Genomic DNA, 144,179 nt, shown 5'->3' on the forward strand with positions numbered 1-144,179 from the left:
AGTTTCAGAGAGGGGGAAAAAAAAAAAAAAAAAAGAGAGAAAACATTCTTTGATAAACTTATGAAAGGAAAGATCTATTGCAGGATGAAAGTCTGACCTTCTGAATTCTACTTTGCAGGACGTGGGGAAGGTAAATTTCCTTGCTAAGGACATTAATTCTGTTTTAAACAATGTATTTAAGCGGAAGACCTATGACCCTTGCAAAACCTCAGAAATTTTCCCTTTTAAAAAATAAACTAGTTTCTAAGGAAGGGTTTGGTTCATCCTTTTCCTCAGAAACCTCGGGATTAAATTATGGTAGCCCATTGTGCAGAAATCCCTTCATGTGCACGGTAGAATTGCGGCTAATTGCATTCCAGTGGTGCGATTAACAATCTGGAAGGAAAAGTGTCAGGCATTTGGTCTCAAAATGGGAGCTGCAGTTCACAGTCCAGAGAAAGCCTTGTGTATTTAGACATGTATTTTAGATTGTTTCAGCCACCAGTTAATTATCACTGCTAGTAGAGCCTTTCTTGCTGCCTATTGTATATGATACTTTTCAGAATTAAAATTAGGTGCTTTTAGTCTCAAGCTCTGTTAGACTTTACAGGATAAAACAGGGCCTATCATGTATTAAGGAGAAGCCTCTCTGCCTACTCGATTTTGTGCCATTTACTGAAGCTGCAGAAGAAGTGAAAAAGTTTACCAAATTTGTTGAAAGGTGAGTGTAATTTCAGCCATTATTCTCTTATCCCCAGGCTCTTTCCTGGAAGGTATTATATGAGTTTTTAAGGTTCTACAGGGAAGTACAAAATTCACAACTTAAATCTAAAACAATAATCTGTAATGCTGAAACCATTTATTTTCTGTGCTTTCCCTACCATTTACCAGAGCTGATGAGAATGGTGGCTCAGGACTGTAATATGACCAAGCAAATGCCTGTTCCACCTGCAGTGTCACCCAAGCAACAAGAACCAAGGTAGAAGAAACAAAAGGCTTCAACCGATGCACAGACTCATCTGCCTCACAGGAATAACAGCTTTGAGCTCTCACTTTCCTTCCTTGCTCTTCATCACGAGCCATTTTTGTGTGGTGTTCTGAAGCTCTTCCAGTTTACACTCACGTTACTTCTGTTCAGCACAAAGAAGTAAAACAGGCTTCTCAGATTTAGAGTGTGATCTAAGAGAAAACTCTGGAAACACGTTCTGAACCCTATTATGGTCTCCCTTGTATTATAGTTCATGAATGAAGGTAAAACAGAGGGTGTAGGAGTAGATGAGCGGGTGAATCAGATAGCGACAAGTGTTGTGGCAACGTGCAGCATCAGTATAAAAAGTAAGTTAATTTTGTTTAATTTTTAAAGATAATTTGATTACAGATTTCACAATTCTGCATACCAGCTACTTGAACAATGAGATTAAAAACTAGGAACACAAAATGGAATTGTGTATAGGAGCACACTGTACATCATGGGCAGTTTAATGATTGTGGGCCTGATTTAGTCAGAATTACTTCAGGCATTCTCAGGCAGTATCCATGAAATAAACCCCAAAAATTTATAGGACAGGTCTTGAAGGGAGTCAGTACGTAGTGAACAAAATTCACCTTTCTAAAAGTAACTATTTTTCTGTTGCAGTTAAATCATGTTCTGAATATGTGATGACTGTTTCAGTAATTCATGTTTGTGCTTTCTTTTCTCTGTTCAAAGAACCAGTCAGGAAATGTTTACATTTTACTATGACGGTGGTGCAGATCAGAAGGGGTCAGGTGTATACCTTGGGTTGTCTTCCTGACCAAATATGCAGACAAAGTTTTTCATCTCAAATTTCAATTACAGCTCAGTCCTTTCTCTCCCCTCTCCACCTCCTTTAATGAGAAAAGAAGGAATCAATGCACATTAATGCTTCCCCAGGCCTAGTAATTTATTTCAGTGTGTGGTTTGCTTACACTGGCTTGGTCATTGGAGGAATGAAATCATTGTTCCTTCAAGACTACTTTGGCATCTGTGTAGGGAGTTCCAGTCTTGTTGAGTTTAACTAAAATGGGAACAGATCTCTCTTTCTCTCTGACTGCCTCAGTATCAGGAAAGAACAAATTGTTGGGTAATTCATGGTGGATCCCATTATTATAACACCTCTGGAATTTCCTGCGTAATATAATAATCTGCACTCTTTCAGATAGAAATCCTACTTTTTTGCTCTCATTTATGCTAATTTTGCATGTGTGACTCCTTTGAAGCCAGATGTACCCTATCTACAGGGAAAAGAAATGAGAAATCAGGATATTAGTCCTCTGCACCCCATTCTAGAGATACAACTATTTCAGTGCTAGAAGTGCTGCTACCCTATTGACTCCATCTTCAAAAACTGTCTCCAAACAGCACTTGCTGAATGAGAAAGAGGCATTGCCTAATTACCTTTTTATATGCAAAACCTTGAAGTTTAATTGGCACTACTTAAGTGTTGATATTGTTAATAAAAACTTTTTTAATTCTTTTTTTTTCCTAGGGAAAAAAAAAAGTGAAATGGAAAAAACCTTATGTTAACAGAACATTACTAATACTGAGGGAAAATCATGAACCTACAGTAGTGAGACAGAAGTTTCAGCAAAATGAAAAATATTTTCTCTTCTGTTTTTTTTTTTTAAAAGCTCATTGTTAGTGTATTTGGAGTTGTAAAACATGTAGTGGAAAATATCTGATAAGCAGCTTAAAGGAGTTTGAGGTTGATGCTGGAACTCTTGGGTTTTCTTTGGTTTTTTTCCACTTCCTAGCCTTTGATGTGGCATAAACATCCTGATAGTGTTATTGCACAAACATGTTTTTCTGCACTGAATGATTGGTAGCAGTTTGAGTCCTCATAGTCACATCTTCTGAAGCTGAAGCAACTTCATTCACACTTAAGGACATTCTCACCTGCATAAGCATTCTACTCCAACCAGGCAGAAAAATCGCTCAAAACGATAACAATGACTCCTTGAAAGTTTTCCTGGGAGTCCTGAGCTGATGTGATTTTGCACTTCAGCATCCACTGTCATACTCCCCTCCTTCAGAACACTGGCACAGTGGACACAGATTGGAAGGACATGCAAATTTCTGAAGGGGCTTTGTGTTTAAAAAACAAAACCAACCCCCCAGTCTCTCATCTGGCAGAACAACCCTCGGGTATCACTCAGGGTATTCTTAGTTAGGACAAGATAGGAGTGTGTGCCCCGGTCCTGTGTTACAGTTGCGTTGTCAGCTTGGCCTCATCGGAAAATCAGACCTGCTGATTTTTATGGGGCACAGCAAACTACCAAAGGAAGATATTTCTGTTCCTGGATCCTGCCTCTCCCACCACTGCAAGCACTCTGCCTGTGCAGTTTCCAGCTGTGAAGTGGCTTTCTGTTATGCACCCCTTACGCCTCCTCTGGCTCCCATCCAGGCTCTTTTGTCTGCTTGTTTCTCAACTTCATTCCTTGCAGCCATCAAAACTGGCTGCTTGCCTGGCAGGCTGCCAAGGTATTTGTAGTAGGACTCTGGTACACTTGCTCCCACTTACTGATGCTCTCAACAAGGTTTTTTTTAGCACGATCCCCTTCTTACAGTGGCTCCGTTCAAGAGAAATATAATACACGTAATTTTGCATTTCCTTGGCTGTAACTTATAAACACGTCAATAATAGCCCCTCCATTCCTTACAATCAGTCTATTAGCAAGAAAATAGAAAATGGAAATGTGACCTTTACCTTCCTTTCTAAAATGCTGTGGACTTGAGCCTTGTCTGTCATGAGGTGTATGATAGGCTATATATTAAGAGACAGATATAATGCCCTCAAAAATATTTTCTGAGCATTGTACTTAAAAACTTATAAATTGTATGATGAGTAGTTTTATTGTTAATCTCTGCCTTTTATCTGCTTTTACCTGCCAGTAGGAAACTCCTACTCTTCAGGTCTTTGAAAAAAACAAATCTTGAACAATTTCATGTGCAGTTAATGTTTTTAAATCAGCCTGAAAGAGAAATATCATGTCCAATTCTGCCCAGTTGTTTCTTCATAAAAGACTAATGTCTCAGGCCTGGAAGAGACCTGACTGTGTAAAGTCAATGAATTTGCTGATGAATCATGGTAGGAAAATGACAGCTTCAATTAATCTGAACTGACTGTGTCTGTGGAAAACAGCTGGTTTCAACAAATCTCTGAATTTTAAAGTTTTAGGGGCTTTTTGGGTGTTTTTGGAAAGAAATATAAGAAATGTTGATATGAGTAACTGACTTTTTAAGGGGGGAATATTTGACTACAAACAGCTTTTTCGTTTAAAACTTTAGTGCATTATTTTAAAAAGATTGTTACTGAACTGAGCATTTTACAGAGCTATTAATCCATATATTTAGCCATTTGCAAATTAGATTGTTGTTTAGGTATTTGGGGGATGGGGAAGATCACTATCAGTTATGTGGGTTAATCATAGATCCAAAACCAACTTTTCTGTTCATGGTAAAATTTGCAACACTAATATCCATTTTTCTGTTATTTGAGAGGCTGGATATAAGAAAGTTTATTCAGTCAGCAAGGATCAGGATACTTAATTTCCTAATAAGAGGAGTGCATGCTTAGGAACACACACCTGTAACCACAGGGCTTTGAAAGTCCTACAAAGATAAGTGAAATAGCTTACTCTAAACCAAACGTGTCTAATTAAAGCAGCAATAAGTTTGGAAGCTAAATTTGGACGTTGTTTTAAATGATGTTAATTTGTTAATGGCATGCCCTGCAAATGGTATGTCTCTGCATGCATTTCAATGACCACAGACATTTTGCCAATGAGAAATTGAGTAGTTTGAAATTTACTGTTTTACGAGAGTAGAGATTGTTTTGTGAACTGCTTACGACTGTAAAAATATTAAAGCAGCTTCCCTGTTAGACCAGAACAGTGTACACAGTTGGGATGAATAATTCATGTAGCCAATTTATTTTATTTTACTCTGAATGAGTTATCTATGAGCAGCATAAAACTCATAATTTCAAGTATTTTGAGAAAGCATTTCATAAGGAATTTTGCTGATAAGTTCTTGTCTTCCAGGTGATTTATTAAGAATACAGGTAGTTTACTAAGAGTATTAATTGTATCTATTAAAAAAAATTGAGTGTTAGTTTTCATTGCAGACAAAATTTCCACTTGTATTTTTTCTCTCAAAAACAGAAATATTGGGTGTCAAGTGAAACTCTCAAATGTTGCAAGCCCAAAATTAACTTCCAGCACACATTGTCCTGTATTTATTTTCCTTGAAGTGCTTTTACTGGCTAACTTGTTTTGGGGGACACGTGTAGAGTGTAAATTAATATTTCACTGAGTCAGACTAAGCCCCCCATTGGTCTCTTATAGCATTAGAAATCTTGAATTCAAAGATTTCTAGGGAACTATTCCAGGTACTCCAGGTGTTCTCAGCTTCCCAACTGAAGTGCCCACTACTACATTACATACAAGTGTAGCACGTAGGATATATTTGAATTGGTAGGTATCTTGCTTATATTATGATAAGCCTTAAGGGAATGGTGTTAGAGCACAGTGATCAGTGTTGATAATGCACTTATCAAAGACTTGGATAATTCATTCCTTTTAGCACCCTGAACTTCCTTGAAATATTCCTATTTTTCTCTTCATTTCAATAAGTTGTTTTATGAAACATGATGTTCTCACCTGCCAGTGCTCTTCAGTTAAACATCATAAAAAACCAGCTGGTCTTGAAGGGACCTTGTGTTTTGGAACACTGCCTCAAAGAAGAAATTTAGTTGAAATACTTTTCTATTGTCAACCCTTTCTTTAAAGCTGTGAAGTACTTGACAGAGACTAGTGTTGAGGGAGACAATTTGGTTAAGGAAAATGACATAAATGAGGTATTCCTGCTGTTGCCACTTTGTCAGTACTCTGAATTGCCAAGTATGGATGCAGTGCTTTCTCTGTAATACCTCCTGTAGTGCTCCACAGCCTCTGTTGTGAGGAATTTAAATAAACTGTTTCTAATGAGTGCTTTTGTAGACATTTAAATAAAAGCTTGTCATTACCCCTTGTTCCATTTGCTAGTAAATCTTGATGAACCCTTTGCTAGAAGCACTATCACTAACTACCCTGTCCAAATAAAGACAGCACAAGGTCAATCAGTAATTCTTTGCTGGTGTTCTTCACATCACTGGCTCTGCACTGCATAGGCAGAAGGCCATTTTTAATTCTGGAACTGCCATCTAACTTGGCATTTTGGAGAATGATACCAAATATTTCCTGTAGAGTGAAACATAAATGTGTGTGTATATAGACAATATATAGTCAATGTCCCCTTCAGGTTTTCGACTGGAAAAGTTGTATATTCTGCAGACTAAAAGGCTTCTAGGGGGAACTTAATACTTTGTCTTTGTTATATCCTTCTATTTCTTAGGTCAGAGATGAAAATATGGCCATAGCTGTGCCTGTTGTAACTGACATTGCTACCATACTTTTATTATTAATAAACACCTTTCTCTTTTCTCTACCTCTCTCTCTCACTTTCCTAACAATGTTTATTGCATCCTGGGTGACTACACGTCTTCAATAATTTATTCAGTCTATTCACTGTGTCTTACTAAATTCTAAAGCAGCTCTGTTGTAAGGGGTTTTATGTATGTGTAGTTTTGGTCTGCTGTCAGTCCAAAAGTAGAAGAAAACAATCAAATCTTATACTGCAGTTCTTACTCATGCTGTACTAATGTGTTGGTGAGCAACAAGCTAAATGAATGCATTGGTTTCAGATAGAAGGTGAATGAAGCACTAACTTTGAGCAAATCAAGTTTCTTACTGTTTTCCCGCTTTGTTCCTCTCTTTAAAATTTCTAAATTAAAAAAAAAAAAAAAGCCTCCTCCCAAAAATAGAACTTGAAATATAAAGTAAAGGTTCAAAATCAGTAAAATATATACCCATTTCCTTTGTCCTCCCAACCAGTGTCAGACAGTTGCAGTAACCAGCAGCAGTTAAGGTAATGTTATTCAGATTACCTTGACTACTGGTGAGTGCTGAATCACAGCACAAAGGAGTTTTTTTAACAAAAGTCACCTCATCTGAGAAAGGAAAAATTGCAAGAGGGAATATCTTGCACTGAGACAGATGTGGCTATATGTTGCCAGTTAATTCAAAATACTTGGGAAAAAGGAGCACACCATATATGTGAAGCCAATCATTTATTTTTAGTCCAGTTAATATTTTAACAGTTTAATAGTCCAAACCATTAGTCCAGTAACAATGATTCATTGTTGTATATAATAGCCCAAATTAATACAGAAAGGCATTGATAGTATGAATAATAATATTTTAAAATTGCCATACAGGAAACCTAATAGTCACCCTTTTCTCTGGTGTGATATTCATCTCTCCTATGCCTCTTTACACCCTAAGGTTGAACAGCACCCATAGTTCTTCATTTTCCTGATTTAAACTTTATTTGTAACTATTACAAGAGACTCTTTGGTACCCAGCGTCTCTCTGCCTAAGTATGCAACATTGCATAGTGAATACCATGTCAAATCTCCTTCCAATACATTTTAATTACTGGATATTTCTGTGTAGTTGTATTCTTTAGGTCCTCCAGCTTCTCTTTCTATATTAAGATACCCTGTGTGCTGGCTTTGGGGTTTTTAGAAGCAGGAGATCCCTTCTTATTCTGTGTTCTCTGTGAAGCAGAAAGGAAATTTCAGTCAAAGGGTGAGAAACTCTCAGAAAACAGCTTTAGTCTGGAGTCAGCTTAGCAAATGGAAACCAAGCTTTCCTTAGAATGGAGAGTAAGAAGACAAAGCTCTTAAATCTGTTATTTTTCTTAGACTGTGTGTTTCTTGTTGCAGGCATTGTAAAGACCAGACGAGCCCCATCTCACACAGAGCACACAGTGCTTCCTTTGCTGTCACTTGCAACACGTGAGGGAGAGCAATGCAAAGAGCTCGAAGCAACCTGAGAGCCCAGCTCTTCCACCTTGTCAGCTGGGAAGGAAAAGCAGACCTCATGTCCCCCTGTGGTCAACAGGACACACGGAGTGTCCTCCTGACCTGGGCAGCCGCAGCTGTTGCGTTTGGCATCACAGTGGCACCTTCTGCCCAACTCCTCCCACTGCTTCCAGTGGGGAAACTGCAGCACCCTGTGCACCCCGACAATGCCATCTCTCTACCCTCTCCTTCTTGATGAGAGAGCAACTTGGAGGGGTGATGCAAGTTCTGGAAGTTTTATCTCAGCACGGTATTAGATTTCCACCGCCTAAAAGCTAAAATAACCGTGTTGTTCACTGCCACTACAAGTACTCCAGGTAGGCCACCTGCCACTTCTTCTTGAAGCAGACTTGGCCCACATAGGTCACTTCTCAGCCTTTCTCAATGTTGACATCAGTGCCTCAGATACAAGCTTTTACTCTCTTTCTTTGTTCCAGAAATTAAGATGTTTAGCTTCAAAACTGTAGTACAGAGAACACTCATCTGCCTTCCATGAGGTCTCAACTGCTTTATGGAAGGGCATAATTTAAACTACCAGTGTATTAATTAGCTAATTTAATTTTTTATAATTGCAGCCCTGTGCCTAAAAGATCAAGGAACTTGGCTGCAATCAATTTAATGCATTCTTAAACAGAGAGCTATTTTTTATTCCTATTCTTCCATCATATGGATCACAGCCAATGTGCTACACAAAATCCATTCTTTTAAGGATTGCTAATGATACAAACTAAGTGATTCTGAAAGACAAAATGGTTGGTGTGGTTTTCATTGATTTTGGCAAAACATTCAATCTGGATTCTCCTTTCATTCAGTTGAGGAAAATATCTCATTCTGGATTTTTCAGATCAAGCTGAAAAATGCATAACAACTTGTTTGGTGAAACACAACAGAGAAAAAACCTGAGTTAGAGGAAAAAACATATGATCTTGCCATTGGAATCTCTAATTTCTTATAAATTTATCACATACTGTTGTCTATTAACAAAAAAATGTTTCAGGTTTAATCTTGGTTAAATTTGGAAGACTTAATCAGTTTCTAGCCACATATATAAATTCTTCAGAGAGTACTAATCTTATTTTTTCTTCTGTATGGAAGGGTTTGTTTGTTGGTTTTTTTTTGTTTCGTTTTGGTTTGGGGTTTTTTTGTTTGGTGGTTTTTTTTTTTCAGAGAGCTCTGTGAAGCCGATGGGGTTTCTATTTATGAGATATAAGTCCAGTGGCTGACACCTTGGAGTTAAGTAACATCTAGAGAGAGATAAAATCCCTAAATAGGAGATGAATTCTGCTGATATTTGGTGGACAAGAAGGGATGATGTGCAGAGGGAGACCAGCAAGCAATCTTGAAATATTTATGCTTGCATATTTTTATCATGCTTTGCTGTGTTTCTGTTTGTAGTTACAAAAATTCCTCTGCCACAAAGTGCAGGTGTCAGCTATTTTTGGGGGGGTTTGCTCAGTTTGGTAATAATTTCTTGGTTTGCTAGTCACAAATAAGGAAATTAATTTTTGACTTATTTTTTAAGGTAAAATTTTTCTTCAGTGCCATTTTTGATCCTCATACAATCAGAAATAACTGAGGAAGAGAGGCTGTTACCAAAGTATTGCAGTTAGCTAGACAATGGATTAATTTGGAACAGGTAGGAAGAAGAGCTACAGGAGACAGGTGGAACTCAGTAGATGAAGCAATAGAAGTGATGATGAAGCTCCTTCATCACTCAGGTGCAAGGGAGTGGGAAACAGCTGGCCAGCTGAGCTGACAATTAGGACTTCATCATCCACAACTCCATGAAAATCCTTTTCTAAAGTCTGAGAAACAGTGCATATTTTCCTTCTTGTTCTTCTTTTGTGTCTTCTTTTTCCCCCTTTGATGCCATACTGCTGTGTAAGCAGCTTGAATTTGCTATTTAGGTGGGAATTTTAGCTCATTGATCACCTACAGTTAGGGGCATTTAAAATTTGAATCTAACCCATGTTGCTGCCAGCTCCTGGAAGAATACTTACAGATAGTAAGTAATACTAAATCTTATTGTATTTGTACTTGCAACTTCAAAAAACAAGCCACCATATCCTTTTCACAGGCCTGGAACTGAACACAGAAGGACTGAGACTCACAGGAAATAGAGCCTTGTGGTTTTCTTTATTTTTCATATAAAGGCACTGTATTTGTATATCCATGTGTAACCTGCAAGTTCTTTTTTTAGCTCTCACACCATGAAAACTCCTCAAGTTCTCGAACTGCCTTTCTAAGCACTTTGGTAGAGTTTAAGCAGCCCGGTGCTAAATCTGCATGTTTCTCAGACTTCACAGATATGCTTAAAGCTCAAAATATGCTGTCAAACAGCTTCTGAAAAATCAGTTTATGCACCTAACACAGGGTCAACCTTAACATACTTGCTGTTTACCTTTACTCTGTTTATATACTTGCCTAGAAATCAGAGCTGGGTGTCAGAGGACAAGCTTTTCATCTTCTTGAGGGAGTTCAAGCTTAATCTCTCTCATGTAGGGAGAGTTTTCAAATCTGTTACTGCCCATCCTGGAAGGAAGGCATCCTTCAGTACCAGCCTCCCTGCCATCCCACTTCCTACCACTTACTTCAGCTTTAGTTTTCCCACAAAACAGTTCACAGTGGAAAACAACCATGTTTCATAATCACCTAAGCTCTTAGGGTTCTCGTTCTACTTCTGCATTTCACATGTACTTGCAAGAGAATAAAACAAATATCTGTTGTATCAGAATGCAAATTTGAGCATAGGCTTCAAATACTTTGAGGAGGAAGAGGGGTTTAGAGTAGAGTGGTTTTTGGTTTAAGGTTTTTTATTTGTTTTGTTTTTCCCAATTTTTCCAGAGAAGCATAGTTTTCTAGTCACAGACTTTAATTCTGTAATATTTCTAGGAAGTATTAGTGTGACTAAAGTATAATGACATATAAAATGACAGTCTGAATGTTAGGGGTGAATCTCATATCATGCCAGGCATCCAAGGGGTTGAAAAACAGGCAACCTATAGCTGCTGCTGCTCAGAATTGACTAATTATGTTTAATAGGATAGCAAGGGTCAAAATCATCTTCTGACAACCCTTACAAGTACATGAGGAATAACTCTGAAAACCACTAGCCTTTAAGACACTGAGCTGCCAGAAGCTTTTTAGCAGATGAGAAAGAAAGGTGACTTGTCAAGGACTGTTCAGGGAAAAAAAAATATAAACACTTCTTTGTTATATTCATAATAGGATGTTCTTAGTGAAGTATATATGGAAATAATTGGACTACCTTTATGGATCAAGAAATTGTTGTCAATATTTGTGGGAGGGATGGAATCAGGGCATTCAAATATAATTTCTTGAACAATTGCTCTTCTTATTTTTCCTATATCATATTCAAAGAGGAAATCTATACAGATATCAGGGTCGAACTGAGGCCAGCCTGAAGTTAGCCCTGAGCCACAAGCTTAGAACTACCTCATCATGCATTTTCACCCACATCACTGGGGTGGGAGGCTCTTCTTTGCAAAGCAGGACCTCTCTCAGAACTGTGCTTCTGATTACCATTCTTTGCTTTTTCAGTCTTATCCCTGTTTATAAACAACAAAGAGTGCAAGATGTAAGGAAAGGTACTGGAAGGACTGGACAAAAACACGGTGATCTGGGATTGTAGACAGTGGACTTGTGGGCTGAAAGCCTGTAAGAAAATCCCCATCATCCTGCAAGGAAGGGTTGAAGAGGCATTAAAAGCAGTTTGGTCAAAATCCATAGCTGGAAGTTTAACCTAGATTTGTAATTGAACTGACAACCTCTAAATGGTGACCTGGCTTAGCCAGTTAAAGTATAAAAACTTCATGTGTAAAGGTCCTAGAGCAGTGACAATATGATATAGTTGTGCAGCTGCACTTCCACCTAGATGTTCAGTAATGTTATTGTTTCAAGTGCTATTAACCATCACTTGGCTCAGTTTGTTGCAGTAGCTGCAAAAATCATTGAATAAATATATCCTGCAACTGCTACTAAAATCTACTTAATAATTGTTTCTTGTGAAGCACTTGCTGTCAAGCTGCTGTGACATGCTCTTTTTATTTATTTTTTTTTCTTTTCAGTCCCATCACCCTCACAAAGAAAATTCAACCCTGCTTTTCCAAAAATGTGCGATGGAAATGGGGTAAGCAGACACTGCACACACATAGAGGCATAAGAAAACAAAGCATATGTTTAGAATGGAGGATTTTTCTTGAATAAAATAGAGATTTCTAGGGGCTCAGTGATGTTCTTTTTTATAAATCTCGTACTTAACTTTCCTTTGATATTTTGGACATAGTTGAATTTTATTTATGGCTCTGACAAGACTTCAACTTTGTTTTTTACACTCCATGTTGTTCATCATTTAGCAGAGAGTATTCGCTGCTGGGTAAATAGCATTTGTCATACAGGAGGTAATAAAAAGTAAAATTCAATCTACTGGTCAGTAAAAATAAACCCAAAACTTTTGCAAAAGAGTGGGAAATTATGGGTTCATGAAATTGTGTGGTCCTTTTGTGTGGTTAGGGAAAGTGCAGTCATAGATATTCTAGTTTTCTGACCGATGTTTTGTAGTACAGTAATCATTTAAACTGGGGAATCTTAGTTTTATTTTTTAATACATATCTATGAGTGAAAATGTGTAGTTAATTTAATTTTACTTTTTCATTTTTGTAAGACATTATTTATATACAGAGCTGTTAATGATAATAATATCCAACTATTTTTCTCCCATAGAGGATAATATTTTGAAATAATCATCATACAAACATAGAATTATGCTGATATTAAATAATCTAAATCGTCCTTTGACCAAAAGAAGGAATTCAGCTTTGATTAGACAATGGTCTTTTAATTTAAAAAGTATGCATCATCTTTTTCAGTATTAACTTTCATGTTTTGTTATTTCATCTGAAAGACTTTTGTATGGAAATTAGACTTCCCTTTCTAGTTGAACAAACGGCTAACAAAATGGCTAACAAAAGTGTTCTACAATCACTCACTAAAGTTTTAACTGAAGTCACTTTAATTGTTTTTGCACCTCAAATGTCATTTTCCCCTTCAAGCATCCCAGCAAACAGGGTTACTGGAATGAATATTTCCAAAAGAAGCAAATATCACATGTTTGAAAATTTTGTTTTAAGTTTTCCTTCAGCAGTAATCACTAAGGATGGCGATTAATGAGGGAGCACGTGTACATCAGAAGTGAACCTCAAATGCACAGATCCAATTTCTTATATCAATTAATTCTAGTGGCCTCCTTGCATCCAAACTACTACACAGCTCCTGATCTGCCACCTGTGGCACTCCCCCCCCCATCAGTGTCATCACGTTATCAGCTTGAAGATAGTGAATGAAAATAAAAGGTGTAACCTCATAAGGTAAATTTACCAGAGGTTAGACTGAGAGGTAGGACTGCAAGAGATGCTGTGCTCATGCAACTTAAAATTACAAGTACTTCTGCAAACAAGTACATTTCTTACTTCCAGTGGGTTTTTTTCTAAGCTGTCTTTAGTGCAGCAGTATCAGTTTGAATGTGTCTGGTTGGTTCCAACTTGTTGCTTCATATCAGCTTCCAAAAAAAATAAAATTGCATCAAAGCTCTTCCTTTAAAAGCAAATAACTTTAAAAAATATGATTTTGAGAGGGGAAAACCCAAAAACAAAGTGTATATTGTTTCATGTTTGCTGTGACAAATTGTTTTGTCCTTCAATGTTCCAGTCATATAAAAAAATAGACTTTATATGACTTTCCAGTCATATGAAAAAACGGACTCATGATCTGTTCATGATATTGGACTTCAGATTGTTCTATTGCAAAGGGAAAACTAGATACAGTAAAGACATGTGTTGTGAAATGAGATGAAACAAAATAAAAGTGCTACTAAAAATGGTGCTTGGGAGTTATAATTTATATTCTTTCTGTTTAAGTTTGTAACGCTTGCCATATAAAAGCACTGTGTTCTGTGAATTATATCAGGAGAAGGATGGGGCAGAAGATGGCTCAGTGGACATGTGTTAGATTTCTGCTTTGAACTGAACAGCTGTGATGATCCATCACACCAATTTTTCTGTCAACTATTTCTTATAAAATGACGTAAGCAAGATATGTTTCTGAAAAGTAGAGATTCTACCATTTGGTGAATAGCTTTTAATTTGCATATGTTTTGAATTAGGCAAATACATTCTTTGTTTAAAAAGAGTTTCTCCAAGTGAATTAAGGTTTTGTACTGGGAAGTGGTTTATTATTTTTCTGTCTTTCCTTCTCCCTGAGTTGAAATATGTTGTCTTGTTTTTTTTTTTTTTTTGTCTCTAGCATTTAGGACTGTATTTTGTCCTCAAAATCATTACCTTTGTTGTTATTTTCGGTTTCAGGTTTTATGTTTTAAAAGTGTTTTCAGCTTCATCTACAGAAAACTTTATACTGCTTAACTCTAACTGATGATAAAAACTACTACATGTAGAGAAGGATGGATTCCCCCAGTTATCATTATGAGAGATCACTGTGATTTAAAAATAAATTTAGGAGGTAGAATGAGATTAAATAGAAAGCTCAAGTAGAAAATTTAAGAGAATTCCATCTAAATAGTGGCATGGTTTTAAATTATAATAAAGGACTTACTGTTATATTCTACAGACTCAGTCACAAATTTCAGGAATACTTTAAGAAAATAGTGTAATCATTCAAAAGGAATAGACCCACTGAGCCAAAGAAAGAAATTACTCAAAAGGCAGTAACAGAAGATGGGAGAAAAATAAAATATTTTACAGTTGTGATATAATACTAAGGATTTTTGTGTGTTCTTTGTTAAATAGGATAATTGATCTCTATCCCAGTATCAAAGTTGCAACCAAATTTTTCTAGGTAGTTTGCTGAGGCTGTATCACTAGTTCTGACTGGGTCAGCACAGCAGATTTAGGATCATCAGAGCTATGTTTTAAGCTATAAAACTGCTATTTCCTAAGGTGAAATACAAATGTCATACCTTGTTCAATTCTATATTCTAATTCACAGAGAGGGTCTTCAGAAGTGCTTCTTTTTTTACTTGAAATTATGTGATTTCTTTCTCTATATGTCTAATTTGCATCATCAAGAAAGAAAACTCGGATCATACAGCGGCAAAAAGAAAAAAATTAGAGATTGATGCATCTTCCAGCTTCTGGAACGTGACTCTAAGGGGTAAAGTTGATACCAAAACATTTCCTACAGCATTCTGCCCAAACTACTCAGCAGAACAGGCTAATAGTACAAATTATGGCCTCTCAACTTTCTGTGATGAAGAAATATTTAACCACGTCTCGTGTGAACATAAATTATTTCTTTCACCAACTAGGCTTTTACTCATCTTCCTTTTTCAGTGAAGGTTTCTCTGCTGGGCAAAACACCACAAGGGAATTTAGATACCCTGGTATCTCACCATGGGCTTGAATGCAGTAAACCCAGAGGGTTTTCAAACATTGATTCCAAGCCTCCTAGTTTTGGAATTGAGCAATCCAGCAGTTCACACCCCTTAAAGGAAAAGCCTGTAACAACTTGTCTGCTGGCATCAACCACAGGTGTCTGTAAAGCACGGACCAGATGCACAGCAGCAGGTTGGGCTGGCAGTGCATGTGCTCTGAGTGTCTGCACTACAAGAATACATGATCTTTGGTGGTTTACTGCAAGTTCACAAGAGCTTGGCTTCATCTCCTGCTGAGGTCCTTAATTCAGCCAGATCCTGCTCATCTCTGTCCAGCCTATCAGTTGTAGATGTTAGCTGATCTAAACTAAAAGTTGAACCTAAAATATGATTTTGATACAGACACTGACTTTGAAGCTGCTTATCCTCTAGTAAAATTTACAGCTCTGGAATTAACAGTCCCCTAAAATGCATAAAAAGTCCCCTAAAATGTAATATTTTTTTTGGAGAAAATAGCTTAAAATTTTCAGGATTATCACAGATGCAGTGGTGAGAGAGGAAATGCTCTCCTGCCTAAACTTTGCACCAACAAACTCTAAGGTAGCTCATTCAAAATTGAAGCAAGAGTTCATGTCTTCTGATTTCGGAGAAAAGGCTCAGCAGCTGTGATCCTTCTTGGGAGGGTTGTGTGATCACACTATGCTGCACAGATGGGTTCTGTTGGAAAGGTAACAAGGCATCCCTTCTTCTTTCTCACTTCCCAAAATCTGGATTTGACCTATGCTTCCAGTTTATCCAAGCTGTGCTTTAAAAGGGCCAGCTGGGAAAAAGGGCTCAATTACTTTCTCTTCCTGAAGAGAGTTCAGTTTGCATCTCCCAAAACATCTGTAAGCTGACCTGGGTCAGGGATGCTCTCATTTCTTTCTGCTGTAGCTGTTTCACTTTTCGTGGTGTGTTTAACCTTTTAGTGAACCAGTGACTTAGAATGGGCAGGAGCACGAGTGGTGAAGAAATCAGAATGAAGAAGATGCTACCTTGTACTTGGACCCTTACTTGAGAAACAGGTATTAGTACAAGAAATGATGGTGAGCATTTAATTTCTCCTGAAAAAGGCCATTTACCGTAATTCTCAGAAGTTAAAGATTGGTAGATCTACCCTACTTGATAGAGGTGTCCTAGATGGAGTAGGAAAGGCAACTGAATAATTTAGATAATCTGAGTGAACTGGAGTTTTATTGAACTAAGGAAGACATTCCACTTTAGTATTAAAGTGTAGGTTAAAAGAAACAAACAAAAAGCCAAAGTTCCTTAATGTGATAGAAGAACCAGACCCTGGAATATTCCATCATTATATGTTTCACCTGCAAATTTTTAGAAGTGCGTGACCTTTCCCTGTTTGATTAACTCGCTACTTTTCTGAAGCAAAGTTATTAGCAAAGCAGGAGCTTCAGAGGTTGCAGTTGTTACTTCTGGGAAATGGGATCTTGTTTTTTTTGTTGAATATGACACTTAGATGTCATATTTTGCTCTACTTACGCAAGTCAACTGTGTATAGACTTCGAACTTAAATACTTCGTGTTGTGAGTGGTATCTCTAAGGGCACAGATAGCTTTCTCTTCTGTTGTGCTCTTCCTCAAATCCATTGAAACTTGCTGCAGGATCATTTGGAGCTTGTACTTCATACGTTTTCTCATGCAAATGGTGTAATTCTCAGTTCTATGTGCAGTTATGAGGCTGAGCTCTGGGAAAACCTTCTTCTGGAGCTAAGTGAAAGGGCTGCCACCAGCCCAAGGGTTTTACATGAACGAGCATTTAATGATTGAATCCAATAGGATTATTCCTATGAATAAGGACCACAGAATCCAAACCCTGAATGCTTTATGGTGAGGATTTAATCTTTTGTATTCTGTGAAGTTCTGTTCATATCTATTGTCCTCTGGGAAACAATATTCTCCTGTAATAGCCTGACCCTCATTTGAACTGTCTATATGTTTTGGATATATTAAGTGTCCTGTGACTTATCTATTGTTCTGCTTTCCAAATTGTTCTCAGCTGGGGACAAATTACCATTTTTAATCAGAAACTTTATTTGTTTGTTTTTAATTCTTGCTGGTAGTTGTGTAAAGTGATCATGAACACTGTCTTAATTGTGCAAGGGAGTGATTTTTTAGACTGCAATATTAAAATATATTTCCCTAAAAGAGCTATTACATTAACAGTCTAATATGCCAACTGGAAATTTTTTATGGTTTGTTTAAGGGTTTTTATTTTATTTTTTAGTCTCTAAGCTGTCATAGTTCCCTCTTTCTTGATTTTTAGATGTAATGTAAGACAGAATACATACAGTAACATTTAATGCTGTGCCTACAGAATGACAAAGGTACTGTTTTCTTAGAATTACTGATGTTCAATGTCCATACACGATCCCTCCTATCTCAGTTCTTCATTTGTCATACAAGAATACTTTGATATAACTCTAAACACATATTCAAATGAAATCATAATCACCTTTTTCTTATAGTATTCATTTATATCTTGTCAAACTTTCCTTCTTTGATTCTACCCCTCTCTGTGGGTTACTTTCTGCACAGTCTCTGCAGTGTCTTTACCTTGCTTGCTCACATTTGCCTCTGTACAATCAGATGGAACTTTATTGCAAGCCGTGTGTTTCAAATCCCTCAATGACAGACAATGTTTTCATCACTTATGTATTCACTTTTCTGATGAGGTATTCTACAATCATAACAAATTAAGTGAGTGACATACAGTATGCAGATATTTGTTTGCTCTTTGACTAGTTACGGAGAAACAGCTTGTACTAGAAAAACAAAATCTGTAATTCTGAATTACTGCAATATTGTCAAGCTAAAGGTGCCACAGTTTATTGAATTTTGGTTGTGAATGCTATTGTAAAGGTTGTCATTAAGATCCCATTATGTTTTTCAATTGACATTTGTGGGGACATTTTTTTAAAAGTTTGGCTTGATCTAATATTGTATATTTCATACTCCATCTCAATTAATAATGTATGTCTTTTCAGGAAAAGTTAAATGGAAGTCCTCTTATGTGTTTATTGAGCAATTGGAGGATTTGGTTTGTTTGTTTGCGGTTTTTTTTATTTGTTTGTTTGGTTGTGTTTTGGTTTTTTTTTTTTTTTTAATCTAAGTCCACAAATCAATATTTTATAATATTTTCCTTTATCCTTATCAGTATCCTTGTTGGTTCCAAGAAAGAAATTTCCAGTTTTGGAGTACACTTAGTCTTTCTGAGTGCTCAGAAGGAAGCTTATAGCCAATCTCCTTTTTCTCATTTTATTTTCCTCTGTATTGCTTTCTTTGCAATAGGAAAGTCTCCTCATGTCTCCCTGTTGATTGCTCCCCACCTTCTGCTGTTCATGCCTTGATTGGAATTCTTACCAATTTCTTCCAGCTGTAAAAATGAGGACTACTATCCTGATATATAAATTCTAATTGTAGAGTTTTAATTTTTGGAAGCTATATTTCATGCCAGCAATTTTAGCTTTCAGATCCACAAAGATAAGATTTCTTAGATGAGGTGAGGTGATATTCCTACCACAGTGCTCCTGCAGATTACCAAAGCTGCAAGGCATGTAGAGCAAGAAATATAGATGCTAATCACATATGGGTGTTTGTTCTGGAAAGCAAATCTCCTGCTACATCAAAAAACACAACAAAAAACCCCAAAAACAAACCCCCAAAAAAACACAACAAAACAAAACAAAACAAAAAACCACCAACAAAAAACCCAATCAACAAAGCCGCTCACAGTGGAGCAGGATTAAGACAAAACTTTGCACTTCACAAGCATGTGGCAATAAAATTACTTTCAGATGGCACAGAGGAGATTCACAAAGCTTATGTGAGGTACCTTAGACTGGGCAGACAAAAGAGATCAAGGATCCAAAGGAAGATAAGGAAAAGAAAGGGATAAATACAAATCTACATAGAAATTATCTGCTATGGGAATAAATCAGGTGTGAGAGAAAAATACCATAGAGGGAGGTGAAAGTGATACCAGTACTAAACTGGATCCTTTATTATTTAGATTTCTAGCCTGCCTTTTGATTTAGAACAATAATCCACTCCCTGTTAAGCACAAAGAAAGTACCCTTTGTTCTTCTCTTCACCACCATATTAGGCTTTTTTTTTTTCTTTTTCTACATGTGGTCTGTCATTTATCAGCTTTCTTACCAATATTTGATGATATTTTCCTTTCATGAGAATCTGAAATATGTGGATATTTAGGAATATACCTTTTTGAGGAGAAAGGGTGGAGTCAGAGATAGAAATTGATTTGTTTTAAAAAGGCCAGTATTCAGCAACCCAAATTTCAAAAGAAATCTGAAAAATATAATTAGTTTTTCCTGATTTCTTAGTTTTTAAATTTTTTTTTTCCTTCCATTCCCATTGCATCCAGCATCTTACACTTTCTCCTAACAAAGCTGACTTTCACGTGACTGTGTCCATTGGCACAGCACACGAGCAAACACCTGCTGTAGAACTGTCATCCGAATAATCAGACAAGCTATCCCTGTTGGCAATTGCTCCTGCCCCAGAACATCTAATTTCCCCTTGGATTATCCCATGTGTAGCTGGTTCAGCTCTGTTTCCATGTCATCCTTTTACCTGCTGCAATGGTTTCTCTTCAACAGCTGTACTCCATCCTTCATGAATTCCATCTCAATGTCTGTGCTGGAACAAGATCCTCTGCTTGCATTGTTTAATGAGTATCTTCAAGACATACCAGACTGCTCTTGCATATCCTCATGATTATTTTTTTTAAGCTTTCTGCACATAAAACTACAAGATAATGGTGTCTTTCAATAAAGAATGGAAGTCAGGGAGTACAAAGAAATTAATTGCTTCTTGTGAACCTTCAATAATGGCCTATGCCAGTGTACTTTAAAACATGGTCTGTGAATTTTGGGGTCAGGAAAACACACAGAATTCAGAGAGATAGGAATAGCAGAGGCAAAACCTGTAAGAAAACCACAATAAAGTCATAGCAGAATAGAAATTCCAACTTCCAAATCAACTGCAACACTTGCAGTTCATGTAGAAATCAGACTTCTTTGGATTCAAATTCCTTTGTAAAACTCATCACCTCTGTATACTGCTAGAACTAGTACATAACAGAGGATAACAGGTTGTCTTGCTTTGACTGTCTACAAAATCTGGAGTCAGAACTGCTCTGCCAGTCTGCCTCATGGCCATGCTGTTGTGAAGTTTTCCACGGGTGAAAGAAATTCCTTTCAACACCAGAGGCTATTTTGCTATTTCTGGATTTTGCTTCTTTATCTAACTGCAAGTATTATTTTAGGCTATATCCAGCAAGCGTTTTTCTCACCCAGTTGACAACATTCTCAGGTTTCATGTATCTGTGTCCAAGGCTGAGGTGTTCAAACTGCTAAGTACACATCTGAGCGTACTCCATGATGCATTTTTAATGTTAAGATTCCCAGATGATCAAGACAAAGTTTTCCCTCATCTCCTTCCTTTTAAAAATATTCTCAAGACACACATAATGCATCGTGCAACATACATCATGAATTGCTTTTATCTTTTATATAACCTGAGGAAACACACAATCCTATTGCTTCATCCTCTGCAATCCTGACCTTGGATGTGGAGCATTTTCTTCACAGGGTATGTTCCACTGCCAAGAGATTTTGAATATTCCTACTGTAATAAGGACTCCAGTTTCTTGTGGAACCAAGACGTGCTGGTTGTGGTGCTGGAAAGAAAACGTATCTTGACTTCTATCTTACATAAGGAAAAAGTAGATATATTTTCTAAAAATGCTAGGAAAAAAAAATTTAAAAACAATGCCTTTGAAATCTCTCTTGGAAAGGTTTTTGTATTGTTTGATGGACTTTTTTATGTAAAAAAAGTTATTTAAATGACTTCTTGGTTGAAAGGGGCACCCCATGTTAAACGATTTGTATCTTTAGTATGGTTATTACTATGTCTTAGGCTCCTTATTGTGATTCCTATTTGGCTTTGCATCTTAATTCCTTTATCCGAACCAGAAATATGCTAAACTCTAGAAATACCAGCAGGAGAGTAAAGAATTGCTCTATATTTTTTTTTTTTTCATTTTTATGCTTTACCTATGTGTAAGGAAAAAAGTCTGTTGATCAAAGGTAAGATTAGCACTTGATTCCAGAAGTAATCTTTTTTCTAACTTAAAACAGGAGTTTGGAATGTGACTTCAATTCTTCAGGACAGCAAGGTAGCTTCCCATCAATGAATGAAACCTCTATGGTTCAATATAGACAAAATGAATACATGTGGATAATTCAGAGGCCTTTTGAGTTGAGCCTTTTTTGCTCTCTGCACAAATACTAATGCTCATATTCATATTTATGATCCTGCCCTTCACTCGTTTCCTCTCAATTCCTGGTTTCTTCAGACAGTATGAGCTGTACGTTCTCTTTTCTCTAAACTGTCAATGTATTTCTGTTTTGTTGTACTGAACTAACCTGTACTAAAGTAAAAGTGATGCTCTGAGCTGTAGGAGAGTGTGTGCATGTGTGTGTGTGTGTGTAATTCTGTTTTACTTCACACAGTGCTCTGTTTGCAGTAGAGGATGTCAGTGATAATTGTCATTGTCCACTTACCTGGAGGTCTTTTAGAAGTGATATATTACTTTTGAAAGAGTTATCCTTTGTGAGGAATATTTACACCTGCCAACTAACTGAGGGACTATTGTGACAACCTCTCAGTTGTCCAAATACAGTGTCCTTAAGAGCTTTATTAAAACAGTTAGGATAAGTAAAGTGATAGACTACCATAGGTGTAGGTAGCAAACATCTGTTCAGGAAGAAGTGTAAACTTAGAAATCTGGACTGGCTGGCTTAAAATTTTGTCACAAACTCCCCAATATTTCCTTTTAAGATCAGGAGTGAAATCACAGCATCTTGTCATCAGTTGCAAGCCGATGCAACCACGCTCACCTTCAGACAGCATAGAACATGAATGTAAACAAAACGTACTGGATCTCTCTGCTGTTTTTATTCTTGATCAAAATATCGTGGGCTTCAAATTGACTTCTTTTATTCCAAGGATAAAAAGTCCTAGAGTTGCATATCTAATCCCAACACAGCAAGGTCCTCATTCTTAAGTACCTCGCTGCATGCTGAGTAGTCCTGCTGACTTCAGCAAAGTCTTGCTTAAAGCTACATATATTTGTGTGTATTTGGGGCTGCATTTAAATCATTAACTACCTTACCTACTTTACAAAAGAGCATGCTTTATGAATTTTTCACCAATGTTCATGTCTATATTTTGCTTTGTTGCCAAGGTAAGCATTAATGTAATTAACATAGATAAATTCAACACATTTTTGTGAGTGGTTTCTATCTGAACTAGTGAGGAATCTCAAAGCTCAGGTCCTTCTGTGGCAGCTCAAACTTTGCACAAATTACTATATATAATTCAATAAAATAAGCCTTGAGTGGAATGAATCACCTAGAAATCATACTTTGTGCAGAGGATGTGTTTTTTGAAGGAATATCGAGGGAGGACAAGAAATGCTCTAGCTCTGTTTCATGCAAACAGGGCAGTGCTGGTAAAAATCACATATGTATGAGTTTACAGCGAGCAAAAACTGATGTGCTTGAAATTGGTTGAAATTTCCACAGTTTTAAATATTTGGCCCATAAAGCAGGCAAGGAAGAGACACAATAACTTTGGTGAATTTATTTTTCATGATTGAGATTATGACCTTGAACCTCTTGCAGAGTTCACACAGCTGAAGTATGTTTATATGTGATATTTGACTTACATTTATAATAGCAATCATAAGTATTATCTTTTTAATTATGTGCATTCAAATTCACTACAAAGTTGATAATGTGGCACTGACATACGTGAACTTGTTCTCATAAGTAACTGCTTTACCTTTTTGAAAAAACTGATTGTAACACAGTTACTTACCTGTGTACCTGTTGCTTTATTGGTCCTGTAGGAATCCAGATTCTGAATACCAGCTCCTTAGCAAGATCCCAGAAGACCAATTAGATGCCCTACTTAACATGTAAGTTGACAGTCAACCCAAATATAACTACGTATAAGTTTGGATCAAAGTTTGTAAAACAGCAGAGAATAAGTAGAGCTGACAAGGAGATTGGATTTTCCACTTTTGTTGCACATTTCCTGAAAATAAAAATATGGTAGTACCTCAAAATTAAAGGAAAAAAAATCTAAAGCCATCTTCTTTTTAAGTTCATTGAAGCTTTAAATTATAATTTTTTTAAATACATCCTTAAAAGCTTTTAGTAATAAATGAACGTTTCTAAAAATGACGACATCCTGATTTCAGCATAATGAAATGCTACTATTTTTAAATCTGTGCATTTATCTGAGCTTTTCAATTCAGCTAAACAGCACTTCATAGGGAAAAAGTATGTTCCAGAAAAAAAGGAAAGTGAGAGTTGACAGGATTGAAAATAAATTTATAGTGAGTTTATATGTGGGATATGAGAGAGCCTGGAAAAAGGCAAAGAGGAACCACAAAGAGAAATAGTCAAAAAATAATATCAGTGTTTTATGCATTCACAGTATTTATCTCTGCAGTAAATCACATCAGATTATTTGGGTTTTTTACACAATATAAGAATAGCATTTGGGGGCGCTGGGGGGTTTGTTTTGTTTTGTTTTGTTTTTTGTTTTGTTTGGAGGTTTGGTTTGTTGGTTGGTTTTGGTTTTTTCAGCAGTTCAGTTTGGGGTACTGCATCTCTTGCCATCCAGACAAATGGTCTAGTCTTTTAGGCTGTGCTTGCACTGCCCATTGAAGCAGTATTTTAACAAGCAATTCTTTGCCAAAACCTGGTGTTTGTCACCACAGCAGGGAAATTGGGGGTATTAGGACTCCCCTATTTGTGAAACACTAAAATGACAATAACAGAAGTATCACTGATATGGATTTATTTGTAAACCTTACTTGCAGGAAACTCCCCTTGCCTGCATTTTTCCACTCCTTTTCAAACTGATGACTGAAGTAGCCTCTAAACCTCTGTAGTCTCTAAAATCAAGAATGGTGTAACAAAGAAGATATAAAAGCAATGTACTTTTCTTTCTAATTCATTACATTTTCCGAGTCCCTAAGAACCATATCTGTTCTTCATTTTCCAGTAAAATTAAGGTCTGCAGAAGGGATCTGATGATCTGAATCATCTTTTCTGACCTTACACTGAAGAGTTCTGCAATTCAAACACTAAAATATGCATGAGTGAGGCTACATGAATGACTCTGGAAACACCAGAAGATATTCAGGGATGGCATCCCTCCTTTTCATAATTAAACCCTTTCCTCTCAGCCACCCTGCCAAGGAAACCTAGCTATTAGGACCACTAGAACATATTCCCACTGGTGTGAAAGACTGTCTGAAAACAATCTTAGTCTAAAATAAAATCTCCCTTGCTATCGGAGAGATGCATGTGGAGCTCTGCTATTATGTTTGCTACGAGTCCACGATCTTACTTGCTTTCAAAATGTTAGAGGCCAAGGGTGGGGTCCTCAGCAAACCATTCCTTATTACCCTGGGGCATGAAAGATGCCTCGATGCCTCTATATTAGAGACTGCAGGGTCTCTGTCTGCCTGGCACAGAGGTCTGAGTCCACTTGAGGCTGAGTAGCTTCATGCTGAGCTACTAATACCTAAATCCCACGAGAACAGGCACTTTAGGCATCTCTTTGATCATAGAGCAGAACTGCAAAAAAGCATTGAGTGTAGGAAAGAGGCAGTAGTTGCATTTCCTTTACCTTTTAAACATAATAACTGAGCTCTCACAGCAATAACTTTAATGTTAAGGGAACAAAATGCGATGTCTTGCTGTTCAGTAGTCTGCCTTATAAACCAGGTTTGTAAGTTTAGGTTTTTGCTGTTGTTGACAAAATTAGCACCCATGAAAAAGAAGCAAAAAAGCAAATATGTATGAACTGACAGGGTATGGTGGAGCTGCCTAGTTCCCATGGGATCCAGTAATAGTATTTGTATTTTATTCAGAGGTTACTTAGTATAAAATCTTCAAAAGGCACTGGAGCAGAGAATGAAAATCAGGTACCTTCAATTTCCTGGTGAATTCCTTGGTATTCTTACCCAAAGCTTTTCTGCCCCAAAGATACAGTCTATCAGTTTTGCAAAAACATCATCAAAATGATCTGAGTCTTTTCTATGAAGTGTGGAATGCCAGAGTAAAGCACTTCATTCTCAGGTTGGAAATAGGAGTTTGAAACTGCTCACTTAAAGAAATTAAACCACATCTCCCATATAAAGTGTTATGAAAAAGTGAATTAAAAGCATAATCATGGGAAACATGATTTCTTGTGATTGACTGATAATACAATCCCTTGTTGGTTTACAGAAGAAAGGCTTGGCTGCTTTCTCTGAGCAACAAACTCAGAATGATGAAAACTTAGTGGCTGAAATGACATTTCCTATACTTCACTTTGCACAGTGTTACCTATAACTAAAAATGAGAGTTCAGTGTGCTGACAATGCTGTTTGCCTGGGTTGGAACTTTCAAATCCTTAGCTGGAGCACAACCTATTTCAGTATCTGAATACTCAGAAAAAATAGGAACCCAGTATTCAACAGATCTTTCTGCACACATTTAGTTGCAGCTGCTTGTTCTTGAGACTAAAATGATGTTAAGCTTTTTGTGTTGGTTTGTGGGTTGGGTTTTTTTCCTGCTCTTCCTTGCTGCTTCTTTCTCCAGGGACAATGCCAAAGCTGAATTCTGCCCCACCTTATGTTTTGTGCAGGGTTTCTGGTCATGTTCAAGATGAACCTGATGGGAACTGAAGACAAGCTGATAAGTGTTTCACAGGGTCCTTCCTAAGTGCAAAGCCTGAAGTTAGTGTGGTTTCAGATTACAAATACAGCAGTTTGTGAGGTTTAATTAAATGGTAGTTTTAGCTTTATTAATGGTGTTTGTAAACAGCATTCATTTACCTCCCAGTGCTCTTCACACCGGATGCTGGAAAACAGAATGATTTTTTTATGAAGTAAACATTCCAAGATTTGCTTGAAAGACACCTCTAAATGGGCTGCAAAAATCTCTAAACAAGCTGAATCTCTACTTTTCTTCACTTGGGCAAACAAGACCTTAAATGAGGGTCCCAGGTCATTCTCTTTCCTGGAGTTCAGATGAATTTAAAACTCAGCAATCAATAATCCGATTTACATCTCAACCAACACCTTTTGTGCCTATGGTTTCCGATTAGGACCTCGTTTATTCCAGCCTTTCCTCTGCTGAAAGCTGCTCCCACACCAGGTTCTTAGCCTGGGAGGGCGATCCCTGCTGCCCAGCAGGGTTTGTGCCCTGCCTGGTGGGGTGGGTTGACAGAGAAGCCCCAGCTCCTGGTGTCGGTTCTGCTCAGCAGATTTTGTACCTCTGTTTACACTCTGCTCAGCTATAATTGACAGTTCTGTCACCATTTCTTCACCATCTTTGGGGTGTATTGTTATAGCTGAATACATACTATAGATGGGGAAGAATCCTTGCTCATCACAGCTGTCGCTTTCCTCGTCTTCAGTTCTTCTTGTTCTTTTTTTTTCCCTACGCTTTGAGTAGTGTAAGTCATGCTGCTTATATTGCATATGCATTGACAGATTTTTTGACTGACATGCAAATTAATTCAGAGGAAGAGAAAAAGAACATTTTTGTTCCTGACACTTCTTTATTTTTATCTTTGCGTGCCATCTTTGACAGGCTTTAAAATCTTACTCGTATTTAAAAAGTAACTTTAAATAAAGAGCAATTTGTTATACCAGAACTGTGCTACTACTCTGTCTTGCTTTCCAATTTGTTCAAGTCCACACTAAGAAAAGCTTCTCACTTATATAATTCTGACACTAAACAAGATCCCTAGAGTTCCAGTAAATATATACTCTTTTTTTTTTTTTTTTTTTTTTTTTGAATTTGCTTTTGGGAGATTTTATAATGCTGCTGAGCAAGGAATTTTCCTCTGGTGCCCTTTACCATGCCTCTTCAGGATTGCACAGGCAGAGCCCTGAGAAATATTCATAATTTATAAAATTAAATATGATTGTCCCAGAAAGAGCCATAAGTAAGAACAGAAAACTCATTCTCATTAATCAAAAAAAACCAGCAAACAGACCTATTGTCTCAATATCTGTAATGGATCAGCTACTGCAATATGAGATTCTTGGATTTTAAGCCCTAGTTATTGGCTTCTCAAATGGCTGCTTCTGGTTTTCATTTTCCAGTTCAACTGGTCTCCTAGTAGTTCCTTTTTTTGAAGAAAACAAAGGGTTTATTTGCTTTTCCCTTTTTATATTTACTTACATTGGCATTAAAATTACCTGTGACCTGCCACCTCCTCAGAAGATCAGTCTTGGAATAATTCTGTGAATTCTGAGGAAACAGAAAAGCAATTTCATAGAGAGGAAATTGCCTTCATGTTTATACTAGATGAATTATAATCTTGTGGGGATTTTTTTTTTGCTGAAAGATCACAATTCTCAGGTAGACTAGTGACCTCAATTTTTCCTCTTGTGTTAGAAAATTGTTGGATGTCCTTTTCTCATTTCCTGTTGGGGCATGGTCATCTCTGAGACCGCTGCTACCCTCTGATTGCCCAGTGTTGTCCACCCCACGGGTGCAAATGCAATGCAGGAATTTTTGTGGTGTGTGTCAGTGGTTTTCAGGGAGGAAAACAGTGTCTATTGAATGGAGAGTAAGGTATGTGAGGAAAAATTAAAAAGAATAGTGATGGTAAAAGAAAACATAAGCGTCGGAACATAGGTAGTGAAGAAATGTAAATGTCATTCAGAGAGGAGCTATGGGAAAGGAAATGAGAGGAAAATTAATCCTAGTTCTTTATTGTCATTGCTCTTGAGTTATCCCCAATTTTCCCCTAAAAGTGTTTCCTTCTAAGATGGAATATTCTCTAATGCAAGAATATATCACAGAACTTTTTGGCAGGAAACTTTCTTTTTGCAGTAAAATTTGTAGAATCACTCATGATTTGATTCAAAATGCTATTAATTTATTTGTGTTCCCCTCGTAGAGGTTTTCCAGTTCTTCATGTTACCTTGGCTAGGGCTTTGAATTTAGCTGAAAGCTGTGTTAGTCAGTGTATGTGATGCTCTTAGCTGGAGAGGAAAACTCATACAAACAACATGGAGAGAGAGTTTTCATTACAATGTATGTACTTTAAAATCCTTTGCACTTCCACAGGCTAACTTGTGCTTGATTGTGTTCCTGAACAAACAAAGGAGGAAGGACAGCTTTGGAAAATGCAGCCCTTTGAAAGACAATGAACAAAATGTTATTATTTATTTTATCAATTATTTTTTATCAGTTTTTCACCTCGAACTTATGGAGAGTTTTAAGGCTTCAAGTGTCACAAGATGTAAAATGTAGCATAACATAGCTGGGCAGAATACTGATTATGGGTGACAATTAGTTACTAATCAGCTATCTTAGTGCCTTGTATAGAATGAGGCTTTCTTGCTGCCCACAAAGTATGAATAAGAATTTAAATCTTTTCCTCACCTACCGGTTAATAAGTGCCTTGGAAGGATCTTACAGTGACGGTTTCTTTTATCACTAATGAGTGTAATTAATGAAAAAACAATAAACTTTATCAGTCTGTAGACTTTCGTGTTTGCTTTCCACCATTTACCTTGTTTGCATTTCAGAGTAGCTGTAGATTCTTTCCTGCTGTTTTTCTTCTCATGCTGGTACTGTAATTTTAAGTGAAGTTCCAGGTAGTACAGCAGTTATGGAAAGCAGGTATTGGATTACTGGGGACAAAGTTAAGTATATACCAATTTTCTTTAAAAAAGCCCACAAAGGTTAAAGCAATGTTTTTGCTTTAAAGGTGGAACACCCAAGTCCAAACACTGACCTCCTGAAAGTGAACTTGAGAATCATGTGCAGAAGAACTGGTCTGCTTTAGAGTATTTTGCTTGACATAAGAGTACTTTTTGCTTGACATAAGAGTTAAGTTTCTTTTTCAGTAAACTTATAAAAATGGAGGTTTTTACTAACTGTTCCACCTCAGAACACTTATTTTTGAATTAGTCATTTCAGAGTTGCTTGCTACGGACAGATCACAGTTCCCACCATGCTCATTTGTCTGGCTTCTTTCCTCCCCTCCATAAATGTGCCTGTAATTCATCACTCCCTCCTTTATTTCTGAAGTCTATAGGAGTGAACATCTTCTGACCAAATAAATAGTTGTGCCTTTCTCTTCCTTGTCACCTTCTTAGTATTTTCTGTTAATAATTCTGTTACTGTTCTTACTATTTTTAGGGCATTTTGGAAAGTCTGGGGAGAGGAGGAGGTGGCTGTTTCGAGGTGATCATGGGTTTTTCTGAGGCAGACCCATTTAGCGGGACACCTGATGATCTCCTTTCCTTCTTACCAGCTCACTTCCTGCCTCAGATTTGGAGAAGCTTTGAAAAATTATAATATTGTGCTTGAAGCAGAGGCAACAATTTAAGCTGTGTGATGCACTGCAACCCAGCTGTCACTGATTTTGGCTGCACAGAACTGGGACCTGAGTTCCATCTTTAAGCGAATTCCTAAGGAGGTGAAAGAGGTGATTGAACTCTGGGTATCTTTTCATAACCAGGTCTTTGAGAAAAAAATGCTTATTATTTCCTGCTTCAAATGCATCAGTTAGAACGTTTAGACTGAATCCTTGGAGAATAAGCAGTAAACTGATGGGCCACATTATAAGTAGTGTCTGGCTGGGTTCAGTAGGGAAATGTTATTCAACAGTGAAGGGGAAATAATGAGTAAAGATGTTTGGAAGAGTATTGTTGGTAAAGAAGCATATTGAGTATGGTAATATATTATTCATATAATCTGCATGTTTCAGCCCTGTTTATCCAATGCTTAGGAAAAATTCTCATTAAAATTCCCCTTAACCTGTGTAAAAGACTTCTTTGACCCTTTCAGATCATGTTTGTGTTATGCTGGGCACCCACTTAGCAGATGTGTCCCTTGGATAAGCAGAGTTCCAGGACATCCTTTGAAATTCTGAATTATCTACTTTGAATATCAGTTTAATTTACAGAATATGGTGGGAATAATTTTTTTAAAGAAAAGATATCAAATACACTATCACTGAATTGTGAAATAAGATTACTGGTAAATCATAATTTTTTCAGTGCAGCTGATGGAAGAAATAAATCCATCTAGGCACATCTAAGCAAAGTATTTACAGCTCCCTTAAACAGCCTTTCTAACTCCTATTTCCTGTATAAATCAGTCTTGTTTGTGACCTTGGAAATACATCAGAACTACAAAAATAACTAAATTGCTTTCTGCCAACTCAAGCTGAGGTTCTTTTAACTTACCATTGCCTTCAATTTCACAGAAAATGTCCTCTCTGATTAAATATAATTTTAGCATTACAAAATGTTGGGGTTTTTTAAATAAAAGAGACTAGGTCTATAGTTAAAATGATACCTTCATACCACCAATCTGAATTTTTACTACCATCTATGAGTTTGACCACAACATACTCTAAATATCTGTTGACATGCAATCTCAGGAAGAAGTCTGCCTTCTGGTTTATAGTTATAAATTCCTCGTAAATTCTTTTCAAACCCATTGCATTTGAAATGTCTTTCTTCTAAGTTAAGATGTATCCCCGTAGGAATTTCCTAACACTTCATTGGAGGTTTTTCTGTCCCTGTGCCAAAAGGCCAAGACAGCTAGTCCTCTTCTTGTTTCCTATCTCTTTTGAGGCTAACCAAGACTGCCTGCTGTTCCTTTTGAAAGTTCTTTGTGCTTCCACTGATACAGGTCCTGACCCAAATGCTTATTGCAGCTTGTCTTCTGCCTTGGAGTTTCTCAGGCACAGACAGCACAACTGTCATAATCTTTCAGACTTCGTTGAGGTCAATCATAAAGGGATTTTGGTCACTTTTCCTTTTGTCTGCGCATTGTCCAGTCATGGTACAGTATGTGTTGGTGACAAGAGAAGTTGTTGGTGTTTAAGGATGGAGCACTGATAAAAAAATCGAACCAAATAAAACCAGAGCACCTAATAAGGAAATACAATGCTCCAATACCCTTGGTTGGTTTGGGAAATTTGTGTGAGGAGTTCAGATCTAAGAGAAACATAGGTATTCCTACATTCTCATTGCAGTGTTCTCTGACTTCTTTTGAGGGATAAATGAAATTTCTTCTGAACTAGAAACTGCAATTTTGCCTGACTCTGCAAGCAGCTAAATTCCAGCTTTTATCAAACAATTTGAGTGTGTTCATGTATGAAGTCTTGTGAACAAGTGCAGTTTTACCAAAATCCTGCCCTCCAGAGTGGGAAGTTACCATACCTTACATTCTGTACCTTCTTTTGTCCATTTCCTTTCCATGCACAAAATCCCACCCAAAGTTTCAATGTTGGCCAAAGCCTTTGAAAGAAAACACTTCACATTTAATCTGTGGTGATGTTAATTACTTAAATCTCAGAAGATTCCACCCACATTGAGCAAACATTTCTCGTTAACTTTGAATGACATGAATAACACCTAAGAAATTAAAATTTACGCATAGAAAAGCAACCAGACAGACAGACAGTACAGAAGAGGCAAAAAAAATAATGACAGAGGCTGAAAACTGAAGGCATAAAGTTGTTGAAAGCTACAGGAAAGTTTCCTAACTTCAGTAGCTGACTTCACAACCATTAGGTGTGTTTATTGCCTGAGAGGAAAGAATCAGGGGAGATTTTAGTTGCAATTGTTATTGTTATTTAATTTCTAATACAACAGCAGTCCTACACAAAATCTGTGACACAGCATGCTCCCTGCTAACCTGAAAGCTTCCCCAAAGAGGAGAGGATGGCACTGTCAGAGCTTCCTGTGACCACTGAGAGGTCCCAGCCTTCTGCTAGAGGTGCCCACTTTGTCAGAGAAAGAGAGGAGTGTGGGATGTTGCTCTTGTGTGGTGAAGAGACACCAGTTGTTTGCTGCCCAAGGGGCTGAAAGAGTTGATGTTGTTGTCAGCTCACTGAAATGCCACCAGACCTATCTCCAGGCCCTGGTCTTCCCTCCTCTAGCTCTCAAGGTGAACTAAATAGAGTCTACAAACATGTCTTATTTCTTCTGAAGGTATTAGAATCACAAGCTGGTTCTGTGGTTACCTTTTTAATTAAAGGTCAGTGCAACTTCACAGCCTTCAAAAATTTACTCCTGATTTACAGGAAAACATAAAAGTCACAGGGGAATTGGGTCACGTAATTTAAAGATCGTTATTGTCATTCATTTTGAAATAATACTTCTGCATTGGAATTGAAGTTGCATTATTCACTGTGATTTGTACTTTTAAATAGTTGGAGATGGGCAACATTTTTTTCAGGTCTCAACCTTTAGCTAAAGCGATTTATGGTAATTGTTGTAAACAGAGCATTAATGTTAGTAAAGAAAAGATGGCAACAAATTAGAAGTAGAGCTCTGCCAGGAAACCATTCAAGAAGGAAAAAAAAATTATGGAAGATAAGGGAAAAGAATTAAACTGATGAATAACACTGTGATTACAAGGTTTCCTGTTTAAAATAATACATTTGTAAATTTTAAAAACAACCCAAAACTTGCTATCGGCTTTGACAGAGCAAGAATGTGGAGCAGATGAAGACAGTGCAGCTTGAAGGTGTAGTCTGGACAAGAGGATGTTGGAAGAGGATGAACAAGAGGATGTTACATGTGGGAATTTTTATTCATAAACATCATTTACCTGAGGAAAAGAACTAAAGTATGCAGATTTTGGGTTCCCTTCTCCTCCTTTCAGCACACTCAACAGAATCAAGATTTTCTTTCCTTTTACCTACGGTAAAGATTTTGCAAACACTGTAGGCTGTGCATTTACACTCCTCCCAGACCCATGAATCAGATTCTGGAAGTGACTAAGAAGAAAACACAACTAAGCTTGGCATGAGAATTAAGCTTCTGATTATTTGTACCATGAGCAGAGACATTTCCTCTTCTAAAAATATTTAATTTTTTTAACTAGGAAAGGAATAACAGTTATGGAATAAGCTGGACTAGTTACTCTTAGTTATTTTCCAACAGGTAAAAAAGATGCCAAAAGAAATCACAAGTTTTCCTGAATAGATCTCAGAGGATCTAAATCAATGAATCTCAGCCAAATTAAACCAGATGCCTTTTTTATCCAGTCTATCTTCTGGTCTATCTGAGGAAATGGTAAATCTTTGAGCAGGGAGATAGGAAAAGGCGGTGGCAAGTGAACAACTGATTCTTTCCTGGATTTGTCACTTCTGCTTTCTCCCTCTCTCCCGGAGCACCGCTATTCAAAGCCAATTTAAATGACTTGGACAGAGTCATCACAATGTAAAAGTGATTTTTCTTACATCCTTTCCTCTGTGACCAACTTACTGGGCAGAAAGGAAGCTGACAGGAGGAAATATGAAGAGGATAGAGAGGCTATTGCTGCGTCCTTGTCTTAGCTAATGTTTCAGGTGCTGGTGTTGGCAGAAAAATTTACAATCTGCTTTTACTTTTCATTTGCAAGTGGAACACACTAGAGAGATAATAAAAGTCAGGGAGTAGAGGCACTTGAGCAACCCTGGATATGAACCAGCTGCTCATTAGAAAATGCTCTTTTTCTACATATATAGATATATTTCTGATTTCACACCTATGTTTATATTTATATTGAGTTTTTCCTTTCTCATAATTATTTAGTGCAGATTTCTGAGATAATTAAAAATTTGATATGTTTTCAAGGGCTAATAATTTTAGAGGTAATATCTGAGTGGTTCTTTTTTTCTTTCATCCAAATACAACACAGTTTTATAACTTACAGTTTTATAACTTTATAAATTTTTAACAACCTCAAATTTCTGCTCTAAGTTCCAAAAGTGTTTTTGTCACAAATATCTTTCTTCTTTGAAAATTATTTTCATTAAGGTCAGTTTTAAATGGGGAAAATGTTTGTGAGGGTTCAACAATGCTTATTATATTATTTGTTACTTCATTATATTATTTGTTACTTCATTATATTATTTGTTCCTTTTCCCATTAAAATCAAAGTGGCAAATACAGGTGAATTTTTTCACCAGCCTGCACATTCTGGTCACATTCATTATTTCTCACATGGTGAGGCAAATCTCATAAGATAGAAGCAGATGGTGACAGGTTCCCCATACTATCAAATCAAATTGAGATAGCAAAAAAAAAACCAAACAACATCGGTCCCAAGCTTAGAAACTAGGTGAACATTCAGCTTTCTGAAAGCTGTGCCAATTTTTTAAAAATCATGGGCAAAAAAAAAATATTGATTAAAAAATAACCATGAATCTCCAAAAAGGATTCTTAGGAGGCATTAGTTTACTGGAGACATGAGACTCCCTAACACTTATTGTTCTATATCAAGACGGGGCTTTTTCTGAAAAGAGCGAGTATTTTCCCTCCAGCCTTTGTGTTGAGAATGTGCTCTGATCAATAATTCAGTGTCACCTGAGGTTCACTATTTGAAATTCAAGAACTACAGGTAATATTTGCACTGTTTCTTCAACTCCTCTATGGAACAATAAAAATCCCTAAAATATGCAGCAAAAATATTGCTACTATATGATGAAAATCTATGCAGTGTCATCCAAGTTCACTGTCTTACTAGTAACATCAAAATCTGGTTTTGTATTTTTCTCCTTTTATTAATGTCTTTCATGTATCAATTTTTTCACCACTCAAAAAACCTAGCACCATGGTGCATAGAAAACAACACTAGGAGTAAAAACAAATATTTTTTGGAATATAATCTGTATTAGTTTGCATCAGCCTATGTTATACTCGTGATTTTGAGCATGAAGTATAACAAATAAACATTTTCATTGATTTAAGACTTGAAACATATTTACAGGTTGGAAATGTTGAGTTGAGCTAATTTTGGTACAATGAAAAAAAATCTATCACGTGCAGGGATTCAAATCAGGGTAAAATCCATTCACTCTCCCTTCTTCCTGTCCACTGCCAGACTTTCAAACAATTCACTGTCTTCTGTATTTGGTCACTGTAAGTTAGTTTGTCTGGTCAAGAGAGTGAGGACAATTGACTGTTTCAAATAAATTGTTACCAAACTTCTTAACACTCGTCACATCACTGCTCATTCTCCAATAAAAACCCAATAAAATTATGTGTTTTTCTATACAGTACATACTGTGTAAGGATTCCTTTGAATCAAAGGGATTTATTAATTAGAACCTGGGTTACCCCCCCTTTTCTAGGGGGGGTCACAACAATAGGCTGGGACAATAACATAGAATTTGCACAATACTGATGTCATACGTCTTATTGATAGGGAGAACAACTCTGTTCAGGCAGAAGTGTTTAGCAGCCCCTCTCATATGGAATGTTCTCCTTGTCATCTTCCAGGGGGGTGAATTATTCAGTAAAAACTTAGTTGCACGACCCATTATGTGCCTTGATGTTCGTCACCAAACAAATCTTATGAGACGTTGATTTTGATGAAAAGATCCTGTGAAAAATATCACAGCATAAATGAAAAGCATTATGATTAACAGTTTGTAAATTAAAAAATGTTTTCCTTAGTGTTGTGAAAGTTAGGTTGTTATTTGGATTGTTGTCATATTTTGTACCTAATTTTGTACTGAATTAAGTTGTATCTAAATTTTCCATTTAGATTTTAGATGGTAAATTGATGATCACTAGCAGGATGTGTCCTAGATGTGCTAACACAGGACTGAGGGACAGAAAATCCTCTTGTGTCAAGTAATGGGGGAATTCACTGCCTGGTCTACAGTTCTGTCTTGTCTGAAGAATTTGGAAAGATAGATCAGTTAAAATATGTCCTGTGAATTTTTAGGGGTTTTTTTTACCTTTGTAAACATCTAAAATTTGAGGAATTAATAATTTCAAATTATTTGAAAAGCAGTCAGAAAAAATAAAACAAATGGAAATGATGATTACTGTCTACTTCAATGGATATTTTATTGCTGGAAGTGTGGGGCATACACAATCAAATATTTAACAAAGGAACTTGAACTTTGATTTTAATATGTATTTCCTCCAAGGCTTCATTATACACTGCTCTGACATTTAAATACATTTAAATTTATTTACCACAAGATATGTAGCAACTAGACAGTGCACGTCCACTAATTTCACAGTATCTCTGACAAGTTCCTAGTCTTTCCTTCGTTAGAACCATTTCTTCCTTGTGGAGATATTATCCCAGAACTCCTTTTGGCAGCAGTGTTTTGGTGCATGGACTCCTCCTGCAAATGTTCACAAAGTACTAACATGACATTTCAATAGTATTAAAACCTGCTCAAGTTTACTTGCCAACTTGTGCCCTATTTGCAAGTAAAATATGCCTTCCTTCCTAATCATCTGCTGCTTTAACTGATCATTTCCCATTCATTTAATAATATATGCCAAGTGCCTTCCAAACATATTTTATCCTCAGACTGTCTCATCATCGTTATCTTGTATGGTAGCAGTGCCACTCTCAAAAGCAATGAACAGCACAAGGAACTCAAATGTCTGGGTGGCAGTTCATGTAATAAAACCCACAAAATGTCTGCACTAAGACCTATCTGTAAAATGCTGAAACATTTTTTGATTTCAACAAAAAAATCCCACAGAAAGCAACTGGAGAAGCATTTGGGCAATTTTGATCCATCAATGACTGTTTTAAACAATCTGAAATACGTTACCATAGTGATGATACTGGAAAAGTAGTATCAGTTTCTAAAATACTAATTAGAAAATAATGGTCTTGATTCCGTAGAAATAAGTATGTGTTACACCAATCAAGAAGGAACTTCTAGTTTTGATTGGAGTGCCAAAAAAGTACAGCTATCAAAGGATGTGTTATTTGTGTTTGCAAACTTTTTGTGAGTCAAGTTTAATTTTGTGAGTAAAAATATTCCCATTGTTATTTGAGAGAGATTTAGATAATCTAGCAAGAGGAGAACAAGTTAGCATGACCTTTCCCAAATAGATTATGAGACCAATTTGTGGAAAATGTTCCAGATTAATTTGGAGAAGAGATATTTTTGATACTCTTAGAATGGTGCAGCTTAGTAGTAGAAAAGTTATGACACAATAAAATAAACAATAAGATAAAATAGAAGAATGAAATAGGATAAAAACTAATAGAAATTAGTTTAATGATCTCAATATTTTAATCCCCTCACCCAAGTCCTGCACTTTTAATATCATATGACTCAATCCTGGTCCTAGGCATATATTTTATGATTGGGTAACTGTCATAAACACAGATGAAACTTGCAATCTGGAGAAGAGATTTATTTTTTTCCTACATGCCTTAATTGTGTCTAATGTATGTGCTACAGGAAAAAAAAAAATAGTTCTACTTTTGCACTTGGAAGTTCAAGGCACAGTTTGAGGGGGTTTTTTAATGTTTTTTTGTTCTTTGTAAATACTGGTACCTCATTCTTGAGGATTTTTGCAATTTTCTGTTTTAGAAAATGTATGGTAGTGCACAATTACTCCAAGACACTTAGAATACTCCCTATGGTAGCAGAGCTAATAATCTTGGAAGAGGTAATGAACAAAGTTCAGTGCTACTTCCAGAATGGGTGAACCATATCCAGGCAATATCTGAGCAACAATATCTGAACAATAAGACAAATACTACTGCTCAGAAAATGTAGCACATATCTTAGATAGATCAAGACAAAATAAAAACTGAAATAGTGCCTTAAAGATCCAAATCACCTTGCTGGTGGCCACAGCACTGGTGTATGGTGGTCCTGTACTCACAGCCTGGGCTACCAGCCTACCTTACTGTGGTGGAATCAAGACATGTGCCTGGGACTGCCACTGATTGCTGATTAAATGATTTATTCACCACACTTGGGAGATGGAGAAATGGTGTTTAAGAAGAACCCAGAGTAATTTGTGTCAATAAACAAGTCAGCATGTTTGCAGTTTTCTTTTAGAAATGTTTGTCTGTGGCTCACATAGAGTTACTCATCACTGGATATCAATAACTTGGTTATGCAAAGTAACAATCTGTTTTCGAGCTTCCAAAGAGACACAGTGTATCATCTGCATGTAAACTCCTTCATGTTATGCACTGAAAGTCAAAAAAAAACCCATGGAAATGTGATTCTCAAAATGCCATGCTCTCAAGAGATGTCAACGTTTCTTAGGTTATCCAAAAAAATACAATATAGTCTTATTTTATGGTTGATTATTTTTGTGTGTCAAACAGAAGGAAACCTGTTAACGGAGATAATGTAATACACTTGTAAGCTTAAAAGCAAAATATAGTGCCAACATATCCTCTCTCCCCAAAAATAACCCTTAACCCATGCTCTGATTTTCTTATCTTGTCCTTTTTTCCTTGTCGCTGTTCTGTTTTGCATCCCCATCAGTTTAATATTGTCTCAACCAGCACGCCACAGTTTTTGCTGTCAACCTGCTAAAGAGTGTGCCATTGAATCTGAACTAGTTGGCTTTCCAGCAGTTCTCACTTTACCCATTGTCTGAGTGCAGAGGGCAAAAGAAAGGATGGATCATAAAGGCCTCTTGTCCCCCCCCCATATCTTACGTTCCTTGTTTACAGTGAGCAACCAAAATAAATATGTTTGGACATGAAGAAACGGTCAGACAGCACCAGAAAGATCTGCAGGAATTTCAAATGGAACAGGAGAGTTCATGGAAGTGGAATTATTGAAGACTGGTGAGCACTGCAGGGAAAAAAAAAAAGACAGAATAGAAAGTTTTTCCTTGCTAGAGCTCATGTGGCAGAAGCTGCTTCGGGATCATGGAGAGCATACTTGGAGCTCCTAGCTGCAAACTGCTCCTTGTTAGGGGAAGTCGTCTCTTATGAAAGAGATTTAATTGCAGCCATCTTCAAACAAATTGAAAAATAACCAGGAGGTAAGTGAAAGATTCATTTAATAATCTTAACAAGACAGAGCCTAGAGCGTCTGAAGGCCTTTAACAAGTGCTAATGATTATACCTGAGAAAATATGTGGTTCTCATTGAGAATTATTAATTTAGGTGCAGGAGGGAGAGTAAGAATTTCTACCAATTTTAATGTAGGGAATTAATAAAATAAAATTAAAACAAAAGAGAGAAGTGAAACTGAATAAAGCAACTATTTAAAAAAAAACTTAAAGATGTAAATATTTACTAGTTCTTGAAGAATCTTGAATCAAAAGTATCTTGAGATACTATTTTTAAAATGAGATACTATTTAAAAAACAAACAAACAAACAAAAAACCTTAGAGGTGCCAATATTTGCTAGTTCTTGAAGAATATTGAATCAAAGTATCTTGAGATACTTTGTCTTCTATGTATTTTTCAAGAAAGAAAGGTAGCTTTTCTATTGTCCTGCACACAGTTGGTTTATTGATACATTCCAACACTTTTTAATAGTTTTCCCTAAACATTTTTTCCTCCTGGTCTTGAAAAATGTATGTGCAGAGTCCCAGACCTCTGTCATGTCAGGGAAAAGACCTAGATGAGATCTGAATCAAATATACTTTATGATATTAAGTATAACCTAAAAAAGCCTATTTTATGGTCAGAGAGATATAATTACTGTGATAAAATCAGCTTCCAACCTAAAATCACACAATCACTTCTTCATCCAGAGGACCTGAGAAACAAAACAATCTGGTTACACAAATGGATCAAACCATGGCTTGCTTGTGGTGGATCTTCTCCCATCCATTTCTCAGGTCAGAGTCCTTGGATCATCTTGATATGTGGCACTTTGTTGTTGTTGTTTGTTATAGTTATGTCACTACTGAGATATAATGAAATCATACATTCCTTTGTCACTGTCTTTTCAGTTATGGGAATTGAGCACTGATACTTTTATTTTTTTTTCTTTTTTTTCACTTTTAAAGAGGTCCAGTGCTCATGAAGCTGACGAGTCTGTGGGCTCCAGTAGCAAAGTCAGAGCTACTATAACAGCTCTACCATCTGAAGAAGGGAGCCTTCAACAGAACTAAAAACTATCTGACCGTGATACACTGTAAGATATTACTCAGCTTTCAATAAACTACTACTATGAGGCTGCCTTTCAGTGTTAGGCTTCATCCCAACTTTTCAGGCTTTCTGAATATTCTGAATTTTACATTATTTTCCTCAAACATATTAGTTTGTACTTTTCCTATTTGAAGCTCATTTTGTAATTTTCTGCCTGATTCCTTAATCTCACTTGGTCCCATTTGTATTATGCCTTCGTGCTCTCTGGTGTTCACCTCGAGTTCTAATTTATTCTCACCTGCATATTTCATTAATGTATTTTTACTGCAACATCCGCATTATTAATAAAGACGTTAAACTAAATGAATCTCTACAGAATGCTATTAAATATTCCCTCCTACACTCCAAATCTAATACTTTGAGCCTTTATTTTACAGTCAGCTCTCAGTCCTTGTGACAATGCTCTTCTGAAAGTCACTGGGAAATAATTTTCAGAACAATTCTGCAAGTTATCATATCAAGCACTTTACTAGGCTCCAGCCATATATATTACATTCCTTTTATCCACTAAATAGGTATTATGTTTAAAAAAAAAATGGCAAAATATGTTTTTAGGAAAAAGCTGCTGTACTTCATTTCACAATGACTGGGTTTGGGATTGGAGAAAGAATGATTTTTTTTTTTTTTTTTTTGCACCATGATTAATAGACTGCTGTTTTCAGCTATACTTAGGATCTTTTAAATTCTCACGGCATCAGGATCTGTTTCTTGCTGCCTGTGGTGTTTAGCACTAACCCCTTGCTGTCGGGCAGGCAAAAGGCTCCTTCACACCAACCCTTCTGCTGAACTACAGCAAAGCTACAAGCGGCTCTGCTGTCCATGCTGCAACCAAGAGCACTGTGACATATCTCCCAGAGACAACAAAGTCATCCTCGGGCCATTTGGAAGGTTTCCATCACACTCCCACATGGGAGAAGTGCCCTCGACTCAAACTTCCCACTGCAGTGCCTGGGGAGGCAGCAGGACCTGCTGCTTTCGTGCCGTTTTTGTTTTGCTCTCTCTCACCCTGCTTTTAATACACTTTCTATTCTGTTCTATGTTAAATTGTTTCCCTCCCTAGCAATTTTCTCCCAGTTACTTGTGTTCTACTCTAATTACCAGGTGCAATTAGAATAATTCTACTTTCTACGGATTCTGCAGTTTGACAGTGGAATCTGATTTGGACCAAATTCAGCTGTGGTTTTCTATCTAGCAAAAGTTGCTAGATAGATCTGTGTATTTGCTTTGGGAAGGTAAGTTGGATACCTGTAGGATATGCCTAATTGTTTAAAGCAATACTCAGCATCAAAACAATAATGTAATCATTCCTTAGGAATTAATACAATGACTAGAAGGGAAAAATCACTTTTTCATGTTCTCCACTTCAGATCCGTGCAAAGATTGCACCAAAAATAACCACAGGGGTCCAGCCACAAGATCAAATTTGGACTTGTGTCATAGAAGCAAAGGGTAGGAGGATAAAACTATTTGCTTTAGAATGACTGTTGGAATGGCTGCCCTTAAGACTTACTAAAAAATTCAGTTCCAAATAGTGTATTTTGACATCCGAGCTGTGTGCCCCAGTGTTTCAAACCATACACTAGATAAATTATTAAACCTATGTGGGCTGCTTATTTCCATTTCAAATAAAATACAAATCAAATATGACATTTAAAACTTTTCTGTAATGCCTATAAAGAGTGCTAAGAAGAGCATAGACTTGTAAAAGAGGCTTATTCAGTGCTTGTAAGACTGACCTGTCAATAGTGGAAGTCATTAAAAATACAGATCTTCCATATGATGATTCAGGAGAATATTTGTGGCTTAAAACATGGAAAGGTTAGCACTGATGATAAAGCTAATGTTTGTCTTGTTTCTCCTGACATTCTTTTTCCAAATCCCTTTGGCCAGTGAAGTCACTTGTGACACAGCCCCTCTTTAAGGTGCCCTTCAGATGTTTAGTTTGGTTGTATTCGTGTTAGACTGTGTGGATTTTGGTGTGCTGCGGTTTTTAGTGATGCAAAGACAAGCTGGCTCCTCTGCTCCTTTCTGTAACAAAAAAAAGACAATATCTGGTAGGAGTTCTGTCAGTGTTTTCAGGCCTTTTTATGCAGTGAAAGTTAATTTGCAATAAAACAGGCCTTGAGTTTCTCTAGTTTGAGATTCATCCTGTTTAAGAAAGGATTGTAAATAATTCATGGGTGAGCTCTTCTAGACACTGATGGGCACATTTTCTATGTGTGTTGTGATAATATATTTAGAAGTTACTAAGAATGTCCAAAGCTTAACAGCTACAGTAAGAGGTAAGATTCACTAGCTCATCAGAGCAGGGAAAATGAAGACTAAAGAGTAAATTCATGCCATACTAACTCAGATATTCTGAATACTCTCTGGATAAAATTCTTCTGGCACTGGAATCAGGGCAGTCCAAAACTTTGTTTAGATGTATAAAGGCAAGTGCCCAAAATATATATATGGTTGTTACAGTGCCATAACATTTATTTTACAGGTGGACATAAATTGACTATTTTAACTTCACTTATGTTTTAAAACTTGTAAACATGATTCTTAAGTATAGGCTTAGAACAAGCTCTACTTGTAGAATTCAGCAAAACTAAGCTATGTCATTAACTGTTATCAGTACTGAGATTTATGATAGTTTGGGGGTTTTATGATACTTGTTTTAAAGCGATCAAATTGCTGGAGCTATCTGAAGTAAGTTAAAATTTTACATGTTCAAACCCAAGTGCTTTCACCATGTCCCTGAATGAAACATAAATCACCCCAGACCACGTTAACAGATGTGCTATTGGTTCCCCTTTTACAAAAAACTAGCTAAGTAGACAGCTGTCAGCAGAGGCACAACCTGAAATTTCCAAGACTGTTTCAAAGCATATCTCTAATTGCTAAACTTGTAGTAAATGTTTCATGCAGGTACATAAAATGCAAGGTGAAGTTCTCATCTAAGATTAAAGTTTATTGTTGTGTCGCTGGAGGAACATGTAAAAACTTTAGGAGCTGATGAAAATGGACAGGGACATTATCTATTAAATGTTTGTAACATGGTTGGTCAAAAGTATTTAATTGAAAGTAATTTCCAAGAGAAAATTAGGTTTTACTACATTTTCTGGGGTCCTAGATTGCTGTTTTGCTGTCTTTCAATTCAAAGGATTAGCATTAAAAAAAAAAAAACACAACAAAAAACAAAACCAAAAACCCCAAACAAAATCTCCAGAAGGTAGTTTCTCCCCTCACCTCCTTTTGCTTAGTAACATTCAGAGACAATAAACAATTAGTTGATGAAATTCTAGTATATGTCAATATTTTTTCTGTAATTTTCTTACAGCTACTGTTTTTGCTTATTTTTTTGACTAAACATATTTTTTCATCAACTCTGGCTGATTACTGCAAAAAAAAAACACAAAACAAAACAAAAATTGAACAAAATTTGTCTCCAGTCTTTACCATTTGCAAACCCACTGGTATGGAAAAAAGCTTCTTTTGCAAAAAATGGAGGGGAAAAGCTTGTTCACCATGTCCATGATTAATAAAATAAGAAATTAATTATATTAGATTCCAGCACAGAAGAACATGGTTCAGATACTGTGAAGATTCCGATGATAAAGATACAGAAAGCAACAGAATAAATTGCTGGAGAAAACTGTAGCTGCCATCATGGGACACCTTTATTAATAGGTTCGATAAACATCAGCCAGGAATGACAAAGATAAAATTGACCTTGTGTGAGGCAAAATGCCAAACTAGAGGTACTTTACAGACTTGCTTTTCCATGATTCTATCCCTGTAGGTGTGGATGTGTCATGAGTAGTTTTGCAGCTGTCAGTGGGACATCTTGGAAATGCTAACCCCTCATGAAAGACTCTCTGTGGTCAGAATATTTACAGTCTGCCACAATCAAAAAGACAAAAAAGTCTATATTTTAGTGGCACTCTCTTTTCTGCTTTTTGGGTTGTTTACCATCTGTTCTCTGGCATAAGTTGTTCCACTTATATTTTATAGTATGAAGAGATAAATGTTTCTTACTGGGTATGGGAAAAGGTCACATTCCTTGGAAAGTTCATTTTGCTTCTAAAGCTGCATTTTTATACAAAAAGAATATCCAGCAGAAGGCAAGTGTAAACAAATACATTCACAACCGTTAAATAGTCTATTTTGAAAATTTTTAAACGAAATTTAGAGAGCTTCAGGATTTACATGTTTCAGTTTCCTCTGAATTCACTAGTCACCAGGGAGCTAAGAAACGAAAACCTTAGAGGCACACAAGAGTTGTCCAGCACCCCTGAAGCACGGGAGTGCAGAAACCTGGAAGATGTTACCTTACCTACTGTAGAGAGCCTGCACTGCAGCTGGGACTCCCGTGGGGTTTTAGCTCCAGATTTTCAAGCCTTGTGACAAGAAACATCGAAGTCCCTAGTCCTGGGACAGCCCATGAGATGGGATCTGAGATACACATCAGGAAAAGTTGGAATGTCAGACTTTGAGGTACGGGATTCTGGAAACAGAAGCCTGGGAGTCCTCAGAGCCACCTGATTGTCGGAGTCACATTCTCCACCGATCTGGTGTGGTGAGAATGGGCTGCTGGAACCATCCCCTGCTTGCCTCTCATCACAAGTGTGTTGAGCCTGTTTTCAAGATTTTCATAATTTCACTTTTTTTTCGGTCAAAATCTGCTTTTGTTTGGAAAAAAGGCAATCAGGTTTGTATTTAATGTTTAAAGCCATGGATGGAAATCTTCTAAAAGAAGTTTATAAGGAAAATCAAAGCTGAAAAAAACCCTCCCCACAAACTAAAACTGACATCTATTTGCCTACAAAATCAAACTTATTTCATATACTAGGCCTGCTTCATAATTCTGCCAATTTTTATGGGCTTGCAGCTAAATGTTTCTGGGCATTTTCAAATTTTGCTTCTCTGTTGCTGTGTGGATAATCCATGCCAGCAACACATGAATTGACTAACAAACTGAGTGTGTGTTGGAAACAGTTTTTTCATCAATACAAAATGTACTGCCAAATGTAAAACTGCCAAACAAATGTAAAAAAATAGTCAAGAAGTACTGGTTTATCTCTTGTAGTTACTGTAGTTTCAGTTGTTCCTTTCAGTTGTTTCAAGTAAACTGTTTTCAGGCAGAAATTATTTTAATTCACAGCCTTTTTTTTCAATATTACATGAATTTAACCCAGAGAAAATTACACAATTAACTTCAAAAACTTCAAAAAAAGCAGCTAATGTGAATTCACTAAAAAGTAAATGGACTAATTTTCTTTAGTCTCGATATTTTCTTCACACTAGGGTTGTTGTTAGGATGTTTTCATTGTGTTGTTAAAGAACAATTGGATGACATGAATATAAAGTGCTTAAATATTTGTGATGTGATGTATATCCCTCAGTCATTACTATTGCATAAAAATAAGAACCTACTCCACCATATTTTGATAAAAGCAGAACCCTGCCTATTCTGAGCAAGGAAGAAATTTCTTGGATGGGAAACTATGTGGAAACTCATTCAAAAACCAAAAGAGAAGGAGATAGTAAAAGGTCACAACACAAAAGATAAATTGCCTGTACTTAAAACAGAGAAAAGGAATCTGAAAATCCTCTATCCAACTGTATTCTGACATTAAATTAAGTCTGACTTGCAGGCTTATTCTCAGTTCATTCTTTATAGAAATAGTTCTGGGGGTTTTTTGTTGTTGTTGTTTTGTTTTGGGGTTTTTTTGGTGGTTTTTTTGTTTTTTTGTTTGTTTTTTGTGGTTTTTTTTTACTGTATACTCAGAACAGGATCTTCATTTCCTTCTCTTCTTTCAGTCTGAAGCTCAGTGACTGTGGCTGTTAATTTTGACTACCTTGACACATTTCAATTGTTTTTTTTTTACCAGCTTTAGCTGTTATGGTACACCTGAGACATCAAATTTTAAACTCTACATATCCTACAAGGTAAATTTAGGGTCTGTGATTCAGATTTTTTCTATGTACCCAAAATCACATCTGTTTTTACACTATTGGGATGACTTTGGTATGCTCAGTTTGGTTTTTGCTGAGTTTATCTGTCTCAACATCCTTACAGGATGTTTTGAATAATGCAAATTCTGTTTACTTATTCTCAGATTACAGCTACTGTTCTTGTATACTGAGCTCTCACATGCTGATTCCCTTTTGTCCTACAGCTTAGTGTCCTAACCATAAAATTTTGTTCTTCACTTAGATTTTTTCAGGTATTTTTTTTACCCTAATTTCTGTTTCTCCTCAGTGCTTTATGATACTTATCTACTGATTTATCCTATAATGATTTCTTCTTACAGACCTTCTCAAGGAGTGTCTACACTCTAGTATAGCCCTGTAATCCAATACATGCTTTTTGACCCACCTATGTAGTTTGCATACACAGAACTATTATTATTTCTTTGTTCTGTGTTTTGATTCTATACATTTGCTTGTACAAATGGGGAAGTAAAGAGAGATGAGATTACTTAAAAAGCGCTGAATTTGTAAACAAATCCAACCAAATTCCTAATTTTTTTTTTTTAACTGTACAAATGCTGTGGGGGTGGACATGTCCTCTCTGATGGACAGGCAGTAGTTCTAGAGACTTTCCAAAGAAAGGACCCAGCTCACACCTGTTGGTGCACAAACAGCTGGGATGTGTTAACGTGGGTACAAGTTTGTTATTGAATGTTTGTGTTTAAACTTGCAGTGCCTGAGGTTGAATGTGCTCCACAGAGATGTGTTTCATGTTTTATCCCAGCACAACTCTTTACCACTGTCATTCCCAGGCTCCCTTTCATCCAGTTCACAGTGTTGTACAAATCCTTTTAATCACTCAATAATTAAATTGTTGCTCAAATATTTCAGCCAAACCACTTTGTTTATTCTAGTGGTGATAATGTTTTAGGTCTGTTGTTTTTTTTTTTCCACTGGATGGGTTGCCATCTCCCCAATCCCACCTGAGCAGTCTCAGCCATGAGGATGTTCTTCTGGTCTGAATATGTAGGTGAGTATGGGTCAGGATGAAAGTAGGTTTTCCTTGAAGTTAGTTTCTATTCATTATAGAAATAGACTTCTTCAAACCCTAGAACCCATTTTGTTATTTTTCTCCAGCTGGTTGATAGACAGTGTGACCATAGTCCTCTCCCTGCCTTTTAATTTCATTCCTCCAAAGGGTGCTTTTCAATGGAATTACATCCAAGAGTCAACAAGGGGGGATGGCTTTAAGCTGAAGTAGGGTAGGTTTAGACTATATACTAGGAAAATATACTTTGCTGTGAAGGTGGTGAAGCACTGGAACAGATTGTCCAGAGAAGCTGTGGATGCCCCATCTGTGGAAGGTTTCAAGGCCAGGTTGGATGGAGCTCTGAGCAACCTGATCTAGTGAAAGGTGTCCATGCTTATGTCAGGGGGTTGGAATGAGAAGATCTTTAGGGTCCCTTCAAACTCAAATGATTCTATGATTCAGTAAATAAACACTTGAATTTAAATAAACCAAAGAAAAACTTTGTTTTCGTAATTCCTTGCTGCAGATTGGAAAGTCTGCAGGAATCCAGCAGAAGGTAATAGATTTGGAAGATACTTAGAGCATATCTTTTTATACCTGCTAAGCGTTCTAATTGTTCAATTATTGGGATAAACAATATGTCATCTCTACATGGGAAGTGAACATAGGCAGAATTTATGAAATATTTCCCATTAAGGACATGCTATACTGATAGCTATAAAATAACCACAGAGATGCAGTTTTGGGAATGAGGCTGGCTTGGGTCACAGGAGAGATGCACAGATATTAGTCATTCTGCCAATGTTCAGAACTTTGCTCAATTTATTGATTCTGTGCTGAAGGGAGGGCGGGGGGAAAGGCCAATCTATCTGCTTTTCATGATGAAAATCAAAGAGCAACATGAAAAAAACCCTCTCTACTTTTTTTCTCACGAGATCCGTGACAAGCCTTTCTTCACTGGCACCTTTAATGATGGAAACCTCCAATATGATCTGATGGCTCTAAGCTGAGCTAATTACACAATCTGAGATCTTAGGTCTCCATAAGTCAACATTCAGAACAACTTAGAATATATTTGAACAATGTAGAAGTAAAATGTCAGGTTACAAATATTAATTCTTTCTAGCTAGGTCCAATATATTAAAATATATTTCTCACTCTCTGTTTGAAAAGTTGGAGCATTCAAATGCAGCCAAGATACTTTTGTCAGTTATCCATTTACACCAAATGAGCAAAGAGGCAGCTTCGTGCTGTGAACACTTTCTTGCATTTCAATGATGTGAATTTCTTTCTGTCAGACATAAGGAATTCAGAGAAGTGACCTCTCAGCAGCTTCTTTAAGTGGTGCTGAGTAATACATAATTTATCGGTAAGAATAAGGACTCGTAGTCGCTCAGCATAGGAGTTTAATAAATAATATGTCAGAATACTTCTACAGTGCATTGTCATATCTGCTCTCGCTGCACAAGCTGATGTTTTATATTAAGTTCTAAGTTTAGGAAGTATTATTTTTCCTTCTTTTCAAAAAACTTTAGTAATTTCTTTGTGGATTAGGTGGTGGCAAATTCAAATTCTTCTCTTGTGGAACTGAATGCACTCTGGGATAGTGTATGACAACACAGGCAACAACTTCTGTAAATATATTACACCAAGTGTCATTCACCAAGTGTTTTTTCATCCACATCTCAAGAATAATATCTTTATTGTTCTGTGTGTTCCTGTTCTGTTTGACTGCATGGGTGAATTTCCTGAGGTTGTTTGTCAGTTTTAGTACAAAGTAAATGTTGCTTAGATGCTCCAAATTGATTATGTTCACCCTCAGGCAATTTCACAATAACCTATTGCAGATTAAAATCACAAAATGCTATGTCACCTCCAGTCCTTATTAAGATAATTGACCCTCCTACTGAATTAATAATCTACAGTCTGGTTGCTTAAATACGCCTGCTACTAAATAGTTCTCCTAAAGTCTAAATAGTAACATATTTTGATGAGATAATTGTACTTGTCCTCTTATTCAGTTAAGCATCCTGGATTGACAAGAGCAATAAAATCCATCAGAAAACATGTGGTAGGTCCAATATTTGCCTAGGATATTTTTCATAATTTTCAAGTCAATTTATTAATTATCAGGCTGCTATTCAAAAGAAAAATTACAGGTGAAAAGTTATTCAAACTCAGAATTATAAATGCATGTATAATTTGACATTATAAATTTATTGGCTTTGAAACAAAGCCTTTTCTGTGATAAGATACCTTCCATATTTTCTCATAGTGTGGGTTTACTTGAATTTTTAAATTAGTAAGAAATTATTTAAATATGAATTAAAATTAATCTGCTCTTGAATAATTTGTTATTTCTCATAGATAAAATGAGCTTCAGAAAGCTTTGGATTTCTATCAGTGTGGAGATACAAGCACACATTCTAGATAGATTTATGGGAAACAGATTTTTCTCCCTTTTATATGGCCTACCCTTTGCTTCCTTCCCAGGTGAGTGCTGATGAAATGAACAGGTAGAAGCAGAAATAAGAACTTTTTTTCCCTCTTCAAAGCAACCATTATGCATCTGGTTGTCGGTTTCTGTACCCCATTGTTGCCTCCCCATATTCCCTTTCTCCCCACTTCACTTTTTTTATGCTTCTCCTCGTTCTAGCAATTCAAGTAAGTATATACTTCCTACAGACACAGCAGACAAATGGTCTGGCTCATAAAGCTTAATTTGAAAATATGATCCCCTTTAATCCTTAGCTTTTTTTCTTTTCTCCTAGTGTATGGGGAGTTACTTTTATTTAAAGCAATGACAAACATGTATCCAAATAGCTTTTGGTTCATAATAAAGTTAATTGATGGAAGGGAATCCAGAGCAAACTCTGATCAAGTTCTAACCTGAGTGGGGGACCATAAAAGAGTTCTGTAAGAGAAAACATCTGCTTTCTTCACCCCTTAAGTGCCACCTGTATTCCATTGCAAATGAACCTGCTCTGATATGGCGAGTAAAAGGAGTTTTGTGTACTTTGTAGTCAAGACCTAACTCCACGCTGCTTGTTTACATAAGAAGTCCATGGGGAGTCAGGCTATGGCCACGAGGAAAGTTGCTGAAATTTGAACTTCAGGTTTTTGCAGCCTTTATAAGGTGTACAGAAAGCACTCTATAAAAATATCTATAACATCTAAACGGGAAAAATTTACAAGAAAAATCTTGTATATGGAAATTTCTTCCTGATTGTGTTTTTGCATTACTGATGCAGTATCATAATTTCTTTTTAAGTCAGAGGATAACATTACATACTAGAAAATGCATACACTGACCTATTGGATAAATGGGCTTATCAGTCAATGCTGACTGTACCTTTTATTTCACTGTATTACCTGGATCAAAGCCTCCTGGGGGTTAACATACACATCTGCTATTCTAGACCTACTTAGCAGTCCTGTCAACACACTTTTCAAACTTCTTTTACAATGGTACTGTACCTTGGTAACAACTTCTTGCACCAGCCAGCTACACAGAGAAATAGTCAATAAAAAACTCCAATCAAAATACTATATAAAATATCCTCCAAATGGCCAAAGGCATTGAAAGAGCTAAAATTTATTCTCTCAGCAACCAGCTGGTGAGTGAGTCCTGTATACTAGTAAAATTTCTTTATCCTTCCTGACTTTAAAGTACTTAGCCTTTTTCACGAACTGTGCTTGAGAATGTGTTACTTTTTCAAGCTCCACTAGTGGTACTAAATTTAGCCTCCTCTATTTGTCCAAAACAGTAGCCCAGAAAATAAACAGTGATCATAAAATGCATAGATAACAGATCTGAAAAAAAGTTCCCCATAATGATTTCCATATTCACCTAAGTGAACAGTTACCTCCTACAACCTTGAAAAAGTCACACATTAAAAAACATTGTCCACATGAAGTGTTCAGCTGCCTGAAATACGTGCTGGAAACATTTTGGTTGCTTTTCTGAAGCCCCGTTAGCAGACAGAGCTATGTTTTGCACAAGTAGAGAGTTTTTCCAATAGAATTTACTATTAAATCATAGTTACTGTAGGAAACAGGTAAAAAATTTATTGTTCCATTATAATCAATAGCAAAGCTTTCCTTTACGTTACTAAAGCCCAAAATTGCAATTTGATTCCATTAAATTGATACCTTTTTTTCCCCCTGAGGTATTGCTTGCTTTCCCACACCCATATATCCAATGTAAATTTTTCACCCTGAGAATAGTTCTGTGTCTTTATGGAGAGTAAGGAACTACAATCTTTGTTATCCCTCACCACTTAGAACTTTGAAAAGATAAATCTTTAGTAAAGTAAGCAAGTGGATCTGTCAACCTCCTGGTTGATTCTTAACAAAATGTTCTAGTGATATTCCTTCCCTGCAAATAACTGTTTCTCAGAATATTGTAAAATCATTCCTACACCTCTCAGCATTTACTGTAATACATCAAAATGCATTTTTAATTTTTATATTGCTGTTCATTTTTTTTTTTAACTTTGAAGTTATCTGTTGACTGTAATAAAATTCTCCCAGGCTCAGGAAGTTACTGTGGTTTTAAATAACAGTAACAAGTCCTTTGCCATCCTCATTCTCACCAACTATTAAGGTTCTAGGGTTCTAGATGTCTCAGGACTGATCCCATTGATAATTACATCACAACTGTCATTTGTTCCATGGAAATGCTTTGTACAGATAGAGAATAAGAAATCCACAAGGTTAAAAAAAAAAAAAAAGCAGCACAAATAATGTAAATAATGTATTTTTTCAGTCTCTATCCATTTTTATCTGTTTTCTTCAGGGTCCCTCTTTTTATTATGTATCCACTGAGCCTGCAACCTAAAAGGTTAAAAATTTGTCCTGCAAGGCAAGATAACTGCTCAAGAGGTAACTATTATTGTGCTTATTTTGCATAGAGGGGAAAAAAAGCTAAACCTGTTTCATGTCTTGCCTGACATGTTCTGTAGTGGGATCACTTCTACAGTAGAATGAGAGGGCTGAAGTGCAGATCCATGTCATGCTTGCTTTATTTCAGCTGTAAGCTTCTACCAAGTGAGGTGCCTTCAGTCTTCCTGATCCTACCTATGGATTCACAACTGCACATACTCTGGCCGTAGCCACATTCCTTGCATTAGACCACCAATCATATAACTGTGAGATAAATCAACTTTAACACTCTGATCACACAGAATATTAATCCATCAGAATGAATAAATATACATATAATGATATATATCACAGCTAGAAGGAGTTAAGGATGCATCACAGATTGATTCCAAGATTAAGCAAGCCATGCCTTGCACAGCGTATGACTGGGAGCCTTTTAAGATAAAATGTGAATTATTCACTAAGATTACTCATGGGCAAAAATAAGCATGGGTCAATCACAGCCTTTACAAAAAAAAAAAAAAAAAGCTGGCATCCCATTTGTCTAAGTGCTGAAAACCAAGCTGAGAAAACTTTGTCTGCCCTGACTGGCACAGCGCACTTTTTATCCATGAGTATTGCTGGCTGTGAGGTGTCTGCTGGAATGTTGGGTTTTTAATGTGATTTTTAACACCTTATGTTAGAAACTGTGTGGTGAACTGATCTAGTTCATGATACTACATGGACTATGCCTGACAGAATGGGTGTCAGCATGTTGGCTGGCCTGTAGGTTCCTATGTGAAGCTCTGAGACTGATCTACAGAGTGTCAGGAAACTCGTGGAGAGGATCCTCAGAAGTGCTCAAACTTCTTTCCTTTGAACTGCACCTTTTTAGAGTTTCCAACATTTTGAAGTTACAGTATGAATCTCATACCAAGTTATTTTCTTCTTGTGTCATTTTCTTTCTTTCCAGTTAGATATAAAAAAAAACCAAACCAGATATTGTTAAAGTAGCGTTAATACTTCTTAACTGCAGGGTACTGAGTACTGGCAATTATTTCTTTTATTCATCAGGCAACTTATTTACTAATAAAATAATGTCTAATTAGAATGTCACTCACAAGCAGCACTGTATTAAATATCCATTTAAAGAAAACACATGTATTTATGAAACAGGATACCCCTCGCTAGCTGTTGATCACTAGATCCACAGTCTAATACATTGAACTGGTGTATATGATGAGAAAACACGGATTCGTATTTTATTATCAGTTATGAGAAAGGAGATCTACTCTAAAAATTAACAAATCTGGGTCCTGCATTTGAATATGCTCGGGTGATGCTTCAAGAATTAATTACACCTGTGGTATGTAAAATTTCTAGTAAACAGCTGTAGAAATAAAAAAGTAACTCTAGGATAGGAGTGTATAATAAAGTGAAATATTTTCTGCCTTCAGATACAGTATTTGGGATCGGTACTGGCTCACAATTTTTGGTTGGCAATAGAAATTCAAGTAGAATAAACTCGTGGTCTGCAGCTATGCTGGTTCATAGAAGACTGCATAACCTAGATGAAGGGTGTTGTGCACGCTTATCTTTGATTTATAATTCTAACTGCACTAGGTTCTGGTCCACCTGGGTATACTCTGAACTCAGTGCAAAAGAAGTAATGCAAAAGTTGTCTACTCCACATAAATATTTAATCCACTGTAATCAAGTTAAAGACACAGTGATCACATGTACAAGTATACAAGTCTTCAGTTTTGCAGACCATACTAACAGGAGTCACTACAGTTGATTTAATTTGAATATTTTTAAACACATTTCTGCAAGAGAAATAGGTATTTGTCTTTTTTTCTTGCACTGTGTCATAGATTTTTATAAGGGAAGTACTTTATTCTTGTACAGTATTCTTGTACAGTATTCTTATACAATATGACCAAATGGTGGTCAAAAATGCAGTCTCTGCATGACTTTCACTGCTGCCTTACAACTGCTTCTAAATGTTGTTCTTCCCACTATTACTTAAAACTTTGTTATATGGTACTAAACTTTCATTTATTTTCTCACCTTACTGTGTGTGGAAAGTGAAGGAAAAAACTTCAATTTTAACACTGTTTTTATGATGTGGTGCATGAAACGCAGTTTCATGTGCGGTTTGGTACATGAACTCACGGAGTTAAATTCTTTCCATGAGTCAGGGGTAGCCAAAATGCAATCAGCCATGAAGTTTGTGTTTCACAAAGCTGTTTACACTGAATAATTCAATATTTGAGCTTTAATGATATTTGAATAGGAATTTGTATGCAGACTGTACAGCAAATAGCTGAAAGAAGGCAGACAAACTTTTGATTTCTGGCTGAATCATTAGCATCTGAGATCATTTTGCAGCCTGCTGGGGGATCAGCCCTCCCCGAGACCAGCACTTGTGCTGCTTCTGCTGACAGGTGACCTCCAGCACCTCCACAGGTTGTGCAGAGGCCCCATGGCTTCCCATAGCTTTCCTCCCAGGACCTGAGCCACGCAACCCTCCGGGATGGCCTCGGTGGCAGAACCATCATCAATAGGCATCTTCCTCCAGAGAGCCAGTGCTGTTGTATCTCCTGATGAGATTCAGACACACATCCCGTGGAGGTCAGGGCTGGTGCTGCTGAGGGGGCATTCCCGCTCCAGCTCCCGCTGCCACACCAGGACTCCCATCTGCAGCTAAGGAGGCGCCGGGGCTGCCGCCTGGGAAGTGTTCTGTGGAGCACAGCTTGTCTCTGGCTGGGGGAGGACAGACCGTACCCAGCACTGCTTGTCAGGGCCAGATGGGAGGGAAGGGATTGAGCGGGGGGAAGTCAAATCCAGCCCAGAACGTAGGAAACATATTTCAGAAATGTCTGCAAGGGGATTTTCTGCCTACACCAGAACCGCCTCTGGCCTGCTTCCACAAACAGGGTGACAGTGGCAAGGGGGATCCACAGTGGCAGTGACAGGAAGAGGCAGAAGTTCTGTTTGTTGTGGTGCCTGAAGTATGGCTCAGTTCTTAAAAGCAGCCCAGGCTCCTGGTTGAAATCTGATAATGTGGAATGTACTGATGGAAATCAGCCATCTTGAAATCAGTGTATGTGCAAGCCAGTGCAAGGCAACATCCACCTCAAGGGTAGCAAAGAGCTGCAAAATTGAAGAATGAAAGTAAAGTATTCTCATCTCCAAAAGGTCTGTCTTCACTGCCTCGAGATACCTCACAGAAGTATCTGCTGCACTCACTACTCCATGCAGTCAGAGACTAAATCCACTTGCCTACCTTACAGCTCAGGTCACACGAGAAACTCTCCTCCAAATATTCTTATTTTCATGAAAAATTTATTTTCAGGATGTCCTTGGAATTCTAGGTATACACCCTAACTTTCTACTTCTCTGCAGCTCCTGGAAGATGCAAATATTTTGGCAGATCCTATGCTGTGGCCTCTAAGCGGTAATAAGCAATTTTTAGCCTGAATTTGTCTGATGGGCAGAGGTGAGAAGTGAGAGAGTTTTACCTACACAGTAAGAAAAAAATAATATGTATGAAGGCTTTTTACACTGCAAACTGGGAATTTTAGCTCAACTTTAACAGTCTCACTTAACATAGAGCCATAACTGGTATAACTGAACGTAGATCATTGCTGACTGCTGATTGAGACTGGACACAAGAGAAGCTAATCACTCTGAAGTCACAGTGAAATTTGGGTTATAATGGGACTATATAGCCCTCTCTAACTTGAAAGAATATCACAATACTGGTACCATGGCAGATTCCAGAGCGCTGTAGTTGGTGGCACAGGGTCTAGCTGGAGGGTCTAGTTGGGGACACTAGAGGTGTCCCCCAAGGTTCAATAGTGGGCCCACGATTGTTTAACTCATTCACCAGTGATTTGGATGAAGGGGCAGAGACCTCCTCAGCGAGTTCACTAATGACACAAAGCTGGGAGGAGTGGCTGATACCCCGGGGTGCTGTGCAGCCCCTCAGAAGGACCTCAGCAAGTTGGAGAGATGGGCAGAGCAGAACCTTGTGAAATTTAACAAAGGCAAGTGCAGGGTCCTGCAGCTGAGGAGGAACAACTCCAGGTGCCAGCATGGGCTGGGGACTGACCTGCTGGAGAGCAGCTCTGTGGACAAGGACCTGGGCGTCCTGGTGCACCACAAGCTGTCTGTGAGCCAGCAGTGTGCCCTTGTGGCCAAGAAGGACAATGCTGTCCCGGAGTGCATTAGGAAGATTATTGCCAGCAGGTCAAAGGAGGTGATCCTGCCCTTCTACTCAGCCCTGGTGAGGCCACATCTGGAGTGTTATGTCCCATTCTGGGCTCCTCAGTACAAGAGAGACCTGGAGTTCCTGGAGCAGGTCCAGTGGAGGTCAACAGGGATGATTAAGGAACTGGAGTGTCTCTCTTACAAGGAAAGGCTGAGGGAGCTGGGCCTGTTCAGCCTCAAGAATTCATAGTGGATCTCATCAATTACTTTTAGCATCTGAAGGGAGTAGTGCTGAGAATTGGGCAAGAGGCATTGGGCAGAAACTGGTGCACAGGAAGTTCCACCTGAAAATGAGGAAGAATTTCTTTTATTATGCAGGTGACTGAGCACTGGAACAGATTGCCCAGAGAGGTTGTGGAATCTCCCTCACTGGAGGTATTCCAGAACCATCTGGATGCAATCCTGTGTCCTGTGCTCTGGGATGACCCTGCCTGTGTGGGGAGGTTGGACCATACTGCGATCCCTTCCAACCTGACCCATTCTTTGATTCTAAGACATAGAGTTGCAACTGCTAGTGGGGAAATGAGTGAAAATAAACTTTTACACAGTTCAAATTTTGTCAATTTGATTCCAAATAATAACTTATCCTTTGAGTATATTCTACCTTCAGGCAAATAATAAATCCAAATTGCAATTGGAAGAAAAAGAATTATTTTTATACCTTTCTTCCTAAACAATTAATCTGCTTAAACATAGAGGAAAATAGTTCTTAAATTCTTCCAAAGATCATCTCAGATTTTAATTTCTGAAGCAAATTTGAATCTGAAACAAATAAATATTTCTGATGAGCCCTAGTGCCAAGATTCACACTTTTCATTACAACATATATTTTTAACTTTTGATTGAGTTGGTATTATGTTATCTCCAGGTTATGAAAGATTCAGGAAGAAATGAGAGGAATAATCTAAACTCCTGTATTATCTAAAGTAGACTGTACACTGAATTTCTAATAGAGTTTCTCTCCAAGGGTCTTAATCCCAACCTCTTTCTGGGATAGTCTGAAAAGAACAAGATAGAATCTGCTTATCACCCTTTCCCCCTGAAAGCACAGGGAAGGTAAACAAGAAAGGCAACTTGTCAGCACTGAGACAATTACTTCTGTTTCTAACATCACAGCCTAACACTGATAAGGGATTTTTATAAGGGATTTTTGTATCCAGATTAGAAGAAATCAGCAAGTGTGCGTGGGTATTCTACTATCTGGATTTCATGTTGCTTCCTGTGTCCTTAGGTGTTTAAAGGTAAAGTTATTTCACTTTAATTTCACTTTGCGTGTTGTCATGGAAAAAACCCAAACCAAACTAAAACAAAAAACCAAAACAAACAACACTAAAAACCAATCAACCAACCAAACAAAAAAGCCCTCAAGTCCCCCCCCTCCAACCTAATAAATAAATAATAAACAAACAGAAGCCTGAAACAAAACAAAAACCAACCAACCAACCAAACAAATCCAACAAAAAAACAACCCTCTTGAGGGAGGAAGGGAAGGAGGGAAGGAAGGAGGGAGGGAAGGAAGAAAGGAAGGAAGGAAAAGGTCCCTCCTCCAGCCTCATCCTGTTCTTTCTCACAGAAATTTATTACCAAGGTCCTTGGTCGGCTCCATGGCTATCCCCTTATCTTCTGGACTTCTACAGAAGGTTCTGCCCAAAGACAGAGCCTTTTGTGGAAAGACCTTTGTTGGTCCCATTCTTCAAGCTGGTGTGAAAAGGTTTCCATCAGTGATCTTCCCCCAGAAGAGAAATGTGGGCTCTCAGGAAGGAGAAAAGCATGCTGGCTTTGGTAGCAGAGAGATAGAAGAGGTAAAGTCATTGAGCTTCTGCCCACAGAACAATCTTTTCTAAAACCAGGAACAAGTTGGCCAATTATTTGCTCATTTTGAAAATTGCCCTATCAGTTTTTCTCTGCGGGTCATAACAATTTCCAAATTATCTTCCTCACCTAGAAGCTTAAATACCACAGAAAGGTGAGGCAGTTTGAGTTCCTAACTTACTCAGCTTTTTTTCAACACTGGAAATTCCAGTTAAGCAAACACCAAACTAACCCACTGTTCGCTTTGCTTTTCAAAAATAAACCTGTAGAGAATCCTGTTTTCCTTTTCCTCGACTAAACAATCTATCCTGAGGGAAAATTTCATAGGGACAGACCTCTTTACCTAGAAAAGTTGACATGGTTTATCTTGAAATGGGAAACCACAACAAAATGGTATCAATGGTATTTGATGTGTGGACAAAATATTGGGCAAAATACTGGACAAAATAATTGTGTCCACAGTGTGATCCTATATCTTATCTTCTGTGGCCTCACAATAAGGAGAAGACCAAATTTGTAACGTATCTTTAAACTATGTATTCATGTGGAAAGAAACAAAGAAAAAAGAGAAGCTGACAGGAACAATTTCTATTAAATAGTACTTCCAAGACAAAATAAACCTTTGAAAATCAAGAATCAGTAAATAAATTCACCATGTTATTATGACTGTAACAAGACACTCCTCTGTCTCCAGGCTAAAATCACAAGCAGTTATTTCACTTATTCTCCTACCCACCAAGAATATCTTCCCACTGAGTTTACCTCTTTTTCCTTAAATAACAGTGAAATCATTCTATGGAATGCACAGATGGCATGTTCAGTCAAATAAGGGGGGAAAATTGGAACAAAACTCAAGAGCAGGCTGTGATATATTTATGATTCTTTTTGTTAATGTTGTGATAGTCTTAGCCACAAAGTCAAAAATCTCTCAACAGGTTAAATGTAACGAACCTGCAGTCATTTCTCAGCCCAGACCTCTGTCAATCTCAGTGTAGAGCCACAATTTGAGCAAAAGTGCAAAGTTTGGTTTCATGAGATATCTGCCAATCCAATGACATGTCACAAAAATTTACTTTAGAGGCAGCCCCACAAGCATTCTGATTTGGGATGCAATGTTACAGATCTCTTCATAAAAATTGTCCCATTTTTCTGATTTATTGCATCTGATTGATTTTAGTGTAAATGGTTTATTACTGTAAATATGAGTGTGGTATGCTGTAATCAATATAGTGCATTGTGTGTATAAAGTGTAACCAACAGAGAATAAATATATTTTATTTAGTGTAAATACATTTTAGGTTAAGGCAAAGGAGCTATTTTAAAACCCTATCAAATTAATATGCTTAATTATATAGTGTTAATTTAAATACATCTGTGTAGTATCCATTAAATGCTGAATAAAATACTTTTTTTTTAAAATAGCTTTCCATGAATGACATTTTTTAAGAGTGTTCATGGTAATGCAGAGCAGCAACAGAGACTCAAACTATTGTGTGTGAAGAAGAAAGGATTTACTTACATGTTTAAAGATACATTGAAACTAGGATAAGTGATAAGAAATAAACCCGACACTTGTCAAACTAAATGATGGCCTTATATTTGATTTAGATCAATTCCTTTGATACAGACCAGATAATAAAATTGAGTCAGTTCAAAGAAAGAGGCAAATATACAGTAAGCACTCAAAACTATATCATTCTAAAGGAAAAGCAGCAAGATAAGTGTTTGTCTGTATTAAAATAATCATCACTAGTGAATCTATTTTCCACAAGCTTTACAAACACTGATAAAAACTATTTGTGTATGTGAAAATGGATATTCTATATTGTCCTCAAGAAAGTAGCTCTCATTTGAGCTGTAATTAGCCACTTTATGTCTCTGTATTACAAGAAATTGCTTTTTTTGAACTTAATCCCACCCTGAATTTACATACAATCCATGAATGCAAAGCAGATTTCTGTGCATTCATGGAAAATACTTGCATAAGGCTCAAGTTACCCTTTAGAAAGATTTTTAAAATGATTCCTCTAGGCAGTAAAGCTTTTTTTCTTTTTTTCTTTTTTTTTTTTTTATTAAGTGACTGGTAGTCAGTACTTCAAGAAATATATCACCTATTAAGATCTTTGAATTAGAAATGGATTTTTAAATGTCTCTGGTCCATGCTGGCAGTCTGGGATATGAGACAAATCTCTCTGTGCCTTTTGTGGCTATTTTGCTTCTTTGTGAGGAGCACAGTCTACATTAGAATCAATTTGTATTTCGAAGTAATTTAGGCTTTATTCTGAACCTACAAAATGGGATTTTGAAACCAAAATGGCATTGGCATCTGAGCTGAATATAAGAGTTGTGCTTCCCTCTGGGGATATTCAAGAGATGTTAGGCTTCTCAGAACAGGGAGTTTTCCAAGATAACCAAAATAATTCACTGAGGCCATGGTCAGATTTAAATCACACCCTGATCTTTCAGGGGTTTTGGAGCCATACTGGAGAGTTCTCTGCCCTGAATTCTCTCCTGCAAGCAGCCCTTTTCAAAAGGAAACAGCTGCTCCTCCTTCATTAATTAAATCTCACTTCAGGAGGAGGAGCTTAGATGAATTCCTTTGATACAGACCAGATAATAAAATTAAGTAAATTCAAAGAAAGAGGAAAATATACAGTAAGCACTCAAAACTATATCATTCTAAAAGAGCGGCAGCAAGAAAAGTGTTTGTCTTATATTAAAGTAGTCATCCCTAGTGGATCTATTTTCCATAAGATTTAAAAACATTCACAAAACTGAAAATCATGAGATCTGTGGTGATGTTGATTTAGACATACATGCTGCTGTAAACAGTGTATTGGATGCAATTGGAGGAATTGGGTAACAAAGCTGAGGGGGTGATTGCTACCAGGGTTAAAGGGAGGCAGAAGTAAAACTATGTGTCATGGTATTTTTCTTGGCAACTTAGAGTTGTTTCTTTACATTTATTAATAAAAAAAGGAAGTCCTGCTCCAAATTCCAAGTCACTTTGCTTAGACTACCACAGACAGAATTTTGAAGGAAAATACTTCACCAATATATGGGTGAGAGATGTTAAATGGGGATGAGTGCTGGCTAGAAGGCATTAATTTTCCAAATTTTTTAGTCTGCATTGGAGAAAGGAAATAGATCATTAGGAGTGTGTGGGAAGAAAGAAGACTAAAAAAACCCCCTCTAGATGTAACATAGAACATCTATTGATTCAAGAGTATCCTCTTCCACCACTGTGAGAGATCTACATTCAAGCATCTGTTCCAAATCAGGTACAAAATGTATTCTGACTCCAAAATTAATACCTTAAGTATTTTGACATTAGTATTTTAAATCTAAAACCCCTCCTTATAATCCTTCTTCTGAAAAGTATAGCGGGAAAATATTTGAAAGCTTTATTTCCAACATAGGGAAACTTTCTTGAAATAGCCCTCATCTGATCCCCTGAACTGACATTATGGGAACATTTAAGAAATAACACAAACTGAGGAGTAGAAAAGAGTATTTGTCTTGTTTTCCTGAAGGCATTCAAGACTGGGCCCTCAAGATTTGAGTTATTCATGTAACATGTTGTACAACATGACTCCAGCCCCAGTAGCTTTTCCCCTCAAGCCCATTTTATCGAAATTCCTTTTCCTATGGGAACAATGTATGCTTAAACACTGTTATGCCTCTTTAGGCCACCTCAAGACATAATTTGTTCTGTGTATCTTGACGTGAAATTTTGCAGAGCTAGTATCTCTGAGAATCTCTCACTCAGGAATGCTGTTGGGCATTTACCATGGGAGGTTCCACTCACCTCAAGCAAGAAAAGGAGTTGTCTTCCTAATGAGAAGTGTAAGAAAGTTATGTTGGTCTAACTGAGAACTCAGCTGGAATTGAAGTTTTCAAAATGGTACTTGGTGCTTTTCGGGTATGAGAAAAGAAAGCAAAAACATTTCAAGAAACAGGTAGTTATTTTAAAATTTAACTTTGAGAGAAGTGTGACATTGAAGACTGAATGAAGAACAAATTGCAAATATAAATTTGTTTCTGAAAACATTAGCTTTGAAAAGAAAAAGATATCCCATTAATAATTAATAAAAAGAGATGTTAATTTCTTCTGAAAATGTACCTAATGTCTTGGTGAGTTTTGAGTATTGATATTGTGAAAGTTTATAAAGAAATGAGGTTGACTACAGAGGCACAGGTCAAGGAACCCTAAAGAGAAGCAGATATAGAGACTCTGTGGAGCTGCTTTTAGGATGTCTGTAGCCAGTTCTGCACTGTCAAAATCAAACTACTACATCACCAGAGAGGTATCACCATGTGACACCAAAATATTGCATCAAAGGAGAATTTCAGCATCACATTGGAATAAATAAGCATTGAGAAGTGAAATTGAGGAAATGCTGACTCTTATGTTTGCTTCTGTAATGGTTGAACAATACCAAAAATTATGGAAAATTGCTTTGGATCAATTTGGAAGTAATTTTATCTTCCCATTTACTATGAAAGGTATATTTGTTTGTAAGAACAAAATGTTTTACTCACAAAAAAAAAAATTAAATTTTCAAGGAATTTTGAGCTCTAAGAATGTGATATTTAAGTATAACTTAAAACAAAATGTAATTTGTGAAACACTTAATTGTTTCAGTGTATTTTAAAGTGTTCCCATTAGTACTTTATAATTTTATCTTTTTTTTTTTTCTTTTAAGTAAATTACTGTGACTAAAATAATTGTTTAAGAGGATTTCTTTGCATTTGACTGCTCTTCTTGGGGGGGAGGGGTAAGTGTGGAGGGGGTGTAAAAAAAGAAAGTTTCTGAGGAAACTGTTGCCTATTTCAGCTGGCTAACTTCATAGCTTTTATCTGCAGATAGATTAGGGCATCATTTCAAAGCACCTGTCTGAAATCATCTATAGAGAGGGAAGAAAAATGTAGAATCTTCCTACCCACCAGTAGATAGATTCAATAACAAAAACGCAAAGAATCCATCAATTATTCAGAGGAATTGCTGCTTTCACATGCTTAATGCTGCCTTCTGTGCTATGGGTGAAAATCAGCCTTAGGCAGGTGATCAGCACTAGGCTTGTGTTCTGTCTAAATCCCACATCAAATCCTCCACATTTATATATATATATATATTCATTATCAACTCCTTCTCCATCCAACAGCAGATAACGTAGCACAAGTGGGGATAACTGAGTCATTTTCTCATTATAAACTGCTTTACAATTCAATGCAAAAAAAAGAAAAAAAAAAAAAAAAAAAGAAAAACACCCTACATTAATATGTATAAGAATTTTTAAAGTTGAGAAATGTTCCACATAGAAGCCAAGTCAATCCCCTTCACATATGTACTATTCTATTACAGAATTATACTTGCTGTTTAGTTTCATGCTTCTGTATACTTCTGAATTTTTATACCATAGTAGAAATATTGTTGTTGTGAAAAATATCTTCAGATTTGATAATCTGGGGTACAAAACTTTTGTTGGGTTGAATTACTATTGATATTTATATATTAGACACAGCAAAAACAGAAAGAAATCAGTACTTCATAATTAATTGTATATTCAAATTTAATATGCTTAAGATTCAGTGTGAGATTCAAATACATTTTTTGCATAAGTACATTTATTTCATGCCTGCATCACTGCATACACAAATGAGATATGTTCAGCTATCCACATATGTGATGTGGGACTTGAATCAATACTTTGTATTTTGTGGAATTCTCTTACATATTCAATTTGCTGTGTTATAATCCAAATACCTACCATGCAGGTAAATTTACTGGGTTTGGGTGGTTTTTTATTGTTTTAGGAAATCTGCTTTAACACAAGCAGTACTGAAAAGTATATGGGTACAGAAAGAAATATGGGTCAGCAGGTGTAAGCAAAATTCCGGCTCTATTTAATCTGATGTTAAAACTCCATATGATTAACAGGAACTAATTGGTACCTAAATCCAAGCAGTCCCATTTTTCTTTTCTGTTGCCTTTTGCCAGGAATAAGATATTTTTGTGTTTAGTAATGCATTCTCTACCTTAAGCAGTAGACATGGATGATAAAGGGACTGATTTAGATGTGGCTACTTCCTTAACTCCAGATTACTAAACCGTGAGAGAGATGATCTGTAAAATGCGTGGGAATGCGTCTTCTGCAAAGTACGGGTGAGACACACGCTCCAGAGAAAGGCTGCCTGAAACGGAGCTAGAAATTTCATAAGTTGTTTTGCCCCCAGTCAGATGGATTCTTCGGATTAGCCAAACGTTGCCGTCTCTGTGTCTCAGCTCTGAACTGTCTCACACAAATTGCAGTTTAGGTTTCTCATAGGTTCGTTTCCTCCAAGGCTGGGCCTCTCTAAATGTGTCATAAGTACGTGACTCCTCGTGTGCTGTGCACATTCAAGAAGGCTCCAACAACTATGAAGGGTGAGATATGAAACCCATACGAAACCCATATGAAACTTCCCAGTAGGGCCAGGAGACTTACCTGGATGCAGCTGATCCTCTACATATCACAAGCAGACACATTATGGGCTCTTTTTTTAATAAACTGACAAGGAATATCTTAGAAGCTCTAGGCTTTGTCCTTGGTTTGACAACAGGTCCCCAAACCCCGCTGCTTGAGTAGTTAGGAATTGCCAGCCCCCCAGTTCTACAGGAACAGGTTGCTGTGGATGCATTTCCCCGAGGAAGCCAGGGCATCTTGCATGAGCACTCTGCACTGCTGCCAGCTGGCATCCCAAAGGGCTGACAGCAAGCAGAAGGCCTCAGGAATTCCAGCTCTCAGGCGTGCTGTCCTCAGTTTCCTGGGATCAAACTGTACATAGTTCTCAAGGAAATCAGCCCAAGAGTTGTCTTAATGACAGTGGAGTTCAGAAGGCATGTTTTTGCAGGGGATTGTAAAATCCATGGCTTCTTAAATTGAAATTACCTAGAATTTTATAATATTTGCCTGCTCTCTGAAGCAGCATTATCAGTCTTAGCCTGTAGGTATACTAAACTAGAAACCTACACATTCCCTGCAGAGAAAATAAGCTGCTTTTAAACTGACCGTGAGATCGAACTATTTTAAGTTTTGGTAAAGATCACCCTGGACATGACAAAATCCGATTGCTTTCCTTTTTTTCCTTTATAACTCAGACACTAAAATGTCACTTGGTACTTGTGTCATACCACAAAGCATTCAGATCTTTGACCTTTTGTGTCTACTGATGTCCACTACTTTTCTCCTTATCTTGAATACTTCTTTTTATTTTTTACTTCCAGCACACAGTAGTGTTGCTCTCAACTATTTGGATGCTGCTGATTGGCAGTAAGGATAGTTTGTACTTTTTCTCTTGAAAAGAAATATGGCAGTTCAGGGACACTGATTAGAATCATTGTCAACACAATGTATTTCAAAAATATGCAAATAGTGAATTCCTGATGGAATAGTGAGGTACAGGAGCCCCTGGTGGTCTAGGGGTAAAGGCGCCGCGCTATCACCGCGGAGACCCGGGTTCGATTCCCGGTCAGGGCCACTCCCGGGCAGGTGGGGCTCGTTAGCCCTTAAAGGCAACCCACCTACGTCCTAAGGACCTCGCTGCCACCGTCCAAGCTCGCTTGGCCCCGGCAGATGAACCTTAGGATTAAAGGGTGGGCTCAGTTCTGCGCACACTGTGTCTCACCTAAAAAATCCAATGCGCAGGCTGGAAGGTGGAAAGACCTTCCCCGGATCTTCGCTCGCGAAGACTGGCCATTATTATAGTGAGGTACATTTGACATGAATCACTAAGGGAATTTTATCTATTCAGCTATTTTGTGTACAAAACAGTAAGTTAGTTTAGAGGCTGGTTGGCTCTCCCCTTCCTTGTGTGTATGTCTTCATACAGAGAACTAACCCTTTTGCCAAAGTCCCCTGTTATTTACTACATTTTTTTAAGACTTATTAGTTTTGGCATTTAGTGTGTTCATTGTTGACTTCTCTATCAGGTGTGCTGGTAATAGTAGCTTGTAAGTTTTTGAGGTACCAGAAAAAAGTTGAAATAAAGTAAAATAGCCTATATGGTGAACTTTTAATCTCCACTAGAGTTATGTGTTTTTCTTAGCCAATATGGCATATTCTGATTCCCTACTGCATTTTAAGATTTTTGCTGATTTAAAGTATATATGCAATACAACAGTTACAGTTTACTCTCAGTTTTGCAAGGTATCTGAAAAAAAAATCTGTGAGTATTTAACTATTGTTAGGCTTTTGTTATGAAAATGCAGAGCCATCGTGGTGTAGCATATACAGAAAGTTGTATCATTTGTTTTTTAGCTTATAGTTGATTTCTGATGAAGTGATACAGGATAATCCTAGACTACTGCGTTATGTGACAGCAGTTACATTTTCACAGAATCTATCATGGTTTTGTTTTCTGTGGCTTCTTTATCATAAGAACACCAAGAGAATAATTACTGGGAAATTTTTATGTATATATATATATATAAAAATATAAACCCCAGGAATTATATTTATATACATATATATACTTTATAAATTATATATGTATACTACATATATATACCTTAAAAGCACAGTTATTTCTTTGTTGATCCCTGTTAATTTTGCTCTGCTTCAGCCCTCTCTGTGGGCTATACAGAACCACATATTCACAAGAATAGAGTTAAATCTCTGCAGATAATTTCTATAGCATACTTTGCTTTGGATGCTCTTAAAGACAATTTAATTGGCACATAGACCATTTAAAATAATATAAATGTATTTTCCATTATGTCTTCAACACGACAGGTAAATTTTGAGTCAGTACACATTTTTCTTTGTGTGTATACCATTACTTTTAATTAGCTTAATGACTGACTTGAACCTTTTCACGTGCTATTAATATCATTCTATTTATAAATTTTTGTCTGCTCTTGTGTTTTTTTGTGCCAGTTATTCTTTCTTCTTTGTGAATGGCATTCTTATGTGTGATCAGGCATTTGGAAAACACATCCTATTAGCCAGAAGCTAAAGTACTGAGCTTATTTTGACACGATAGAACTGTACATTACAGCAGTCTATAGTCTCAGCCTGCAATCTTTGAAATAGGTTGCAAAAATGAAAGAATAAGCTGTACTTGTGGTTGTCAGTGAATGTGGAGAAATAATGGGAAGCAATGGACTTTTTGATTAAATAAGCCCAAGAAAGAAAGCTAGAAGTGCTGTATTAGGCTACGTTGAATCTTCCTTATGATATGTTTTTAAGACTGGAAAAACATGGGTCAGAGATACTTTAAATGTAGTTCAGGCAGACATTATCAAAGTTATAAAAGCATATGAGGGAATAAAAATACACTTTATTTGTAGAGAAATGTATGAGAGCAGCTGGGGTAGTACCTATTTGACTAAAATTGGTAGCACTGATAGAAACGAGGTAACGTGTTAATAACTACGTGTTAGTAAATACTGTTAATAGGTTTAAGCAAACTGAAATTGCTTTGACCAGTGAGATTTAGTCATTCCAAGGTAGACTAAACATTAGGGAATTTTCATGAGAAAGCTGAACTCCCTGCCTGAGATCAGGTGAGGCAGGGACTTGAGTATGGGGGTTCATGTGTGCTGGTGAGAGTCTCAGGTACCGGAGAGTTGGTATTTGATTTATCCCCCCAGTTCACAGTCCCAACCTCAGCTGGATTCATCCTGAGTTTGGCTGCCGGGGTCCTCCTTCAAGCAGAGCAGCTCGGGTTTGAGCTTTAAGAAGCTTTGGAACATTGATGTAAGTGTTTTGGGGCCATTACTGGATGAAATTTAAGTGCTAGAGAAATTCATGGGACAGCTGGACAAAGAGCAAGATGGTAGGGTGTTAATGCTGATAACGTCTTTGTGAATTTCACTGTGTAGAGACCAATTAAAAAAAAAGAGAAAAACTTCAGCTTGAAAGACTGAAGTGTTTTGCTTGACCTGGAACAACTGTGAATGTTTACAACCCCAAACTAAGTGTTTGGTTTCTTTTGCTGTTGGATTGGGCTGGCAGTACACACAGTGGCTGTAGCTCATCCAGCTGGATGTAGCTTAAGCTCCCTTGATCCAGGCCACTGGCTATGCCTACCCTTGGATGAAGCAGTGACACCCAGGCTTCAAACAACAAGACAGATTGTTGGAAACAAGAAATAATACAAATTTGAGACTTTATGCCATAAGTGGAACAGTAAGAATGTTTTTAAAATGTTCATTACCATTGCATTCTGCATCATTTTCTTATGCCCACCACTCTCCAATATATAGTCAAGAAATCTTTCTATTAGCATAGCTCAAAGGAGTGTTGAGGCTTGTCATGCTACTGCAGTTTCATAAAGAAATTACAACTTTATACAGAAAGAGACCAGCTTCAAATCTTCTATCGCTCTGTTCAGGGTAAAATATGCACCACATGGAAAGATAGAGCACTTTGGATGTATTTTACCAAAGTAAGCACTGCTGGATTTAAAAATAAAAATGTAAAATTTGGTGTTTACGTGAGTTTTCACCCATTTCATCATATTTCCTATTTAAATAATTTCACAACTAAAAAAGTTATTTGAAGAAAATATTGACTGACTCACACTCTCGAGATCAAAAGCAGATTTTCTATGTGGAGATGACTAAAAAAAAAAAAAGCAACAAACAACCAAATCCTAACCCACTTAGAACTCATTTATAATTCTTGTAGGCATGACCTGCTGAACTAAAATTAGGTTTAGGCTTTAAATAGAAATTTAATATAAAGTACTGGGGACTGTCTTCTGTACAAGGCTGATAGCCTTGTAGCAGAAGGAAATAAGTTGCTTAGGAGAGAAATATCCATTACTGACAATGTGAGCATTAGCTACCTTCTGTCATAAATCTTGCAACACAAAATGTTCTGACCCCTGTAGAATAGCAACCAATTAGAAATAACCCTTTTATAGCTTTTATTTGCAAAGGAGAAGGGCAAGAGAAAGGAGTAAATAATACCCTTCCAGCAGAATGCTTTTAATACCTTCCCAGCAGAATGCTTCTAATACCTTCCCAGACAGATGTGAAACATTGATGGAACAACATGGCCTTACTACCTTGGACTGCTTGTCTGCAAAATACAAGTTACAAATTTCCAAGTTAGACCCCTTTTACAAGCAAAATAACTCAAAAGGAAAAAAAAAAAGTGCTGTAATAATAAAGATTTTCCTCGATGACAGTTGTCTGCAAAATACTGACTGGGGTTCTTCCCAACTGTCTATTGAACAACTTAAGAGATATCACATTCCCGAAAAACACAGCGAAATTTTGATTGTGGCATAGAGCTATTGACATGATCTTTACTGTTTGAGAACAGCAGAACATATCTAGGAAACAAAATAGAGATGTTTATGCTATCTTTATCATTCTGACAAAATCCTTTGTTATACGTGGCCTTTGTGGTCCTTGGAAGTTCTGGAGGATATGTAAAAGTTCAGATAAGAAGGCCAGCATCATCCATCAACTCTGGGATGGGCAGACAGAATAGGCTGTGCCTTCTTTTCCCTTCCAGCACTTCAAGCTCTGGTTCAAGCCGTATTCATTGCTCAGACCCTCTAGAAAGGTTACACGAGGCAACTCATAGTCAGAGAGAGCAAAAGACACTCTACAAAGGCAAAGAATCTCATCTAACTCATCTGTACACATCAAGGGTAGTGCCAGGAACCCTATTACAGCATTATGTTTGTAAATGTCTGTGTAGTTTGCAGTTTTGACTCATTCAAAGAAAGACCTGAAGATAATGATACATCATTATTCAGCAGCCTCAGTAAACTTTGTCTTAACAATTAGCATTTCAAAGAATAAGGTTATGAGCTTACCAGCATCAAATAAACAGTGGGATTATGTTGAAACAAACATAAGGATAATAATAATAATAATAATAAATACACAGTGACAAAATTCACCTTTCTTTGAGTTCTCACAAAAACATGGGAAAGGAATGAAAATATTATGCTCAGTGTACAAAAGGGTGGCACTTCACACTGCAGTCTGTAGAACTGAGTCAAAGGAACGTTGCTTTGGTCTGTGTACGCTGACAAAGTTGCAGAGTGCTGATTAATATTGCATTGCCCTGCTTCCTATGCTCTGCTTAAACAATGAGACACAGAAGTGCGAGCCATAATATGTTAGTCAGAGTGGGGGCTCTCTGAGTGTGTCGTCTCACTGAAGCAGTTCCATTTAATGCCCACCCTCTGATTCAGAGTGAGGAAAATGCTGACAACCGATCAGCTCAGGCCAAGTTATAGAAGCTCCCAAGAATGGATGACTCGATGGCCTAAGTCCTGTCTGAGGGATACAGCCCAACGTGTTTCACAGGATCGTGTTTCAGCAACGTGTGCATGAGTTGGATTTTATTCGATTGAGAGCAGCATCTGTGTGGGTGCATAACAGAGGGAGTATTTTCTTAATTTTTTTTTTTCCTTTTTTTGATCAAGCAAAACCAGAAAACCAGCCAAACAGCTAAAGCAAAGCATACTGTGGGAGTGTAGACCTGAAAAATCCCAGAGAAAATGAGTGAAAAGACATTCAGAACTGTGAGAAGATAAAACATTTCTTGCAGTTTCAGTCATATCCATTAAAGGAATCAGGTCTTTAAATATATTTTTTTTTTCACATGAACAACACTACAGTAGAGACAAAGCTGATTCCATCAGCTCTTTCTCCTTCTAAGCACACAAGCTTTATTACTTCACTGTTCCACTCAAGAAGGATAATAATAACTAATATATATTACAAAGTAGCAAAGTAAAAAGCGTGCATTTGTTATAACATGATAGTCAAACAAGTTTATAGATTACACTAATAAAAGAATGAATACTCACCTTCCTGGGTGGATGAAAATTGTATAAGAAGGAAATGTCCCTGTAGGGGCACTGCTTACAGGCTATAAAGTGAGAAAAGGAAATATTTAAGAAGTACTATCAAAAGACCTCCTGTGCTTGTAGTAAAGCATAATCATGGCTGTTAATCATGTCAAGTGTTGACACTCAAAACTGAACTACAGCTGTCAAAGCCTGTTGTCTCTGTGGTGTTCTGCAAAAGAAAACACTATTTGCTGCAGCATGAAATAATAAAAGGATTATCTTCCTTTTAGACTGGTTCTCCTCTCAGCTATCTAGCAAATGTCTCCTCATCCTGTTAAACAAAAGAGGACCACATATTCAGTTGTTTCATTTTCAGTTGTAGATGTTTGGGGTTTTTTCTCCCCAGATAGCCCTTAGTACTCATTTTAACCATTGCTGTTAGACATGTATGGACACTATTACTATAGTATCTATAAATATTTTCTTTAAAACCCACAGATAGACAAAAGTTATTTAAAAAAGGTCTCACTGAAGGGAAACATGGGCTAGAAAGAATAAAATTATGCTCCCTAGGAAAAATAATACTGTAACAATAGACTCTAGAGATGACAGGTCATTTAACAAGGAAGTAATACAAGTAGTGTTGGTAGAAACATACAGCACCAGGGCTGTATACAAATGTGGGGTTAGCTTATGGTGCAATTTTAAATACTATTATCATATCTTATGATAATCAGGTGTTCCCCAAAAAATGTTAACCGTATATCCATATGGCTAATGATGTTTACATTTTTGATTAAGAAGATGTAAGTATGGTGCATAAGGTAAAGTGGGGGGCAGGGACAGATTGAAGCCAGGCTAGGTAGGTTTCTAGCAACAGAAATCAGCTCTATCAGACCAAAAAACACACACAAAAAAAAAAAAAAAAAAAAAGGCACCTCACCCATCTTCAGACTCTAAGTCTAGATAGTAATTGAATCCTTATCTGCAAGGCAGGAGAATTAAAGAAAAATAGTGAAAAGTCAACAAAAGTCTCCCATGCACAGGCACTTGAGTGTGGCCAAACCTGCTGTTGTTCTAATTTGGGTCTATGTATCATTAAGTAGGGAAAGTAATAGTTCGACATGCTGGCAAGGATGAGACAGGATACCAAGAAATGGGCACAAAAAATAAGGAGAAGTTATCCCAGGATCTGCTGAAATGATGGAGTTTCCATGATATACAGGTGAAATTAATGTGCTTCCCAGCTGACTCAAGAATTAGAGCTTGCAGGCAGCTAAAAACCAGCCGAAGCTTAAATAGCAACTGCCAGTGTTTCATAGCAGTGAAAAAATCTCATCCTATAGAAGTTTCCATGTAGTGAAGGCTTCACATAACAAATAACAAGTTGAAAGCACAGTAAGATGAGATTTACTGACAGTCAGCAACAAGAGGACATCCAAGGCCTGTGTTGAAGCTTTGTGTATTTGTTAACATTGCATTATTTGCGAGGTTGGAGATGCCTACACATCTTTACCTTTCACACACACAACCACTTCATGGTGCAGCACATAATCAGGAAAGTGGTTTACCCCAAAAGTGATGTGACACAAACTAATCTCATTGTCATAAGAAATGGTTGACCTCTGGAAAAAGATAAATCATTCTACTTATGTTGTTACTAATGCAATTTTAATTTGAATAAAATACATAGCTAAAGATGTGAATTTCCCTTGGCTTTCAGTGTAAAGCTATCAATTATTTCTCATCTTTTGCAATATTATATTTCCATTTTAGTATTCATGTGACAATTTATGCTAATTGCTCAGGGCACTTACTACCACAGGCAACTTCTACATTTTTTTGTTGCAAATCTCTGTTTAAAGCAAATGTGAAGGTTATTATCATCATCTTCATCAGTCAATATATTTGACTAAAATACTGAAAAATCCTCTTGAAATTGGTATAAATCAATCCCAGTAGATAATGACTGCAAAGGGACTGGTTTTGGATACAAAGGTTTTCTCAAAAATATGAGTGGAAATTCATGATCTTCAGCAGATTTTAGATCAAATATAGTTTCATGCTCTACTTACATTTTGGTAAACCACTCCATCATTAACCATAATAAATTGGTAAAGTATTAGCAGAGGGCAATTACAGAATATATTTTGTTAGTCTATGGAAAATCCACGTAAACTGATGAAAAATAGACACTGGTTGAGATTTTGGGTTTATTTCCAGTCTGCAATGTAATTGTAGGCACTAAAGTAGATAAGGAATTTGAAGGTAGAAAAATACAGCTTCAGGATTTTTTCAGTCCTGGAAACAGCCAGGAAAAAAACCCACAGCAATGTATGATTATGAAACCAAATGTAGTCTAGAGGAAACACCTAAATAATGGATTAGAAACTGAGCCAGCAGTGTGCCCTTGTGGCCAGCGGTATCCTGGGTGCATTAGGAAGAGCAGAGCCAGCAGGCTGAGGGAGGTGATCCTGCCCCTCTACTCAGCCCTAGTGAGGCCCCATCTGGAGTGTTGTACCAAGTTCTGGGCTCCTCAGTACAGGAGAGACCTGGAGCTTCTGGAGAGGTTCCAGCAGAGGCCATAAAGATGGATAAGGAATTGTATGAGGAGAGATTGCGGGAGCTGGGGCTATTTAATCTTGAGAAGATTGAGAGGGGATCTCATCAATACATATCTCAAAGGTGGGTGTCAAGAGGACGGTGTAAGACTCTTCTCAGTGGTGCCACGATGAGGAGCAATGACCATAAACTAAAGCATAAGATGTTCCAGCTCAGTGTGAGGAAGAACTCTACAGTGAAGGTGTCAGAGCACTGGACAGGTTGCTCAGGGAGGGCGTGGATTCTCCCTCTCTGGAGATTAAATCCCACCTGGGCACATTCCTGTGTCACCTACTCTAGGTGACCCAGCCTCGGCAGGGGCTTTGGATGAGATGATCTCAGGAGGTCCCTTCCAGCACTAACTATCCTGTGATTCTGTGAAATTATGTTGGAGGAAGTTCTGGTCAAAGTAAACTTGCTTATTGAAGACCATATCTTGTGTTGGATGCCATGAGAAAAGAAATGAGGCAGAAGGGAGAAATTACACAGAACAAAGGTGGGATTTTACTTTAACTTTCAGATTGCAGTAGTACCAACCCAAATGGAATGCAAACTCCTGCTACTAATGTGGTGTTTGCTGACCATTAGGTACTCTTTATATAAATTACTGCAAAACGCCACAGCACCTTTGGTATCGTTCAGGTTGCACATCAAACAGAACCAGGAAAGTCTTCTCTCTGTACTGGAAAATAGATGTCTGAGATCTACTCAATTTACAGCAATATCAATTCCTAAAAATTGACTTCCCACCCCCCCTTAAAAACACCCTCTTTCACAGAAACCTCAATTTTTCATCAACATTCTGGTGAAAAGTTCTGAGATGAATCTGTTGACCAGTATGTTTCACACAGTGGCATCTGTCTGTCTGGAAGTAACAGTCTGATACATACTCCATAATGAGTATAATGTCGTCGTTTCAGGGAACACACAAAAAAGCACACTAGAAAGTGTTTTATACTTTATTGAATTTTCTCTTTCTTGTGCAATTCACATCTCAGCTTCCCTGATTTTTTTTTTTTTTTCTTTTCCTTTCCTGAAGGGTAAATATGGGTTTTGTTCCGGTAATAAACAAAGTAAAAAGCAGTTTGTGGGAATGATCTTTAACTGGCAAGATTATTTTACCTACTGACTTTGTGGGAAGCTTTTCATGGCTCCTTTTTTGAATATATGCTATTTACTCTCAGCTGGAAACGTTGTCAACTTCACATCTCCTGAGGTCTTTAGAGTCCTGGGAAATGAAGCTGAAACAGAGTGTTGTTAGTTACCACACTATGATTTGGAAGGTTGGTAAATGTGAGGCAATTTATATGATATTGGTACACAAGACACTTTACTCATATACAGTAAATTGCAGCACAAAGTGCATAAAAAGCAATTAAGTGATTTGTGAACCAGGCTCTTGATATATTCAAAAATTACTAAGGTGAATTACTTCTTGGATTGTAAGATAATTATAGCACCAGTCTTCTACTCATCAACAATGTAGTCCTCATACAGGCACAATTGCACTGGAGTGCTGTATTTTTATATGTGGCCCACACTCTAATTAGCACATTCTAATTTCAAGCTTAAAAGAAAACCACAAGAAACATATGGCTTATAGCATTTTATTATTAACAACTAAGCTGTGTGTCTCACTGTGAGACAAAAAGCCAATCTTTCTTTTCTTTGATTCAGCCTTGCTCCCTGCTTTTTTATTTCTATCAGATAATTAAATAACCCAAACAAGATGAAATTAGTTACTTAATTTCTTTAGGAATTAGAGGTAATTTAGATTTAGGAAACTATTTTTTTGGAGTATTTGAATGTTTTGTTTATAACAGCTTAGTTCAGCCTGTTTGTTCACTCATTTCTTTTCATCTGCAAGATTTAAAACCAATCAATGATGTCCTGAATTCTGGCTATATTTAATGAGAGAAAGTGCTTGGCTTATTTTGCAGCTAAATGCTCCATACTTCTCAAATCTCTCTCTGTTCCACACTTTCGTCCTTTTTTTTTTTTTTTTCCACTTTAAGCAGCCTGTTAATAGCATTAGACTCCTAAGCTGAGGATATTGCTAATAGCAGAGCATGCTAATTACTTGTAGAAAGGTCACAAAGGTTGGTGAGAGACAGATTCTGATGAGGTGGGGAAATTCCAACATTCATGACTTCCTTTTTTTTCTTCTTTTGCTCCCCTGTATTTGTCCCCCTGAAATGATCACAGGTCTGTGTCCATATTGCCAATGAAGGACAAGATGCCTTCATTTTAACAGCTCTTCCTTGGTGGATTTTTGTGGTGTGAAGCAGATGGCAGTGCTCCCACTGTCTCTTCAGAAGAGAATACATTAAGGGTAGTGCCCCACTGGCTCTTTGATGAGACAGGTCTGAAATCATCAAAGGCTGGCCCTCTTCTTGCCATCGAAAAAGTACAGGCAGGGCCTATAGAGACCACTGTCTATAGAAGATGATAGCAGTAATTAGCCTTTATGATAGATAAATCTTCATCTCTGATGATCAAAGACAGCTAAAATTACCAAATTATATGTGGCAGTTTTGTAATGTGAATAAAATGAAGCAACTTTATAAGCTTTTATGATCTTGTTACATAGAGCATTAATTCTGTTTTAAGTGCATGTATTTGTTAGCGATTTTTTTTTATTTAACAATTTATTTGTGATGCAATAAAACAATTAGATAAAAGACAGGAAAGAAAGGATCAGCATAAAGTGAATGGAAAATTTTATTTTTACTGGTTTCCCCTTTTCTGTTTTCCTCCCTTTCTTTTTATGTGCAGTTTTTTCCACCTTTCCCACCCTTGCATTCCCATTACAGTCTTGCTAGGAACAGCATATTCTGGGTTTCAAGCAAAAGATGGGACTCCTAGACCTCCCTCAAGATCAGTTCTTTCTGAAAAACAGGAGCAGATGACCAGCACCACTGACAAGAAGAGAGAGATGGAATTTTTGTCACAGAAGACAGGAACCTCGTTCATGTGCTAAGAATAAAATCTCTCTTCAGTGAAGCAAAGAACTGAGGGTTTAAGGACCTGGAAGGATGTTGCAGTTTAGGACTCTTGTGAGGGTTTTTTGTCCCTAAGAAGTGAAGGTCCTTATTACTATGATCTGTATAGATTTTTTTTTTTTTTAATCTTTCCAAATTAAAATCCTCATCTTTTAAGTAGAGAGGAACAAACTCTTTGGTCTTGGCACTGGTTACACATTTCTGGGCACTCTTAAGATAGCTTTTTTTCCACCCCAAAGTCGGTGCATTGCAGAGGGTGATTAATGCTTTCTTTTGAGAGCTCCTGTGTGCATTCATTGCAGTCTGTTGGGAACATAAGGGCTGAGTGACTTTAAACATGGTGATACTGAGTGGTGAGATGTCTAACATCAGGCAGCTCATTTCTAGGGTTTCCAAATCCTGTTGTAAACACATTGTGTGCATCCTGGCAGGAATCTCCAAAGAGGATCCTGCATAGCCAGGGTGCTGCGTATGGAACCAAAAGGCAACCTGCTCAGCAGAAAAGCCTTTGCAGACTGGTTTTTTGGGGAACCATGACTTCAAGCATAATTTAAAATGATCTTTTTCACTAGCAGTGAACTGCAGTGCCTGCATAGTCAGTTCATAGGTTTCAGCTGTGAAGCAGCAACTAAGAACTGAAGGGTGAGATGGCAGCAAACAGCTAAAAGACAGTCACTGCCTAAGCCACCACAGCTACTCTCCTAGCAAAAGTCTGATTTTGTTCCAGGTTCATTCATGGCCCACTTCCACGTGCACAGCAATGTGAGAGGTGTGAGATCTTTCCTCTGGAAAGGCTCAAGCATGAGGGAAGGTGGTCAGTGCTGAGGAAGGGGTGAGCCTGCAGGCAAATGTGAGTGCAGGGTGTAGGTGTGGGCCAAAGTGATGGGACCCCAAAGGGGCAGCAGCTCCCGTGGCTGCACTGGGAGAGGGTCACTGGCTGATTTCGAAGAGACACGCACAGAGGGTAGTTGGATACTGATTAGTTTCAGCATTTAAAAAATTATATATGGGGACCAACTCCTGACTTGAGAAATGAAGCCCTGGTAGCCCTTAATAACTTCAAACTGAGGAGAGAGGAGTGGGATGCGTGATTACAGTTTTGGATTTAAGCACCTAAATGCCACTTAAATATGGTGCTAGGCATTTGTTTCCTGTTTGGAATCTAAGTTTACATTTAAATATCTTTGGGAAATTTCTAAATAAAGGAAAATAACAATAACAGTAACAATAACAATAATAATATAGCCATCTTTGAAAGCTATCATCCAGTCCTGATAATGACCCGAAAACTTCAGGGACAAAGACACCACTTCATTTGCTGCTTTCAAATGAAAATAGCTATGCATTATTATTATTATATAAAAAATATGAAAATACAGTATGTTCTGTAAGGGAATAACTCTTGTTGCCATGGTGACTAAGCAGAATACATCCCCAATATATAAGTAATTTTCAAAAAGAGAATGCTAAGACAGTTGGAGAAGAGAGGTAGAAGAATGGTGGAGTGCTAGGGGGTGTATAAAAATTTATTTCAATTTCATTATCCAACTCAGAGACTTCTTGTTTCAGGCAAATGTAGGCTAATTTGAAGCTCAAAATTACTATTATTGTTTAATGATCATAATTTAGTTTGTTTCAGATCATGTTTAATTTTGTCTACCAGAATCAAAGGCTTTGTTACCTCTTACTTATTTAAGATATGTTTGTGACTGAATAATTTGAAGAAAAGGGATATTTTTGCAGCATAATTTGACATTAAAAAGAACCAAAATGTCTGTAGGATTGCACAGCAAATATTTTTTCAATATAATTTGAGTACTGACCTAATCTATAAAGTCATATTTTGAGCCAGCAGTCCTAAGCATGTTTCTGTCTCTTGGCTGCATACAGTAATTACTTTGCTGAACAAAGAAAACATCAAAATCAGCTCAAGGGAAGCACCACTGAAGGACTGAACTAGGATGAGCTTATGATTTGGTACTCCTAGCAGAATTCCTTGCCTTTCTGGCAAAGAACTACAAGTTTGCTGTTAAGGAAGGATTTGGGCTCCTGCTTTCTCAAGCCGAGCTTCCCAACATGGGTATACAGTGCAGCAGCACTTGATGAACCATCTGGGCTTTGTGTTTTCCTCATCATTGGGATAACAATGGACAAAGAAATGCATTAAAAAGTTCATGACTGTCAGAAATGCATTTGCCCAAAGGAAGGTAAAGGTTTTAATTTAACTTAGTTCTCCATTCCTGATGGTTCCTAGGGAAAAAAGTTATTGAGCGTTATAGCTATGCTTGCATGTTGAGACATATTCTACATTAGTGGATAGCAGGTATCCATATTTTAATGTGGATGGGATATAACTGCTTTTTATGTTGTGTATAAACTGGGAAATGTGAATATTTCAAGATACATGTTTGTGGAGATCTCATGATCCACTTAATGGAGTTGAAACATTCAGAAGGCACATGTTCAACCTAAGAGTTAACTGGAGTCATGCTGGAACTGTTTCTTTATGATTGTTTAAGAGGAGCAATTGTATGGAGTATGCTATACATTTTTCATCAATGACAGAATGACACATTAATAAAACCTTGTTAGTCCAAAGTAAACTTTGTTGTTAACCCCTCCTGTCTGTCTGGGCAAACAACCATACTTGTGAAGTTCTTTTGATTCTGGGATTTTATCCTTTCTAAGCCTGGACTTAGACTCTGGTTTCATTCAATATGAAAACATGCATGAGTTTGTGCTTTGCTTTTTTTTTATTATTATTTTAGAAAGCAGATTATAAAATAACTGCCCATGGAAGCACAGTAGACATTTGGATAGGAAGGAAATACAGAAAGCTATCTCAAATCAAAAAGTTTCAGATAAACTGTGTCTTAGCCCAAGTTTATGGATGTTCCAGTCAATGTGTTAATGAGTCAAGAACAGCAGATACTTTGGATAAACAGAGAAAAGTGTTGCATCAATTTTGCCTATAGAAACAAATTAAACTTACAGCTGCAGCCACGTTTTGTAAAGAAGCTCATACAAAAAGCAATACCAGGTGGCAGGCATATTTTTGGAATCCTGCTACTCTGCTTGTTTTCTTGAGTATCAGATTGCTTGCTCTTTAATAAAGCTAATTAATTTTACTATCTGATACTAAAATAAACAGATAAAAAATGCCTTCAAGAGATTTCTTTATAGCAGGGAACCAGCACTGCAAAACTCTAACGCCAAATACAGCCATCATTTGCATACAAGCTGCCTAATCTATGGTAATATGTGGAGATTGGGCAAAAGCAAATTGAGTTGCTCCTAATCAATGCACAAGATGTGCAGAGGCAGCACAAACTGGAGAGCATCCTTTCCTGAGGGGCTGAAAGAAAACAGACCCTTCTGCCCGTCACTCCTGGTCCAGACATGGTGCCAGGCCTGAGCTTCAAATGTAGCTTTCCAGCAGGCATGTATGTTGACAATGACATTGGGCACATCCTCCCCAGAGCACATTTTTTTCTGCATTTTTCCCTGGCAAAGTGTTTCAGGTGTTTCATATTCCAGCATTCACAAACCAGGTCAACGTGCAAGCAGTGGTGCATCCTCTGCTGTTCCTTAATCCCCTTCCTGCTACCATCTGGGAACGAGGAAAGATTCAGGGTGAGTTTTATTCCTCCATGTTATGATTCAAATATGTCCAGGGAGAGAGGAAATTGTAATCTTGTCTCCAACAAGTCTCTTGCATAATTCAAGTTGCAAACTAGCTCTTAGTAAATCTTATACAAACAAAACAAATAACCTCTTATGGAGAACTGAGGTAAGGAAGATGAAAGAGTACAGAGAAAAATCTGAAGATTATTCCTGTCCTAGATGATGTTAACCTTAACTCTCCTTTATAAATAAGTAGTGCAAATCAAATGCAGTATGTGAGCAAGAAGAGGCCAAACATTTCAGTCTGTTATGGACTTTTTTTCCTATAGAAAAAGAACTCTCTAACCTGACAAGAAGGTGATGCTCAAACTGAATTATTTAATAGGAATCTACATGTGTTCTTCTAAACTCCTAAACAGTTTGTGATGTTAACCCTGTTATGTGCCCTTCCTCACCTTATGTGATTTTAGCTGTTTGACTTTCCCTCCTTTCCTTCCTTTTCTTTCCCAACTTTTTTTATGGTTATTAAAAAGGACTTTTTGTTCCTTTTTTAAATCTTTTTTACTCTTATTTCCCCCCTAACAATTCTTAAAATGAAACAGGTGTTACATCAATGACAAAATTCTACTTGACGCCAGTGGGACAAAAATCATATTCTGAGTGTGCAGACCTACTGGGCACAGCTTCAGAAAGTTATTCTTTGTAGTTGTGATTCCTTCTTTTCCTTATGTTCCTCTGTGACCAACCTTTCATACACACATGTCCTCTGAGGCCTTTAAAAACAGTTATTAACTCACATACTTAACTTCTGTCTGGAGACAGCAGGAAAAAAAACCAAAAAAGATAAAAAAGTCCCACTAGACTGTGCTTCTCAGTGGAACAAGGAAAGACACTACAGGTCAATGAAGTACAATCTCCATGAGACCCAGGAATCAGCTAATGATGAAAGACACTCTCCAGTGGAATTTGTCCTACATAGATCTGCACTAAAGTGCTCAGCGTGCAACAAAGCCAGTACTGATCTTCACACGAGAGCTCCTGTTCCATATTGCCTGCAATCTGACTGCATGTTTTGTGTGGATGTGTGTGCCTGCATCTGGTAGATATATCCATGTAAGTAAGCAGGCTTTCTTTTCAATTGTATTAACAAGGAATTAAATTGATTAGATAAAAATTAAAAATTATCTCTCTAGAGAGATTTTACATTCTGTGGGTGTGTTACCAGATATATGTCCTTTCTCTACTTGTTTTATTATTGCTAGAAATTTTCCCAAGGTATTTTCAGCTGTCAATTTTATCCTCAGATAGCAAACTGGGATTTCTGACTGCTAGATTTAAAAAAAAAAATAATAAAATAAAATCTTTCTTCTCTACTTATAAAATTTTACCCTGTTGCTGTGTTGTAAGGACTCATCAGTGCCTACTGACTAATTTGAGCCTGTTCCTAGTTACTGGCACAGTTCTCTCCAGAAGTACCATGTTCTGACCTCCTTCATGTTGCCTTTTGGTTTCCATCAGGTGAGTAGGGGCAAGAAAATGAAGACCCATCTTCTAAAGAAGCTCCTTTGTGTCCTGCATTTTCTGTCCATTGCTAACTGACATTGTCATGCCAATATTACCTTAGTATTTTTATCCTGTGTAAGATTCTATTGGATGATACAATCCCTAAGAGATGCAAGTGCTTATTTTTCTATTTTATTTATTATCCTTTTTGTTTTGGTAGTCTAAAACATTTGTATTGAATTTTTCTGCTTTTTCTGACCCATAACATATTTAATTCTTTACATATCTTTTCCCTCTAGATGAGTTGTGTAACTGGCATGCTAATGTTAATTGTTACAAAGCCAAAATAAGGTCCTAGTAAGTTATGATTTTCTGGTTTATGCTGGTTTTTCTTTTGTGATATATTACTGCTTTAAGGCTTTTTGACCAGAAAGTCATAGTACCAGGTTTTTTACCTATCTTGATTTGCTCAGGTGAGTTATGGAGTTGCAGAGCAGAGTTGTTATATCTCAGAATATAACTGGCACCAAATCTTAGTCTGATTAAATCATACAGCTGGTGAACATGTCAGCATCGGCAAGTTCTTCCTTGTTTGACATATAAAAGTGTTCCTATTAGTTCTTATAGGTACTGAATTAAACATTCATTTTAGGTACTTAATGAAAAAAGAAAGCTATTCTCAGTATGAAGTTTGAATGCTTTCTTTGCATCTCAGGAACACAAGATAATCATAATTACTAGCAAAAAAACAATAAATAAATAAATTTGGTGTTATTTAGTGTTCTTATCCAACAGAGAATTTATGCACATGCTTCAATTCCAGACAAAACAGGCCTCTAATATTCTTTTTGACTTTTCAGGTCTATTTCTTCTCATCCTCTGTTTGGTAGGAGGAGGAAGCTGTGCTTGTTTTGATATTACCCAGTTTCCAGTGAAGTCAGCTTGATTTTTTCACAAATAAAAGGTTTACCCTGTTCCCATAGTGCAGATGTGTGAAGACATTTTATAGGCATGTAATTATGAGTGAGTTCTGATGAAATCACAGCATGGCCTCAAACACATGGAGCGAAACCAACCCAGTGTTTTCTTGCCTGTTCTTTACCAGTAGCAGAATGACTCAGGCAGAGATTTGGCCGAGATGGGCAACCGGGCTTTGCATGTGATTAAGAACTCAGTTAATTCATTTAGTTCGAGGTTGAGTAAGTAACGTGCTGTGGAAACCTCACTATTCTGGATGGTCTGTTCTTTGCAAAAATGTTGCTTGCTTGGTTGAGGTTTCCTTGTTTGTTCAGGGGAAGGTCCTACAGAGGGCTTGGAGTTGGGGTCCATGATCCTTGTGGGTGCCTTCCAACACAGCATATTCTGTGATTACAGCATGAAAGGTAGCATCAAAAGAAAAAAGACATACACAGTTTTCTCTGTCCTTTGCGTAATATAAAGATCTTCAAGTAAAGATGCAGGAGAAAAACAAAACTCTGAACCAGTGGAAGAGAAAGAAATGGCATCAGAGGGCACTCAAGTTACTTAGAAATGTACTGCAATAAGCCACTAAAATAGTTATGTTATTCCTAAGTGTAAGGTGAAAGCATTTACATGCCTTAAGGAAAGCAATTTGCTCTGGTTCTGAGAGAAAACTCTCTGCTTTGCTGCATCATCATTTTGATTGCTGACTTTTTCTTCTTTTCTTTCTTTTTTCTTTCAGTATCTTTTCCCCTTGTCAACATGAGAAATTACATATGTGAAATGTATCTGTTCACATACACACCAGGGCTGATGTGTCTAAGGGCACAGCCACACTTCTAAATAGAAGAAGGCTGGGATGAAGGTCACAGCCTTGGTTGTCATCACCACTAACCTGCCAGCCAGCTCCCTGGCTCTCTATTGGAGCGCCTCAACTAGTCTTTCCTAAAACAAAACTCAAATGTGCTTCTGGGAATAGCTCCTGATGAGAACTCTTCCCCTAAACAGCGTGAGTAAAACTGCGCCAGGTTTGTCCTCCTTCCTCCCACATCGCCCTCCAGTGCTCAGCCAGAGGTCCTGGCCCTCAAATATGTTCACGTAACCTGATGATACAAAAACACTTTCTCAGTGGGTCCAGCAGACCTTATGTTATTTCCTACAGGAACTGAAACCAAACAAAACTGATTGTTGCTTTTTTGGCATGTCACCCATGGCCAAATGCTGCACTGTGTAGATGTGGCCAATATCTAAAAGATACGACCTATGTTCTTTGTGAATATAAGGTAGGCTTGCTATGGATCGCTCATCCTTGGATTGCAGATTTATCCCTGAAGCCCTTTCATTTAGAAGGATAAAGAATCCAATATTTTCTAAAAGAATATAATCGATCTTCCAGTAAGATGCCCTTTGTTTCTCTAGCTTCATATTCTATTGTTGAGAGAAGCTTGTTGAAAACCTTTTATTTGAATGAAAAATTCACTTTTGTATTCTAAAAATGCATGTATATATGCAATATAAAATTGAAACTTACTGAGCTGCCAGGTTTAAATCGTTTTTGGTTTTGCCAGGTGAAAATCTAAGAAATGTCTCAGGTGCAGTTTGTGAAATCCTGCTTTTTGTTGCTCTTACAACAGGATGTATTATGACATGTACTTGGTGATGTTGTGGGAGAGGCAAGTGCAGTTACAGTTCAAAATCTAGTATTAGAGCATCAGCAACAAACGTGAAAAAAGCCCAAACCAAACCCACAAAAACCACACCAAACCCTTCAGGCTGCAGCCCTTTAGTAACCCCTAAGCCTAGCTGGTAACTTAGAGCCAGGCATTCTTTTCTACTTTCTCCCAGCCCTGAGAGATGTGCAGTAATAAAAGTCCAAGTATAGAGTGTCCATTTTGAGATCAGTTTGGCTGATGAACATATGGGAGGCAAAAGGGAATGCAATGCCTATTAAAATGCTTATGAAAAATAGATAAAGCCTTTCAAACTTTAATACCACGCTATTTGATTTTGTCAGCAGATAACATTATGCACCAAGTATTGCATAGCTGGGTTTAAGAGCTTGAAAGTCATCAGTCTAAGAAGGATTCCAGGAGATGCACTGCAGGATAGCACATATTGACAACCTGCCAGTTTTGAGGGCATGAGGAGGACACAAGCACCATAGTTTAACTTGATTGTGTGGAAAGGAGATGGATAGTCTCATAAGGAATGAACAGATATCAACTGGACCAAAAGAAAAAGTTCCTGTACGGGCAAGATCTAGTAAGTGAAGCATTACTAAATATATTTGTCTGTGGCCTTCCTGAGATTTTCTGGAGATAGCTTTATGCCACAAGCTTCTAAATATTCATTTTAAAAATAGCCAAATATATTTAAAAAACAACTAACCAAACAACAACAACAACAACAAACCCAAATAAAACAAAATCAAAAAAGAATGAATACCACCAATATTCCTGGAGCTATGTTGTTCATTTCTACTCAGGCTGTTTGGGGTGGTGAGCACCTGCTTGCAGGAGAGCAAATTTCAGAAATGCCTTGGGGAAAAACACTCCTTCAGTCAGATCATGGACAGAAACATATGAACCATGACATTCACCAGGATCTCTTTTTTCTGATACAGTTGGGGAAAAAGAACATCTCTTTTTTTGTTTTCTTTGGATGTATCCTTAACGCATGTGAAAGGAATCATTCCCTCTCACACCCTGTGCCGTTCCAGGAGCACTTATGGAAGAACCACTGACTACAGGGTTAGACATTTCTGTGTGATGTGGCTGTAAATCTGGTGTGGCTCATTCCCACTCAGCACAATAGTGTTGCTCTTGTCCTCTGCCCACACTGATCTCGGGAAGGCTGGCAGGATACTGGTAAGGTGATCTCTCACTCTCTTATCTCCTAACAAGCCAGCAAGCAGACATTTTAACTTCTCTTGTTTATTCCTATTCATTGTTTTGACCTCAATCCAGCTTGCAGAGCTTAATATGATTTATTTATTCATAAGATGCTAAACTCGCAGTGCCGAGTTTAGTTTGGACTGCCCACGAGGCGCCAAAAAGAAGTGCTGACATCTTATTGCTAAGGGCAATGGGCAGATTATTCTGCACTACATCCACATGCTGCATTTATTCACCTCTAAGCATTTTTATAGTGACTGTAATTGTAACACCTGGGCGATATATATGCACTATAAAAATGTTGAGGAGTGTCCATTAGGACAACTAATTCTCTGTCCAGCTTCTGGTTTAATTGAGACATTGTTCTTTTGACTGTGTTATTGGTTTTAATTTAAGGCATGCAGTAGGGAAAAGCTAACTCCCACAGCTGTGGAAATATGTGGGTAAGTACTTGGATGCTGGAGGCTGAGTTGAAGCAGGAGAGGGATAGAGAGTATTGTAGCAGAAGCAGTTACAGCACAGTTTTAAAGATCACATTGTTTTCTTTGTTGCAATGACACCGGGCAAATTTTATTTCATGACTAGTAATTAGGATAGAAAATAGAGCTTAAAGGGGCCTGAAACTAATCAAGGTTGAATTTGGCTAATAGTTCTGGTCAGAACAAAAGCAGGGAGAAATTTAAAAAATGTCAAAACATATCATTTTGACCTTTCTGAAATGAAATGTTTCATTTCAGAAATGCCAAACCATTTCATTTTGACATTTGTAAAATGAAACTTTGACTTTTTGATTCAAAATGTCATTTTTTTTTTCCTTTAGAACTGACCTACATTGATCAAATGGTATGAAACTAAGGTAAAATTAAGGTAAAATAATTCCAGAACACTTTGAGCTGAATAAAAATTTAAATTTTTCAAAAAGAGCTAAATGAATTCCATTTTTCTTGCAGTCACTTTCCTTATTTGTTTTTTGTCTGTCATAGTTGCAATTATATTATTATTGTTGTTATGTGCTTCCATATTCAGATTTTCCCCTTTCCCTCTGTCTTTTACTAAATTGAAAAATCTGTGCTTGCTGTATTGAACTTTGGCTCCAGATTTTTCTTGGGAAATATTTTTTCCCTGCAATTATTTTTCCTTTAACTTATAGGGGATTTTCAATTACACATGTTCAAAAACTAGCAGAAGACTGATGCTCTAACATTAAGACAATGTTCCAGCAAAATTATTGGATGAGTGGTCTAGTCAAGGAATACATGTCACCACATGCATATTACATCAAAAGAAACTACTGAAAAACATCCTTGAGCTGCTAAATCTGAGGTCCTCCAATGAGCTTTTTAAATTTGAAATTGATTCTTTGGAATTTCCCAGTCAATTAAAAGACCACAACAGGCACAAAGTAAAGAAGAATGTTTAATACTTCTGTCAGTAACAGACATTTACCAACAGTCATCTTTACTACAGTCTAGGAAAAGGGCTCTAAAGAATCAGATTTCTTCATATGATTTTAAAATAGACCCAGAATATGGAAGCCAAATAGACCCAAATATAGAACTGCTGGATGGGCTGCCAGGCAGTGAATGAACCTGGATCGTAATTGGTTCCTCAGCTGAAACTGCACAGGCACATAGTTTGGCTGAGTAAATTCACCAAGCATGAAGAGCAATTCTGAGCTTGATGTGCAGCCTTCTGCATTTTCCAGCACTCACTTTTATGAGAACAGTGCTCTGATAGTCCATTTAGGCTTGATACTCTATGGTGCAAAGTGTATGGTCAGTAAAGCACTGTCCTGGGAAGGGACAGTCTACTGCTTAAGCAGCAAGGTAGGGCAGGAAAATGGGGGTACAGGTATGACCAAATTTCTCTAGGTAATACAGTAGGACAGGGGTGTATTTGAAAATTAAAATGTACAAGTTTTTGCACAGTCATGAGACAGACTTGGAAAAGCTTTGAGCAAATGGAAGTAAGTGAATGACTATTTGCTTATGTGAGGTTTAAGGATGACCCTGATGTAAGTGTAGAAACAACACTGAGGGCCATTGATTAAATCTGAAGTAAAAAAAAAAACCAAATATTTTACTACAGACCTCACTTTTTTTTTTTTTTGTTCATAAGAAATAAGAAAATGTTTCTAAAGATAATTGAACTAAGTAATAATTAAGATGAATAAACCTACCCCAAACTGAATTCCTTGTGGATTCATTTGTGACGTGCTATATTCTAGAGCAGAGACATATCTAGTCTGTCCTCCAGACACGATAAAGAGTATATCTTTATAGATATTCAGGTAGATTCATAGAAATTCAGGCTGAATCCAAGTGAATGGTAAGAGATTATTATATTTATTCATATAGCTGATGAGTCATGGTGTTTAATCAGTCTCCAGAATAAAGATGTGATGTGTTTCTTGCAATGGTTTGCATGGTACCTTTGTTTATGGTGCTCTCTTGTGACAGCTGGCACTTCACTTTGGAACTTCAGCTGCCATCAAATATGATTATATTGTTAGAAGTTTTTTAGGATCTTCTGATTTTGAAGAAAAACTGCATAAAATAGCTGAAGCTTAACCAATGGACTCACAATCCCCAAAGCAAGTAAAACTAAGCATGTTAGACTGGACATATTATTTTGTGGGCTGACTCTCAAAAGTCATGGGCTGTCAGATGCTGTAAATGTCCAGAACAAGGCAAGAATCACCATGCAAAGTCCTTGCCCTGCAAACAGTGACAAATGGAGTTTGTCTTTGCTGTGGTCTTCTGGATGATGGGGTAAATTCTGGGAATATTCATTTTCAACTCCTCCTCCACTGGAGAAAGAAGTGAGAGAAAAGTTTCTGCACTGCTTTGAAAATCATAAATCACCCCCCCCAAAAAAAACCGTGTTTGTGCTGATCTACAGTAACACAATTCCTGTGTTGTGCTAGGAACACCTCAGAGGCTTTTGGCTTCGTCTACGGCAGCAGTATTGTTGAAGCCAAGTCTCTTCACAAGAGCTTGTGACGAATGGAAGATCAAAAGCTACATCTCAACGAGTTTTCAGTAAAATGAATTTCACTTGGATATACCTAATTTAAAACCAGCAATCCAAAGCCTGATGCAACTGAATGAGAAAAAAAGCTTTGCTCATTGAAGAATAGAATTAACAAAGCGTAATTTTCTACCCATTGTGTCTCATAGCAGGAGTCTTTAGGTCTAATCTTTTAACATACTTAAGGAACTCACAGTGTCACTAAAACAGTGTTACTAGAGACATATCCAAGTACCTCAAAATGTCTGTGTTGGTGTTGCATCCTTTTTCAAAGTGATGAAACTAATTCAGTGTTTACTTATTTTCCCAGAAACTTGTAAATAATTAAATACATTTAATTTCTTTAAAACGTTGTTGTAATTTTCTAACAGTTATTCAAAATTCAATAAAGAAGAGAATTCAAAGGATACAGGATTAACAATACTGGATGTTACTAACTTCTCACTGGAAATGAATATATCCTGTAATCCAAATAGAGCATTTTAAAACATATTTAACAGAGGAACAAATAGATGCAAACCAATATTGTTAATTAAGGTAAATGTCCATGTAATAATCAGGAGTTTAGGATACTCTATGGTTCAAATCATTGCATTTGAGAAACACTGAAATAATTCCAAAATTTTTCTGCAAACAGTTCATGTCTTAGGATGCGATAAATCCAGTGGAATTTAAATAGAAGAGTCTTTTAACACTTATGGTAAGAAGACAACTAGAAATGTAGGAGTGTAACTTTGGTATTCATAACATATGGATACTCAAAAAGCAGGAGGGTAGAGAATAGACATTTTTCCTCCTTAAGTTACCTAGAAAGTGCATTAATAATAAAAATAAAAAAATAAATAAGATAAACTCAGTATCACTAATCAGAATGGGGAGGATTGTGTTTTGTTGACTATGAAATTCCTTTAAGTATATGTCTATCAATATTTTCACATCTTTAAGGTTGGTAGTAAATTTAATTATTAAAATCATGGTCATATGTTTTGGTTTGTTTATTTTTAACGTTAATCTTGCCCAGCCTTTCAGAGTTAAAACTGAGAGCAGCAAGAATTTGCAACAAACTATGAGAGAAAAAAAAGAACATTAGGAAATTTAATACAGAAAATATAAATGACTGAGAAAGAGGAAATAGGAGGATTGGTAGTAACTAAAACTTAAAGCAACAAATAACCACAGTAGCTGATGAGTGGTATAATAACGATACACCCAGACAAACTTTAGTTTCCGAGCTTTCTAAGATCAATGCTATGACAGTACTGAAAAACACAGCCTTTTCATATTTACAATAGTTATAGTTGCAGTGCTCAGTGACGTGCTTTTTATATTCTCATTTCTCACGTATTTAACCAGCATTTAAGCAATGCAAACCTACTCATATGTTTTGCAATTAAAAGTGAGCAGCAGTCCCTCTTTACAATTATTGGCATATGTTTCCTCTCAACATCCCCTGAGACTCTCCTTACGAAAGCAGTTAACACATTTATCTGTTTTACTTGTAGGTTAGCCTGAAATAGATGAGAAGTTCACCCTCTTCTCTGAATTGCTGAAGCTCTTCCTTATGGCTGATTATATGTGTATATATATATGAGTATATATAGATAGATATACATATATATATATACATAGAGAGAGGTTTATGATTTGTTTTATTTTGGTTGGTTTGTAGGGTTTTTTACTTTATATATTTTTCTTATATATATACACATATATATATACACTTGTACGTATTTATACATATATATATGTAAATATCTCTCTATACATGCATTTGTTTGCGTGCATGTGTGTCTTTGTGTTCTAGATAACATGTAGGTGACTGCTTATCCCAGCACTGATCATGTGAAGTGTACCATTAACTTCGAATGATACCTAAGACTGCCTGACAGTAACGAGATAAATTAAAAAATTCCAGTGTCTTTTATGTAAATATTTTATCACCAGGTATTGCATTCTGAGAGCACCAAGCTCCAAAGGCAATTTTCCCTCTGATAGCCATCACACTGTGTTATCTCAGAATGGGAAGATCCAAATATTCTTCTACAGGGAACTGTCTAGTCCATGCTGAAAACTATTTAGATAAGATCACACCACTTAGTCACCTAACATTGTGGATACCTTCCTGGGATATCTTCCACTTCAAAATTATGAGTTTCTCTGGTCTTCTGTAGGCATGTCCCAAGTACACCTGTTTGGGACAAAATAGGTTACCTAAAAATAATATTAGACATCTATGCCCAAACAACTGACCTGCACCTGTTAGAGGTGCCTCAGAGCAAAAAATTTCCAGTCATCACTGCTAATTTGCTTCTCCTAATTTCCCAGTTCTCTTAAGACCCAGCTTGTAGGCAGATTTAGAAAGCTACTGAAATAGTTCTGCATGACTACTGAGGAGCCAGTAACATCATAGTTTGGTTCATATGAATTGCTTTTTATTTGATACCTAGTGGTGTAGTGGGGAAAAGGAAATCATTATATGTGCATTACTCAAAATTGCAGGAAACTCTAATTAATTTTGATTTACCCCAATTTTGTGGATTGTATTTCCTGTCAGCCTGAGTTTTTCTAAAATGCTCACATCTACGGTCAGATCAGTAGCAGAACAAACCAAGATCAGTCTTCATATTTTACGAGATTTTGTAATTGCATGAGTTACATTGGGGTTACAGGTTACAACATACCTTCTACTCTGCACTGTGTAAGCAGATGTGTGTTCTCTCTTTTATGGAAGAGCTTCCTCTTTCTTTAATTTAAGAGTAAATTTACTCAAGTAATCTTGCTTATGACTCCATGCTGCCAGCACAGTTCCCACAGACAACTGACACCTGTTGCCTTTTAATCTTCTACACGTCCCAAAGTTCTGTGATATTAGTACAGATACACAAAAACTGATGACTTGCAGTTCTTAATTATTTTGTTGTTGTTCTCTGTGTGGATTAATATGTTTAAGTTCAAGCAGCAAACTTTGAAAAAAGTAATCTTAACACCGATTTATGGATCTGTGGAAGAAAAGCATTTCTTGCCCAATGTAGCATTGAAAGACAGATCCATATTTTCTCATTAACTCAAGCATAGATAGAAATATTTTGCTCTTTGCTTCTGTGAACAATGCAGAATTATTGTTGTTTTGATCAGCATTTGTTGTATTGCTTGACTTTCACTGCCAAAGTGCACAAATGCACAAGTTCTTTGTCTCATATCTAAGCTGTGAAGTTGAGTATGAAGAAGTTAAGAAAGACTATCCATAACTAAAGGTTATCCATACATATTTGTTAGTCAGAAGACTCTATGTGACACCATGGTAGTTTCTCTAGAAAATTCCTGTGTAATCCAGCACATGGAATGGATGGCACTTTTTTGACCAACTGTCCACTAATTTTTTTTTTTTCCTTTGCAAGTAGTCATATCTATTTCCTGAAAACCACAAACAATGTTAACAAAACCTTCATTAATTTTGTCATGTTCTTCAACACAGCAGTGTCTGGAAGTCTTGCAAAGACAGTGGCTTTTATTTTCATAACATTGCAGTGGTGAAAAGTAACTCTGTTTTGGTTTCCCACTAAGACAACCAATTTGTCTTTTCAGGCTGCTTTTAGGTTAGTTGGCTGTACAGACTCTCTTGATGGCAGATGACACGGTGAATACTCAGTAGTAAATTAGATAATGAGGAAAACAAATTGGTTTAGTAAGTTACGTGCGTCACATCACATTTTTCACCTGCAACCTTCTCCCTGTTGGCTGAAATATGATATGTATGTGCATTCTCTTCAGCTAACAGAGGGATGGCAAGGAAGTTCAGGATTCTTCCTCCTTTGGCCTCCCACTGAGATGGGAACCATGGGGTTAAAAAGTAAAATGGGAAGAGGGAGCAAAAGCAGAAGCTGACAGCAGAGTTCACAACAGGAACAGGTTGTTGCATCCTCACCTCTGGGACTCTTTCACACACTGCCCAGACCCTCACCTTGCTATTGGCAGGTGGCAAGGAGAGACTTAACCCAAGGACACTGGCACATCTCTTGAAATTAAACACCAGGAGTAAGAATATACTGTGAGGAGATAAAATGAAGTTTTATTTTAGGAGACAGGCTGTATTTCTGACAGATGGACCATCCTTCTGAACCATGTAGCCTCCAGCCCCATCCTGCCAGTGAGGAACACGTCAGCCTGAAAGATTAAAGTTCAGCAAAATTATAAGCCACCAAAATTGGGGCTTTATAATGGGAACTGTCATCTAACTTGAGTAATAGTCCCATTCATAATACTTACACTGGATCTTAATCTCACTTAAAGTGAAATTACTCCGGGGACTTAAAATAGGAGTATTTGCAATTTATATATCTTCTGAGACTCTTTACACCCTTGGATATGGTGTACAAAGATGTGCTATGTGCACTCTGTACAAACATATCTGCATGGGTTCACAGATGTCTGTAAATCAACATATAATTTCCTTTCTTTGTTGTTTTTTATATAAATAGATAATAGTATACAGATAATAATGAAAACAAGGGGCATAATGAGGATTTCCCTTTTTATTAATTGCTAACATGTTTTTTTTTAAACATCTGACAAAACATTATTTCCTGTTCCCCTTTCCACTGGCAAGTATAAAAGAGAGTGGAGAGTACAGAGGAAAGGGCAGAAGGAGAAATGCAAGTGGTAAAAAGAAAAATTTTCCCATGATCAATTGTAGAGAAAAAAATAAACAAACCTCAGGTAAAATAAAATATTTCTCGATTTAAAAGTGTTTTACTGATATGACTATGAAGCATCCATACACTCATCTTTGTTTAGAACCAGAACTACCAAATACCTCCCTTGCTCAGGAATGAGCACTAGAAACACCGAAAAAAATTTTCTCAAGGCTTAAACTTCTTAATATTTTTAGCATACATTTATAGCATTACTCACAGATTTGCTGTTGGAGGCATGCTCTCAGTGAAATCTCAGCAGGATACAGAATTTCATGCTACTTATCCAGCGCTGGCCGCAGCTTCTCCTCCTCAGCAAAAGCTCATAAGTTTCTGCAAATTATCATTGCTCTTGCAGGTAGAACTTTATTATAGATGATGCACATATGCCAGACTCATCTAGTATTATAGCACTTTCTGTCACCTTCATCCAAACAACATCTGGCAGCAGCTCCCAGAGTGACATTTCAGACATGGAAGCAGAACTAATAGGAAGAAAAATATGGTGGCAGTGACAATACAAGTAGAGAACAACTTCCTCCCCAATTAAGTCAATGTGCTGCTATCCTTCAGTGTCTCAGAGTCCCTACTCCTTCCTTGTAGTCTATTTTCTGTTTTGTAGTTTGCAACGGGCCAGTTTTCCATAGTGCTCTAGGTCAACTCCTCTCCACGAGGGAGGATGACAAATGTTGAATACAGATCTTTGAACCCTACAGCCAAGACTCAGGTGAAGAATGCACCTTGGACTTGGTAAGGTTCTCTCTCTGTGGTGAACATGCCATGGACCAAATTCACTGCAACATCAGCAAACGCTTCAAAGTCCCCTAAAGAAGAAAGACTATTTTCACCCACTACAATGACAGCTCTGTACTGTTGCATGTCGCTACTTAATGCAGTTTCTTCAACCCATTCCAGTTAAATCCACCAAAGACATAAAAGGTGGGGAAAAAAATATCATTCTGCTAGAGGCTTGGACCAAGTTTTATTGGTGTTAAAATGTCACTCTTAACTAATGGACTTTATTTTTGAATATAAATGCAACATGTAAGAAATTCTGACAAATTTGTAGTCTAGGGATTTCAGAGATAGGAAGTTTTAAATATTTTAAATTCAAAATATTAACGGAGAAATTCAAATACATATAATATACAGCTACGTGTCTTGCCATTGCTTATTCGCTTCATTAAAGGCCAAAGTAGAATTTCTGAGCCAAATAGATTGCCTGTTGTAGACTTTACTTCATCACTGTTTACCCACAGAACACAATAGGAAACCTTCTTAAAAAGCTTCAAAGTGTTGCACAGACAGACTTCCCACAGTAAGACATCACTAGCTGGATTATAGATCTGTATCACAATTCCTGGCCATGCAGTACCAGTCCCTGCGAGGGTGAAGTCACTCACTCTTCATGGGTGACATAATTCCTGCTAGCTGCCATTAGTACTTTTTTTTCTGTGCAGCATTTGTGACTTCTGTCACAAATCAAGGTTACTCACCCTAACCCAGAGGATTTAGAAATGGAACCCAGAGAATGGGAGAACACAGAGTAACAGCTGTTTGTCATATCTGCCATTTTTTATGGGGATTTTTATGTTTAGGTTGTGGGGTTTTTTGAGCTTTGATATAGCAAATTTATCTCAGAATTCCTTCTTCTTTTTTTTTTTTTTTTTTTCTCTTTTTCCTTGTCTCTTGCTCCACTGTGAGTTTCTGAGGTTTTTATATTTCTGGTTTGCTCTTTAAATGCTTCTTTCTTAATCACTACAGCTTTTCTTTTCCTTGCAAGCCCCTTTAATGTATCTTCTGTAACTTCCCATATAAAAAGTAGAGACAAAACCAAAACAGAAGCATTTTAACATGTCTGAAAGAACAAGAAATATTTTAAAATCCACAAGTAAGTCCTATTCAAGTGTGCCACAAAATAAAATAATGCTACTAATAGCAATCTTCTATTGTTATTGTTGATTTAAGTCAAACATTAGGAGGAAATTCTTTACTGTGAGGTGAAGCACTGAAACAGGTTTACCCAGGGAAGTGTTGTCCCAACCTTGGGAGTGTTCAAGGCCAGGCTGAATGGGGCTTTGAGCAACCTGGTCTACTGGAAGGTGTCCCTGCCCATGGTCAGGGAATTGGAAAAAGAATGGTCTTTAAGGTCCCTTCCAACCCAAATCATTTCATGATTCTGTGATTATCAGAGACCACCTTGAGAAACTCCCCTTATACACTGAACAGTTTTTAATCACTTACCCTACTGCAAACATTGGAATTCAAAGTGTCTTTTCCTTGTTTACCATTTTATCCCCAAGGGACCAAGGAAAGGAGAATACAAAATCAATTTCCATCCCTTTAGCCCTCAGATCAAGACCTCATACCCATTTGTAAGACAAAGAAATGCAGCATACAAGATGTTTTGGGGATCTGAATCAAGTTGTTATCTTGTGTGCACTTAAGAATCAAAGCTTAGAAATGGAAGAAACCTCTTAGACTTTGTTTTGAGGCAACCACCTTTGTAAATGGAGCAAATCCTTCTGTGATATAAGCTGTAAAAAGAAGACAACAACAACTAGGACTGTATCATTACTTTTCCAGGAACTTATGGTGGAGGTTGGATAACTTTATTGCTGACTTCAGTGGCACCCTGGAACTGTGAGTCTTCATCACTTTGTTTGAATGCCAGTCTTGTGGTGTTGTAGCCATGAGAGATCCTGCCTGCTGGTGATACTGCCTGGGCTTGCTGGTGATACTTGCCCTGTGCTTCAGCCAGGGTCTCTCCCTCCCCCCGTGCCTCTTTCCCACTTGGGGAATATCTTGCAATATGATGAACTCGTTGGACAAGCAGAACATTTCAGCACATCTGAAAGCTTTCCATCAGGTTTCCTTTCGTTGTCTGGAAATAGCAGAATGATCTATTTGAACATTGTTCTCAATATACTGGCAAGTTCCCAAATACTAGGAGAGAAGGCCAGGACGAAATGCAGAGGACACTATAGCTACTACAGCTACTGCAGCTGAGGGAGACAAGAATTTACCTCCTTATAACACATCTGTTGCCCACAGATCTCTCTGACCAGCTTCATTCCCCCATCTCCTCCTGCCAGTGCTGTGCCATAGGTGTGAATTATCAAGTAACTGCTCTGCTGAACATGCAACCCAAGCAGGATTTTGCTGATGTCTTCAGAGATGTATAATATTTTTCATGACTAAGGAAAAAAGATGAACTTGTGAATTTTAGTAGCTAAAATAACTGTTTTTATTCATGAAAGCACTCAAAAGAAGTCAAAATTTGTCTCTTGTTTACCTAGCTACAAAATTATGAGGTGGAGGTTGCCTAGAGCTAATCAAGGTCAGAGAGTTGTCAGTGAAGAAGACCAGAAACAGTGTATTTCTATAGAGATTAACAGAAAACTGGTTTTATCTCTAACTGCTCTTGGTAACACTGATCAATTAAAGTCAGCAGCACAAAAGTTTGGAAATACAGCTGCACAGCAACAATTTTGCCTTCTGGATCTGTCCCTCTATCACCACCAGGTGAATATCCCCTAGGCTCAGACTCACTGCCAGGCATGGCAACTGGTAGAGAAAATACCAGTTTTACAGCGACTGCTGAAGCCTGAAGTGGCTGGAAGCAGGAGCTGCCCATGAGGGAAATGCACATCCCTGTGACAGACCAGAGAGGAAACAGTGTGCTGGGGGGGAGCACAGGAGATTACTGGAGTGCCTTATGAAGGAATTCTCCACATCTAGCCCACGTCTGTAGTGTCACTTTTCCATCATGCCCATATCTAGGCATCTTGGGGGGTCAGAAGTTTAGGTATGGTGGTTAGGAGTACCAAGGACAACATTAAGTCTTGGGGTTTCTCCTGGCTTGTTTTATACTTCATCACTCTTACATGTGCAGCCTTCGTAGTTCCTGGGGGGTGTGTTTGCATCTCTGTTCCATAAATAGTGCCCTTGCTGGGGGAAGAGCCTGGGCACACAGGTTTTATAGGTGGCTGCAGCACGGACATGACTTGGTGGAACCTTGACAGCATTATCTCCTATTCTACATCTGCACAGCAGTATGAAGCATTCAGATTATACAGAGCTAATAACCTGAATAGCCTTCTTTCTCTCGTTGTTTTCTTTGTATTATTATTTTTTGTAAATTTTAGTAGCACTGACAGTCTTCCTTACCTTCTCCTCCTCTACTCACTAAAATTCTTTCAGATCACTTAGATGTAAGTGCTACCTCGTTCACCTTGGACAAGAATGATCCAGCACTTTTAAGACTTTGGAAGCATAAGATCATTTTACTGTTTATTTTACCAGCAATGGTTTTTTTCTTTCTTAGGGCAAAAAAATTAACATAAATTAACTGATTCTTCAGGTGAGTGAGAGTTGGCTCAGAAAGCTAAACATGATCAATTTAATAACCTTCTAAAAGCCTCCACCTTGCATAATTTCAGCTTTAGCTATATAATTTTGCCACAGAGCTTATGTTTTGGTATTAGCAAAACAAGTTTGATGTGCTGACTGCTGAGCAAATTATTTTGTGTAGGTTTTTTACTTTGACATCACCCTATTCAGCTAAGGGTGCTAACCTGTTCAGAGTTTCAGTGCTGTAAATAGGAGATTAAGCCAATCCATAGACTTTATTGAAGCATTTTGATTGATGTGGGCCCTGGAAAGTAAAGAAGAGTTTGCCTTTGACATGAAAATCAGTCTGATAAGCAAAGAGTGCCGAGTCAGCAAATTTGAGCAGTTTAGGTTTAGCATCAGTAGAACAAGCTAGAAGTGACAATCAAGTGGTTTTATCAAGGTTTTTACTTTGGTTTTGATATACTTGTAATTGAGCATCTTTCTCTTTTGTCACCCATCTGCCTTCAAGATTTTAATTTACAACTGAAAATGTCTTGCAAGTTATATATGTATTTGTAAAATTGTTTGTGTTGGTTCATTTGTTGTGGTTTTTGTTTTTTGTTTTTTTTGTTTTGTTTTTGTGTTTTTTTTGTGAGTTCAACTAGAAGAAAGTCAGGTCAAATATTTTCTGGACTGTGTAAGACAGGAATGTTTCCTCCTTTCTTTTTTTTTATTTTTAATTTTTCTAGTGATTGAAACAGGAGTTTCCTCTGGGTTGTGGATAGAATATAAATAAGTTTCCCTATGCATTTTTGTTTGTAGACTAGCAGTGAAGAAAAACAGTAGTGATCCTTTCGAATTTTAGACTGGGAAATGTATCCCAAAACTTTGATTTTTCCAATAGAAAAATCCAGCTATTTATTCTAATGGCTGTTATCAAACCTCTTTTCTCCCCACATATCACAATCTCTTCTGCTGTTATGAAATTTAAGGAACTTGAAGAAGAAATGAAGACTGAAAAGCTGCAGTACTAATGCTTGCTCCTTTGGGATAGGAAAGGGTCTTATCAAACATAGACAAGGCAGAGGTTTAGGGTTTCTCTGGTCTCCTGGTACAGTGGTTTTGGATTTTTTTTAAATCTCCAAAGATTTAAAAAGGAGGGGGAGAACCCACTAGTACTTAACTAAAATCACAGAAGAATTACATAAGCTGTAGATTTTTTTTTTTTTCCAAAAGGTGATAATGGGATCTCTTCACCCCATTAACCAGGAGGGAAATAATTAGCGAAATGAAGGAAATCCTCCAGAACAGCTTCACAAGTTCTGAAAATAAAAGTCTGTATCAAGAGACAAGAAGATATGATGGTAGTTATTTCACCTCCAAACGCGACCAAAAAAAGGTAGATTTGGAATAATGTCAGAGAAGCCAATAATAATGCAATCTCCTTTGGGATGGTATTATCTGCAATGGGAAATTTGAAAACCTCTGAAGATTATGGAGTGAGAAGAACAATAGGTACCTACTGCTATTCAGGAGAAATGAAAATGCCATAACAATGCACATTATGCTGTCTCTGAATGGGACACATTCACTTTTGGTGAAATCACTTTAACCACTGATTCTTAATGCTGCATGAAAGGATGTTATTTGCTGCTTCTAAAGAAAGAGTAAAACACACCTTTTCTTCTCACATCACTAATTCTTGCGCTGGTAGACAAAAATATCAACTTTTTCCTTCTGCCTTTTGTCTTCCGCTGCTCGACCTGGTGAAAAAAATCAACACTGAATTTTGTTTGGTTCACTATTATTAGTTCAATTCCTGTGTCATTGGTCATACAATGAACCCCCATTTTCAAAAACTGCCTATGAAAATGAGTGAGTCACTTCTATTTTTATGGCCAGCACTACTCCAAGTGCTTGAAGTAGTGCTAAAGTCTGCCTCTGTCTTGCTTTATTTCCCTCAGATGCAGCATTCAAAGAGCATTGCCCCTTGAGTGTTAGAGGAGTGCTGTTTACCCCTTTTAAATCCCTCTGAACATAAAGGCATTTATCAAAGCGGAGATGTCCCCTTTGCTTGGTGTTCAGCTAAGGCTTCATTTTCCTTAATGCTTTAGGGTAGGGATGCCTCTCTGAGCTCATTGGGATCAAGAGGAGCTGAGCCAGGCACTTCTAAAGCCGAGGACAACACGCCGTGGTCTCCCTGTGACAGAGGGGCTGCGTGAATGAGGTCCATGAGGACTTTGACGTGGCAGCAGGCGAGCAAGGCAGAGCAGCTACAGAGAACTGCACCATTTTATCAGCGCACCCCACACAGGCCTGACAGATTTTTGTATCTGAAAGAAGTTCAGTAAAGTTCCTGCTCAAATAAGTGGTTGTTATCTCGGCAAGCCAGAGGCTCTGATCTGCTGCCTTCCCAGGGTGTGATATCAGATGAGAGGAGGATAAGGTTAGAGATCTAATAACTTGGAAAAGACTAAACCCTGGCACTGACCCCACAAAGTGACCAGCTAGACCAGTAACCTTACCAAAGCCCCTGTCTTGATATCGGCCTAATAAGTCAAGACTTGCAGTATCTATAAAGCCCCTAATTTGAAATCGAGGCACCTTTGAATTTTGCCTCGTAAGTGGATCCCAGAAGCGTGTTTTATGTATTATCCTGTAAATGTGAAATGACCCTCAGCTTCACAGGCTGCTTGCCCGGGGCTTTCCAGAGTGTCTGTTTGTTATGTTCATGATAACTGCGACGAATTTGCTGCCGCTGTTAGAGCTGCTGAGTGACATCTGAGTTAAAATGTAACATTTCTGGTGCCCTGAAGCCCGGGGGAACAGCGTTTATCACACTTCCTGATGGTGATTTTTGGGAGGGGACAACTATATGTATCAGATGAGTACCACGTAGCAGTGTCAGAACAGCACAAACAGGTGTTGCACTGATTCTTCTGGTAAGGCAGATGTTCATGTTTCCTTGGGCCTGATTCTGCACACGTGCCAGCAGCAGCAGATTTGGGACATTTCACAGAAGCGAAACACTGCCCTTCCTTGATTAAACTTGGGAGTTAGTGAAGGTGGTCTTTCAGGTCACTTGGTGTTGTAAATGTGAAGAGGGTCAAAGAAGTGCCTTAGGAAGTTTCCCAGTGATGTCCATCAAGCAGGTTTATTGTTCTGAGAGTTGCACACTCTCCCTGGCAGTCAGGGATTCTGGCTTTGTGGCTAAAGCCAGGACAAGTAGTTCACGTGTTCTTTCTCTGGCCATTATTTTCTGTCCTTGTGGTTCAGTTTTTTCCCCTCACACCTATCTCAGCTGCACAAAATCTGTTCTGTGGTGGGCTGAGCAGGAAACTGCATCACTGAGCTCAGCTAATTAAAAGTACTCTTTTTAAAGAGAAAAAAATAAGACTGCAATGTGCCAAAATCAGTTGTGACAGATGGCATCTGTTTTCCCTGCCCTTGCTTTTGTGTGCCTTTAGGAAGCCTCAGCAAGGTGAAGCCTCCAGAAAGAGAGGGAAATTGCTCCTTTTATTAGAGAACTGTTGCTGCTCAAGGAGGGGTGGCTTGGGGGACTGCAGAGTGTGGCCAGACCCACCTACCTTTGACTCCTTGAGATTGAAGTCAGGAGCAGAGAGAAGTCAAAGGCTGTGCAGAGTAGCTCTGCTAAGAAAGTCATCAACTAATTAAAACCTAGAAACCAAGCAAGGGGTGAATTTTATTTCTGGTGTATAAATCTACTTGGTTTGAATTTCCCATGTTTAAAAATCAAGTATTGTCATCATTTTTTGTTCTAGAAGTCCTGGGGCATTCTAGCTCTTTTTTTAGAGAGCTTGCTATGAGAAGAGAGGCTAGGCAGGTGCATATCAGCTATAGCCAGATCTGTTATATTGAAACCACAGCATTATTAAGTATCCTGTTTACTGTAATTAAAGCCAAAGTCTACTGGACATTTACTTATAAGTAGTGCTCATCAAGTCTTTCCTGACAACTTTTTGCCTTTGCATAAAAGTGTTTCTCTCTCCTAAAAGCTACACTTGCTTGTTGGGATTCCTCTCATTCATCCTGCTTGGCATTTGATCAGATGCTAGGCCTTTATATTTTAGGTGTCTCTTTTGTCTAATGTGAAGGCACAGCCTAAAATGGGCTTCAAAGAGGGGTTGGCACCATTAAAAGATATACTCTCAAGCCAGGCAAATCCCCAAACAATATTTCTAAGACAGACAGAAGAATTTCTGTATAATATTGATGACTGAATTTTCATCCAAGCCACAGCATGGCTAGTTTTGTTATAAACCCACTTCAGAAGAAGGTCGATTAGAAGATGAGGAGTGGCAGAGTCTAATGCTTGCTTGGAATTCTGGAATTTTTATTTTAGGGTTTCCAGAGTAAGGCTCAACTGCCGTCAGAAATCAGCTGAAGGAACTCAAATGTAAGTAGCTATGGTATACAGGTGTGAAGACAGCTTAGAAGTGTACCCATTAAACAGTATAAACGTCAGTCAGGCACTGATGCTGGTAATAATGAGTCCTGTCCTTAAGGGGTGTTAGCACTGAACAAACTTCAACTAGAAGATACTGTATATGATAGATCCTCTATTGTATTTAGTTTAGGTATCTTTAGACCTAAACGTGCTTTACATGTATCAACTCATATCTTGAAGTGGATTAAAAATTGCATGGGAGGTCAGAAGAAAATTATGTATTTGTTGCTAAGGAGAAGTAATGACATAAACTGGAATTTTTTGATGATTAAAAGACTGATACTTCCTAGGTACCTACACTACAGGAGAGATGATGAGACTATGCATAACAGAGTCAGGTAATCATTTGTCAGGAGGTAACACAGTCTGCTAGCAAGGTAAGGATGATATAAAAATACAGTCTTTTCTTTTCCTCTTGTATTTTGCAGGGAATGTGTGCAATTCTCTGTCTCTTTTCCTTCCTTCCCCATTCGATTCTTGCAAGGAGAGGGATCAGGGATAATCTGCCACTATCCAAAAGTGCTACTACTAATAGATCAAACTGATCAGTTAAACCAACCTGCAGGTTGGTTAAAAAAAAATCTTCTAAATTCCCTCCTGTGGATTCCCCCTCCAGAGGAATCTGTGTTTTCTACTTGTCCAGTTGTGGGCTGATTTCTGGCAAGCAACCTAAGCTGGTTTTCTGCAGTAAAAGAGAGTTGTCTGATGGTACTCAGGGTGCATCAACAGTTTTCATCAGGGTCAGAAAGCTATAATATCCCAATTTCTTCATAGCAATCTTACCTCCTTGGCACAGGGATTTTGTTTAATAAGAGCTTTGGGACATGTACTATTTGTACTCTGTATTTCCTCCTAATACAGTGTGACAAGACTTATCAGAAGTTCCAGGCAGCACCCTGCTAGAAATAATTAATAATATTACTTCACACTAGGCAGTTCCTGCTTGCAGATTTCAAAAAGGTTTTTAAAAAGAAGTAAAAATGTTAATATCCACATGTTATCAAGAGAGAAGTGAAATAAAAGAGGTTCATTACGCAGTCATACAGCGTGTCAAGGGAAAGCAAGAGGCAGAATCAACATCACCTGGATGACTTTCTCCTGATCAGTCTTGTTGGTTACAATGCTGGTGGCACATGACATTTGCAGAACCCCTCCTCTCCTTCTCCTGGGCTATGGTTAGGGCTCAGTGCATTTCCAAATGTTAGATGGGGACGGGGAAAGATGTTAAATTCCTGTTTGCACTTTGCTGTTTCCATTTCTGCTCATAGTAACTTGGAGACGATCCAAGCTACATCATGTGTGATGAAGAATGTGTGACATCTGACAACTGTAGGACCCTGACCAAGCAACTGATACGATGTCACTCGCCGGGATGTAATTTCCAATAGTCACATATTTTCTGTTTACTTTCCTCTTAGTGATTTACTGTGTAACAGCTCCCAACCATATATCTGTGGGAGCTTCCTCTGCTCACCTTGTTTTCTGCCTTTCAAGGTACTGCACTGCATGATGATAAGCTTCAGAGAAATGACTACTGTCGATAAACCCAGCCATCCATGCTCAGCATTGCATTCCCTAAGTCCCAGGGGAGTGTCTTACCTGCAGGTGAATGCTGATGGCAGAATCCATTTAGAGAAATGGCTGGTGTTTGTCTGTTTATTTGCATATAGAAGTATCTGTAAAGCCTTCAGTTATTCCATTGCCTTGTTCTTTTCCTGACAACCATTCTCCTAGGAGACAACTATAAAAGCAAGTCTTAAAAAGCTTGTGAAGCACCTTAAGAATTTTTTTCTTAAAAAAAAAAAAGTTTCATTTTTTTACTATGTAAATAGTAATAAGTGAGAAGGTGAGGGAGACTAGAACTGAAACCAGGAAAAAGAGATCGTTTAACTTTGCAGAGCATTTCAATATTTTGCTTTTGGCATTCTTTCTTTTTTTTGGTATAAAAATATTTCATTTCCATTCTCTGTGAAAGAAAATAGAAATGTGGATTCTGGGAGCCCTCTGTCACTAGCTGAGAAGTACTCCACTCGTTTTTCCCCAGAGCCCTAAAATACTGAAGCCTCAGGAAGAGCCACTCTGTCTTCTCAGGAGCCATTTGGTTAAATTTTCAGGGAATTGGTTGCTGTCCAGCGAACTCCCTTAGCACCATGGCAGAGTTGAAATATCATCTCTCTGCATCTCATTTAAAGTTCAGGAAAACAGTAAATTCTGGTTAAAAAAAAAAAAAAATTTTTCAAACTTGCTACAGAAAGATACGACCTTGTATATTTAGTTACGCCTTAAAACCAAAGCAGTGCTGCTTTACATCAGACTGTATAAATAGGCATTAATGGGGTCAAAAACTGCTTTTAGAAAAACTGCTCTGGCTACAAAACAAACCTCAAAGACCTCTAGACCAGTTCACACCAGTTCAAAGGATATATCAGGATGAGAGTGGGTAATAGAAGGGCGGGAATGAGTTGGGTCTGTGGAATGCAGTTATTTCTACTTTCTAGCACTTGAGCTCCTGTAGGAAAATGGAAAAACACTACAAGGTTGCTTTTGTTCCTCACTGCTTGGAGAAGGAGGAGAGGTATGGACTTCATTTCTAGCAAATATATAATTATTATTTTTAGGGAGATGACGGAAGAAGCTTTCAAGTCCTTCAGGGTATTCAGCTGATACCAAACCCTTCCTACCTACATGCCTCTAATTTCTAATATGTATAGAGGCAAGATGATTATAATTTCAATAAAAGCTGCAGGCCTTTTTCTTCACTTTATTTCATCTATTTTAGATGTTTCTCACTTGCATGTGATTCAATTAATTAATGTCACGCAATGAGGTAAGCTAACCCTTGCTTTCCAGGCTGAGTTCTGAGCTTTATTTCCAGTTTGTTGTTGCTGAGGGCTTTAAGAGACACTGTGTTGTTCATGCCCATTATTTGCAATAGGTGCTTGAGAAATAAACTTCTTTTCCCAGTAGCCTTTCTTTCTACCGGGTCCCCTTAGTCACTGCTATTAAGCACACAGATACTTTGTATTTCTAACAGAATTTAGCATTTTAGTTTAAAAGTCTTGGTTTTTTTTTTATTTCCATCGATGTCACTGTAGCTCTAGGGAGAATGTTTGCTACATGCCCCGCATGCCCCAGAAAAATATACTCGACAACAACAGCAACAACTATATTGACCTTTACTGTGTAAATATGGCTCTTTATTGTTTAGTAAATGGAATGCTGGCTTTGAAAAAAGCTTTGGACTAGAGAGCAATTTACTCTGCAGACTAAACATTGTGAGGTAAGTCAAAGTAGGCATGAAGTAGAATATGAATATATGCTTTGGCCCTTTTCCTGGGTATCTTTTTCACTGAACTCAGTAAGACTGTGAATGCAAGATATTTTGCAAGGCACTAAAGGAATGCACTCTGTTCATGACAAAGTAGGGCTGCTCATCCCAGCTGGCAGGCATAGATATTCCAGTCTGGAGATGTTTTGGCTGGTTTGAAGGTCATTGAGTTCTCTCTTGGCAGGGAGAAAAAAAAGCACTTTTGGAATATTTTTGTGACTGTGAGGGAACAAAGCTGCAGAAGCTGCAGTTTACAGGGCAAAAGTCCTGCAAGCACCAGGACAGTGCTTTGACCCTAATAATTTAGAATTTGGAGCCTGTTTTTTAGTCCTAGTGGAGAGTTGCTGATGCTGATGGTCACCTAGATGGTGACATTGCAGCAAATACTAGCAAAGACTTGCAGCATAAAATCACATTTCAGGTTAAAAAAAAAAACAAACCAAATACATAAAAATAGTAGTAACTATGAATATCAGTTTGTGGTCTGATATTCACATTACAGGATTTACTGCTTTATCATTTTGTCAGCAGTCTTGATTTCCACATCTTTCTGTGCCATTCTTAGCCAGGAGTAGCTTGCCAGCAGCATTACCTGTTGGCAGCACCTGCTATCAGTGTCCAGCACTGTGTTTGTTAACCATAGAACAGAATCACACGTGGTAAGGAACAGATGAGCTGACCAGCAAGATTTGCTGGGGATTGAATTAGTGTTTATTTATTTTATTTTCACATTTATCCAACCATCTGTGCAGCCACATCCATTTAGTCAATAAGTGAGACGATTTTTAACTTTTGGTCACTTAGCATATATTGTAGCCCAGCTTACACCACTCTACCCAAGTGAGTGGTTGCTTGCTCTTCTCACTGTGCTTATGGTTATTATCAGTCTAAAGTGTGCTACAAGTCAAGCAGAATTTAAATATAAAGAAAGGAAACTACATTCTGAAAGTTAGCCAAAGTTTGAGAGTGAGAACACCTAACTCAGTTCCTCACTCAGCATCTAAGTGTGTAATGATTTTGTCCTGTGGCAGGAGTGTGGAGAATCATTTCTACAGGGTTTGCAAGTATACTTATGAAAAACTTCTTTTTTTTCTGAGTAAGAAATGTATATACAGGGATTATACTGCAATCTGCAGGAGATACAAAACTTTTCTGGCCAAACATCGGCCAAACCCGTGAGGATCTGTTGATCCAGAGGCTTGATCTGAAGGAGGTTAGTTTTCAGCCAGCAGTAGGAGTGTTTGGTAAGGTGCTTCTAGCTGGGAGCTAATTAGAGGCTGCTGAGCCTGCAAGGATCTTTCTGTGGCGAATACAACCCATCTCGTGCCACCATTGCACTTCAGCACTCCTGTCACACATTCCTGCACCTCGGAGGGGTCTCTCACATCTGGTTGAGCTGTGGGAAGGCTGAAGGTATTTTCCTTCAGCTGTGCTTTTCAGTCTCGAGTATCAGGTGTGAGCCCCGCCACACTCCTCTCTGCTGCCTCGTTTATTGCTTCTCCTGCTGGGTTATGATGGCAAAGAAAGGGCCGCTTGGTAGGAGAAGGCAACGCTGCTCCAGGGAGTTTGTATGTGGGGGCATGCAAGCTGACATAGCAACCTTCGTGAGAGGAGCAGTGTCTGACATATCCAGCTGTGCCTGTGGTGGATCCTGAGCCACTAGTAAGCTCAAATGTGATTTACACCCAGTGCTCACGATGCTACTGCTGAGGCATCAGTGGCCACTTCTCCCATAAATTTGCTGCGGTTTGTGACATCAAGGAATCCTGGAAGGAGCGTGGGCTGAGGTCTCTGCTAAACACTATGAGTCCTGGAATTGCTGCATGGCAGTGAGAGGGATCACGACACACCTATACCGTGGGGAGTGCTGGGGATAGCACTGCCCCAGCACTTTTTCCTTCTACCTCAGCTGAAGCCAGAAACTGTGTCTTGCTTGTGTCTGAGCGGCCCAGATGGTGAGACAATTTGGGCACAGGTTCAAAATGCAGTTTAGGAGAACCTTAAGCAGTTTATGGCTTTGAAAGAGGAGAGTTAAGAACACACAGCTGAATAGAAGATGTGCAAAAAGAAAAAAAAAAAAACCCAAAAACCAAAAAGAAATTATTTGTAAGGCACATGAATGGCACTGTGTGGTTTTAGTTTAGGAGTTAATATGGGACAGAAAGTGATAACTCCAGCTAAGTTGCATTCACTTTGCAGACAGCTCTTGCTTAGTCACAACTTGGAGTTTCAGTAGGCACCAATGCTGCTAATGATTTCTCTAAATAAGGCTGTTTTAGAGCCCAACTGCAATACTTCCAAGTCTGACCTGACTTTGAAAATGCAACTCCCTTCAGCAAGTTGTATTACACACCAATAACATCTGCAAACGTTTCCAGGAGGAGGTTTGAAATGGCTTTACTCATTACTTGAACAGCTCTGACAATAGTCAAATGGTATGCATCAGGTAAATTATTCAAGACATTCCTTGTCAAATTTCTTTTGTGTCCTCCATGCAATTTTTTAATTATTGATTTGCCAGCTCTAGCTAGTTTGGTGGCCCAGTGTTTCATAAGCACTGGGAGAGAGCTGCTTTGTGCAAACACCAGTGGCCATCATAACCATTCAGTTTACAGCCAGTCAGTGCCTGTGAAAACTGCAGATTAAAGACAATCTGTTCTTGCATATCTGGAACAGCAGGAATTGACTCGATAGGTGGTTGAACAGCTCTGAGCAACACTAAACTGTAATGAGTTTGTTTTGCTGGAAAGAGATGAAGGCTCAGGGCTACATCCACACAGAACATCCACGGAGCAGAAACTTATAGGAACAACATGAACTACCCAGAGACAGAGTGGGATTTGTGTGCATGTGTGTGTTCCCTTCTTTAGTACTGTCTCTTTATCACACAAAAACACTTATTATTTGAGCTGTTTTGGGAATATGCTGTATGCATTTTCCTTAAGTATTTTCTGTGGACTGGTTTTTGCCAAGTCCAGTTGCTTTTTTTTACTAAACCCTTTTGAATATGAAATGTTTTACAAGTGTCTTCCTTTTTCTTGCCTTGCACATCCATTGATTTTAAAGTTTGGGCTTTTCCTGGTGAGGGCATTAAATTTTACAGAATTTTTGCAGGATAATTTGCTCAACAGGCCATATGAGAGGAAATAGCACTGCAGTTTTTAAATGAGATAAATTTGAAATTTGTGCGCACATTATGTTCAACTCAATATTTTTTTAGTGATAGTAAATATAAGCAATATTTAAAACATAATTTTATTTAATCTTAATTTTGTTTTATTTTTTCCTTCCTATTTTTTATGAGGTTTAGTTGGTTAGGCAAGTGTATTTCCAGCTCTACAAAACTGAATTGAAAAAGAAAAAAAAGCACTTCCCAGTGGAAAAAGAGAGGACTGACTATTCCTTCTGCAAAGGTTGAGGCAACAACTGATAAAACCTGGGCCCTTGAGGCTTTAGAGCCACCAGTAGGGAAGGCTGGAGGCAACAGCTCTTTCTACCATTTGCAGACAAGGCAGTGGGAAAAGAGTGCTCCCAAAAGCCAGTGGTGTCCCCCATATTTCAGGCGAAAAGGAGTAAATTCCCCCCCCCCCCAAAGGGAGTCCACTGGCTAAAAAAAAAAAAAAAAAAAAAAAAGAGTTTGGATGTTTTTTGAAGAACTTCTTCATAGTTAAAATTAAAATGAACAGGATAAGGGTTTGTCTTATTATATGATTCCTAGCAGCCTTATAACAAGCCTCTTAGAAACTGTACATGAAAAAGACCTAGACAGTCTACAAGTTAATTAAACTTTGCTCTAGATTCTAACTTAACAGAGAAATAAGCTGCTAGATTTTTTTCTAATTAAGCATAATTTTTACATTTTACTCATGCAAACCACATTATCATATGTAAGCATCTGAGACTCTTTCCTTAACTCAAAATATTAAAGTTTCAATTATGGCAATGTTTTAACTTAGTAACACTAAATCCCAAACCAGTCATAGATTTATGTTAATAATTAAGAAATTCCAGGCATTTAACATTATTAGGAGTACGATGTGTAAAAGCTTTAGTATTTTAAGGATGTTTAGAAGACAAGCGAGTATGTTGCTCTTCCATAAATATTTTAACAAGACATCATGTGTTTTTTTAATATTAAAATTTCCTACACAAAAGAAAATAATTTGTGAGGTTTTATATGAATGCACATGATGATGGTTTTACCAACTTATGTGACATTTGTGTTGTTTTATAACTATGGCCATAAGAAAATCTAACTAGATTTTATTTCTGTTGGATTTTGTTTCACTTAATTATTTTGTACTTCAGTGCAGAGTAAAAGAAAGGTGTTTCCACATTGCAAATAGATTATGGGGCAGTAATGCAAAAATTCTTCATAGTCAGATTTCATTCAGTGCTGGTCAAACAGAGATTGTGTGGAAGGAGTTCTTTTAATTCCCTGTATCTTGTGGACTTAATTTCTTTCTGACTTTGGTGTCTATGGTAAGTTGCTGGCTTATTCCCATTGGAATAAACATGTGCAAATGAACAGAGGTAAATTAGCTGCCTGGAAAACTGGTATTTTGAAGAGAAGAAACCCAATGTGTTTAGTGGATCAGCATGAGACTTCAGAGTTCTCCATTAAGCAGCTTCCAGTAATCATCACCCTTTTTAAAACTCTGAGCAGAAGTTCAGCAGAAACTGGATATTAATGCCTTTACTGGGCTGCTTTATTTTTGCACTTGTGACACCACCATAGAGAAGGAATTGGAGGAAGAACAGAAAAGCAGTAAGAAGCTCTGGTCCACAACGAATGCCTGGAAGTTTTTCCCTTAAAACTGTGGCCTCAGTGCATATAGACATACACCGACCTTCAGCAGAGAGTAATCCCACTCTGCTCTCATCAAAGTGGGATAACAAATCCAGAGCCCATGCCTTGAACCCTGTGTCAGTGGGCAGTGCCAGCAGGGAGCTGAGCAGGAAGACAGTGTGTTCTCCACCACCTGTGTTGCTTTATTTCCCACCAGTTGGCACAAAGAGTACTGGCAGCTCAGGGTAAATGCAGCATCGCTTTCAAGCTCAGCAATGCCTACAACATCTCCCCAGTTCCAGAGGAGGAAAGCAGGATCCAGAATCAGCAGCATCCGAGATATGTGAATAGGGTAACCAACCCTCATCCTAAACGTGTCAAAATGGACACTGAAACAAGTCTGCTAGGTGGATGTGCTGTAGCTGGAGGTATAGTAATTCAGGTAGATGGTGAACCATGGTGTTTTTCAGTCCATTTCCAAACATGGTAGATAATTACTTCATTTCCAGCCTTTGTTTGGATAGCCACTGAGGGAATTCACAGTGAGCATAGCCCCCAGGTGAAGCATGTTCACCTTTAAAATGCGTTTTAAGTGTAGCTGCTGCAAAGTGCTTCAGTGCACAGTAACATTTTCACTGGGTGTCAGAATCAAGTGACTGAAAAGCAGGATGGGCGTTGTGAAGGACAAAGGTAACGTTATATTACTTACATTTTTTTGGCATGTTGCCATATTTCATTTGCAGCTTTAAGGGGAGTAGAGCTACATTTTCTGCATATTTAAATGCAGAACACGTTAAAATGCAGGCTAAAGAGAGCTACTCTATGCTTATTAAATGTAACTGGGTTTTTGAAATATTTATTGTGAAATGTGAGAGAATATTATTAAAAGTATCCATTTGTATGCCATGGGCAATTAACAATAATTATTTTCTTAGTGGTCAGTTAAAATCTAGCTGACATAAAGAAGAAATTTTATACACATTTAAATTGAAAGTGTATTAAAACATATTTTGAAAATGACCCAATTTGACATATAGTTATATCTGTAAATAGCTATTAAGGTTTTGCCTAAATTATCTAAGCTTAAGGAGATACTATCTGTTCAATAAATACTTAGTTTAATAATAATATTTATAAAAAGGAAAAAAGCTATAGTGTCATACTAGAAAAACACAGTTCTGCTGACCAAAAAAAAGCAGCTAGGAGAGCTTCATGATACAACCCAATTTTATTCTATTTGAGAAAAGGACTCAGCGGCATAAAAAGTCCAATCACAGAGCAAAACAAACTGCATGACTCAGGAAACTTCCTAAGAGCTCAATTCTCACTGTTTCACAAAAACCCCATCTTCTGTCATGTCTGGACAGCTGTTCTCGATATCAACAGGGGAGAGAAGCAGTTTTGTTCCTCTATTAGTTCTTTCTGATCAGTGTTTTCAGCATCCAAGCAAATTGCTTCATTAGAGTAACCTCGGGACTTTTGACACTTCATCCTCTCGTAGCCTGGGGTTTGTCAGGTCGCTCAGATCTCCTGCTCCTGTGTCTGGCCCGAGCGTGCCTGTTGCCCCAGGAGCCAGGAAGATGGTGATAACAGGAATTGATTTGGTGACTGCCTTAGCCTTTACCCAGGGAGATGAACAGAGTGGTTGTTTTGACTCTGATGGTTTTGCTCATGGGATAATTGCTCAAAGTCTAGTGAATCTGAATTTGAGTTGTCAGACTCTGTTTCCTGGTGAATGAAACTTTAAGTAAGTTGGTATTTTCTTTTATGTTTTAGTACCATCTAAGTCACGATAGTTGTGTAATAACATGTAGAAATGTTCAATTCTAAAAGATCTAAAACCAAAACTGATTTACTGAACTATCCATTTTCCCAGCTCTGATTAAGGGAACACATCCAATTACACAAGTATATTATTAATGTTCATCTGTAGTGTAGTAGAATTAAAATTGCAATGCCTCCCAATCACAGCCTAAACCGTGCAGTAATCAAGCATGAATTTAGCAAGTTCATTTTTCCATTATGCTGTTTTCAACACAAAGTTACCATATTAGCATATGGTACCATAACATTGCAGTTCAAGCTACAAGGAGGAAATCCTGTGCCACGGGGGTGCTGAGACACCAGCACAGATCGCCCAGGGAGTTGGTGGTCGCCCCATCCCTGGGAACATTTAAGGTCAGGCTGGTCAGGGCTCTGAGCAACCTGATCTAGTTGAAGATGTCCCTGCTTATTGCAGGGATGAGCTTTCAAAACAGAGTGTTTGATGGTTCTGTGATGGGCAAAGGAAAGGCAATTTGCGTGGCGTACAAATGGAGGTCACCTTTAAGAGGCCGTGATTCATGCTTGGGACTGCACTTATCTTTAATCAGTTTTAAAAGGGAAGATAACAGGATGTGACTGAAAGTCCCTAAACAGTAGCACTTACTGAAATGAAGAGTAGAAACAGCCTATTTAAAAAGCTCACTATTTTAAGTTTCTAATGTTTCTAATGCTGTCTCCCTCTTTACTCTTGCCCTAGCAGGCCATGTCAAAACTACCATTATATCACTGTACTGAGTTCAAATCTACAGTACTGTGTCCAGGAACCTAACTCTGTCAAATTCAGGCTATTCTTTTAAGTATGTGCTTCTGCAGGAGGGGAAAAAGTGAGGGATTTTTTTTGTTTCCTCTCTTTCTCAGTGGGGCAAAGAAAAAATCAATATAAAGTGATGAATTGTAAGTCGCAAAAAGGCTTAAAAGGTTTATCTTTGGGGAAAAAAAATTACTGTCCTTTGCAGTGTGCCAAGGTTTAAAAGCAATTATTTATCGTTACATAACTTCCTTTTTTCCCCCCCTTTTGTTCCTAACTCGATTCATCTTTTTTTTTTTCCACTTCACTCATTTAGATAAAAATAGGCAAAACTGTGAAAACAATCCATCCTCTATCTGTCATTCATGCTTTCATGATATGCATTGCATTGGTAATTTTACCTACTGTGAAATTTTTGGTTTTAGCTAAGATTAACTAGGCTTCAAAGTACTTTCAGTGCTAATAATACAGACTGTCCTTATATAAGCAATCTGCTCCTTTGTGAGGATTTTTGCATTACAATTTTGTGATAATATAGGTCTGTTTTTCTCTGAATCACACTTGAATTATGCCATCTCTGAAGAATCTTTTCCCTAGTGGCAACCATGCACAAAAGAGAGGTATGGTCACAATTCACACCTGTATGGTGTGGTCACACCTGTGTGTGAGGCAAGAAGCATCACCCTCATATAGAATCTCTGGCTAAAAGCCAGTGCAAAACTAAGCCTGCAATGCTTTACTTAACAGGGAAAAAAAAAAGAAAAAAAAAAGAAAGAAAACAACAAAAATTTAAATAATTATGGGGTTTGTACTTAATGGACTAAATTTCACTCTACTGGGAAAAAGAAAACACAAAATCTGTTTTTACTTCTACATTGTGCTACTAGACCATGACTGTTCCCTTAGAGTTTATTCTCTATGTCACTTGCTAATGTTGGCTTAAAAAAACCCAAACACAGGCAGGTGTTAAACCATTAAGTACTAAGTGAAGACATGCCAGATTGCATAACTAATGGCACTGTAAATTGAAAATAATGTTAGGGAATGTAAGTTTATATTTTAGGCCTTTGTAAAAGCAGACTTTGACTTACTAAACACTAATAAGTACTTATGGGCTCATATATTGTTGAGTATTTTTACAACCATGAATATGCCTCATGAACTGCAAAGAAGATCTTGTGGGTATTTTACTGGAAAATAGCAGCTGGATGTGAGAAATTTGGTATCTGAAAAGAAATATTTTTAAAAAATATTTCCTTATAATTAAACCCACAGTAGTGTCCCACAGTTTCATCAGAATAAGGTGAAACAATTCAGACAAAACAAAAGCTGTGTGGAGTTTTTTATACCATTTTCTGAAATTAACTTTTTAAGGTCTTCAAGTTGCTGTTTGGGTTGGTTTCTCTGTTTCCAGAGGAAGCAGGCAGGAGTGTCCTTCTGCTCCTGAGAGATGTAATGGCAATTGTTCCCCACTCTGACTGTGAGTCTGAACCACCTCTCCTGTGGCAGTAGGATTCCCTCCCACTCTCTGGTCACTGGAGCAGCTGCTGCCTGAACCCCCTCTAGAACCTGTAACTCTTTTTATCCTACACTAATTCCTACTAGGAATTAAAGAGGGAAAAAGATGGGTGAAGCAGTGTAAATGGGTGCTCCTCGTTCCCTCCATCAGTAACCATGAATTGTCTCAGGAGCATTTATCCCGTGAGCAAGTGGAGTTTAGCAGATGGACACAGGCAGCTGTATGAGTGACAGTGAAAAGCAGGACATGATGAGTGTCATTAGTTCTTAGTGTGAGGGTGGGACAGTAGATTTAGCCAGCCATCAGTACCAGTCTGTTTCAGAGAGGCCAAACAATCACGAGTTATGAAGGTCTTTTATGCCAACAGAAAAGTTATTATTTAATCAAAACACAGCTGTGGAATGGTTAGTGGTGATGGAAAAGATGTTTGGGTGGAGTTTGGATTTAGTTTTTATTTCTTTAAGGGAAATTTTGACAGATAGGAAAAGTCCAGAAAAACTAAGATTTTAGGGATTTTTTTACATCTTCCAAGAAGAGCCCAAAACTTTCATTAGATTCTGGCACTTTCTCAAAAAATATTTGTTTGCTTGGAATTAGTTTTACTGAGACAAGTTACAGATAGAATAATCTTTTATAAGTTTTTATGAACTCAATGTAACACTGAGAAACTTGTTGTGGCTCAGCTCCTCAGCAGGTCTGAAAAACACTCCTCTGACTTCAAGTAATAGGATCCAGCATCATTTATCTAGTGAAAATAGGCTGATTTATGCCATTCAAAAAAACCCCTGTGATCCTGAAACAGAGATGAAATAGGAGCATGATATATAACAGATACCTGGAGCTAAGTAAAATCCTGAGCAAAAGGTTGTGACTATAGATTGGTTTAGCTTTCTTACTAAACTGCTGTGTTTTCTTTAAGGATACTTTAAGCACTTCTAAGTGGTTCCTGAAGAAACAAATGATGAACACAATTAATGCATGGGTTTTGACCCACTATGGCAGGAACTATAAAGAAAGGCTTGTGTCTAGATTCAACCATGATTAATGACTCAAAAAATGATAAAGGAGGTAGTAGGATCAGTCACAACAAAGACTGCAGTTAAGGTATTGCCTCAAATTCAAAGGCCTGACTACTTGAATAAGAATTTATACTTCAGGCAAGAGAGCCTATCAATTTACGTCTTAATTTATTTTGGTACATGATTTTGCACGTGTTGTCACAGTTTCCTAGAATTATCTGGACATGTGGTGGTGAGTTTTCAAACTCTTCTTAACAGTGGTGCTTTTGATTAATCATTCCAGAAAACAAAAACTCCATCCCCTGAGCACAGGAAGTAGTTGGGGAATGAGAGTTATTAAATTCTTTGCTCCTACCTTTGTGTTTGCCATTACAGGATTACTATTTGTCTGGTACACATAAAGAAAATTATATAGAAGTTGAATTCGTAAACGCTCATAAAAGTTCACATCGCCTTTGTTATGGGGATACCAAAACCTTAATTCACACATCTCTTCAGTCCTGAGGGTTACTGACAAAACCTAACTCATCAGACTGAAATAGCCCTGTAGGAACATACATTTATTTATCCACCAGAGAGTGTACTGGGTAGTTTTGCTGCTGTAAGTCCCGTTGTCCCATGGGATTACACTAACAGAGATGTAATAATCTTTCTTCCTTGAATATGAAAACTGTAAAACCTGTCACCAGCACAGATCAGTAATATGATTTCCTGAAGGATTCATTGCAGAATAGGTGGAAATTTATATATGTGTTCCAACCACAAACAAGGAAGATGTTTTTCAGCAAGATAAACCATAGATTCTGCTGCACTGTGGGATCTGTATAGGATCCACATGTTAAGTTTGATAAAGCCTGACTAGTGAGAAAGTTGGATTGTTTGGTGTGTTGAAATGTCCTATAGTGTTAATTACTGTGCTGAATATGAGCCTTATTAAAAATAAGATTACAATTGGGGGAAAAAAGTGAGTTTTAAATATTCTTTTGGTTGATTTCCCCCTCAAAATTGGTAGTCTGCAAATTGCTGCTAAAATGCTGCATGGGATAAGAATATATGTGTTTAAAGGACATAGAAAGCCTTAGGATAGTTCAGGTAAGTAGTCCATCAGCTAGGAGACATAAGACTGTAGGAATCAGGTGTTCAAGTGCTCCAAAAGCTGCTTATTATCCACATTTCATTGTTTAAGCCCAAGAAGGGGCTTCTCAAGCAGATGCTGCGTTGTTCCAGGGTTTCACCAGGTCTATAACGATGTCAAACACATTTTTATGTTCTGTTAGGTCAACTGTTCTGCTCATGCAGCCCTCCTGGTGAGCAGTTCTTGTTCAGATGTGCTTCTAAAATTATGGTATGTTTTTAACTTTAAAGAAGACTCACAGGCCTCATAGGATCTCACTGCAGATTTTGTAACATTATATTTTCTGATTTTATGGACAGGCTTCATCCTGACGATAATTTTAATTTGTTTTTTTTTTAAAAATAATTACCACATTTCACTTTTTTTTTATTTTATTTTCTGTAAGAGTCAGGGATTTGCATGTATGCAAGCAGATAATTTTGTTTGACACAGGTTTCTCAAAATGAAGATCAATATTATTTTTTATTTTTTGTCCATAAAGAAAGATATTTAGGGATAAATTTTGGGTATTTCCAGGATAAAAACAAGTTAGCTGCTATCAGTCTTTACTCTTCTCACTCCTCTTGCACAGGCTCTGCAAGAATCTTACTGATAATCTCACTGATATCTATATCTGGCCTGTTTTTTCATGGGTGATAATTACAGAAGCAATGGAAAAGACACAGTAGAAACAGATGAACAGGCATCAACTTGGACTGCACTGCTGGCAAAGCAGCAAGACAGTTTTCAGGACATGAAGAGGAAAGTGCACCTACTTAATGGGGGCCAGAACTATGCAGAGCTAAGTAAGTGAAGATGAGCACAAAAGAAGGAGTTAAAAGTGAATTTACAGATATTTACTCCATGTTTTGGGGCTTGCTCCTTACTTATTTTTTTTGTCTAAGTACATCCTTCCACAGCCCTTGGCAGGCCAACCACAGCCAACCACACAGACCTGTACAGAATAACTTGTGGGAGAATGGTTTGTGACCCCCTTATAATTAAAATAGGACTTAGAGATGAATGTGTTTTTTACCACTCGTGGCAATGCTATGCAGAGACGCTCTTAAATTTAACTTTGCTAAATGTTATGCAAATTCAGTGCATTTTAACTTTCGCAGTCTGGAATAAAAGAGTTGTGCTTTACTTTAAACACACATTTTGCATAACAATATTAAGTTCCATATATTATCTTAAAATGTAAAATGTATAAATCTACGTGGCTGCAAGAGCATAAGCAGAACTTATTACTCTGTTAAAATGAAAGCATAGTCCCAGCAGCATACAGCATCTGTATATTAATCAAGCCCACTGATAGCTTTGTTTCAGGAAAAAGAAGTTAACTTTAACTTTTTTTGCTTTAATTTATGAAGTATGAGGCTATATTAAGCAATAATGCACTTCAGAAGACAGCATTTAATACATGAAGAGGTTCACATTTTTATCCTACCAGGCTAAAAGAAAAACCATAAAATTTTCAAATTTATAACGCTACAGCAGAGAGAAACTCCTAAAATCATAATTTAGCCATTTCTCTGTCAGTAAAAAAAAAAAAAAAAGCAGCTACATTTCAGTAAACAGATCCTAGTTCTTAATTTTTCCCCCTTAAAAAATGAAAACCTCAAAGTTTTCTTTTGAGAGCAGACAAATTTCCATTAGTGTAAGGAAAGACACAGAGGATAAGCACATTGACTATTCACCAGCTCCTTCTCGTGGCTCTATCCAATGTGGAATTAGGCAGTGGCAGCACTGGAGGATGCTCCTAATGGTGCTGAGAGAAGCAGGAAAGCAGTTGTTTACTTAAAGGAAAAAAAATTATTACTTTACTTCCCCCCCTCCGCCCCGTCTCCAAAGACAATAGGATTTGCCAATGAAGGCAGTGGCTACTGTCATAAACACGGGAGTGAAGAGAGTTGGGGTTGTTCAGCCTGAGAAAAGCTCCAGGGAGACCTTATAGCAGCCTCCCAGTAACTAAAGGGGGGCCTACAAAAGTTCTGGAGAGAGCCTTTTGACAAGGGCATGTAGTGATAGAACAAGATGTAATGGCTTTAAACTGAAAGAGGGTAGGTTTAGATTATATGTTAGGAAGAAATTCATGGAATCATCGAATCATAGAATCAGCTGGGTTGGAAAGGACCTCTGAGATCATCAAGTCCAGCCCTTGATCCACTACCACTGTTGTTACCAGACCATGGCACTGATGCCACATCCAGTGTCAACTTAAAAACCTCCAGGGACAGAGAATCCACCACCTCCCTGGGCAGCCCATTCCCATGTCTGATCACTTTCTCTGTAAAGAATTTCTTCCTAATATCCAAAAAAACCCCCTCCCCTGGCAAAGCTTAAGACCGTGCCCTCTTGTCTTACTGTTCATTGCCTGGGAGAAGAGACCAACCCTACCTGGCTACAATCTCCTCTCAGGCGGTTGAAAAGAGTGATGAGGTCACCCCTGAGCCTCCTCTTCTCCAGACTAAACAACCCCAGCTCTCTCAGCCTCTCCTCACAGCACTTGTGCTCCAGTCCCTTCACCAGCCTGGTTGCTCTTCTCTGGACCTGCTCCAGTACCTCAATGTCCTTCCTGAACTGAGGGGCCCAGAGCTGAACACAGCACTCCAGGTGGGGCCTCCTCAGCATTAAGTACAGGGAAAGAATCACTTCCCTGGTCCTTCTGGCCACACTGGTCCTGATCCAGGCCAGGATCCATTGGCCTTCTTGGCCACCTGGGCACACTGCTGGCTCATGTTCAGCTTCCTGTCAATCCAAACTCCCAGGTCCCTTTCCACCTGGCTGCTCTCCAGCCACTCTGTGCCCAGCCTGTAGCGCTGCAGGGGGTCGTTGTGGCCAAACTGAAGGACCCAGCACTTGATCTTGTTGAAATTCATCCCGTTGGAATCAGCCCAACTCTCCAGTTTGTCCAGGTCCCTCTGCAGAGCCCTCCTGCCTTCCAGCAGGTCAACATGTTCCCCCGACTTGGTGTCATCTGCAAATTTTTTAACGGTGGGTTCAATCTCCTCATCCAGATCATCAGTAAAGACATTAAACAGGACCAAGCCATGGGCTTCTTTACTGTTGGGGTGGTGACACTGGAACAGGTTGTCCAGAGAAGATGTGGATGCCCCATCCCTGGAAGTGTTCAAGGCCAGGCTGGATGGGCCTTTGACCAACCTGGTCTAGTGAAGGTGTCCCTGCCCATGGCAAGGGGCGTGGAACTAGGAGCTCTTTAAGGTCCCATCCAACCCAAACCATTCTATGAATATAATTTATGATTACTGTTTTGACATGTCCATAGTTCAAGAGCTGTATTTTCAAAGATGTTTGAGCTTTTATTCACAAAAACTTTTCTCAGTAGTGTTTCCTGCATCATCTGTTGAAATCCATGGCACTTGTTTTACTACCATTCCAACAAATGTAGACAATTCACTTATGTGCTTAACTCCATGTTTGGGTGCCTAAAAACTTCTGGGAATATAATCCTAAATTACTTGTCTGCAATAACAGAAGATCTTATGACAGACTGCCATTATTTACCTGCACTCACAAACATAATCTGTTCCCTACCCACCAGAACATCCTTTAAAAATCTACCGAATAAATCACCTGTGCGTAAATAATTACATGTTCAGGTTGTAAGCCATTAAGGTTCGTTGATTTATTACAAACCTTTAGAATATGATGCTCTGGTTTTGTAAACATTCCCAGGCATGTCAAGAAGCAATGCTTCTGGCAGAGAAACAAGGCGGAGAAATGGTATTTCCATGGTTTTATCTTTTTCACCAGGTTCTGCAAAGTATACGTCCACATGAATAATGATGTCCTGTTCCTCACAGAATGTTTAGGCATGTTGTTTTCCCTAACTGAAGGAAGCATAAAAAGACAAAATTCTTTATACTGGTACTTTGATAATAGCAGTGGGAAAAGCTGAAGTGATTGTGTTCTGCTCTCTTTTGCAAAGCCACATGGTGACATAAATACTTAAAAGTTTCTCAAATCAAATGGCAAAAACTTGTGTTAAAAGCTCATGGATTTTCCAGTTCTCTGTACAGATTCTTCTCACAGAAAAAAATTACCTAGTCCCCACTGGCTTTTTAAAGCTGTTATCACTGCCATAAATGGTTTGACTATATTTAAAGTTAATATATGTCTCTCATGTGTGAACATTATCTTTTCAGAAGAAAAAAAATGGGGAAATAAGAAACATGATTGTTTAAAATGTTCTATTAATTAACTCAAAGTTTTAGACTCTATAGCACATTTGTAATATGATACAATTTAATGTTAGTGTGTTCTGTCACCTATTGACCACTGATTTTGAAGTGAATTTTTGGCAAGTATTTGTAGGAAATCAGGGGTTTTCACTTATTGTTTTGCAGTGTACATGAAATGTTTTTTGGGGGGTGTGGTTTCTTAATTGTTTTTTGTGTGATGCAGTGCCTGTAGCATGGCTGCAACATCAGACTGAACAGACCTACCTAGTTACTGGTTTTGTGTGATAATAAGCATGTTGTAAGCCTTGCAAAAGGGGAAAGGAGAATTTCTGTCTTCTCTATGATCACTCAGAAAAGTAATTTCTGGCAAGATTGACTGAAAAGAGGGTGTTCCTCCCACACTACATCTGTTCTGGGTATCAGTGCATGTATCAGCATCCAGGCCAACACTTTGGATAGCCCTAGTTTAAGTTTGATTTCTCATACTCCAAACTATTCTGGACTTGTAATCTCAAACCTAGACCAGTAAACTCCAACCTAAATGTCTGGTAATTCAAAGCTGTACTCCCCTGTTTCCCGAGGATGACATAGTAAGTTAGAAATTCAACTAAAGCTCTTTCGGCTTTCTTCATTTATGATACATAGGCCAGTAGAATTGGTTTGGTTTGTTTTTTATTTCTTGGTTGCTCACTGTGGTGGGTTAACCTTGACAAGGAGGCAATTGCCTACTGAGCTGCTCTCTTATTTCCTCTCCTTTGTGGTGCAGAGAAGAAAATAGGATGACCATACTCTACCATCCACCTACTACTCTGTGGTATCCACTTCTCTTAAAACATTTCCTAAAACCTCAAACTAAGGTTTCTGCAAAGGCTCAGGAAAATTTCGTGTCTGAAGAGGTGATCTCAGAGGCAATTTTCACCTGTAGCATTTAATCTTTAATCCCCTGAGCCCTGTATTTGGGGAGGGTAAGTGTGGGCAAGAAATCTAAAAACCTACGAAGAGTGGAGTGCTAGAACAGAAGTATATGGGGGATTTGTTTCTGTTTTGTTGTTGCTGAATATGGAGAATTAAGCGAGAATATAGGACATAGAGTAATTTTTTTCTACACTTTAGACAGAACTATGTGCTTAACAGGTATCAGTTTGGGCAACACAATAAAGAATTAGAACTCTTTCCTTGGACTTTCTAGCAGAGGAATACGTTTAACTTACGTTGTCAAGGTAACACCAGCAGCACTTGCAGGCCCCTCAAGTGCTTTATTTTCCACTCTTTAATATTTGCCTGATTTGGTGAGCAGAGTTGCACACCCCTCAGAGTGTTTCCAAGGGCCAGGGGGTCAATGTTAAAATCTACCCATTAGACCCCTCTTCTGCTTTGAGGTGATCTTGGACAAAACATCCTTACTTCTTTTTTTTTTTTTTCTTCCAAGTATGACAGGTTTGAAAAGCTCTGCCTAAAATAATTTTTACAAAGTTTGCTGGATGCCTGCAATGCACTTTGAAGGGTGGGGAAGAAAGAACCCATTTTTTGTGGCTTTAATTCTAACTCTCTTGCTTTCTACCACGAGCAGAATGCTATGGGGCTAGACACCACACAGAACACATGATTAGGTTTTGAAACACCTCTTTGTAATGCAAGGGGCTCTGCACACACCAAAGTTTTGCTGATAGAGCTGTAGAAATAAATTCATAAATATTCTGTTTGTTAGTGCACTAATTCCCTCTCTGGCTCTTTGCTGCACGTTAAACAATATGTGTCCATCAATTAGTTGCAAAAATACATTGGCAAATTTATTATCTTTCTGGACCAGTGTCTTTGCATTTTTCATCAGAACAGTTGCAGTCCCCACATTGGATTTCACAGTATGGTGACTGTAGCTGCAGGAACACTGCGGGGCTCTATTTGTGAGAAGTCTCATGAATTGAATCCCATGGTTCTGTCCACAGGGGGTGACTAGCAATGAACCAGCCCCTGTATATTAAAATAAACTCAAGTACATTTTCAAGGGCAACTGCCAAATGGTTTTCCTCTTTCCCAATTAACAGCTAACTTCTCCTGCTCCCCTCAAAGGCTCAAGCCTCTTATTTAGCTCCGTCACTTAGCTTTGATTATCTCAACAGACTCAGTAGTATGAGTGTGCTCTCTTCTCCACTGTCTTTCCTCCTGAATCTTTTAGAGGGGTTTCTTGTCATCGATTTTGGGTGAATATCCATCCTCTTGATATGCTGAGGTATAGATGCTGGAATGTCAGCAATTACAATTTGTGAGTAGGATCGATGGTCATAGTTAACATACTTTCTTAAATACCAACAGGAATACAGAGACTGTGCCTTCACTGGCATTTTAGTTCAGATCAGAAATGTGCTTTAGCTGTGAATCTCTCAAGGTAATTTCCCATGCTGTGGTGTTAGTCGCTGGCTAGGGTTGAACCAACAAGCCGAGGGACTGGATTCCTGTTGGGGGGAAAACAAACTGGAAGGTGTACTCCAGAAATGTTCATAACCCTCTCTGACCTCCTGCAGTCATTTAGTCAACAGCTAATCTGAGGTAGAAAACAAAGAAAACTAAATAGATATGGCCTAGATTTCAAATGCCTGAGCAACAGTAGTTTTGCTCAATACAACTGCAAAAGATGGACTGAGCCAATACTAAGATTTATTGAAATCAATGACAGTTGTATCATTTCCCCAAATGCTGGGAGAAACGACTTCACCATTTCCTGAAATAACCAAGAATTTGCTTCTCTGAGAGGACATAATAATTTAAAACTCTGTTGGAATAGGTTTGCTTTTCACCATAAATTTTCTAATGAACTTGGTGTAATTTCTCACTGTATGAAAATCACTCCAAAATCAGAGGGTCCCTTGCAAAAATCAAATATTTCTGGTTTGAATAAACAAAAATCAACAACAACAACAAACCCCCCTTGTACTATTTTGATACATTAACCTGTAGTTTAAGGGAGAACATAAAACTTGAGAACCTCATAAAGGTTTTTCCTTCCTCTACAAATTCATACAAACTGATTTGGCTCAGCTGGAATTATAGACAGTGTTACAGGTCTTCTATTAATTAATTTTTTTGTGTTGTTGTCTTGCAAAGCAAAATTCTGACTGAGAGATACCCTGGATAAAGAGCAGTGTGCTTCAAATTGCAAGGAAAGTACATTACTTAGCTGACGGTTGACCTGCCTTTTATAATTAAAATTGGAACTGCAGTAAACCAAAATGACTACTTTTCCACTTGATATGACTTGTCTTCTGTCGTGTCCTCTTTAAACTTCTTTCAACATGCCATACCTATTGACATATCCTTCTAAAATCCCTTTCAGTGCTGTGTTTTGATCTCTTTAGCTAGCTGATCCCATTTTCTCACAGAGTAATTTTGTTTAATTGAACAATGTTCTCTTAATTAAGAAATAATTAAAGTGGAATCTCACTGAAAATATCTAGGTCTTACCTTATTTCCTGTTTTGCCTAGGAAGACAATCTGTTGGAGCAGCTGTGTGGACAATAAAACACACCTCGTATTAAGAGGCTAATCTGTTTTAACCATACTAAAAGTTATCTTAGTCCTGCAGATATCCAGGAGGATCTTTTCACTCTTTTCCTTATCTCTTTTAAATCTCTCAGAGAAATGAGAAATCTCTTCTTATATTCTCCTGGATCTAATTTACATACTGTCAGCACTCTTGACTGGTCCCACAAATTGACACATGCAAGAGAATTGAAAGAGAAATAATAAGTTGAACTATTAAAGTAAGTGAGAAAGGAAAGAAATGAATATTTGTGAAGAACATGCACAGAGCCTATGGTAAAATAGAACATGTGGCAGTTAAGGATGATGCATTTCTTCTTTCAATATAAGTACTTAATTATGACTATTATGTCTGAAATCCAATTAGATATTTGCGAAGAAAATTCTGTCAAAGACTTTTCATCCTATTATCTCTATTCAGTGTGTAATATCAGTGAACAGAAAATAGTTCAGCATAGAGTCTGAGTGCCCATAGCTACCTCATAAATATATATACAAAATATATTAAATATATATATATATACATACACACCTTCTTATATATTGTATATTATGTCTAGATATAAGATTCTTTGGTACACCAAGTCAAATCCTATTAGTAACAACAGCTGGCTGGTGTTAATTTAAACTTTCATTAGTTTCCTGCTAGTATCTCTTCAATTTCATCATTCCCTGACATGCACAAGGGGAAATGATGTGCCACTTTTCATTTTCCAAATATGATACATTCAATAATGAAAGCAAAGTTTTTAAACTTTACCATTTCAAGGGGAGCTACTAAAATAGAACATTCTTAATAAGAGTGAGGTGCAAGGATTGACCTTGCGACAGAACTGAGAGCTCAGAAGTTAGGGTGGGGAAGATGAAAGATGTGAGAATTAATGATTGTTTCAGAGAAAAATAATCAGACATAGATATATCATCATCATCATCATCATCATCATCATCATATATGTATTATGCATATAAATGCATATACATTCTTGTCATATTTCCACTGTGTACTCTTGAAAAGCTGTAAATGTTCGGAAATAATTTGCTTTTTTGGGAAAAAAAACAACAAGTTTTGAAGTACATATTTGAACGATCTCTGGCAATGGCTAGTTCTGCTGGTAATTATTGAAGACTGAAAAGCTGTTGTTCTGTGCACGTGTGATTGAATCCCCAAAGAAAGCACAGCAAATATTAAACCTTGATCTGAACCATAAAAGCAAGTGTATAATCAAATAAAACAGGCCTATAAAGTGCACTCACACTTCAAAGCTCGCTATTAAAGTGTCTTTGTTGGATTCAATGTTTACTGGGCTTCAGTGATTTCTAGAGCAAATGTGCTAATTTTACTCAAAGCTTGATATGTTGCTTTTCCAGGAATCAAGGGAAACCTTGTCGTGTTTCCCTCTGTGTGGAGCAAGGAGATATTTCAAGGCTAGAACTACACTTAATGTTGTCACAATAGAGGTGAATGGCTGAACTACACAGCATTAGCCAGGTGATGGTAGTTGTTTCACTGACCACTCTTTTTCAGTTTCATAATCACAACTTTCGCTGTTTATACTGATTTTGACAGGAATAAGGTTGGTTTACTTTAGAGTGGCTGGTATGGGGCTGCATTTTGGGTTTGTTCTAGAAGAGGTGTTGATAACACAAGGATGTTTTAACTGATGCTGAGCAGTGCTTGCACAGTGCCAAGGTCTTTCATGCTCCCCACCATGCCTGGCCAGAGAGTGGGCTATGGGGAGTCACAAGAATTTGGGAGAGGACACAGCTGGGACCGCTGACTCCAACTGACCACAGGGATGTTCCATACCAGGTTGGCCAGGGCTGCCATTGCTCGAGGGACTGGCTGGGCATCACCACAACCATTGCTTGGTGGAGAGCGATTTATTTGGGTTTTTATCACTTATTTTTCTTGGATTTAGTCTTTTTGATCTCTTTGATGTTTATTTTGTCTCTTTTTTTTTTTTTTTAAATGATTAAACTGTCTTTATCTCAACCCATAATGGGTTTTTTTTGGCATTTTTTTCCCTGAGACTTCACTCTCCAATCTCACTAAGTGGGGAGTTAAACTGTGATGCTGTTGTATGAATATGAGTGTGCATATAGATGATTCCTGTGCAGTAGCTGACATGTTATAAATCCATATATGCTCTTGCTTTGATATGATTTGTTGCCTTCCTTTAGATATACACAACCAGTTCCTTGTGATGCCATATGCTTGAAATCAAATTCTATTGACAACATTAAAATATGTCACAAAGAAGAGATATTCTTCATTTATCCACTACATTTCCCTTTAGGGTTTACTGCTGTGTTCCCTTTTGCTGTAGACAGTATACCCCTGTATGGGAACACAAACAGGGAACTTAATGTTTGGAATTACCTGGATTCTAAAAATGAGAAAATATTTAGTCCCATAAGCCTCAAAGAACTGCAGAAAAAAAATACAGTCATGGAGAAAGGCTGATGAAGGGCTGTGTGCACTGCCAGATTTCTGAATGACATGGGATGATTTCAAAGAGTTGGGGTTCTTGAGTGCAGTCACACAGCAAGAGGAATCTTTACATAGCTTGTAATGCCTATAAAGCAGTCTGTGAAAAATTTAACATTAAAGAAGCCAGAAGAATAAAAACAGATTTTGAAATAATCTTGAATGTAGGCTGTATTGTTCCATTGGTTTTGACAGTAATTTTCTCCTGTAAAAAAAAAAAAAAATCAGTAGGATAATATACTAATATATTCGATATAGGGTAAGTATATGGTATAAGTAACAGAAACGTTCACACTTTAAATGCACAAACACCATTTCAAATTGGCATATTTTTATTGCATTTTGACTGGGTTTTTAACTGTTCTTTGAAGCACTTACTTATGTAACCAATACTAAAAGTATGTAATTTCACTTCTTTTATCTCCTTGTATAAACTTTTGGAAATGTAAAACAGCATCTTTGGTTCTGCAGTCCTTCCTTGTGCATAATAATTTCAATATCCACCCCCCACCCCCCTTCCCCAAACCAGGTGTTAAGTGCTGCTGCCTGAATATCCTATTACGGGAAATTCTCTGCCCACTTTGCACAGATCTAAATGATTACCTAAATTATTATACAGAGAAAATCATCCCATGAGGCAAATAGGTTAAAGGGTAAAAGAAGAAAAAAAGAAAAAAAAGCGGCACATGCTTCCAAAAGTGGAGTGATTGTTAGTCCTTTCATAATCTTCTTTATTCCACAGCTATTTATCCTCAACTACTGTTTCACTTTAATTCTTAATCCTTAAACACTGAAAAAAAACCAAAAACCAAAAAACAAACAAACAAAAAGGACTGATTTAATTGGAATGAGAGTATATCCTTTTTTTGAAGTGTTTTGGGTTCAAGTAGTTCTGGGTCAGAATTAAGATTATTGGCTGGATCAGTGTGTTCATTTCTTAAATCCAGTGAGGTCTGCTTCTATTATGTACTGTTTCATTCTTATCTTCAATACTTCCTTGAAGTGTTGCTAGGTTTAAGTGAGAGAAAATGGGTTTGAAGAGTAGATTATAATGTCATCTACATTAAAACAAACAAACTCAATGTGAAAAATGCTTGGTTAAGGAAATAATTATTTTTCTCCTCCAGTTTCACAAAAATAATTAAACTGTATTATACGTTCCACTTAATAATTTTCCTTAATGCTACAAAATGTATTTAATTTTGTACTAAAGGATAAATGGTCAATGACTCACATATTAATTTAGGAACATCTGCCTGCTTACAGATAAGAGTCAGGGGAAGTAGGCAACTGTGTTCAAGTTCTTGCTTGAAAAATAATGTTTTCCCATTGTGAGAAAAAAAATATACTGAAGTAGTGGTTGATTAGTGGATTGACATTGTTTCTCGGATGTTATTATGTGGAGAAATGCTCAGGTGCTTAAAATCCTCTCTGCGTCAGTCCCCAGCCTTGAAGCATTTTGGAACTGTTGACCTTTCAGACAGCTGAGAGTCTAAACTGAAGAAGCAGATGAAGTTGTCTTGTGGTGAAATGAAAATGACCTCCATATTGTGTTTGACTTTTGGTCTGTTTTGTGGGGTCTTACTTTTATTTTTTTATGATTGCAAAAACCCAACTAATTTATACTGAGTTCTTGTCACCTAAGGAAGAAAAAAACCAAACAAACAAAGACAAGAAACAAATAGAAATGTATGTAATCCCAGAAAGGAATGCTCTGTATTGTGAGCTCAATGAAAAAAAAAATTGTGGTTGTTCAGCTCAGATTTTTTTTGTTTAAACATAAACTGCAACCCATTTTTGGCCTCTTTTAAGACATTGTTAAACACTGTTGTGGTGCTGGGGGGTGGGGGAAATGTAATTATTGTACACTGAGGCTAAGTCGGTCTCACCCAAAGTGATTTACTTAGCACAAATGGTAATGCATAATGAATGTATGTTGAATGTATAATGCTTTTCCTTGCAGTACTTGTTATCAGAAGTAGTCAATGCCAAAATTTTATTTTCATATACAATGTATTTTATTCTAATTACATTAAATTAATCTGACCAGAAAAGGGGAGATAACAGTGCAGGGAGAATGTGAATGATAGTCCACAAACATGCAGAGAGACAAAATGGAATTAGTATAGAATTTTTTTAATGATTGTCCTTTTTTAATAGCTGGGTGGGGTGGTGACTGAGAGAGACTGTATTTTCAATTACTCTTCAGGTCATTAATGTTGATTACATTCTTCTCCTAACCATAAGTCTTTATTTAATGAAAATGTATGCCACCCACTAAGCAGTCCTGTAGTTAGGGAACAATGCAGCAGGATTTGATTGCCCTATTAACAATAATCATCGTGAGACTTTGGGAGTAATAATTTAATGACTTCTTGCACTCTTGTGCTACTTTTTGGTAGTGTTCATTTAGCATGTACTACAGCGATATCTCTAATGAAACTTAAACTTGCCAGCAAGCATTATTAGCTAGAGATAGGCAGGTGTTGAAACATCAGACCTGACAGGGCTCCGGCAACTGCCATCAAAATATCTGTGAACAAGATATTTGAGTAAAGTAGGGGGGCCTCTCAGAAAGGGATAATTAAATAAATGACTTGCAGTGACTGACAGGGCTCACGTGGAGGATGTTGTGGAGGGGAGGAGGGGAGGGGAAGGGGAGGGAAATGATTTGTTTGTTTGGCTTTCTCCTCCTCACCATTCCCAATCATTGCCAACCCCACGGACAAAATGCAAGGTGGGAGGCACAGAACTGGAACTGACCCAATCAGAGAAAATGGTGGGACACTAAAAGGTTCCATTTTATGGGGCTTAGCCTGGTTCACAAGCAGATCAGCTGCCAAACTCTCACCTCGTGGGTCCAGCTCTGGTCATGCACTGTTCCCTAAAGAATTCCCTCTTCTGCATTCTGAATTGACCAGTGGAAATTGTTTTGCTGAGGTAACAAATAAAGTGCTACAGAAGACATTTTGTTCAGCCTTATATAAAGAACTACAATTAGGGAAGGGAGCTGCTGCTGTTGCTCGTGCCATCAACACTTCTTTGAGCCAGAATATAGAACCCTGTGTTTCAATTATCTGGCTGCATATTTACACACACTTTCTCCTCACTCAGCTCATTCTCTGAGCTTTGTTATACATATTCAAGCTAAAGAGTACACTTAGTAAGGTTGTACTAAGCAAAGACCTACTGCTGAAAAAATGTCACCCACAGAAACATGGTGTGCTCTGGGCATCCAACACAGGCACTCATTACCTGAGTAGTGGTGTGTGAGGCCTGCTTGCCCGTGAAACCAAATGTAATTCCTTTGCAAAACCTTTTTCAGCATAAATCATACTTCAGTCAGATGTTGCTTGATATTGCAAGCGTTTGATCACATGAGTCAAACAACTCTGTCAGTGAGTGGGTGAGTGCTCCTACTCCGTTCCAGTGTGAAGTTAAACTTTGCTGTGGTTTGCTGAAATTAATCTGTACAACACCGGATTGAAGCTCTCAGGGGCCTTTCATAAGGCCAAGAACCACATCTTGGCTTGGAGGCAGGAGCTAATAGATGAAAGGCTGTAAAGAGGTAGCTTCCTAGAACTTCACTGGCATAGCTACTGATCAGTAAACCCAGTGCATCGCAGCTGAGATCAAAGTATAAAGTGACTGGCAGAACTGGCTGAAGGCAAACATTCCCACTTAGAGTCGAAGGTTTAACAAGCTGTTCTTTATTAGACTCCACTAGTTGCTAACTGACTCAGAGCCTGAAGTTCATACTTGGTTTGTTGTCGCTCCATCAGCAAGTGATGTCGCAGAACAGAAGGAATGCAAGCTTTCCAGAAGGGCTTATTTACACTCAAATCAAATAATGAAGATTTAACCTTGTGATGTTAAACAAATTAATTTTCATCTCACATGTAATTATGGGCAAACCTAATAATGCATATATAATACAAAAGTAAAACGGAAGACTCCTGGTATCCAAAACAGTCCACAAGGAATACCCAAATTCCCAGTAAAAAGGGAATTTAGGCCACCACAGGAGGTCAAAGTAAAATGTTTGTGATTGTCCTTTATTTCACTTATGTTAAGATGATTGTGTATTTATGCTGTGGTCTGTACTAGTGACAAAACCTCACACTATGTATATGCTGCAGTAATCTCACAACTAGTGCAGTGTAGCAGCTTCCTTCACTGTTAGAGGTTCTTATATTGCCTTCACTCTCAATTAATGTCCTTCAGAGTGTCTGATGCAGTTGGTAAAAGTTCAGTTTCTTGACTTGCACCTGGTAATAAACCTGTGGATTATGTAGGGTTTTAGATGACTCGGTGCTTTATTACACATGCAGCACACGTTTAACATATTTTTCTATTTTTGTATCTCTAAATCTTTGAAGAAAATATAAGAGAAATATAGCATAAGAGTATAATATTAAATTAAGAGAGTATAAGAGTACAAGAGATATTGGGCTTACACTTCAGAGAACTTTTTGCATCATCTCTTTAAACTGCTGTGGATAGGAATACTTTCAGAGCGGGAACAGCAGGAAGACTGTAGGTAGTTTAAAAGTAGTCATTGTGTTCCAGGAGATAGTAAAAATGTATATGTATTCTTGTTATAGCTTTACAATATATGCCAGCTGTTTAATTCCCTACACACGTAGAGAGTATCCAATATAATTCTATATTTAATGTAAATACATAAAAGTATTCTGTATTTAATGCAAATACAGAAATACAGAATTCTGTGTTTAATGTAAATACAGAAACAAAAGTAGCACTGGGGCTTGCCCTAAAATTTCTTCAGCAGCTAAAAGTGGCCACAACCCTCACCCCCAGCCAGACCTCCTGGGCTGTGCAGCACTTGCAGGACAAATGCTTTCAGTAACCATGGGGTTAATTGAATATAAACTGTACCAGGGTTCAGGAAAGAGTCGGTAGCCAGTGGGTGCTCCTGGAACCACTTCTGGTACCAGGGTACTTTTTCCTGACTGGTTTGTGATCCTACTTGTAACAAGATGGGCACCTGCCTGCTGGTAGCAGAGAGCAACAGTCCCTGAGGGATAAAACAACAATCCCAAACAAAAATCCTGCCTAGATGTCAGGGAAAAAACTTGTTCTGGGAAAAGGCCCTTGGGAACTCTCCAAGCTTCAAGTGATTAGAAAGGCAGGTTTGATACCTGCTCAAGTAACTTGTTTGTCACAAATGGCTCTTCTTAACCGAGGTGGAGGCCAGACCCATTGATTTTGACAGAAACTGGAATCCAGTCCTTCAGCAGTGGAGGTTAAAGTTTGGGCTTAAATACCATGCTTATCTTTTTAGGTCCAGGTTTCTGGTTTTGAATTGCTTAATTGTTGCTGTTCTCTAGAAATGGTCATTTCAGTGACTGACACCTTATATCCTTATTAATCTTAAGATCTCTCCACAAGAATAAAACTGACCTAAGCAGTTGTTAATTGATTGCTGTCTGGGCAAGTAGTAGGAAAAAAGTATCATTGTTTATGGACTTTTTTTGTCATATCACAGGCAATTTGAGGACAAAATGTAGTACTAAGCAGAAATAGTGGAGAGCAGAAGGAAGTATCAGACTGTACAGAGCTTTCTAATAATACACACCACAAAATTTCCCAGTAATTCTCTCACAAACTGTTACTCTTAAAAATGAATAAATGTGCGTGCCAAAAACTAGCTGCTTTACACACTTATAGCTTTACAAGGAGGAAAATTCAACCTGTTAAGTCTTGTGACTGTAGGGCAAGTGTTGATACAAGATTAGATGAGACCTAAAAAGTGCAAAGAAAAGAAAAAAAAATTCCAATCTAGATGCTATGTCTTGTAAGGCAGTACAAACCATATCAGCATTGGAAGGCAGCATAACAGAAAGTGTTATGAATATCAATCACAGAAAGTGTTTCTTTATATCCCATAAATTCACACAGTACAGTTTGACTGTCATACAGTGTCAAAGTTAAAGTCAACTTTTATAGACTCAGTATTTCACCCTTGATGCTCAAACCAAACCTGATGTTTTCTTCTATTTGCAAAATGCCATACCTTCCGGTCAAAGGGAAAGGGTGTTACTTTACAGTATTTGTCATGTCCAGGGAGCACACTGATGACTCTTGGAGTGATTGTGGTCACGCAGTAGCAGCCACAATGCTGCAGTTCTGTCTAGCAAGCCAGGCTTTCAGTCACTTCAGTAAAATTCTGGTTTACTGACTAAGTGGGAGAGAGTGTGTCCCTTACAACACAAAACAAATGCAGCAGTTTCTATAAAACTTTTTGTCTTTTTCTTTTTTTTTTTTTTTAAATTTGTAAGTGTGGTTCTACAAGACTTATTCCTAAGCTCAAGACATTATTGCATTGTTTAGTTACCTATGTAAGCATTCTTTACTTACACTCAGAACCACGTAAGACATCTCCTGTATTTGACATATATTTTCTCTTTATTTGTGTTTGGTGAAGAGATATCAAGAGTTGTTTAATCCACTCAAGTGTGGTATCAGATGTCTATTATATAAAGTGTACCCATTGTACTTCAGGAGTCTTTGTCTTATTTGTTCGTGTGATTAGTCTTTATTTTCTCCCTCTTCAAGGAGTTCTATGCATTAATCTAAACTTTTATAGAGAAATATGTGTCCAGGCATTTTTCATGTACTGCCACAGAGAACACACACAGTTTAGAAGGGTACCATTTCAATCTGGCCCTGACAATCTTTCCTAGCTCTTCACTTCAGTGGTTCTTCATCTTCCATCTTTCATATTAGGCAGAGACATCTTAGTCAAGAGCCAGGAAATGACCTGTATGATTTCTTTTAGATTCCTGCCTTGATTACCCTATCTATTGGCAACCTGTATTGCTTACTAGAGAGTATTTTTGGAATATCTAAGGCAGATATCAAATAGCTGTATTTAAATCTTTTCCACAGAAGAACTCTGACATTAAGAAAATTAAAAATCTGTTTTGTCATACAACATTAAAACTGTTGTTTGACATTTAAAGGATTGTTTGGTACAGATCTTCCACTGGGTTTAGGTTGGGTTGCTTTTGGAATAGTATTTGAAAGGGAAATAAAATCTTCAAGAGAGTCTAAGAAGTTGTCTCAGAAAGTTAAAAAAGAAGTTTGTCTGATAATTATTCACTATAAAGGCTTTGATTTTAATTCTTGATATTTGCCAGAACTTCTAAAGCATAAAAGGAAAATTAAAAGGGCTTGATTATTTGGGCTTTTAAGGTTATAATAACATTGATGGTAATGTGATTAAAAATTGGGAGGCTTGGTAGATTCAGTGATTTTATGTTAGAATTGAAGACAAAGCTGAGAAAGTGTGATATGTCTTGGACTTCAATTCTATGGAATGAACATGCTAATTCAATTTACTAATCTTACTTCAAAACTCTCCAGACTGGGGTGGGAGCAAAGAAGGAAACCACCACCTTTAAAAATAAATAAACCAAAAACACGGAAAGGCAACACAGAGTTTTTATATGATAAAGAAGCAAAGAGTATGCAGGGTGATTTTAGGGTATATTCCTTTCATGTGTTGCTTTCTTATAGCCTAAATTGTTTCTTAATTCTTTGGCACCAAATGGTGACTGCTGCTGTCTTACAGAAGTATGTAAATACTCTATATTCTTAAACTTTGCAGCTTCACTAACTGATGTTCTATTTTGGTTGTATTTCTAACATACTCTAGAGGTTTAAACCACTTTGCATTCCTGTTTATGTATCGCACATTTGGCGTACAAACATGGGAGTACCTTTCTGCAAATGCTTTTCCCTTTGAATTTCTTCCACTCAAAATGCTCTTGGAAGAAGGGGTCTGGAGTTATTCTGGTTAATTAGGAAATTCTTCCAAAAATAGTTGTGATTCACAAAGATACTGAGTTTTCTGAGACCCTAATAGCTAAGAAATGGATGGCTATCTAGAAAAGGATCAACAGAGATGCAGAAAACCATTCTGGACATGCAAGGGGAAGTTATTATGCCAGGAGAAAGAAGTCAGATGAAGGACAGTAAAAGGGTAGTGGCCCATGACCTTAAGAAAACTGCAAACAGCTCAGGAAATAGTTACCTCGTTGGTTTTGTTTGTTGTGGTGGTTTGGTTTTATTTGGAGGTGTGTATGGGTTTTTTTGTGTTTTTGTTTGTTGTTTGCTTGCTTGCTTTGTGGGGTTTTGTGGGGGGTTTTTTTTGATTTTTTTTTTTTTATTTGGTGTTTCTGTTGAGTTTTTTTGTTTGTTGGTTTGGTTTTGTTTGGGTTTTGGTTTTATTTTTCTTTTTAATATGAGGGAATACAGGAAGGACTGTGTGAACTTCCCAGTAGCATCACTTGCCAGAATTTTTTTGCATACCAAGTATATCAATGTACTACCATCTACATTAATATCACACCAGTGGTGGTAAAAAGCATGTACAGCTAATTGTTCTCCCTCAATAGCAGCAGTCTCCCCATATATTTATGCTGTCAAGTTAGGCAGTTTCCTACAACTACCCACACAGATGTGTAATAGTAATAACCATAAAAAAATCAAATTAGAACCTTCAGTAAAAGACGATGATTTAGAAAAAATGTTTCAATAAATGTCAGTTTTTAGCAGAGCAGTGGGACTGAAAACTGGCTATTTTCAATGAATTTATCAATTTCAATATTTTATCAATGAAAACTTTAATTCCATGTCAGTGTATTTTTTTTTTCCTGTGTGAAACCCAATTTGGTTTTCATTATGAGTATTTGAAAGACTTATAATAATAATAATAATAAAAATCAGAATACTTGAACCAAAATGTGATTTAGGTTCCAACTTTTAGAACTTGCAATGTTGAGATACTTGAGAATTTAACAATATGACAAAACCTTCTTAAGGCAGAACAGACTTTTTTAAAAAAAAAACCCAAAATTTTCATATAAATACACTATTAACAGAGAAAAAAAAAAGAGTTAAATCAGTCAACCAGGGAACCAAGTACTGGTGAATTAGGATCATAAACAGTTTCTTATTCTCTTGTTCCCCCTGTGCCCAATCCCTATGTTATTCATTAAGGGTAATGTGTTTCTTAAACTTTATCCAACTGCCTCTTTCTATGGGCTTTTTTTTTTGTACAGGTGTTTATATTTTCAAATGTCTTTATTTACACCTAAAAATATAGCTGTGAATAGCCATTGTTGCCTTTAACAGCATTAACCCCATAGGATGGGGTTAAATCAAGACTTCCAGGATTGGGAGTACACCTGGACCTACTACATGTCTTATTCCTGGCCTATATTTCACAGTGTCCTCGTCCATATTTCACAGTCACAGGATATTCTGAGTTGGAAGTGACCCACAAAGACCATCGAGTCCAACATTTGGGTTTTATTCTGTTATATCCTAATTCTCCCCTGAACTTTGTCCTGTGTGTCAGTGTGTTGCTTAGACTAATCAAAAAGGGACACCACGCTCGTGACTTCTACCTGTTCTGAAGTTTGGATGCATCCAGTGACATTTTGCAGTGGTTCACCACTGAGATGATTCTGAAATACTCTGTTGCACTTAGTAGAAATCTTTTTTTTTTATTTCTTCTCTAGAGTTTAGGTCCTGTTTTGTATTAAATATCTTTAAAAGAAATCTATATGAAGGTATATGATAAGTGAGACAGTGACAAGTGTGTTCAAAAAGTTTAAAAAAAAAAAAGGCTTTTGAATTCTAGAAAAGCTTGATTTGACCACAAACTATCTATACATAAACATAAAACTCAACATTAAAAATAAATAAATCTACAAAGGCTGAACTTTCCAAAGGGAGAACCCCAGGTGAGATGGAACAGAAATAAATAGGTTTACAAATACATTTTCTCCCTACCCACTGTGTCCTGGCAGCAGACATTCTTCTCAAGGTTTCTTCTCAGCCTTGGAACAAGGTATTTATGAGAATGGCAGCAAAGTCCATTCAGCACTCTACCTTTCTGTTTCCCAACATGAGGTCCAGCTGGGTGTTTTTTCCCAGCAGGGGTAGCCCAAGCTGCAGGATCCACACTCCCCTGGAGTTCGCTTTCCCACAGCATCCAGGGAAGTGTGTGCATTCACTCAGCAGCTCTGCCTCTCAACCCCACTGTGTATATTCAAAGAGCTTTTCTCAACTTGCCTCTGTGTTAAGGAAGGTCCATCCTGCTGCTTCTGCTAGAGATTCCACAGGGCCCAAGGGGCAAAAGCTGAAACAAGGTAAATGGCCCTTACAAATCCCTCGAGAGGAATATTGCACAGTGAGGTCTAAACAAATGAGCAGGATGCATTCAAAGATGGAATGCACTTTCTGGTTTTGCCTGTGAATTTAGCTAGCCTGTTCCCACCTGGAATGTGAAATGAAATGCAAGAAGAATCATGTGACCAGAAACACCCACATTGCAATGCTTTTTTTGGATGTTTTGGCCTTACAGAGTGTGAATAATCTTTGCATTCAATGTAAAGGGTAACACTTCCTTGATTCCTGCTGACTTTGGTGCTTCATATTGTGTAATCTAAGGCTGGCTGGAATTTCAGATCATAAAAAGCAGTGTTTTGCTGGACCCACAAAAGGATGTAGCCTAGCAATTTTTGTTATTTTTTGTGGGGATTCGATGACAGTTTTATCCCAAGCCAAGAAATTTCAGAATTGCTAAGTTTGTTACTTCTCCTGTTTTCTATTTTCTTAACATGCTGACTTTATTATTTCTTCTAAAGTCCTTAAGCTATTTAGCATTCTGCTGTCCTATAGCTCAGAGGTGATAGTGATACTGTGTTGCTGCCAAAATAATGATGACATTATAGAGATGAGTAAATATATGGTGGATGTCACACACACTTTCTCTTCTAGCAAAGAACTGGAGTCAGGAGAAAGAGCATAATGTGTGTATAACCCTTAGGGAATCTCTCTGGTCACTCCTCTCCTCCTTTAATTTTTTTCAATATCATTGACATTTCTGGAAATGGAGCCTTGTTAAAGACTTTGGCTTTTATCAGTGGGCTAGCAAAATAAGGTTTCTGTGAGGGATAAGGCATATGGAGAAAAGGGTTTATGTGAAACACTCTAATAATATTGTTGTGATGGCATCTTGCAAGATGAGGCAGACTGGAGTAACACACTACAGAAGTTATTTAAGAATTGGAGTCTAATGTCTCTACTCACTTTGTCTTCAGAGGAACTTGCCCATAAAGTAAAGTGCTACTCAGTAAGTAAATCAATTGCCACGTAAAAAAGAAAGGATGTAGCTAGGATGGTCAAGAACTTCGATTCTGTTCTTAATTTAACCACTCTCTTCCTATGAAATCTTGGAAAAATTATTTGAGCGGCCTCACAGGTGGAAAAGTCACATTATAATGTCTCAAACTTATTAGTGTGTTCATGTTAAAAACATGGCACAGGTTAGATATTGTCTGTGCTTATCCTTTCATCAATCAAATCCCCAAGTTTTTCTAATACTTTAGCTATTGGACTGCCCTCTTCTGGGGACCTTACATATGTCACAGATGCAACAAAACCTTAAATTGACCTACGTGTTGAAACCAACAGACACAAGTCTGTTCTTTTCAGCTCCAGAGTGTAAAGGTTGTCAATTTGTATGCAAAGGCAGTGTCTTTGGGGCCAGTCTGCAGCTCCCTACCTTCACTTTCTCCCCAGGCAAGATACAGAATCTGATTTATAAATATTGGCAGAGGTTGCTGTGTGGTAGGATCTCAATAATCCACAGCTGGTTGGATAAAATTCGTTATTAACTCAGAGGTCCTGCGACACTTCTCTGCAGAAGCATAAATGGCTTAAAACAGTACAATACCCAAATTCAAGACTTTGCTGCAAATCAGTGCAACAGACACCCAATGCAAGGGTAGCTCTATGAAATAACTATAATGACAATCAAATCTAAGCACAGAAAAGGTGACCTGTGTGTGAGTCCTTAATCCTAATTCTCTTTTTTTTCAGTTTGTGGTAATGTGTTTATTTATTGCCAGAGATGCTGGGGGTACAGTGAAACAAAATGAAATCTCTTTCTAATGCACCTTCAGATCCCCAATAGGTAAGTTTTGAACCACAAAATAGAGAAAAAAAAATAGTATATAAAATGGTATGCTTTGTTTTCCCCCCTGTGGATTGGTTTTACAGTAAGAAAGCAAATGTTAGCTTGTTATAAGAAGTGACCAGCCCTCCACTGGATATCACCTTTTCAATGAAGGGGAAATAGCATTCCTTTTCAATGAAACTACTTCTTTTATTTGTGTTAAACATATGCATTCACTCAGTAGATTCTCTGCAGCAGATCAGAAATTAAAAATGAAATAATATTGAAACCTCCATGCACAATGCACATAGAATATAAAAACTTTGTGCAATTACTGCTGAGCTTTTGTATTCTTTGTAACATCAACTCAGATGAAACCAAAAATCCTCACTATGTGGGGTTTTTTTTCAAAAATAAACAGGGTATGATTTGGAGGGTTTTGCTCAAGGTTGGTTGTTGTTTTTTCACCCTCACTTTTCCATTCCTTGGTAGAGAAAATGGCTTTGTTCTTCTAAAATGCAGTTTATTATTGCACCTTACCAATAAGGCAATTAAAAGATTAAGCCAGGAAGCTTTATCCAGGTCTTTGGACATAGCACCAGAGGTTCAGGTGACATGAAATATGTTCTTGATTTGACCAGGCATATGCCACTATTCTTTGTCTTCCTAATTTTTGTCTGATCCGTCCTGTAAAACTTTCTAGGCTCCCACTGGCTCTCTGCTTTTTGGTATATGCCATTCACTGCAGTGCAGGTGGCACTCTTTGGAGATCTTCTTCACCATGTTGCAACAAAATATGGTGGTAGGCCCTAGTACTCAAATGTAATAAATCCATAGAAAGGTGCTGATTTTAAATGAGTCTGCAAAACTTGCTGTTTATTTTAGCTTAGGGGAAGGCAAAGATTATATAATCCAAGATCAGGATGCTTTCATTCACAATCTTAGAGCTGCTTTACCGCAGTTACTGGCAACGCAGAGCATTCAGCGTGCCTTAGATTTCCCTTCTTCCTTGTTCTGTAGTTGCAGATTTCTGGCTTCATCAAAACGAATGGATGTGTTAATGGCACTTCCTTGCCTGGGAAAGATGTGTCTGTCCCCACAGCTTTGTCACACAACCTTCACTATCTTTGCATTTCAAAAGAAATAATAAAGATGGTGTCAGCAAAAAAAAAAAAGGTCTTAATTAGCTTACTAGCTAGTCTCAACCATTGCAAATACTGGCTATTAGTATAACTGGATTACACATGAATCTTCTAAAACTTGTAAATCTTATCAAATTTCATATTAAATATTTTGGAAGGACTGACAGAGTCTGATCAGTATTTTTGATCAGTATTTTAGTGGGAGGCATTGAAGTCTGTCTCTCTCCTGGGGAAAAATCTGTTTCTTTCAACAGTTCATTGTGCAGTAACTAATGAAGTAGAAATGGCCACTGTTGAGCAATATTTTCTTAAAGTAATTCTCTCCTTCCCTGGGCCATGCCAAGTTATTATCAGTATCAGTAAAGTTATCTGTGGGGATTTTATACACTTAGAAGAGCTGATGGTATTCATTAAAAATCTGCTACTGTCTTTTCTTAAATCTCTCTTTTAGTTGATTCACATTTGTCACGAACTTTTCCAAACAGAAGATTCCAATGACGGTAACAGGTTTAGCAGTAGGGAAAAATGTGTCAAAACATGGAACGTAAACAAAATATATCAGAGAAATTTATTCAAGTGTCAAGCAGAGGAATAAATATTTTCAAAGACCAGATGCCTGACTACGCTAAAGCTAAAGTTATATTAGGTTAATAATCCTTTATTGTTTGTTCCTTCTCCAGATCAGGGTTCTTCTGTGATGGTATAGCCTTCAGACTGGGATTCACATTGAATGTGAACAGAAGGGGGTTGTAGGAAAAAAAATAACCATACAATGAATTAAAAATGAATGTTGTATTCCTTTTAGGCATATGTTGATCAGTCACTGATTGTTGCAGTTTATAGCGATCATAAGATTTGGCTTTATATTAGGAGATTTTAGCAGAGGCTCACACGCTGAGAACACTTAGTTGAATCGCACATATTGTAAATGCTAAATAATACTAAGAGATTAGTGGATGGAGTAAGCCTATTTAAATTTAGAACTGTTTAGTTTTTTAGTTATATTTAGCTATTCATCTATTCAGTTGTGGTTTTCACTCCACAACTGCAGTGCTTCTATTGTGACTGCTTTCATCTGTCAGTGAACTCTTGAGTATGAAAATAAGGAGGAAGAGCAGCAGACCAGTCACATTATTGTGTCATATCTATGAGCTTCAGAAAGAATATAACATGAATCACATACATAAACAATCTGGAGTTTATTCCTTACAAAGCTATTCCAGCTCCAAATTACCATTGGTAGCTACAAGCTTGAGATCAACTAGAGATCATCTGTCTTCCCTCTGCCTTAAATTATCCGTATTGCAACCTCTGTTGTTCACTCAAAGTTTTCTGGGTTGGCATAAGTATTTTAAAACTTTAGAAGCAGAAACATATATATGTGTATATATATATATATAAAGACTAAGATACACCTGTATCTCAGAAAAGTTCAGAGACTCCAGCAACAGAGTAAATGACTGTCATCAGAAATGGGTGACAGGAATTAATGTCCTTTCTTCCTTTTTCTAGGCTGTGACTGAGAGATGGGTGAGCAGAGTGAAAAAACCCAGTAACAGTGGCAGATTTCAGAGGAACTGCTGGCACTGAGCAACTCTAGAAATCAGATCTTGAGTCTAGACATGAAAAAGATTGTCTGGCCATAGTGCTGAAGAGATTTCTGCACGCAAAGTAAAAATAACAGAAAGTTTAAAGTTCGATCTGCCTTTTCAAGAGCACATCATAAGAAACTATTTGCAGTGCATTTGGAAAGGTAACTCAGTCTTGTGAAGCTCAGGGATGAAACTATGAGTTCATAAGCACCATCCAGTGGTATTTTATCTATCAGATAGCTCTATCTGTAGAGATCTGGAGCACTTCTGTAACAACTGTTATTGGAACTAGTTTGGGAATGTCAATGGATGTGTTTGGGATTTGAAATGGTTTGCATATGCACAGTGGGGGTGTCTCTATATTAGCTGTGAGTGCTGGATGCCCACCACTCACTCTGCAAGAGAGACCTTCCCTCAAGAAAGCAGCCAGTCAAGAAAGTCTGTGAACCCTGGTCTTGTTAATAAAAGAGTTACTGGTGAAGAGGTTACTGGTGAAGTAACCTCATTCAATGGTTCCAGCCACAGATATGGCTTCCTTCTTTGGGGGTCTAGCTTATTCTTAGCTCAGTTTTCCAGTTGATAGCACTGCAAGGTCAGCAGATGACTGTCCTGGAGGCGATTTCCAGTGAATATTCCTCTGCTTCAGGCACTGGTCAATCACAGTTTTGGCTACCATGTTCCCTGTCTCTTTTCCTGAGAAGCTTCTAAAGAGCAGTTGTGGCAGAATTTCCTCTCATCTCCTTCCCAAGTGATGTGTCCCAACCTCCATCCACAGTGCCACTGGGTGCTGAGCTCCTGAGGAAGCATCACCTGGTCTGGTACAGTTGGAATGAAGCACCAAAATTAGGGTGCTCCCTGATTAGGGACTCACTGTCCTTAGTATTTCCCAGCCTATGAAATGGGCCAGAAGTGATTCTCCAGCCCTCAGGCTGAGTAGCACAACAGCTGCTCTGTCCAAAATGGTAAATTCTTTGTTCTTCAAAACAGAAGGGTACCTTCTGAGCTGCTGAGAGAGAAATCACTGCTCTGTGCTAGCACCTGACCTGTGTTGGTCTGTGCTCAGCACAGAGCTGGCTGGCCTGGTCCAAAAGCTACCAATAACTTAACAGTATGGGCAACTGCTTGCTGGGGTTGAGGTCCCTGCCCTGGCTATGTTCAACTTACAGATACAGCCTCCCTTCCCTGAGGTGCTCACAGGATAGGCCTGGCTTTAAAACCTCTGTGTGTGAATTATGGCTCCTTGCTGTGTACTGTAAGACTGTACAAAACCCACTGTAAAAGTTTAGCTCTCTGCTGATACCAGAACAGAAGAATCATCTGCCCAAACCTTCCCTACAAGCTGCTGAAGCTGGGACTGGGTTCTTCTCTACTGCTTGTGCCCTCTTATCTTCCTTAAGGTGTTTTGGTTTATGCTCAGCACAATACAATGGAGTTGTGCCACCCCTCACACCCAACCCTGCCTCCTCTCCAAATCCTCAGTGCCAGCCTGGCTGCTGAAGCAGGCTCTAGCTCTTCTGGCTTTATACTAACAGGCAGCACTTTTTTCCCTGTGCTGGGTAATTAAATAATGCCTGGGGCTGGAGAATAACACGGTATCTGGGTTTTTTGCATACCCTCAATTCTTCACAGCAAGTGTTTGTGAAATAATGGGAAGTATTATGGAGCAATTTGATTTCATGAATTGTTCATACTGGTAGCAAAGCATTCCCTAATTATATAATAAACATCTGTTCTGCTTGATTAAGTGCCCTCAGAACAGAACCATTTCAGAGAGTCTTCTTTCACTTGCTTAACCAATACAAACATCTTAATTTTACTTTTTTTAAGTGGTCTCTGCAATGTTTGCTGACCTTCACCTGGCAAAACTAAAATGACAGCAAGGAATATAAATTACTGAAATGAAAATGTGGTTTGTAAAGTCTTTAAACTGTCCATTGAGCTGAAGCACAATACCTTAGTAAGAAGATTTAGAGGCTACCGTGCAGTCTTATGGAAAATTCTTATGCTCTTGGAAAACTCAGATTTGATTTGTGTACTTCCCTGAGATCAGTAACCACAGCTAAAATGGTAGCAAGTTTCTAGCTCTAAATGCCCCTGAAACAGAAGGGGTCAACTCTGAGTTTTGAGCTTTCTTCTTTCAAAGACTGGAGCCATGAGAGGATGAAAAAAAACAACCACAGGAGCTGTTTACAACATTGAAATGCATCACACACTGTTAGATCAATGGACTGCAAGGGTAGGAATCTTTTATATGGAAGCCTGCAACAGCCCTGCTAGGACAAGTTACTGATGCAGCAGGGTTGGAGTATTTATTCTTTCATGTGCTTCCCCAGTAAATTCCTAAGTGTCCTGAAAGCAAAGGGCAATCAATAACTCATCAGACATAACGTAAAATGAAACTAATGTTCAATCAACTAGGTACCATAACCATTCCAAGAAAGCACCAATCAGAAATAAAAATAGTTTAAGTAATTAAGCAGCTCTTTAAAAGCATTTGAGGATGGGAACTCTTCTGTTTTCACAAGTGGCATATTCTAACGAGAATCTCTTGTCAATAGCTGCCACAGATGCATGGCTTCAGATGCTAAACTGGGTTATTTCCACAAATAGTACCTCTAGCATATTGAGTTCCTTTAGAAAC

The sequence above is a fragment of the Myiozetetes cayanensis genome, unplaced genomic scaffold (assembly GCF_022539395.1).
Source record: "Myiozetetes cayanensis isolate MyiCay16 unplaced genomic scaffold, myiCay2020 scf5-8, whole genome shotgun sequence".
NCBI classification, from domain to species: Eukaryota; Metazoa; Chordata; class Aves; order Passeriformes; family Tyrannidae; genus Myiozetetes; species Myiozetetes cayanensis.